At 38.5% G+C, this 137,809-nt stretch overlaps 17 protein-coding genes, 1 long non-coding RNA gene and 1 pseudogene across 21 annotated transcripts in view; 12 read left to right on the top strand and 7 right to left on the bottom strand.

The window, feature by feature from the left end:
• The window catches only part of LOC133717201 (probable methyltransferase PMT27), a 4,967-nt gene extending 1,974 nt beyond the window's left edge, over positions 1 to 2,993 (bottom strand). Inside the window, exons 1-5 of the mRNA XM_062143878.1 lie at positions 1,401 to 2,993; positions 1,152 to 1,301; positions 506 to 776; positions 300 to 410; positions 16 to 190 (exon numbers count right to left, since the gene is read on the bottom strand). Coding sequence (XP_061999862.1) covers positions 16 to 190; positions 300 to 410; positions 506 to 776; positions 1,152 to 1,301; positions 1,401 to 2,858 — 2,165 coding nt within the window. The 5' untranslated portion in view covers positions 2,859 to 2,993. The remainder of the gene's footprint in view (positions 1 to 15; positions 191 to 299; positions 411 to 505; positions 777 to 1,151; positions 1,302 to 1,400) is intronic.
• Positions 2,994 to 21,023: 18,030 nt separating this feature from the next.
• Positions 21,024 to 25,221, top strand: LOC133717187 (protein SHORT INTERNODES-like). 2 transcript variants are annotated; one of them, XM_062143858.1, is made up of 3 exons: positions 21,024 to 22,273; positions 22,858 to 23,241; positions 24,951 to 25,221. In XM_062143858.1, exons 1-3 carry the CDS (start codon positions 21,550 to 21,552, stop codon positions 25,016 to 25,018), a joined length of 1,176 nt encoding a protein of 391 aa, XP_061999842.1. In that variant the 5' UTR covers positions 21,024 to 21,549; the 3' UTR covers positions 25,019 to 25,221. The 2 variants fall into 2 exon arrangements, with proteins under 2 accessions (XP_061999842.1, XP_061999851.1); XM_062143867.1 differs by lacking the exon at positions 24,951 to 25,221 and having other exon boundaries at positions 21,025 to 22,273; positions 22,858 to 23,596.
• Positions 25,222 to 30,038: 4,817 nt separating this feature from the next.
• LOC133717166 (uncharacterized) lies at positions 30,039 to 35,882 on the bottom strand. The gene is made up of 13 exons (XM_062143829.1): positions 35,715 to 35,882; positions 35,462 to 35,620; positions 35,132 to 35,380; positions 34,922 to 35,041; positions 34,716 to 34,796; positions 34,230 to 34,325; positions 33,642 to 33,737; positions 33,270 to 33,323; positions 32,960 to 33,163; positions 32,751 to 32,876; positions 32,342 to 32,407; positions 31,454 to 31,753; positions 30,039 to 30,874 (listed from the first exon to the last, which is right to left on the bottom strand). The coding sequence occupies exons 1-13, from the start codon at positions 35,775 to 35,777 to the stop codon at positions 30,404 to 30,406; spliced, it is 2,085 nt and encodes a 694-aa protein (XP_061999813.1). The 5' UTR covers positions 35,778 to 35,882; the 3' UTR covers positions 30,039 to 30,403.
• Positions 35,883 to 37,072: 1,190 nt separating this feature from the next.
• Positions 37,073 to 43,523, bottom strand: LOC133717175 (protein MICRORCHIDIA 2-like). Of its 2 annotated transcripts, XM_062143841.1 has the most exons (17): positions 43,161 to 43,523; positions 43,017 to 43,051; positions 42,861 to 42,939; positions 42,698 to 42,787; positions 42,066 to 42,141; positions 41,687 to 41,765; positions 41,456 to 41,584; positions 40,552 to 40,650; positions 40,123 to 40,230; positions 39,889 to 40,038; positions 39,593 to 39,685; positions 39,177 to 39,228; positions 38,984 to 39,095; positions 38,296 to 38,428; positions 37,651 to 37,739; positions 37,473 to 37,515; positions 37,073 to 37,340 (listed from the first exon to the last, which is right to left on the bottom strand). In XM_062143841.1, the coding sequence occupies exons 1-17, from the start codon at positions 43,438 to 43,440 to the stop codon at positions 37,218 to 37,220; spliced, it is 1,770 nt and encodes a 589-aa protein (XP_061999825.1). In that variant the 5' UTR covers positions 43,441 to 43,523; the 3' UTR covers positions 37,073 to 37,217. The 2 variants fall into 2 exon arrangements, with proteins under 2 accessions (XP_061999825.1, XP_061999830.1); XM_062143846.1 differs by lacking the exon at positions 42,861 to 42,939 and having other exon boundaries at positions 42,698 to 42,750; positions 43,161 to 43,422.
• A 738-nt stretch (positions 43,524 to 44,261) lies between these two features.
• LOC133742179 (protein WALLS ARE THIN 1-like) lies at positions 44,262 to 45,516 on the top strand. Its single transcript, XM_062169885.1, has 4 exons — positions 44,262 to 44,545; positions 44,692 to 44,754; positions 44,860 to 45,048; positions 45,210 to 45,516. The coding sequence occupies exons 1-4, from the start codon at positions 44,304 to 44,306 to the stop codon at positions 45,514 to 45,516; spliced, it is 801 nt and encodes a 266-aa protein (XP_062025869.1). The 5' UTR covers positions 44,262 to 44,303.
• Positions 45,517 to 60,747: 15,231 nt separating this feature from the next.
• On the top strand, positions 60,748 to 61,535 carry LOC133727211 (protein WALLS ARE THIN 1-like). Its single transcript, XM_062154826.1, has 3 exons — positions 60,748 to 60,856; positions 61,043 to 61,194; positions 61,285 to 61,535. The coding sequence occupies exons 2-3, from the start codon at positions 61,061 to 61,063 to the stop codon at positions 61,445 to 61,447; spliced, it is 297 nt and encodes a 98-aa protein (XP_062010810.1). The 5' UTR covers positions 60,748 to 60,856; positions 61,043 to 61,060; the 3' UTR covers positions 61,448 to 61,535.
• An 859-nt stretch (positions 61,536 to 62,394) lies between these two features.
• LOC133742085 (protein WALLS ARE THIN 1-like) lies at positions 62,395 to 63,389 on the top strand. The gene is made up of 5 exons (XM_062169802.1): positions 62,395 to 62,492; positions 62,747 to 62,905; positions 62,988 to 63,162; positions 63,280 to 63,344; positions 63,386 to 63,389. Exons 1-5 carry the CDS (start codon positions 62,395 to 62,397, stop codon positions 63,387 to 63,389), a joined length of 501 nt encoding a protein of 166 aa, XP_062025786.1.
• Positions 63,390 to 68,721: 5,332 nt separating this feature from the next.
• On the top strand, positions 68,722 to 70,834 carry LOC133727209 (protein WALLS ARE THIN 1-like). Its single transcript, XM_062154824.1, has 6 exons — positions 68,722 to 68,939; positions 69,059 to 69,121; positions 69,208 to 69,324; positions 69,575 to 69,986; positions 70,132 to 70,283; positions 70,387 to 70,834. Exons 1-6 carry the CDS (start codon positions 68,722 to 68,724, stop codon positions 70,583 to 70,585), a joined length of 1,161 nt encoding a protein of 386 aa, XP_062010808.1. The 3' UTR covers positions 70,586 to 70,834.
• Positions 70,835 to 71,616: 782 nt separating this feature from the next.
• LOC133727210 (protein WALLS ARE THIN 1-like) lies at positions 71,617 to 72,205 on the top strand. The gene is made up of 3 exons (XM_062154825.1): positions 71,617 to 71,712; positions 71,812 to 71,874; positions 71,963 to 72,205. Exons 1-3 carry the CDS (start codon positions 71,627 to 71,629, stop codon positions 72,090 to 72,092), a joined length of 279 nt encoding a protein of 92 aa, XP_062010809.1. The 5' UTR covers positions 71,617 to 71,626; the 3' UTR covers positions 72,093 to 72,205.
• Positions 72,206 to 72,386: 181 nt separating this feature from the next.
• LOC133741993 (protein WALLS ARE THIN 1-like) lies at positions 72,387 to 73,616 on the top strand (annotated as a pseudogene).
• Positions 73,617 to 73,945: 329 nt separating this feature from the next.
• On the top strand, positions 73,946 to 76,216 carry LOC133727208 (protein RTE1-HOMOLOG). Of its 2 annotated transcripts, none has more exons than XM_062154822.1 (3): positions 73,946 to 74,090; positions 74,813 to 75,104; positions 75,494 to 76,216. In XM_062154822.1, the coding sequence occupies exons 2-3, from the start codon at positions 74,835 to 74,837 to the stop codon at positions 75,905 to 75,907; spliced, it is 684 nt and encodes a 227-aa protein (XP_062010806.1). In that variant the 5' UTR covers positions 73,946 to 74,090; positions 74,813 to 74,834; the 3' UTR covers positions 75,908 to 76,216. The 2 variants fall into 2 exon arrangements, with proteins under 2 accessions (XP_062010806.1, XP_062010807.1); XM_062154823.1 differs by having other exon boundaries at positions 73,975 to 74,090; positions 74,810 to 75,104.
• A 10,303-nt stretch (positions 76,217 to 86,519) lies between these two features.
• On the bottom strand, positions 86,520 to 87,576 carry LOC133727206 (uncharacterized). Its single transcript, XR_009855052.1, has 2 exons — positions 87,411 to 87,576; positions 86,520 to 86,693 (listed from the first exon to the last, which is right to left on the bottom strand). It is a non-coding gene; the product is annotated as an uncharacterized LOC133727206 (long non-coding RNA).
• Positions 87,577 to 91,835: 4,259 nt separating this feature from the next.
• LOC133717158 (thioredoxin H-type) lies at positions 91,836 to 93,916 on the top strand. Its single transcript, XM_062143821.1, has 3 exons — positions 91,836 to 92,009; positions 93,318 to 93,440; positions 93,547 to 93,916. Exons 1-3 carry the CDS (start codon positions 91,920 to 91,922, stop codon positions 93,688 to 93,690), a joined length of 357 nt encoding a protein of 118 aa, XP_061999805.1. The 5' UTR covers positions 91,836 to 91,919; the 3' UTR covers positions 93,691 to 93,916.
• Positions 93,917 to 94,169: 253 nt separating this feature from the next.
• Positions 94,170 to 99,852, bottom strand: LOC133717150 (beta-galactosidase 3). Its single transcript, XM_062143812.1, has 19 exons — positions 99,494 to 99,852; positions 99,239 to 99,334; positions 99,017 to 99,129; positions 98,814 to 98,880; positions 98,642 to 98,734; positions 98,297 to 98,440; positions 98,009 to 98,097; positions 97,804 to 97,909; positions 97,627 to 97,714; positions 97,184 to 97,302; positions 96,938 to 97,102; positions 96,602 to 96,780; positions 96,295 to 96,404; positions 96,099 to 96,208; positions 95,854 to 95,964; positions 95,657 to 95,770; positions 95,370 to 95,572; positions 94,930 to 95,266; positions 94,170 to 94,820 (listed from the first exon to the last, which is right to left on the bottom strand). Exons 1-19 carry the CDS (start codon positions 99,665 to 99,667, stop codon positions 94,674 to 94,676), a joined length of 2,565 nt encoding a protein of 854 aa, XP_061999796.1. The 5' UTR covers positions 99,668 to 99,852; the 3' UTR covers positions 94,170 to 94,673.
• Positions 99,853 to 109,487: 9,635 nt separating this feature from the next.
• On the top strand, positions 109,488 to 110,950 carry LOC133717140 (ribosomal RNA small subunit methyltransferase, mitochondrial). The gene is made up of 2 exons (XM_062143802.1): positions 109,488 to 110,027; positions 110,109 to 110,950. The coding sequence occupies exons 1-2, from the start codon at positions 109,635 to 109,637 to the stop codon at positions 110,844 to 110,846; spliced, it is 1,131 nt and encodes a 376-aa protein (XP_061999786.1). The 5' UTR covers positions 109,488 to 109,634; the 3' UTR covers positions 110,847 to 110,950.
• A 142-nt stretch (positions 110,951 to 111,092) lies between these two features.
• On the bottom strand, positions 111,093 to 116,305 carry LOC133717134 (3-epi-6-deoxocathasterone 23-monooxygenase CYP90C1). Its single transcript, XM_062143792.1, has 9 exons — positions 115,826 to 116,305; positions 114,412 to 114,742; positions 114,120 to 114,269; positions 113,736 to 114,005; positions 112,583 to 112,672; positions 112,412 to 112,490; positions 112,079 to 112,185; positions 111,822 to 111,952; positions 111,093 to 111,713 (listed from the first exon to the last, which is right to left on the bottom strand). Exons 1-9 carry the CDS (start codon positions 116,080 to 116,082, stop codon positions 111,575 to 111,577), a joined length of 1,554 nt encoding a protein of 517 aa, XP_061999776.1. The 5' UTR covers positions 116,083 to 116,305; the 3' UTR covers positions 111,093 to 111,574.
• An 8,448-nt stretch (positions 116,306 to 124,753) lies between these two features.
• On the bottom strand, positions 124,754 to 128,010 carry LOC133717121 (CDK5RAP1-like protein). The gene is made up of 3 exons (XM_062143777.1): positions 127,691 to 128,010; positions 126,311 to 127,356; positions 124,754 to 125,750 (listed from the first exon to the last, which is right to left on the bottom strand). The coding sequence occupies exons 1-3, from the start codon at positions 128,008 to 128,010 to the stop codon at positions 125,242 to 125,244; spliced, it is 1,875 nt and encodes a 624-aa protein (XP_061999761.1). The 3' UTR covers positions 124,754 to 125,241.
• Positions 128,011 to 128,167: 157 nt separating this feature from the next.
• On the top strand, positions 128,168 to 133,255 carry LOC133717126 (D-2-hydroxyglutarate dehydrogenase, mitochondrial). The gene is made up of 15 exons (XM_062143781.1): positions 128,168 to 128,293; positions 128,541 to 128,902; positions 129,085 to 129,186; positions 129,399 to 129,446; positions 129,568 to 129,638; positions 129,940 to 130,058; positions 130,323 to 130,418; positions 130,512 to 130,621; positions 130,805 to 130,885; positions 131,147 to 131,247; positions 131,472 to 131,580; positions 132,089 to 132,194; positions 132,386 to 132,471; positions 132,556 to 132,681; positions 132,796 to 133,255. Exons 1-15 carry the CDS (start codon positions 128,176 to 128,178, stop codon positions 132,889 to 132,891), a joined length of 1,731 nt encoding a protein of 576 aa, XP_061999765.1. The 5' UTR covers positions 128,168 to 128,175; the 3' UTR covers positions 132,892 to 133,255.
• A 1,763-nt stretch (positions 133,256 to 135,018) lies between these two features.
• LOC133717114 (probable ubiquitin-conjugating enzyme E2 18) overlaps positions 135,019 to 137,809 on the top strand; it is a 3,117-nt gene continuing 326 nt past the window's right edge. The window contains exons 1-6 of the mRNA XM_062143765.1: positions 135,019 to 135,181; positions 135,265 to 135,368; positions 135,566 to 135,668; positions 135,778 to 135,841; positions 137,389 to 137,477; positions 137,656 to 137,809. The exon at positions 137,656 to 137,809 is cut by the window's right edge and continues 326 nt beyond it. Coding sequence (XP_061999749.1) covers positions 135,152 to 135,181; positions 135,265 to 135,368; positions 135,566 to 135,668; positions 135,778 to 135,841; positions 137,389 to 137,477; positions 137,656 to 137,751 — 486 coding nt within the window. The 5' untranslated portion in view covers positions 135,019 to 135,151 and the 3' untranslated portion in view covers positions 137,752 to 137,809. The remainder of the gene's footprint in view (positions 135,182 to 135,264; positions 135,369 to 135,565; positions 135,669 to 135,777; positions 135,842 to 137,388; positions 137,478 to 137,655) is intronic.

The raw sequence follows: 137,809 nt of genomic DNA, 5'->3' as shown, positions 1-137,809 counted from the left end.
TTATTAGTTAACAACCAGGCAGCATTGGGATCATCATCGGTTTTGCACATAGGAGGTTGCTTTTGCTTTCTTTGTTCGTAGCATTGGTTCGAGGTTGGCTTGCGGTAGATGGCAGCCGCAACTAAATTTACTTTGTTGTTCTTGATCGTAACAAGGTCCCAACACATAGACTTTGTTAAGGCAGTCATTTCTACGTATAAAATCAAAACATATATAGAAGTACATTTGTCAGCATGCAGTAATGCTAGAAATATATCACCAAATTTGTTCATCGAATTTGCTTGTTATCCTATGCATACCCTTCCATATTTTTTTATCTTCGTCAAGCTTCCCATAAACAGGAGTGGCTGACCAAATGAAGTAACCCCCAGGCCTTAAAACACGATTCAACTCCAAAAGAAGCATTCCCCCTACATATTACTTGCAATTTAAGAAAGACTTTTCATGCTTAATCATAACATAATTGAAGGCAATTACTAAGCCACTTAATTATGATGGACAGAACCTTCGAGGTGCCAAGGCACTCTGCAACGTGCACAGTGGACGGCATCAAAGACCCTGCTGGGGAAGGGCAGCCTTTGAGTACCCATGACTGCTGAAATGGCTGGAATACCCCTTTCCAGGGCAAACTGAACTTGAGCTTCATGCTCATCTTTGGGTGCAAAAGACATTGTAAGAACATCTCTGTCAAAGAGATAACCCCCAAAGCTCGCAACACCACACCCAACGTCCAGTATAACTCGAGTGTGCTTTCCCCATGCTAGATTCGGTACTGCCTGCATCAATAAACAACATTAATCATCTGTTTCTTAACAATTGAACATAATTTTTATGCTCCACAAAATATAGGTTTTTCCTCAATCTATAACATTCGCCAAGTTTTTCCTTAATGTGAATACAAGATGCTCGATAATGTGTTTAAGAGTTTGAAGTATACAACTTATTTTTCAGCGGCTTGAACAAAAATCCTGAATCCAACACTAACTCTACACTTACTGTTCCACAATCCACACACTACTTAACCAGTAAAGGCTACAATTACCGTAATAATCACTCAACTCCTTGATGAATGAGATAGCTAAAACTCCAATTCCTTACGTTCAAAATACAGTAACGTTGGGGTTTCATTTTGTTAAACATGAGATACTTACGTTTTGAAGGAAATCAATGTAGAGGAGAGCGCCATGTATGAATTGGGTCCCACCACCCGGAAAAGTCAAAAACTCACCGGACACCTTAACCCAGTTCTGGTGTCCCTTCACCTCCGCCAGCAATGTGTGCGGTACATTGTGATACCATATCTGCCGGACCACAGCTAAAAAAGTTACACACTCGCACATCAAACCCTAACTTTAAAGTCAAGTTACTCAACCATCCAAATCCAACGGTTACATACGCACCTTGTCTCTGCTTTTCGGCCACTGGATCGACGTCTTGTAACCCTCCGGATGTGGAACCAGGCAAGTGGGACCCTCCTGCGGACAATGCCTCTCTCGATGCTGGAAGTGTTTGGTAGAACGCAGCTTCTTTATAGCCTTCTCATTGTCCAAACAAGGTATATAATCAGGACCTGTAGTCACATTGCAAAGCTGCCACGTGTACCCGTAGATGCTATCTTGACCCTCCTTCTCGTCCTTGCGCCTCTCCTTCTCGTTCTCCGACTGATCCGCTTGAGTCCTCCACGACTTCTTCGACTCCTTTGACTCTTTCGGAATGCCCGAGCTGTCCCCGCCGTTGAGTAGCGTTTCGCCCGAGTTGGACTCGGTGCCCTTATTGTTTTGATCAGCTGCTGCATTACCTTTCTTTCGCTGAGGGTAAGATTCTTCTTGTTGCTGTTGTTGTTGTTCTTCTTGGTTTTTCTTTTGTTGATTCTGGTCAGGTATAGTTGGTAGCGTTGTGACATGGTTTGTCTCGTCGGTGTATTGTTGCGGTTTTTGTTGGTCATGATGCTCTTGTTCCTGACTGTGCTGTTGATGCTGATTCTCCTGCTGCTGCTGCTGTTGTTGTTGTTGATTTGACGAGCCTTGAATATTGTTCTGGGACTCCTGTGAATTTTCATTTCTTTCAACACCTTGCGACTGCTCTTCTTGTTGTTGTTGTTGGTGCTGGTGCTTTTGTGGTTGTTGCTGCTGCTGCTGCTGCTGCTGTTGTTGTTGTTGCATCTGAGTTTGATCTGCATTCCCCAGTTTTTTGTCCTGAAAAGCTTGAGCATTATTATTTTGCTTGCTATTATCGGAATTTGTTTCTGCAGGTTGCTCTTGAGGTTTGCTTTCTACATCTATTTGATCATTTCCACCGCTCTGGCCGCCGTTATTGTTTTTTTGTTGGTGGTTTTTCTCGTCAGGTTGATCATCAGCAGTGATGATCTTCTCTTGTGTGGCGGTCTGTTCAGCTTGTTGGTTTTCAGGTATAGTGGTTTCCTCAGATAACTGTGCTTGGTTAAGCTCTTGCTGCTTCTGATCCTCTTTCTGTTCTTCAGCTGCAGCTTGTTCTTGTTTTTCTCTGGACGTCTTTCCCTCGTTGATAGCAGCAGCATCCGATTTGTTAGGCCCATCATCATTTTTTATGGCATCGTCCGGAAGATCACCGGGATTGTCTTCAAAGGCCTTGGGTTTCTCATTGTTATTATTGTTATTCTCAGCGGCTTGTGTATTGTTTTCATCCGAGGAGGCAGTGGAAGTGACGGTGTTGGTTCGAGCCGTGGTGGTTTGTGTTGAAACTCCAGCGCTGGAGTAATTCATCATCCACACACCAACCACACACAGTGCTATGAATCCCATTACCATCACGGTTGATGTGTAAGAGCTTGAAGACGACCGCTTGTTACTGCTACTGCGCGACCTATTCCCCAACGCCATTGTGCTCTCTCTGAAGTGTTTCTATGAAAGAGAGAGTGAAGATGAACAAACAAAGAGAGAGTAGGGTTTGATCAGTTATGTTTTTTGGGAATAATCTAATTGTTATCCAAAGAAAGAGTAGAGAAGAGAAATTTTGGCTATTTAGTTTGTGGTGGAAGATGAAAGTAGTGAAATTGGTAGAGCTTTAGAGACAAAGAGACGGATTCCAAGTTGGAATGTCTCAAGATCCAAAGGAGTAGGAAAAGGGTAGTTGTCACTGCCATGCATGTGGAGGACTTGATTGTCGAAACACAAGCATTTCCCATGCAATGCGGGTGGTGGGCTTTATTCTTATTGTCCTTACATGAGGTCAACTTTGAGTTGGGCCTTGGGTTTTAGCCCGTCTGATAAAGGTTAATGCTTGAATGGAATTTTAATGTACTTGGTAAATTGGATCTTATATATTCGTCTATTAATTGAAACTCGCTGTATAGGTACCGTAATTAGATACACACACACATATACACTGCAGTGCAGGTCAAATTGAAGATCTGAAGTATCTGGTTTTTATGTTTTAGTCACTATTTGGAGGGATGAAAGTCTCAAATAATTTAAGGTCAACATGAAATTTGAAGGCAGAAAAAGTAGCCATCATTTTAGGAGATAATTTTCTTTAAGTGCGTCGACTCACGTCGTCTAAACATGAGTTTTTATAATAATCGAAAATCCTTGTCCAAATCGATATTAGCTAGATCCCCTGGTCTATCAAAATTGCGTTTGTATTTTTCCACTTAAAACCCCTTAATGACAAACAATAGACCAATGTTATTGGAAAAGACTCCCTACAAATTAAGCTAAGATTCATCCAGAGTTAAAGTCCCCGACGTAAGTGGAGGTGTTATTAGCTCTATCACTGAAGCTATAAAGCCTCAAACAGTTGCTCAATCCTTCACATGATGTTACCCCGATTGCATGCGTCATGCGATGTTTGATTAACAGGATACTAAATACATCTTAAACAGAATACATGCATTTAACCTGAAATATAGAGAGAAAGTGATCGAATAGATTGAAGATGCCATTTAATTTGCTAGCTGAGTAGTCAGGGTACGTAGGTATGCACATCTTTCAGGTCCCATTTATAGCAGAGAAAGCTTTTTTTTTTTTTCTTAAAGACACACCATGCTTGCTTGGATGAAATCAAGTACTCCCTCCAGGCCCGTCCTTAACACACATAGGTAGCCTCGTGATCTCTCCTTAGGCTATTGCTATAGCTTAGGAAGTTAGGATAAGAGAGTTAAAGAGGCAGTGACTGGCAACGACGACCATACCCACCGGACCCCAATATTCAAAAGGCCACAAAGCTTTCTGAAACCCTAGCTAGGGCTACATGGGCGCTAAAATTCCAGTCCATGAGCAATAAGCTAGCCATAGACTTGCGTTTGCATATGATTACTTACACATGCATGCATCCCAGGTGACAGCACGTCAGCACTACCTTTAAGTTGTAAGGGGTCCTAGTTCATTTTCAGCCAGTTCTCTCTCGGCCAGTTAATCATTTAGAGCTAGCTAGCTAGTTAGTCTCGCCAGAACTCGACCACCTTCACGAGCTTCGCTGAAGTAGTACTAGCTAGCTAGTTTAGGTCCTTTTACTTTGGTTGATTGGGCGGAGAAGTTTTTGACCGACAGTAATGAAGGTTGCTTAGGGTCAGCAACATTTAGAAAGAGTCTAATCTTTTCCATTGGCTAACGCAAAAACACTGGGTTTTCCATTAGAAAGGTGACTTCTAGTTATGTTTATGAGGGGCAGGAAGTTAGTTATTTATTTATTGATCAATTTTCTTCACGTTATTGAGACTACTTCAAAGTATGTCATGTTTGTTGATAAAGAAGTAAATGTCATAACTCGATAGATTGTGTTATTATAGTAGCTTCTAAAATGAGTGTTATATATTTGGTTAGAAGAAGCTTGTGTGTTGTGCTCTTCTATTTATGTTAATAACATATGAAGACCTAGCTCCCTCTTCAAAATGTGTGTGTGTGTGTGTTGTTGTTGTTACATGAGTTTATTCAACTAGGAAAAGGAGAATCAGTTAGTTGTGCAACCATTTGACTTGAATTCAAGCATCTCGAGCAACACGTACTGTTCTGAGAGCATTTAAATTTGATCAACATTGTCGTTGCTTACGTGCTTCTCTCTTTGAAGGTCAAGCCCTAGCCTAGTAAAGATTTACAACACACATGTCCGAGGACCTGAAGAAAAATGATAAATGGTAGCACGTCTGCTGATCGAGGATTATTGAAAGAATAAAGATTTCAACGATGCTTGATTTAACTTTATACTTCTTTGAACTCAAAGACAAAAAATACGAGTGAATCAAAGGGAAAAGGGTAGCTAGCTGTAGAATTTATACCAACCATGCTTCTTTGCATAAAGAACTATGCGCAAGAAGAAAGGAGTTTGATATATGGTGGTATGATAGTGAAACCTATTATAAAATAATCTAAAGGGGGTGTTGTGCCAAAAATTTATAAAATAAAAGGATGCATGGCGAAAGTTTGATGTTGCCATATTACTATTTTGGGCGGTGCATCACTTTCACCATGCCACTGAGAAGGATATATTGGATGGTATTTATGCTCTGCTTGTCCAATCGAGGCAACTTCAAAATGATGAAAGTTTCATAGGGGCACTTGCACCATGTTACCAACATGATCATCCTTTTTTTTTTTTTTAATTCTCAAATATCAATAATAATAAAAACACTAAACAGTAAAACGTTTCTGAATTTCAATTGGAATTATATCAGCATACGAAATTTTAATCACTAAAAAATCTGGAATAACTACAAGAAGGTGTATAAAAAAGATTTGTGGTTTCAAAAATATCGATCACATTAATGAAAGTATTCTATCCTCTGGCGTCTTTGTACCACATCAAAGAAACAAGTTTGTCAACTTTTTCTTATATCACTGCATGATTAATTTTAAGCATATTATAGGGTTGAAAACTTTGTTACACATACACTCCCTTCTCATGAAGGCTTCCCTCGTTTGTTAGGTTTAGAACTTTAGATTTTCTTTCGTTATATATATATTTTTTCTAATATGAAACAATGTATGTAGATAACTATAGTACTATGAGTTCAGTTTTTTCGATGACAGAAATAAATACAAGAAACTTTAAAAACAAAACCTCTACTATATATGAGTTCAGTTGGGTTCTTAAATTAGAACAATTTTTAGTGGCTTACTTTATACAAGAATAAAAATCACAACAAAAACTTTTATGATTAGAGGTCTCAAATTGGGTTAGGCAAGCTCAAGTGGCAAATGTGGCCCTTTTGTACACAATAATTGCAGCGTCCGTACATAAAGTTTAAGATAAACCACGTTTAATTAATTAATCACGAGCAACTTTAGAACTATGTTAATCAAAAGAGATTCTCTCTTTCTGCGGGGCAAGTGTGTCTCCATATTTGCTTGCATGAGCTTAGGGTTAGAGGGAACCCTTATTCTTTACATCCTTTCAGTCTCTTCATACATATCTTTCATAGCTAAAGCCTAAAGCTTTGGGTGTCAAGCACAACCTTATAGAAAAAGCAACATATATGCTATGTTGTTCAAATCCATATTTTGGTCGGAGAGGGTAGACTTTAGTAAAAGTTCTAACCTTGGGGATTCAAGGACTAATGTAGAGGAAACCATAACTTTTCTATAAAAAGTCTTGTGTAGTTGGAAAAACAATCGCAGTTTTGTTTGGAATTAAGCTGGCACACGCTTATGAATTCAGACTTGGATGACATTTGAGTATAATGAGAAAACGAAGACCCAAGTTAAATGCTGTCATGCATGCAAGCAAAAGACTATTTATCCATAATAGGTTTTGAATGAAGAATTCTAATGGACCCCGGTTGATTTACCAATCTGACTTCTACCGATACTAATACTTCAACATCCACAACACATAAAAAGAAAAAGCACAAAAAAAAACTAAAATTATAACTTTATCTGAAGAGAAATGAAGATTGTAGGAGATTGTTCTCGATGACAATGGTTGTAGAGCATGAAACCGACCCTTATTTCCGATTTCCGAAGAATAAGGGACCTCTCTCTGGACGAACAAAACAAAATTGTCTGGAATTGTTGATCAAATCTGAGGAAATTAAAAATGTGTTAAAAGTGGATTCCCCCCCCCCCCCCAGTTTATATGAAGCCATATGTTTTATATATCAGTGCCCACCAATGGGGTTCAAATACTTCATCATTTCATGTATATATGCACAGTTGATATAAAACAATGGATGTCCAATCATGGGGCTCAGACGTAGGGCATAAGAGTACGTACCCAGGGACGTAGCTACAGAAAAGGCTGTATGGGCTACAACCCAACCTTTATTCAGTCCAAAATACCTTCAAGTAGGGATAGATATGTAATAGCCCAGCAAAAAAAATATATATATATTTGCTTGGAGTGTTGTAGACGATGTGCAGGTACTTTCCAGGTAGCTTTTTCCTTTTTTCCCTTCACTTTAGCTCTTCCCCTCTTCCTTTTTGTCTTATTGAAGTATTTTGTAGATCAATATAGCTTTCGTCAAATGGTTTAACTTCTGGGCACCATTTACCTTTCTTATTCTCTGAGATATTTTACTACTTACAAATGTCAAGTATACTCGCCAATTACAGTTCCCCAATGTACTACCATTCTTTATTTCTTTCTTAATATTTTGTCTTTTCATTTTCTAAATATCGTTTATATCAAATGGTAGTTCTTTTTAGGGAGAATTCCACAAATGGTCACTCAACTATGACTCATTCGACACTTTGGTCACTCAAGTTTCAAATATATCACTTTGGTCACTCAAGTATTACACTGTCATTCACAAAAGTCATCCAAGGGGCATTTTTTCTCACAACAAAGTAACTTTTGTGAATGACAATGTAATACTTGAGTGACCAAAGTGATTATTCTCCCTTCTTTTTATGCTTCGTAGTTTTTGGGTGTTTAGATGAATTTTTTATGGCTATGTTGTGTATATAGATTTGAGTGTTCTTATTTTGTGGCACTTATTATGCACTGATTTTGACTCCAAATTGGAGGCATTGATATTATGCAGGTTTGGCTATAGAGACATCAAAAAAAAGTTTTTGGGCTTTGCTCAAAAAAATTGCCACAATAAATTTAGCCCACCCCATTTTCGAATCCTAACTACGTCCATGTACATACCATAGCTTAACACTAAAAGTTGAGTTTGGGGTCCTTTATCTTGTGTTTTTTGGAAAATTCTTAGTTGGTAACGTATGAAAGTTGCATGTGATGATTTTGGAAGTGTTGGAGAGTGACTTTGAGATTTATTTTGACTAAGATTTAGATTGGCTACCTAATCTTAGACTTTAATTCTCTTGATCAGACTACTTGTTAAAAAGTTTTCCTCTTATCCTCGGAGATAATTAGATTTTGGTTCGTTTTGCTATTTCGCTTGTTATGTTTTCAATTTTGCAAATGTTATCCGTATGTTTATGGATGTCTTCTCTGGAAAAACTAGCTTATTGATTTTCAAGGTAAATTATGTAAGAGAGATTATTCAGAGTTTATAAGGGTTGGGTCACTTGCACCGTCGGTGCATAGAATAATTAGATTATTCGGGGGAGGATTCAGTGCACCGACGTGCACTTACACCGACATAAACGGATGGTTAGATTATATTAAATACACTCTTAGATTATTAATAAAAATATTAATTATAAATATCAAGGATTGAGATCATCTTATAAGTGTTGGGTCATTTGCACCGTCGGTGCATAAAATAACTTCCAAATCCGCTTACCTTGCCAAATGAGTTTGTGTTGGAAACTCTTTACTTGGTCTCGAAATCATAACTAGACATTATTCATCAAATTATTGTCCCAAATAACTTATATATCGTGTGTAAATGACGTGTACGACCTAACCTATTTCTCGAAATCATAACTAGACTTTATTCATCCAATTATTGTCCCAAATAACTTATATATCGTGTGTAAATTATGTATACGACCTAACTTATTTCCGATACAAAATTTATTTACACGTATGGGGAAATGTGTAACTTCTACACTTATCGTTGCCCAATTAATCTTTGGTTTGATGCTCAAGTTTTAGCTTTACATTCCTGATCTCGTATACTTAACATTATCTGTTCGGCTCGACCCTTCAAGTCGGTGATTGATCATTAAGTCTCCATAGAAATTATTATCCAAAAGAAAAGGCTTTAATTGATACCTTTAATCTCTGTAGTCTACATATAATTATTTCACATGACACTGTCAAGTGTCAACCACAATTAGTCCATTCTGATGTAAATAGTGATAGTCTAGTGCAACACATAGGTACCAAGATGGGCAAGGCAATTAATGTGCCTTAGGCCTTAGCTAGCTAAGTTAATTAGTACTTTAGGCATTAGCTAGGTTTAATTTTTATAGTGTGGGGATGAACATTGATATAACAATATAACAACCACATGTATATCTGTGACATAACCCCTTCGATCCTCCTAGCTAGTGATGGACTCACGGAGTTGTTTCATCTAAGGACGACCAAGAATTTTTGTGGGACTATGAGTTGTCACTTGTGTCTAAGATTTACTGAAGTCGCTGTTACTTAGGGCATCATGAAACTAAGCACTTTAAACTTTAGCCCTAAGGTCAGAGACGCAAAGTGAAAATGACTGATCGAAGCTTTAATTGGAGGGACATATATATAGTTATTATGAATATGAAATTGTGTTTCTGTAATGGATGATATGAACACCTAAATAATTGATAAACGGTGATGCTCGACAAACATATATATCAGCTGTATTTTTCAACAATAAATTTAGTCAAAATTTGGAATCAATATTTTAATGTCCCGTTGGCCGAAGCAAATGGAGATTCAAACACGAAATCTCATATGTAGGGTTGATGTTATTCACTACTAAATCTACTAAATATAGAACTTTGAATTTCATACTTGCTAGTGATGTCAATGATTAACTTAAAATTTTCGTCATACATTAAGTTGTTTTGGGCTTAAGATGAAGTTGCTTCGGTTTTTGACATTGATAGAGTAATTTCTTGGTGTTTGTCATACCCTCCTACATGGTATATTCCATCAAATATTAATTGTTGTGTGTTTAAATTTTAATAATCCCTAGACTTTGAGAGGGAAACCCTAAACCCAAAAAATTGATATATTGATGCACGCAGCATAAACGTACTCATAACTTGAAATGGAAAATGCAAACATGATTTAATTGAACTGATTCTGAACTGCCACGGACGTCTGATAACATAAAGCATCTATTGACTAGTATTACTGTATTAGCTTCTATAATTGATCGATGACCAAAAAAAAAAAGCTTCATGCTATAAGCAAATTAGGCAGAAGTTTAAAACCCAATTATAGTGGTCCTCTGGTACTATTGGTGTGAAAACAGTTTTAGTTAGGCAACCACGTAATTTCTGTGGGTAATTGTGTACTGATCATTAACAAACGTGAATTAGACGATACTTAACTGTTTAATGAATTTTGTCCTTTGAAATCCTAGGCCGAAGTTTTAATTAGTTAGGTACAAATCTTACCTTATGATCATAGAAAATATACGCATATAGTTAATATATGTCCATATAAAAAAATAAAATAAAAAACTTTAAAATCATGATCCTTATAATTTCTACTGGTAATTGCGTGTTGATCATTAACAGGCGTGAATTAGACGACACTTAACTATCTAAGAGCATCTTTAACAATGCTAGCCATTCTATTTTTTAGTCAAATTTTAGCTAGCCACTTTAGAATTACATCTGGATCAATGCTCTCTATTTTAGCTAGTTTTGAATTTATATTATTTTTTAAATGAAGATTAAACAGTTTAAATGTATTTATAAATTACATAAAATAACTTAAAATGAATGTTTTGAATTATAGAGAGCCTCATCTCACTCTCTATATTTAGGAGCGAGATAGCTAAAAGTTATAATAGAGAGCCACTTAGGAGTCTGGTGCAACTACTAAAATAGATAAAAAGCTAAACAGGCTCTCCAAAATAGCTAATGAGCCAAAATAGAGAGTTTACTAGAGATGCTCTAATGAAGCTTTTCCTTTAAAACCCTAGGCCTAACTTTTGACTAGGTACGTAGAAAACTAGAAACAAATGTTACCTTGTGAAAATGTACGCATTTAATATATGTCATATTCAGAAAAAAAAAAAAAAAAAAAAAAAAACACCTTTGAACTTGTGATCCTTGTAAATATCTGCTGGTAATTGCGTGTTGATCATTAACAAGCGTGAATTAGACGACATTTAACTATCTAATGAAGTTTTTCCTTTAAAACCCCTAGGCCTAACTTTTGATTAGGTAGCTACAAATCTTACCTTGTGATCATGGAAAATGTAAGCAATTAATAAATGTCATATTTAAAAAAAAAAACTTTAAAATCGCGATCCTTATAATTTCAGCTGGTAATTGTGTGTTGATCATTAACAAGCGTGAATTAGACAACACTTAACTATCTAATGGAGCTCTTCCTTTAAAACCCTAGGCCTAACTTTTGATTGGGTAGGAACAAATCTTACCTTGTGATCGTGGAAAACATACGCAATTAATATATGTCATATCGAAAACAAAAAAATTTTACAATTGCGAACCGTATAATTTATGCTGGTAATTGTGTGCTGATCATTAACAAGTGTGAATTAGAGGACACGTAACTATCTAATGAATCTTTTCCTTTAAAACCCTAGGCCTAACTTTTGAATAGGTACGTAGGAACAAATCTTACATTGTGATCGTGAAAAATGTATGCAGTTAATATATTTTAGGATTAAATACTTGTTACTCCTCAAACTTTTGCCTGAAAAACAGTTTAGTCCCTTGTCTTTCAAATTAAACTGGATAGTCCTTATTCTCTCTAATTCTCACACAACAAGTCCAAAACAGGTCTAAAATGACTATTCTACCCCCAAGATCCTTTTTTTATTTTTTTCTCTCTATTTTTTTAAATTTCTCTCTATTTTTTTTTCTCTTTTTATTTTTTCTGCTTTTTTCTGGCTGGCTCTCTCTCTCTCTCTCTCTCTCTCTCTCTCTCTCTCTCTCTCTCTTTCTCTCTCTCTCTCCAAGTTCACCTCCCGACCTCGAGTTTATCCATATCGACGACGACCCATTTTCTGGTCAGGCTAGATCGTTGATAGGATGCCCCACCTCCCTAACCCGAAAATCATGGCTGCCATGACCGGATTCCGATCAACATCATCAACCACCTAAACCTCCCACAACTCCCTGCTCCAGTTCCCCAACCCCAATTCTAGCTCTGACCAACCCAACTCCGATCCAATTTCCGACCAACCCAACTCCGATCCAATTTCCAACCAACCTGCCTCCACTGAGCTCCACTCCCAACCCGCCTACCCCAAATTCTCAGGCTCTTTGCCTTTCCCAACCCACCCTCCCAACCAGGACCCACCGGAGGAGCTTTCTTCGGACCCAACAACGCCGGGAGGCCCACCCATATCATCCACTCTGAACATCATCCCATTTCCGGTGAAAGCCCCAAATTCATCAGTAGAATTCGATTAAGTGGTTTCACTCTCGCAATCGGACTCCGAATCTCTATCGTTCTATGCACTGGAGTTGGAATAGGATTCGATATTAGAGGGATTCGATTTGGGGCGACCTGACCCGGAATCTTGATCCTCAATGATCACAGGATCCTCCTCCTATTTCTCAATTCAAATCACATAAAGATGAAGCAAGCTCAATAACACCAACACCTATGAGAATCTGCTAAGACCTTTGTGGCTATGAGTGTTCTATGCACAGCGCAAAGCTCGTTGATGGTAAGCAGTTTGCCCAAAATGGCAGCATTTACGATCTCCGATACGTCCTCGATGGAGTGGAGATCGGACAACGGAAACCCGATAGGTGCGATGGCAGAGACTACAACGGTGGTTTGATGTAGAAGCTTCTAGCTCTCGGATTTAGACTTTATGAATGGAATTTGGGCCTTTTGCGCGGTGGAGAATCCCATGGAGGTGGAGGCGAGAGTGGAGATGTGGTTGCAGATGGAGGCCCATTCGAGCCATTCGAGGATTTTGAGGGTTTCAAATTGGAGGGAATGGGCAAGGAAGAGTTAGTGACGGCGGCGGTGGCGGTGGCAGTGGGTTTGGGGAAGAGAGGGCTGCAGAGCTATACTGTTGGACAAGGATAGGAACCCAACCATTCAAAAAAAAAAAAGGATAGGAACCCAAAGGGGGAGGAATCGGAAGAAGAAGAAAAAAATAGAGAGAAATGGATGATATGAAGGTCTGGAGAGAGAGAGAGAGAGAACCAGCCAGAAAAAAGCAGAAAAAATAAAAAGAGAAAAAAAATAGAGAGAAATTTAAAAAAATAGAGAGAGAAAAATAAAAAAAGGATATTGGGGGTAGAATAGTCATTTTAGACCTGTTTTGGACCTGTTGTGTGAGAATTAGAGAGAATAAGGACTATCCAGTTTAATTTGAAAGACGAGGGACTAAACTGTTTTTCAGGCAAAAGTTTGAGGAGTAACAAGTATTTAATCCTATATTTTATATTCAAAAAAAGAAAACAAAAACTTTAAAATTGTGATCCTTATAATTTCTGCTGGTAATTACGTGTTGATTATTAACAAGCATGAATTAGACTACACTTAACTATCTAATGAAGCTTTGTCTTTAAAACCCGAGGCCTAACTTTTGATTGGCTAGGAACAAATCTTACCCTGTGATCGTGGAAAATGTACGCAATTAATATATGTTAATGTTTAAAAAAAAAAAATCTAAAATCGTGATCCTTATAAATATTTATGCTAGTAATTGTGTGTTGATTATTAACAAGTGTGTCTTCTACTATCTATTGAAGTTTTTCCAGAAACGTATGCCTAACTTTTCATTAGCTAGGTAGGAACAAATCTTAAAATAAATTGAGCACTTGAAAAAGACAAATATCAATTTGGTGTATAGACAACAATATCATCTAAAACATCTAAAACTTACTATAATGTTTTTATTATTATTATTACATTGGAAGAGAATTGAAACCTTAATCTAAATTAATTCTAAACGTATTCTCAATCATCCCTCATCACTTGGACTAATTCTAAATGCGTCTTTTCATAAAGATTTTGTTACATGATTGTTAGAGTTGCGTTAAGAGATGGTGGGTTTTGAAAATAACGACATTCGGAGCCTCTCATTTTAGCACTCGATTAACAATGTAGTATCTCATATCAAAAAAATGAAATATCTTTCCAACTTAGTCAACTTAGTTATGGGACCAAATGTCTAGTCGACTATTCCAGTCACACTTCAACAGTAGCACATCCCTCTGAACACAGAAAAGAAATGAGAGAGATATGGGGACCCAAATTGAGTTCAACATCATCCACTAGTTATGAGCTTTGGGGACAAGCAGCTCAGAGCCCCAGCTGATCTGAAAAGATCACTGAAAAGAATCGAGAAGGAATGTGTTTGGGTTGGCCAGAGCAAGAGGTTGGGACTCAGATCTCTCTGGACCTCCATATGCATATATTATCGTCAGGCGGCAACCAAATCTTTTGGGCATTTTTTTGACTTCCCCCCGGATCACATGGGATAGATTTCACATACTAATTGCTATGACACTGACTTTATCCCCCTGTCTCTTTCTATCTCAAATGGGGAAGAAGAAGAAGAAGTAATTAGCGACCAAGAAGTAATTAGGGTTTCTTCTAATCTGTGCAGTGCAGGTTAAATGAAAAAGAAAGCCAGCTTGCCCAAAAATGGAAGTTGGATAACAACTTCTGAATAAGACTAGTCTATTGTTAGTTAACTTTGGGATTTGGGGTATTGGTATTTTTCTTTCCTGGGGTTTACCTTTACATTCCCTTGCCTATCTTAGCTTAGATAGTTAGCTCCATTTAAAAAAAAAAAAAAAAACAACAACAGATCGGAATGGGAGCCCAGCCAGCGACGTTTTCATTTTCACCAATAAACTAACTGGATGAAAAATTATTAATACAAACGCGTTTTTGTAAAGAGCGACTGAAGAAGAAACAGGAACACAGAGAGCTACAGAAGAAAGAAAAAAGTTCCTCTCTCACTGTTCTGTTCGACTAGTATTATTCATATAATGGGGAGAGAGAGAGAGATCCATAAAGTTGATCCAGTTGCTAAGGTGGTAGTCAACCATGGGAACAAACGCAGGGCTCGAGAATGACAGGGAGACAGAGCAGAGAGAAAGAGAGAGAGGGAGAGAGGAGAAGGTACAACAATTATTGGGACTCGCACACTTGCTTCAATTCCCACCACACAAACCCAAAAACAAAATCCATTGGAACAAGTAACAAGAACTATATTGCCCCTTTTTTCTTAATTATATATTTTGGGTTATATACTCTGCAGACTCTTCCGTTCCGGTATGTATGCGCGTGGCACAGAAAGAGTACGCAGAGAGATCTTCAACTAGATTTATGCTAGCTAGATTTTTTTTTATTTTTTAATTTCGTTTGATTCACAGAAAAAAAATCAATTTCTCATTAAATTTTATGGGAAAGGCAAATAAATTTTCCATTTCATTTCATTTTTACTGTTTGGAAATATTAGGAAAGCAATGGAAAAAGATATGTTTCTTTCTATTTTAGTGTTTGGTTTGTGTAAGAAAATGAAACTGAATTATATTAATATTTTATTTATATCATCATATATTAAAACACAAATCATAAACTTTCTAAATAAAATTATTAATAACAATTTTTAATAAGGATATAAATGTATTTTTATCATGTAATTAATGCACATTTAATGCTGTAAAAGTGGGAGGGTAAATGAATCATTTAGAGGATGAGAGAATTAATTTCCCTCATATTTTCCCTTCTCAAATGAAAGTTGTTCATTTCCTTGTGCACACCAAACATAGGAAAAGAATTCCCAATCCCTCAATTCCGTGAACCAAATAAGACCTTAAGGTCGGTGAGCTATGACCTGTTGGTACTTAGTAAGTTATAATTTCAACATTATAAAGATCATGAGTTCGATTCTCACTGACATATATAAGGATGTGGTGGGCTAAGAGTTAAAAAAGAAAAAAAAGGCCTTAAAGAAGCAAATGAAAATCACAAAATAGAACCTTAGTTATCTTTCTTGAACATAACCAAAATCAATAGAAACATCTATCATAATTTCTCTTCAATGTGTTTGAACAATAAAATCTTAATTACCATTTATTGAGCATATTATAAATAAACAAACTTTGTTTTACATAGCAATTAACAGACGTATCTGTTTGGAACCATTCTGTGCCTCTAGTTCACGTGCGTATCTATTAGTTCGGTTACTTCTCACCCACAAAATTGTCAAAAACATGCTTGATAAACATAAAACTTTATCAAGCATGTTTTTGACAATTTTGTGGGTGAGAAGTAAAAAAAGCAAATAATTCGAAATACCACTTGGAGAGGCAAATTCGTGGCTCAACTTATTTGACTACCTACTTTTGACGAATTTGATTTAACTCATGTTTAGTTAGTCTTTGAAGTATCTTTTACTTACGAAATTCCAACTATAATAAGCAAGCGTGTATTATTTTAAGACTCTTAAAGATGCTCTAACAGAAAGAATAAGAATCAGTAAAAAGTAATTTGTAGTAGTTAAACAACTATAATAAGAAAAAGTTGACAACGACCCTTAATTAGAAAACCTTTATATTCCCCTCATTTTCACTTCTTATCTTCACTCATGAATGGCATGGCATGGCAATAGTAGTTATGCATTTTTTTAGTTTTCTTGACGTTATAATATAAGGATACATATGAGAATATTAGAGAGATGGGGCTCTTAAATGTGACAAGATTGTAACCTAGCCCGGGTGCAAGCAATAAATTAATTGGTCCAGCTCCCAGAAACTTCAGTAGGAACAATCCCACATCAGAAATTTAGTCAACACAGACCTCTTTCAATTCAAAAGCTTCAAGTAAGGCGCTATCAGACGGCTTCTAAATGAGCACCGAAATCCAATTTCTGAAGCAGCACGTACTGTTTTGGCTTTGGAGGAGGAGGAGGAGGAAGAAGAAGAAGAAGAAGAAGAAGAAGGAAGAAGAAGGAAGAAGAAGAGGAAGAGGAGGAGGAGGAGGAGGAAGGGTGGTCCAGATTTCTATCGCCAATATTCATCAGCAGCTCTTCAACCTGTGATAGAAAAAATCTAGTTAGTAGGATGGAGATGGTGAATCGACCGGTTTGTACTGAATAAGAACCATGAGAGGTCAATGTCCAATTTGACCTTATAAAAGATTATACTTGGGAGAAAATAATTCGCTATTTTCGCAAACTGACAAAGATGCCATTCACTTTCAGATGACGTGGCTTGATGTGACTGGGTGCAGTCAATCGAGTGTGTTATCTGTATGACCAAATTCGTCACGCAAATCTCCATGTTTTTGCAAATATAGAAAAATAGTTAGGCGGAATAATGTCTGTGTTTTACTCTTATATGATGTTGTTTTGTCCACGTGTAATTAAGCTTAAAACTTTAAGTGAATTTTAAGCGTAAATGATTATAGTAAATTGCTCGCGATTATTTAGTGTAGTAGTGTAATTTTCTGGTTTTTTTTTTTTTTTTTTTTTTTTTTGCATTAGGGAGGTCTTTAGTTAAATTCCAAGAGTTGAGAATAACCAATTGTTGTGTGATAGAAAATAATAGGGTTTCCGAGTAATTGGTTGATTGGGTTGGTTAGGGGTTAGGCCCGCTTGGCTCATGGATGTCATCGGTGATGACAGACCCGTAACCAAGGTTGTTAATAGGGAGGAGAGTGGGGAACTTATGTCCACCATCGGTCATTCCCGTCTTATGTGATCTTGATTTATGGAATAAAATGCTTTTTTATTCTAAAAAAAAATAATAGAGTTTCCATTTAGCCACTTACTACAATTACTGATACAAGAGTGAAGAGTCAAATGTGAATACGAAGATAAATGTTTTTTTTTTTTAAATAACAAAGATAAATGTTATTGATCAATGGAGTTGTATATTCTCAGAGCTAGTTTATATTATAATTTGTTATGATCTCAATAATCTTATATTTATTAATTTACGATCAAGTTTCTATGCATGTGACAGTGAACTTATTCATTTTTGCATTATAAAAGTAGTACAAAACATTGTTGAGTATATTTTCAAGAACTCGAACGGAAATGAAATTTTTTTTTTTTTAATATATGAAGTTCATCATCAGGAGAGAAATGAAAACATATATGTACGTATGTAAGGGCGACTGTGACATATTAGTAAGTTATAATTTCAACATTGTAAAGGTCATGAGTTCGATTTTCACTGACATATGTAAAGGTGGGGTGGGCTAAGAGTATTAAAAAAAACATATATGTACGTAGAAATTATTTTTCAAAGTAATTTGGCACTATATATTTGACAGTCATATTTTTTTAGACGCTTTTAAGTAGTTTAACTCTCAATACATGCTCTTGTTAGAAACCTCCATTTTTACCGTGAATTTATAAAGAGAGCACATCTAAAGATTAAAATTTGTAAATAGGACAGAAATTGGAAAGGAAGTGTAAAAACCACTCCTGTTTGTGTTTGCATCTCATTAACGACATTGAATTATTAGATGTATGAATTTTTTGTGCAAGAATCATTGTATCATATTTTTTACCCTTTCAATCTTTGACGTAGTGTTGATGCTGTCGGATCACATTGATATTAACATGTGGTTTTTAGCTCATTGATGGGAAGTATCGATCATGCATGCAAAAGACCGTAAAAGAGTGAGTGATGCTGCTAGCAACTTGGGGTAGTGCTACAATCTTATAAAATTACATGTCCAGGGAACTTGTACTTGGCCACTCGTGTCCCACTAAACTTGCCATATCATCATCCGGACTCGTGACTAGAGTTTTGGTTTAGTGTATCGGATATTTTTTTGTTTTCTTTGTTACTGTGCATAGAATCGAAATTTTTTTATTGTAATGAGTTCCTTATGACATGGGCTAGTCGTGCCCACGGTGGCAGAGAGCATGGATGAGAGTCTGGACTCTAGATGCGAGCATAGGCAAGGAAGTGACTGCCAGCACTCTTGAGAGTGCCTTTGAGGAGGGTATTTTGCGAGAACATGAATAGATTATGGTTAATTTTTTAGAGTTTTTCTTAATAGTGTCAGGTTACTGTTTTTTTTTAGACTTATTCTTATGGTGATGTTGCATTTCAGGTTGTTTTAGGGCTATGTAAGAATGACTCATTCTTGTCATATTCTAGGTTTTGGGTGAGCTATTTTTTTTGTAATGTTAAATACATATTATTAATAATGAATTGACACCCACTCTCAGTTACTAAACTCAATCGACAAATTGCATTACTAAACGCAACGCTCGCTATGAGATATTAATAAGATCTCCGTGTAGAATAATTCTAACAAATAATCTCCACGGTATAATACAAATTTTGTGACACTTTAAGTGAGTAAAATTCCCGATGTCTATTAACAATAGATGTCTGTCAAGTTTCGAGGAAATGGATCAAAGGCTACTTGAATTATCCAAAAGCTTTGTGAATTCCATATTTATATTTTAAACCAATTGACAAACTAACAAGATGAGCTACTCACGATCCACCATCCAAGTCAGATCTTGAAAGATTTTCTTGTTGGTTCTATATTAATTTTAGAATTTCTTGATTACCCCTAATTGTATTACAATTTAATTTTTACTTGCATTAGATATTTATTTGAATCCATTCAGTTGGCTTCATACCACTTTTCATGTGACCATCACTAAAGAGAATCAAAGGTAACAGTCAAGTTGTGCAAACAACTTTTCTACGTAATTCTCAATTGTTAAGTGTAACTAATTAACAACTATCATATCATATGTAATTCTAATAAGCTTAATTTTGTAATCAAACGTACGGCATTTATACATATAAGTGAAGTAAATATAAAAGGCAAAGAGTAAACATGAGTTGAACTTGAAAGAAAATGTTATATGTACTCTTCTAAACCCACTTGATTGAAGTTAGTCGAAAATTCTTCTATGCACCAGCGCGCAGTGCAAGTGATCAAGCATCTATTACTATTAGGTGATTTCAGTTGTTAATATTTGTAGTCAATAATTTTTCCTATAATAAAAGAGTACACTTTATGTTATCAAACCGTTTATTTATGTTAATGCAAGTGCATATTAATGTTTTGAGTCTATTATTAGAATTAACTCAAACGATAAAAGAATTGAATACAAGCCTAGTTAAAACTTAAAAGGGGTTTAAGACTTGAAGGTGAAATTGCAAAAACCCTACGGTGGGCAAGTGAGCCGAAAGACGAAACAACCTCTGATTGAAAGAGTCAAATCCACAACATGGTCCCCCAATATCTCTTAATCCTCCAATTAAAAAAGCTTTGGGTAATTAGGTTAAAAATTAAACCCCGTAATTAAAATAAAACAACAAATTCGAAAAAGAGTACGGGAAGGTGGCGCTGTGTTCCCTCCTTATTTTACCCTAAATAGATGTGTCTGCATTTTCTAGAAATAAGACAAAATACCCCCTCCATTTCACTGCCCAAATCTCTCTACGTCCATACACTAACAATTAATTTGCAGCTAAACAATAATTAAGCCTTGCTGACTTGGTTAATGCTTCACTGGATAACTATGGACAGTGCTCTTTCTTATATGATGATAAATTTTGGAGGGAAGTAACAATCCGATTTACCGAATTACCCTCGTAAAGACACACGGCCGTAGAACAGTGGTGGAGAATTTGCTTTACAGCTAAACCATGGTGTAATTTTTTTTAACCAAAGAAAAGGATAAACAATTTTTGCCTCATGTGAAGTGAAAAGGAAAGGTGGAATAAAAAGCGTGGGATGATCTTTCAAAAAAAACAAAGAAGCGTGGGAAAAAAAAAAAAGGGGGTTTTAATTTATTTACGCGTCGAGAATAAATGGGGTGAATATTAATAGAAATAGTGACATTAAAGAAAAGTGGCGGGTTTTCCGGTGCAAAAGGACGAAGGGAGGCAAAAAGCTGGCGCCATTACACGTGGCGCGGGCATTGACCGTTAGATGAGCATGCGAATTTAACAGTGATAGATGGGTCGTTTTTTTTTTTTTTTTTTTTTTTTGAGATGAGATTATGACATCCATAGCGAAAACGAAAAGAGAAAGTGAGTGAGAGAGAGAGAAGAAGAGGAAGGTGTTTTGTTATACAGTCAGAGACACAAGAAAGAAAGAAAGAAAGAAAGAAAGGCAGTGCTTCTCTGCTCTGAGAGAGCTAAAAAGCTCATCAACACCTGCAGAGAAATCAGAGAGAGAGAGACTTAAATTTTTGGTGGTGGTGCAGGAAGAGAGAGAGAGAGAGAAGGCATGGCGGCGTTGCAGAGGGAGATGTAAATTCCAAGTCTTTAATGCTCTCTACTATTATCAATCTTGGAAGAAAATAAACAAGACTTAAAAGCCGCGAGTGCGAGATTCATTAACGACGCTGTAACCAACCGAGCTACAACATCTGTCTCGCAATTACAGCACACAGACACAAACTCACATGCTGTTGTTGTAAGCTGGTTAGAAAATTGTGAAAGGGAAGATATTTGAAATCGAGGGAGAGATCAGTGAGGGCGTGGAATTGAGCAGAGAGAGGAGGGCGTCGTCTGATATGGATTTTCGGTTACAATTGGGGCCCGGGGAAGAGAAGCAATGGCTGGATTTTTCTCATTAGGCGGAGGCGGAGGAGGAGGAGGAGGAGGAGGTCGGAGCAGTCACAACCCAGAAAGCCGGAATCAGAATCAACCGGAATCAAGTGAAATTCCGCCAGAGACGTTGTTTTGGTACAAGAATGAAGAGGGCATGCCGTTCAAAGGAAGCTTCGAGCTATGGCAGCACCAGCAGCAGCAACTCCAGCATCACCAGCAGCAGCAGCAGCAGCTCCACCAGCTCCAGCTCCAGCAAGATCTGTACGCCTCCGCCGCCGCTCTAGGCGTCGGTCCCAGCAGCATCAACGTCTCCGATGAGTCGTCGTCGCGGCCCTTCATGATGATGAGACCCTCCTCGTCCGGCGGCGGAGGAGGAGGAGGTGGAGGTGGATCGACGTCCGGGAGCACGGTCAGCTGTCAAGACTGCGGCAACCAAGCCAAGAAAGATTGCGTGCACATGCGGTGCAGGACTTGCTGCAAGAGCCGAGGGTTCGACTGCTCGACCCACGTGAAGAGCACGTGGGTTCCGGCGTCGAAACGCCGGGAGAGGCAGCAGCAGCACCTCACGGCGCTGCAGCAACAGCAACACACTCAACAAGAGGTTCAAGTGATCCGCGGAGGCGGAGAGAATCCGAAGAGGCTGAGAGAGAGTAGTAACAACAATCCGAATAATCCGAGCTCCAATTCTTCTCTGGGCGCCTGCACTCGCATTATCACAAACACGTCAGGTACTACTACTGTAACCAACTGTTTGTTTTTCTTTGTTTACCTGATGAGATCGGGTGGGAGCGGAGCAAGGAATATAAGAGAGATGCATATACAGACAGAATTTTTCTGTGAAAGGGTTTTTGGAAGGTAGCGCAGTGTGACTGAGTGAGTGAGTGATCAATAAAACCACCCTCCCCAACAACAACCTACTGAGAGAGATCATATCTATTGCGTGTGAAGAGAAGAAATCGACCTCCATAATAGTAAAACACCATTCCCATCAGCTTTTCTGTCTTTCTTTCTTATCATTCCTTTACCTTTTCCAAAACACTGTTGTTCAGTCTCCCTGACGATTCGTTTCACAGTGAGCTGAGGAACAAAGAAACAATATAATTCGCATCAAAACTATATAATTTCCCTCTTGATATCTGTGTTCGTGTGTGTTTCGCGTTGCCTGCTTTTGGGTTTATTTTTTTGTGTCCTTTCTTGCAATAAACAAATATACGATTTCTCTCTTTGTTTATTTATTTCAGAAAAATAATATATATATATATGTTGTACAAATCTGACTAATGTATGGTGCTGGTAAAATACATGAATGTAGGGTTGGAAGTGGGGAATTTTCCAGCAGAAGTGACTTCTCCCGCAGTGTTTCGCTGCGTGAGAGTAAGCTCCATCGACGATGACGAAGATCAGTACGCATATCAGACGGCTGTGAACATCGCCGGCCACGTGTTCAAGGGAATTCTCTACAACCAAGGCCCCGATACTAACTATAATATGAGTACAGCTGGTGAGAGCTCGTCTGGTGGTGGAGGAGGCGGAGGCGGAGGCGGAGGTGGTGGAGGAGTCATTCAACCCCTCAATCTCATCAATGCGGCGCCCACGACAGCTGGCAGTGGCGGTGTAACAGTGGCAGCCGCTTCAGGTTCCGGGACGTTAATGGATCCTAATTCTCTATACCCGGTTAACCCATTCATGGCTTCGGGTACGCAATTCTTCCTACCACCAAGATCTTGATGGTCATTTGATTGATCAAAACAAACAACATTCTTCTTCATGGTCCTCTTCTTCTTGACTAGTAGCTACTAGTACTACGACGATCAAGTCGTCGTCTCAGATTAATATTTGATGAATGCCTTGTAGTGGGATATGATACTCACCCATTTGAACTAGAATAGGAGTAGAGAGAGAGAGAAAGGAAACTGAGGTAGAGTTTGAGAGAGGAAAATGATGCGGAACGTGTTTGTTTTGTTGACAATTTCCGATCCAAGTTAGCTGCTTAATTATTTAGTTCAAACATGATTATGATCATTATTAATTATTCTTCTTCAGTCGTGCAATTATTTTCTTGTTAGCCTAAAAGCTTTCTTTATAAGTACTTAGTTTTTGTTGAGTGTTGAATTGTGGGTGTGTTTTCCTCTCTTGGATTGAATTCCATTAGACTTTTTGGTTGGTTTTGAACTTAGGAAGCTGCTTTTTTCCTTATTACCCGTATTTATGTTTGCTGGTTTGAAAAATTGGAATCAAACTTTTGCTCAAGTATATAAAGTCTTTTGTTCACAATTTTCAAGTTCAAAAGGTGGAATCAAGTCTATCTCATAGTTCAGTATCTTTCGCCATTAATTTTTAATTGTAAATTACATAGATGTGACTCTCATGTTAAAACTGGAAATATTGGTTAGTGCTCATCTACTGCCACGGTTTAATGCATATCTGCATTCTGCAGGAAGGTATAGTTGAAGAAATGCTTCAACTTTTAGGATTTTGCACACTTTTCTAAATATATTTTCCCATAATATAAACTTTTGCTGTTGCAGCTTACTGCATGAAAACTTAGGAACCGTGAACAGACCAGAAAATTGAAGGCTTTCCTTGATTGTGTCTGCATTTTTTGTTTCAGTTCCCGATAGATTTCTTTTCTTATGAATGCATTAGTTGTTAATGTTTTCTTTTGAACATTTTACTTCAACCATGCTTATTAATGTAAATTGTAATCTCTGGTCATATATCACAGGATTTAGTACCAAAATAACATTAAGGTGGGTTGGGGTCAAATTATTGAAGTTATGATAGCCAAACAAATGCTATACCACTGTAAACATGCAAGCCTTTTATATATGTTCGAGTTTGAGTAAACTTTTCTTTATCTTAAATTTTTTGACCTGATCTATATGTTGAGATAGTGTAAATAGCTAAGTCTGTCCTATCATCATTTTTCAACTTTTCCCTAATTTCCTTAACTGACTGAATAAAATGATTGTATATTTGTATGCATGATTGAAATTGTATATGGAAACGTGAAGAGTCAAGATGCTTTTTGCAAGCCTGTGTATTTTTGCCTAACTATTCCTAATGGAGGCTAGGGGTTTCATTTGACTGATTAACTGTAATTAGGTTTGGGTCAATGCATGGCTCAATATCTGTCTACTTGTTGTATATTATAAGAGACATTTAGAAATATATACAGTTTATTACTAGAAATTAAATACCTTCTATGATGATGATTGATTATAAGGAATCTTGGTGCAATTTTGCTTTCCTACTCATTTCTGAGCATGAAATCCCAACTTACCTACCATTTGATTAGAAGAGGCAACAGTGGATATGCAACTTCTTTCTTTGAATAAATATTAGTCATCAATAAATTTTGATCTAATGGTGGTTGGCATGAATTTTCATGCACATTGGTAATAGGAGATCATAGCTGGAATTTGCGCTTGAGAGCTGCACTTCCACAAACACCAACATGTGAACAGTTTTGAGTATATGGGCAATCATACAAAACTTGTAGCATTGCTAATCCTCACAAGAAACTTGTATTCGGAAAATTTAAGTGACTCGTCGTGGTGGTAGGCTAGAACCAACATGTCTCTGTGTGCTAGGGTTTTGTAACTGGAGTGTGGTTGCTCTTTGAGATCTTAGGAAAATGTATATATACATATATGTAAGTTGTTTGTCTTCCTCATTTTTCTTTCTTTATTTGATTATAATGACTTTTATATATGAGCTCCCATATATGAGTGCTTGGCAGGATATATAAGAATTGGTTAGCGAGAATTGTAGTGGGAATATCTGCATCTAAAAACCAGGAAGAGTGTCTGAAATTATTTTTCACCTTATATGACATGTCCCTATCAGAATAATTGAATATATAATTGGTTATATGAGAAACACTCTTCCCTTGATTAGTTGGTCTTCATTTGGTTTGTTTCTTGTAAAGTCTTTTAGGTGATAAATAATGATTTCTACTCGAGTTATCTGATAATTGAAATGGTAATTGATTTCCTTTGCATTTATATGGAATTGTCTTTACGAGCAAGTAAACGAGGACCATCAAGCAGTAACTCAATTCATAGATTGCTGTTGATGTCCAGATAATATAGAAATTACTTGGGTTAACATGTTTTTCAGCCGTTGATTTGATGCATATCTCACCAGCTTGAGTGCATTTGTTTGCATGTGATTCAGAATCCATTTTGTCCGTTTAACTTTACTTCACTATGCTTTGTGTTGAAGTACAAATCTTTTGTCCGATAAATTGCGTTTTGGCTCTCCTGGATGATATCATATGTGTGTTGCTTTTTCATTTTTTGAACTTCTATGGGGAAAAATGCTAGATTTGCTATTTTGATTTCATAGATTTGTTCTTCTCAAAAAAAAAAAAAAAAAAAAAAAGATTTCATAAATTTGTTTTAACAAATAATGTGTCGGCATTTATATGCATATTTTTGTTGAAAATAGATGATGTTCAGAATAGGTCGACATTGTCACATTATAAACTTGATCAATGTTATGGTGAAATTGGGTGGAAGTTGTTTCCAGCACCTAATAACAGCTTGAATAGAAGGCAAAATGTGTTGCTACAGGGATGCCATGTGATGCAGCTGTTTCACAATGGCTTCTTTCCCTAGAAGAACCAAATTAAACATAGATTTATTGTTGAGATTCCATAGGTAAAAAAAGCTTAAATGACAACTGGTAAAGTCTAAAACCCAAAACCAAATTTATTTCTTGGCTGGTGTTGGTAAAAATATCTTATCACAATTAAGACTGATACTGGCAAAAGAAATTGAATTGAAAAGAGAAAAACAAAAAGGGTGGAAAATCATCCATTCCCAATGCAAAAAAATTATTGAGGCTACTTTACCAGAAATGATGATGATGAATATGACGCCCATATTTTTTGGCTCGAAAAACTTCCACTCAGAATCATGTTTCCTTGAGCAGCTAGCTAGCCAGCTCAAAATAATATTCCAATTCCTAGAAACGTACTTGTCGGGAATTGAATCATCCATCCATCCATCCATCAATTCATTTTCTTTTGTTACTTTGGGAATCATCATCAACTGTCTTCGAATCTCCATTGTGCTTCTGTCGGTGCCTAATTATCCTCCCATCAAAGTTTTACTGCCATTCAAGCACATCCCCCACATATTGGTTGGTTTTAGTTAGTCCAATTTTTTATCATGATTGTGTTAAAGTAATTCCTCATTGGCTAGGTATATTTGGACTATGTATATGTAGGTGTAGAAGCGCCTTATAATTTGTTTTCTAAAGCAGGTTTTGTAAGGACGAATTCAATCGTGAACTAGATATGGCGAGCACTCTTTCCTTTGAAAAACTAATCCAAGTGTCTCTAATGTACCCTAGCTCAAATTTTGACTGATTTAGAAGTTTAGACATGCATGAAATGTAACAAGAAAATGCAATTGCCATTCAGTCCACTTATATAAACGGTAGGTTATTGGCACCGCAACACGGTGGAGAGATTGCAAAAACTTGCGACGTCATCCCATAATGTCAAAAGAAACAATAAATCACTAAACAAATAGCTTCTGCATATTACCTAACTAAGGTTAATTTTTAATCATGCATCTTCTGAACCAATTTAATCCTACCAGGGGCCTATGGTATGCAGCGTTACACAACTGCATCAAAATGCATCAGACTCTCAAGTGTGCCTATAATTAGTCAGACTCTTCCAATGCTGTCATCACATCGCACGTCTGGGCTACAAGATGTAGATTATGTTCTTGACTCCCATGCAACAGTGAGCAATCCTACCTCAGCATAGTCAGAATTGTTCCTGAAACCAGCAGACCTCATCAGCTTAGCCAGTGGGCAATGTATTTTTATATAAATAGATCCATATGAATGAGCTAGGTTTCTGCAATGTCTTTTTTTGCAGAGCGGCACTGTTTGGATTTTTCTTTATTTTTCCAGAAAAAACACAGACGGGTTGCCTAGCTATTAAGCCACAGGCACCACGACCAATGAGGCATGCATTCAAAGAGAGCAAGCTAGCATAGCCCCCCTCTAGGGTTTGTTATGGTAATTACCATAACATTAGGGCAATAGGAAGCAGGCGGGTTCGGCATGATTTTCCCAGCTCTAGGGTTTTTAGGGTTGTAGAGCTTAGAGTGAGCCCAAGAGAGGCATGATGGTTTTTTTTTTTTTTTTTTTTTTTCCCCTACGCGGTGTGGGCATTATTGTAATCGTGGTCCCAAGTTACGAAGCAATCTTATTGGACAATCACCTCTGCTTTGCTGCAGAAAGTTTTGCTTTACTTGACTACACTAGCTGTTGAGCTGTTCCATTCCAAGCCCTATTTTTTTCTGGCTTCTGAGAGCGAAAGCAGTAGATGAAGCAAAATTGGGTTTATCCCTAAGTTGAAAGCAGCCTGAAAAAGAAGGTAGCTCTGCAACTGAAAAAGGAGGGGTTAGGGAGGAGCTGTGACTTTTGAGGCACATATTTATTTTCGTAGAGACGAAAGCTTTGTTTTATCATCTCATGAATCGTCTCTTCAATGGCCCAGTAAATATTCTTCTGGTTGTAACATCTCCAGACCATGAGACCAAGCCTTTACTTTTAGTTGATCCATATCCCACCAAGGAATTTCAAATAATTAGACTGTTCTCTCATCGGATATCTTACAAGAAATATATTGTATCAGGACTCAGTCACATTACTCACATATATACTCAGGGATGAATGAAAAAGAAAAAGAAAATGTTGCTCAAAATATCAGGTTAAATTGGTTCTGAATCTTCTCTCGTTCATGCAGACTATTACCGCAAAATTCAGAAATTGGAATTTTTCTGAAACTGTGTGCTACGTTTTTAGATTCACAGATCAAATGCAAAGATCATGTGAGCTTATTTTTCATTTTCACTACCGAAAAATTAAGGATTCTAAAATGCAGTTATGAAAGTGAAACTTAATTTCTTATAGAAAAATGCTGGATCCCAAAAATAATTACCAAATTTTGTATACCTAATTTATTGGCACCTGACATGTAATCACTTTTTCCTTATCGATCAATTTTCATCTTGTCATTATATTAAATTAAATAATTTACATATTCAATTAAAAAGATGTTTTTAGATAGAAAATGTTCTCTCCACCGTCGTCTCCTACTCTCCCTCCTTCTTTTTTGTGCATATGTTTGTGCCATGGCTGTATAATAACAAAGCAGCCCCATATTTTATGGGGAGTGAAATCCACATTTCTCATTTTACAATCCACAATCCACACTCCATGTTTCTTTTTTTAGTAACTTACATGTTGTGTTTACTAACTTAAATTTTGTCTTTTTATGAGAATTTAGACCAAATAATGAAATAGAGGAATGTGGATTTCACTCCCCTATTTTTTATGATCTTTATTTCAACTCAAATAATTCCAATAGAACAAGGAGAGGCAGCAAAACTTGGATTGTTAGGGCATTTGAAGATTGATCTTGGGTAGGTGAACAAGGGATCTCCCGCATCAAGATCAAATCACCAATATTCTAATTCACTAGATACTTATTTACCCCATCTGAGAGATTCTTAAGTAGGGAAAACGTACTACGTGGTTGGTAGGGCAACCAAATTAGTGAACATGCAAATGAGTGTTTTGGGTATTTTATTTTAATAAGTAAGGATAAATTCGGAACACACTTAAAATTTTCTGAGTTTTGATTGAGCTGCCCCACCGCCACGTGGTACTTTTGCCCTATGTAAAAATCTCTTCACCCAAAAACATGAGAATTTCAAAACAATAAAATTTTAATTGTTAGATCTCAGATGTGAAAATTTGATGTGGTCATCTAAAATCAAATTCCAATCAAATTGATTGAATTCAAAAGACAGATATAATATTGATATGTTGTAGAAAAAGATTCTATTTTTCTTTGAGTTTTGGGGTCTTTATTAATTAAATATATTTCTGAAAACAAAAATTTAATATGTAAAAAATATAAAGTGTGTCAAGCTAATGATGTAGAATGTGCGGCATCATTTGGTATTCAAATTTGATAGAGATTTTTGAGATCTCTAGCATCACTGGTTCAGCCGGCAAAATGCTCCACCCAAAAAAAAAAAAGGAAAAAAAAAAAATATATAAAGGACACATTTTGCTAACGAAACCATTCAGCGGCAAAATCCTCCTCTATAAAATTTTGGGACACCCTTTTTGGACGAATGAATTCTCGGAAAAGCCTCTTAAGAAAAAATTAAAAGCGGACACCATTCTCGAATAGTCAATAAGAGTCTGTCCTAGGGACAAAATAGCCAGACCCGAAGAACAAAAACATATTCTGACAACGTGAAGAACAAAACCGGTAAATAGTACAAATACATATTCTGCAAAAGGAAAAAACAAGGGCCATCCTAAGCGAATGCTATCAAAGTGCATTGTATGCACTTTCATAAACCCAAACTAAGATGATCAATTCCAGAGTAAGGAATCAAGCATTTCAACTATAAGCAGCACACTTACGATAAAGGTGGCATAGTCGAATTGAACACAGAATACTGTAATTATATACCAAAATTTTCTATAAAATAAGTGTGAAGGCTTCCCGTATGTCTAAATATGCTGTTACATGAAAAATCTGACGAGTAAATGAACGGTACAGTTCTCTATCACAGTGAACATAGGGAAGCAACTAAAGCTAGTGTACGGCAGCTTGTAATATCCTTCATACCCAGAAGATGGGAAATCCTTGATGAGATGCTGTTCCCATGTTTAAACGATATACCCCTCCACCAGCTTATGCCCATTCTGATTTTGTTTATCGAAAGAAGAAACAATGAACTCTTCTAGCTTTCATCAGGGCTGTGGCAGTCTTCAGATGAATTACTAGTATGAAAGCACAACTACTTTCACCGACCAGATGGACGAGGTTTGCCCTTTATGGAGTTCAGGTGTTGGGTGACAAATATGACTCCCATCACAAGTATGAGGACACCAACTAGTATGCTGAAGAAGAGGGCCCCTGGTTGCCTGGTCTGAACAAAACCATACACCCCAGTTGAGGTCACGAGAATAAGGTCAGTGAGCCCGTCGTTTGAGAAGTCCTCAGCAATCAGGGCATGGGTAGGTGTTGCTGGAAGCTCAAGGGAGGTTAAAATACTTCCTCCAGGTGATATCAAGATAGCCTCTTGCTCTCCAGCTGCAAGGATCACTTCCTGATTGTCATGGACACGCAAGGAGAATGCCTTCAGTGTAGGGACCACCACAGCAGCTTCCATCATCCCCGCTGGGGATGGAAGATTTGACCATGTAGCACCCGTTAACAGATGCCAATTCCAAACAGCACCGTGCCCGTGCAAGCCAGGTGTGTAGGATGTTACCTGAGAGAAACAGAACTTTTAGGATGCCAATTCCGCATGAGAAAACATTATTCTGTACCTTGCAGGCTAACAAATGAATTTTTCAAGTGATCCCTGTGGAGGCCATTTGATTTATTGAGATTTATAATCATCCGAATCCATCTTAAAAGAAATTCATAATAGGCATAATAAATGGTGACACATTGGAGATCAATGAAAATTTAGAATACAACCCAAATTTTTCCCACCATTATGAAGAGTCTAGCTACTGTTGGAACAATATGACTATCATAATGGTCAAACAAGTATTTGCTCAGATGAACGAAAATTTAGAATACACCCGACTTTTGTCCCTCCATTGAAGATTCTAGCTAGTTTTGGAGCAATATGACTATCATAATGGTGAAACAAATATTTACTCAGAACAACAGAAATTTAGAATACACCCCCACTTTTGTCCCAATTTGGTCAAACAAGTATTTGCTCAGAATGTGTCTTCAAATGAGAACTGAAGTGACCTTGATTAGGTAATCCAAACAAAGATCCATTTCAAGATAACCACAGCAAGAATACAAAAAGAACCTAGAGTAGCATGCATACCTCACCACGATTTGTCAAAAAGACAACATCACCATGGCTTCCCTTGCGGTGCCTATGGCCATCATTTCTTGGGATGAGAATAGGTGTTGCTACTTCCAATGAAGCCAAATCAGGAGCTCGACCATAGCTTCTAGAATAATCTCCATGTTGGAATAAGTTAAAAACTGAATGATGACATATAGAAGCATTAAATAGTTGCTCTCGCACAGGTACACCAGAGGTTGCAACAGCCCAACAAGGACGTAGCACTTCCATGGATCCACTAACAACAGTCTGCTCAGCGCCATTTCCACCAACAGCCTGGAGAAGAAACATATTATCTCACACTTATCACAGAGATTTCAGCCATAAGAAAATATACTTCAAATATGTAGTCACCATATAATTTTGCTTTTCATATGCAACACAATTTATTCCTGTGTATGCTTTATGGTGCTCCACATCCACTTAAAAACATAAAAAGCTCAGATATGGACTCTGAAATTTATAAATGCGGGGGCAATTGACTCTGTAAACTAGCATTTTTCTTGGTTGTTGCAATCACTTATCGTAGAATGTCTACAATTATGCTTTAGATTCAATATTATCCATATAATTGCAGGACATAATTAAATAGAGTAATATGAAATATTACTTGGCATGCTCTATGTACATCAAAGAACCTCAGAAGAAAGACACCATTCAATATTATCCATATAATTGCAGGGCATAATTAAATAGAGTAATATGAAATATTACTTGGCATGCTCTATGTACATCAAAGAACCTCAGAAGAAAGACACCAAATCCTAACATCCAGTGAGCAATTCACATTCATTTTTTTGGCTGTTCAAAACAAATTAGAGTAATTGACAAGAGACCAACAATGGAAAGAAAAGAAATGTGCACCTGGACATGATCTAGGACTCCATCACCATTTACATCTGCATGAAGACCAGCTTCTTGAAGATTAAGCTGCAGAGATCAATAAATATTTTGCATTACACCCTGAGCTAGTTGATGCCGATATTACATAAACTTTCTACAACCCAAGCATAGTTTAACCAAAGAAGTAATATCCAATTGTCAGATATAAGCAGGAAAGGTGTACCTAAAATCAACAAAGGATATCCAATTAAATAAAAAAAAAAAAAACAGAAAATCAATAAAATAACAACTGAAGGACTGAGCACATTAAGGGTATTATAGGTACAATAAATCAAAGAAAGTTGTGTTTATGGGTATTAGACCATACTATTGAAGTATTAAACGTTGATGGTGGCACTACAAATGAAACTTGTGTGGGGTTTTGGTTTACCTTGCAAAGAGTGCGACCAGATGCTAAGTGAACAGCTTCTATTCCTTCTTTTTGATGAGCCACAACCACATTAGGGACCCACCAAAGTTGAGTGTGATTTGTGATGGTAGGGATGTATGGATGTGGCTGCATCGCAAAATAAACAGTTTAAAAAGGAAGTTCATATATACAAGCAACCCATTCCGCACAAGAGGGTTCACAAATCTCACCTTCTTGGATTTTGCTGAACCAGCGTACTGGGCAGCTTTTCCAATTATGTTTGAAATCTTTTTTGTCAAGTCCTTTCCAGGAGGATGATTTTCTTCAGGCTTATGGAAAGGGTAGTTGATACTCTTTCCAGCTGTTTTCTTCAATGTTTTCCTTTTGTGCCTCCGGAAGTGTGCAAGTTTCAACAAAGTATCTTCTCTTCTATCCTGATAATGACATGTAAATTCACAAACCAGTCACGCCATCAGCAAAAATACAATAAGCTGAACAAGGGTGAAATCAATAGGATAAAAGGCAGCGTTGTTAAAATACCCAATGATGTGGCATAACTCCGAGGATTGATTCTCTGAATTCCCTACATGCAAACTACAATTTAGCATGTATCAGGATGCTTATCTCACAGAAATATAACACCAATTCTATATGAAATGCATTCAGTCCAAACAAGAAAGAACCCAAAAAATTTATAGACCAAGATGAATAATCATCCTGAAATAAGATGTGTTGTGGGTGTTCATGCTCGAGATCCAACTCTGTGTGTGTGTGGAGAGAAGGGAAGAGAGAGAGAGGGGGGGGGGGGGGGGTTGGAAGTATATTCAGATCTGTCACAAATTAGAATTCAAACGAATAATGAAATTTTATGCTTCACAATACTCAGAAGGCATGAAGAGATTCACAACATACTTCTCCTGGATGACGACTGTTCAAAGCCTGAACATCAAGTTTGTAGTTGTGCTGCGGAATCAACTGTGATGCATCTGAAGAATGTGCTTCAATATTCTAAACAACCAAATAACAGGATCAGATACTTGGCAAAATGATGCTTAAAGAGCTCAAATAATCATAAGGTGAAATATATTCCACAAATTTTGTAAAGGCACTTTATCCTTTGGAGTTTTCCTATATTTAAGATATATAATTTCCCATTAGAGGGATAAAATTCTGAGAAGGAGCTGAAGGATCTACACGTTGAAGCTTAAATTATAACGGTTGCTTAGTTACTACTTAAAATCAAACACATACTAAACATAGTTCCAACTTTTTTACATTCAATAATTTTCCATGAGACTATGACGTACTCATATCCAAGTTGTAGAGATAATAATTGAAGAAAGAAAGGAGGTAGAAAGACCTATCCTCACAAGACATAAATAGTACTAGAACTCTAGAAGGAGCAGAGACTCCCTAGTTCAACATTCCTTTAGCTATAACATTACGAAGGAAAATGCCAAAACAAAAAGTATATAAACACAAAGTAATAAGATAACTGACCTCATTCTTTCTAGTCCATCTAATTTTGCCAGAACCACCGGCAAAAGCATATAGTGCAAAATGGCGTAAATCCACAGTTCCTGAATTTTCAGATGCCTAAGAATGATAGAGAGAAAAATGAAATCAACAAAATATTCTACAACTAATAAAAAGCACCCAGCTCATATTACTGGTACATGTATAGCTCAATCCATTTTAGGGGACTAAAGAGCTTGAGCCCCAAAAAATGAAAAATAGGCACATGCCACTTAAAGTGAGGAGCAGACAGTAAGCAAATTACTGAACTACAAAAAGCACAGCTCATGTATTTAGAAGCCAATAAGGGAAAGGAACATATAAATTGATATTCCTTACATCAAGAAGAAAATGCTCAAGTAAATGGAAAAGTACCAAAATCACATTATCTACACTAATCACAACATCAATACTGAAAAAAAAAAAAAATTAATAAACACTTCCATGCAAAATCAAAAAAAAAAATTTTACCTCCTTTTCAGTGAGATTTCTCCTATGCTGGTCAGCACTTTTCTCTGCCATCCCAATTTCTTCAAAAGGATCTAAGGAAATCTGGAAAAGGCAAAGTAAATTATTTCTACGAGAATCAAGAACTGATCAATTTTGACAATTCATCATAGTCATCTTGATGAACAACTACAAAGAAGAGTATGATGAAAACAAAGTCGGCAACATACATGAGGCTGCATTTCCATCCTTCCGCCAACAATCACCAATCCAGAATCCCCATGCTTCAGAGTGTAGTTGGTTATCGAAATGGCAATCTCCCTATGGTGAGCATTATGCGGAAAATCCTCCTACAAAATGCCAATAAGAGCACACATGTAAATAAACAACATCATCATATACCAGATAGTCAAGGTATGAACAAAGCTGCAGCTACAAACCTGCAAATTAACATCCCACAGCCTTTTGAGATTAGAATCGAAGCACATTACAGACCAGCCCGACGTAACAACCACCAAAACCTGCCTGGCTCTCTGCCCTGGCCTCACTTTTTCTATAACTCCGGTGGCCATCGCCACCGCACGCCTGCCGGAGGAAATTCGGATTTTATCCGGCAAAAGGCTGACCTCAGCAAGAACACGAGCACTACTGAATCCCTCATCCACACGCCTACTATGAGGCTCCAGAATCTAACAGTGAATAAAGCTTATCAGTGACAGTGAAGCCTCGTAGTTGTTATGAAATTAGGTTAAAGAGTGAGAGAGTGAGACCTGGATTTTGGCGTCGTGAGTGGCGACGAGGACTTCTTTCTTGCCGTCGCCGTTGAGATCGGCGACGATCGGCGGGGGGAGGCGGTCGGCTTCGTACTTGATGGGGTAGTCATCGGTGAGGTGCATCCATGCCTCTCTGAAGGAGAAGTCGCCCTCGTGCTGAGAAATTTTACAGAGGCAAAAGTCAAATCGGAGAGAATTGAAGAAGATAGAAATGAAAAAGTCGGTGAGGGAGTTAGGGTTTTGGTCGGACCTGAAGAGAGAAGAAGATAGCGAAAGCGGAGAGCATGAGAATGGCCAAATCTCGCTTCCTCATCTTGAACGCTCCGGTGACAACTCGCAGAGCCAAAGCTGCTGTCTTGAGAGTTGAGACTATAGACCTTGACCGTCGTTACAGATTTGAGTCAGTTCCAGTCCTCAAACGACAACGTTTTGACTTCTGACACCTTCTAGCTGCCACGTTGATTGATTAATGCCAACGGCAAGACACGTCATTACAGATTGAGGATGAATATTTTTTTTTTTTTTTTTTTTCTTGGAATCGGGTGGAGTTGGAAGTCACTTCAATTACATTAGCAAATTAAATTCAAAAGCTACTCAAACCTGTTGGCTACAAACTGATAAGAGTTAAGACTCAAACCTGTTGGGATGACAGATCACTGATGGCTGTTTGGCGAAGGCGGCGGGGCGGCCCTCTGCAGGGTCCGGCGGCGGTGGCTGTAGGGGATTTGGGCCTGGCCCAAGCCGACAGTTTGTGGGGTTCTCCTTTCTTGGATTGTTGCTAGGGCTTGGGCCCTCTTTTTGGGCCTGGGCTTAGCTAGTTATTTTATTTCTGTTTTATTTTATTGCTGTTATGTTTCTAAGTCGCGTCTTTGGCGTGAAATAAGAGTCTACACTTGTTGTGTAGAACTAGTAGGGCCTTGTGCCAGTGTATGCACTCAATGTGCCTTATCTGCTCTAGGTTGGCAGCGAGTTTTTGGCCTCGTCAAATGGTCGTTACCGCCTAGTGGTAGAATGAAGCTAAGTGTCGTCAGATTTATCATCTGGCGGCAATATAGTAGGGAAGCAGTGCTAAATCAGGTATTTATGCTAGGTTGTACGCGGGGTACATATAGTGTTCTCTTTCTGCTATGTCACTGCTATGTCTAAGCAAATGGAGTAGCTATTGCACTCTTTGCTAATTGGTGCTTGTTAGAATACAAATCTCCGGTAGAGATTTCTGAAATTATTTCGGAAAATTTTCTAGATGCTTATGGTAATCAGGGGTTTAGGCTCAATGTCCCTCCCTTATATTCGACAATTTCATTAATCAAGACTTGAGGGCAGCTCCACCAGCCCTTCATTCAAAAAGACTCAAAAGCTATACATAAGAATTCCATGCTAGACCGCTCTACCAACTTTACCACACCTGGTGGTTATTTTTTATGTGAACTTAAAAAACAGTTATTTTTTATTTTTCCACATCAACTATAGATATAACGGTGATTGACCAAAATTTTCTTCGTCAATTACTGCCTAAGTAAACATCACTTTTTTTTTTTTTTGGGCAATAAAGTAAACATCACTTATGAGCATCATTTTTTGCAGTTCTGTAGTTAAGCAAGCAGGGGAGGATGGAAGACGAGGCATGGAATCGCATTATACTAATAGCGACTGTCTGGTCTATATACACGCTAGGATGAGAACTGTTAGATGAGGTTCACTCTCTGTTACGGTTACAAAAAGTTACAGTTAACAATTTTCGGATCATGATCGGTTAGGCATTGGTCTGGGCACTACCAGGCTGCGTTGCCTTTTGCTTCCTCTTGATCTCTAGATATGCAGCAAGTTGATCCTTCTTCCTTTTGGCAAACTCTAGCTCCTTCTTTAGGTTGTTAACCTGTTTTATTCCCGAAACAAAAAGCAAAACCAAGTATCGCATTAGACAATTGACTCGAAGAATATGCTGTTCATATTACCAACTGGAAACCATGAAACAAAAAGATGTGATTCGGCTGCAAGTTATACATACCGTCTGCTTCAACTCATCCTCCTTCTTCACATGTTCCTCATACCTGTAGCAAAGGGATTTTCTTGGGTTCAATGCAACAACAACAAAAGCAAAGGTCCTAAACTTCCATCTAAACCTGCCTGGTGAAGCTAGAGGTGTTCGTAATAAGGATCTGTTCAGAATAAAATTAACTGCATACCTCATGAAGAGTTGTATATTTTCCTCACATATCTCCTCAACTGACATGCCCTCTGTATTGCCATCAGACATCACTACTTCTTGTGGACTCTGCAACGGTATTCAACAATGCTAAGCATTCTGAACTTGAGAAAATTAAAAACAAGAACAATAATTCTGAAAATCAGAGTGCTTAAAAGGGCAAGATCTGTTGTTGGTCCATTGCCGATTTTACATGGCATTATTAATTAAAAAATATAAAAAGTGCTCATTTGAACATGAATGTGGTAAGACCTGCTGCCATGCTAAACCTTCAAGTGGCTATGCCCATGTACTCATTTTTAAGGATATCGAGTGATAATTGGTTGCCAACACTGGATAAATATTCTTGTTTTCATTACTTAAAAAGTAAAGTTGTTTCAACTAAAACTTGTTTCAGCACATTGAAAAACCTGACAATTAGTCATAGACAAAATGAACACCCAGCGACTCATCAACAAAATTGTCTCAACCATTTGAACATCCATGGCAAGAACCATGAATGTCTCTGACCTGAGTTGATTGTATAGATTCAGATAACCAGGGGTAAAACGCTATCAGGAATGAAATCTTTGTATTGTTTACATGCTGGCAAATAATTTTGAAAACCAGTTCAGTGTCCACTTACATGCTGCCCATCATCACTCGTATCGACATCAATAGGTGTTGGTCCCCCAGAAGATTTAACAGCACGTTCCCTGTGCAGCTTAAGCTCACTAGGAATAAGAGGTTGATAGCCCACAAAGTGACAATGGCATTTCCTGTCTTGTCCAGAAAATTCCAGTAGTCAACGAAGTGTAAAGATGCATCATAAAATTATGTCAGGAAATCACATCACAGTAAGGAAGGAATAGCACTAAACGCGCGCGTGTGTGTGTGTGTGTAAAGATGCATCATAAGATTGTACACATGTTTCTGATGCATGACCTACTTCATTCATACATCTGATGCTTGAATCGAAAAGGGATACCACATTTTGCTTCCACAAGCCAGTCGTTTCATGTATGTATAGACCTTAGTGGCATCAAGCTCCAACTCTTGGAATTCAAGTTTCTTTCCTTGGATCACTTTAAAATGGATGAAGGCTCCAGTAACCTTTTTTTTTCTTTTTTCTTTTTTCTTTTCTGTTTAACTCAACACTCACAGCTTCTTTTTAGAGGATAATTTATTGACCAGTGTCTTACTCATTTATTTATTTATTTTATTTAAGTTGGGATCCTCAACAATGAGAAGACGAGAGTGGATGCCACATTCAGAAGGCTATCACAAGCTTTTCCAGAAATAGTAAAATCCAAAATTTTGAAGTTTTAACTCACCAATAATCCATTACCATTTGTTTCAGCCTAGTTTCGAGACGGATAAACAATGACGATCTCTCAAAGTCCTGCTTATCATGTGCTGGCTCTATAAAGTTTGCTTCAAGAATTCCTGTGATATGTACATTTACACAATAAGGAACTGAATGCTCAGGAGCATCTACAGTGTGAACGCAGAGTAAAAGAATCATACCAATAACACCATTCCCCTTCGATGAACCATCAGCGGTGACCTTCCAGAAGGGCTGCAAAATGGTGAACAAATTCACTGCATTAGCAAACTAAACGGAAATTCACTGGTCTGCAGTTACAAAATCCGGAGCATTATTATCATGTTTCCATCTTGGCACTTTAATAAACAGATTCAGTCTTTGTAGTAAATATGTTTATTGAAGTCCCAAGATGGAAACATGATAAATTCTGGGCAACTGATATTTAAATTCTGGATATTGATTTTCATGAAGCAGAATGGCATTCACTACTAATCACATAGTACCAGCCTAAACCTTCAAAACCTCGCATACATACATGATTCAAGAAATATTAATTTCCAGTGTAAACAACAACAGACAAATAAAGAGAAAGCTTACTTCAGCACTATCAACATACCCTGATGAGGCGATTTTTATGGTACACATTGAATCCACTAACTGCAAGATCAGGTGCCTCTTTTGTGAATCCAATGGCTGTTTCCACTGAAACCTTTAACCAGAAAATCAAATCTTTAAAATTCCTTATTTGTTTATCTTTTCAAAATAATAAAATTTGCAATGTCTTCTATTCCGACACTTAAGAGTACAGGCTTTATAACCTCAAGTACACACACGCACACACATTTATATATTGCATGGAAGAAGAAACAAACTAGCAAGGATTGATGCATCTCTCTGAACTATGAACCTTACCTCTTTTGACATGGTAGCTAGCTGAGGCCTATATGTTATCACTTTTACATGTATCAAGTCATCTTGAATATCATATTGCTGTACAGATTTCCCCCTTATAATGACTTGGAAGTTTGTGAATTTTCTGAGGTACAGAATGGAAGCATATGCCTGAGCAAAAGAATAACTATTAGAATCATCTTAACCAACAAATGATGCTGAACAAAGAATAAGAACTTATTGTGATAAATTTACCCTCAATGAATAGCGGAGACGATATGACACATGGTTTTGTAGGTCAACTGTTTTTTTGTTTAACTTGGTCAAATTCCCATGGTTAGCTTCATCTCTCAACCGTATATCCTATGTCAAAGATCAACAAAGAGCCACAAATACTATCAGAGAGTCAACAAAAAGATAAAATGCTTTCAATCTAAGTCATAGTCATAGACTATCTGTGATTTCACGATAGGTTTACTCCCTCCAACCTTTGAAATTGAAAGTATCATATCCATTGTTAACATTAATCTGCTAATTTTGCAACCCAAGATCTAGCTAATATAGTATACCACTATACTCCCTCCAACCTTTTTCAATTTAGATAACATACCTCATCATCATCATCAAAGCTAATATAGTATACCACTATACTCCCTCCAACCTTTTTCAATTTAGATAACATACCTCATCATCATCATCAAAACTCAATTCATATACGCCTTCATCATTTAGCCACAAGTTGTATACGATTATTTTTGTTCCATGAGCTCCAATGTCCTCAAACTGGCAAAATACATATAAGAAAAAAAGAAAACATAAATCAAAATAAACTGTCTAGAGAGATTTTGAAAGTGACCCAAAAAAAGAAAGCAGTGTCATATGAAAGGCTATTGAATTATTTTGGTTAAGCAGATTGCACTGTATGAATGCTATTGTGGGTGAAGAACTCAGCTGATGGTATCATGGCCTGTTGGAGAAGTTAGTATAGGCACTAATAGGATGGCCTTAGAAAGGTTAGATATTAACAACTATCTCTCAAATAAGAGGAAAATGAGCATATGTTTCTCCTGCAATAACACAATGGGACTGTTCATTTAATGTATCAACTACTATTGTGGTTGAAGAACTACAGGAGCTGATGGCATCATGACACATTGGACAAGTTAAAGGCACTAATTGGATGGCCTTAGAAATGTTAGATATTTACAACTATTCCCTCAAAGGATATCAGAGTAACAGGAAGATGAGCGTAGGTTCTCCCTGCAATACCACAATGGGATTGTTCCTATCCGTTCTAATCTCTTAAGGAAACATGAGCCTGCAGTGAATGGGCAACTAATTATGCATGAAACAACACGATAAATCTACAACATATGTAAATGACCCCTTCTAATTACTATCTAAGAGTAGACGCTCCACATTTTTCAACTGGAGTTGGTTTGAGTCATCAACCTTATCTCGGTGATGAATACAAAATATTAGCAGGATTTTAGAAGAAAAAAGATGAGGGAAAAAAAAAAATCTCTCACTATAATTTCCAATGAAAACAACTGTATAATATCTATGAAAAGCATAAAATTTAACATACCTGTTGCAAGAGATCTTCCTTTGATCCAAAGGGCGACCATTCAAGGATTGTTTTCAAATTAGAAGACCAGTCATCCTGTGAGCTATAAATTATTGGTTGAACCCAATTTCCAGAGATGTCAAAATCAATCTGCAATTGAAACCAAACTGAAGTGTGAATTGCGGATACAGATTTATATTCAAGGTTTAAGAAGGGAAAAAGAAGCTTAATTTTAATAAGCAAAAAAAATACCATTGGAACAATAACATCATCCTGCCCAGTTCTCCGTAGGAACGTATAAGATAAAAGTCCAATACTCTGGGTAGCTTTGCTAAAAGACAGATGTAAGAGCAAAAGAAGTCATAAAACACACAAATTATTCATAAAAGAAGTCTATTACTATGAAATAATGATATGTTTATGCATTATTCTACGTAAAAACTTTTAGCAAATGTAAATATGCATGAGGGGGGCCTATTACCAATTGTCCTCAAGTTAAATTAAAGCTTTCGAACCTTCAGTGATAGAAGGCTCGATGTGTGGATGTAGCAGAAAGAAATATAGTAAAGGTTGGGGGATTGATTGCCTCAGGTACACTTCAGATTTAGAAGAAAACAGAAACTTAAAATACCTTCCACGAGTTGCACGACTGAAAACGATGGCATCAGCACCTAGTCTCATAGTACTTGTCTTGAATCCATTACCATCTGAAAACAAATATACTTGTCACATTTCAAGGCGAACACAAACATACAAATGATCAGGACTTGAATGACCCACAAATAGAAAAGTTTATAATCATGAACTAAACCACCTAGAATGCATTAAGCATGTTTTACCAATAAGATAATCACAAGGACCTCTACAGCATTGTAAAACAAAATTATTTGTAGGTTACACAATTGGGGTTAACACTTGTGCTTCCAAACCCTCTGACACTAGAAACCTCATTCTATTAAAGCTGAAATGTTTTCAATGTTACACTTGTACCCAACATCTCATTATATAGTCAAAAAGTGCAGTTGGATGAAATTCTACTCAGTCTAGACTCTAGAGAGCAAGGGTACTGTTTTAGATTTGGCACCATCTCTCCAGCAGAAACAAAAGAAGTGCAAAAACGTAGCTTGATATGAGGTTGCTTGAACATAAGTCCAACAACAAGAAATCACCTTGTTGAAAATAAACACACACATCACATAATGCAGACGACACTCTATCAAACTAAGCTCACAGCTAATAAAACAAGAAGTTTGTTGTGATTACATTGCCCGATAGTTGTGTTTGACTTCTTTGTAGAATAACCCAAGCTCATGCATTTGCGGAGACCTTCCGGATTCATCCCACCCCCATCATCTGCACAAAAACCATTCCATTTTCAAATCTCCCCACACTTCTAAACAAGCCGCATCTGGCAACGAAACCATACCTCGGAAAAGTAATGCCGGAGAGTTGTCTTTCTTGAGATCAATCTTATCCACACTGACAAAAGTTGCCCCATTTTGTATCTAAATTAAAGTTTAAAGATTAGTTTCTTATCTTCATTCATATTCAGAAGCATGCAATGCAATGCATAAAAGCCTACCTCATCAACACCATTGTCCAACAGCTCAGCAATGGCTGCAAATAACAACTTCATAAATAAATAAATAAAAATTGAAAATTGAAAATTGGGCAAGTTTCCTAAAACCAATTTCCCTAATAAACCAAAAAAACCTTTAGGCTTTACCTCCAAAAGCCCACTTATGCGAAGTAGCATTGGAATGAAGAAACTTGGGATGGACTCGCGCGTGTTCCAATTGCCCTTTCGCCAGAGACGGCCGCTTGGAGGGGCCCACAACATAGTCGCCGGCTTTCCAGAAGCTACGGGAGGTTAGGGTTTGCTGCCCGACGGCCGCCGCCGGCGGGATTTTCTTCGTGATGTTCGGCGTCGCGGCGGCGTTCTCGTCGTCGCTGCTGTCGAGCTCTACCGGAGCGGCCGGAGCTCCCTTCGATTTCTGGGTCGACATTTCAAAAAGGGTCTTAAACTTCTAATCACAGTAACGCCAGCACACTTGACCTCAGGTTCGGGGTTTCTGAATTTGGAGTAAAACGCTGCGTTTTGGGATGAAAGAGTGTGTTCATCACTTGGGCTTGGGCCGCTTGCTTGGTGCTTTCTAGCTATTTTCTTCTCCTTTCTGTTTTTTTTTTTTTTTTTTGACTGAAATTCTCCTTTCTGTTTTCCAATGTCCCAAATTTGATTAATTTCTTTTCTCGATTATGCTTTGTCATCCTTCGAGGCATGCTAAATAATTTTCTTCGGTATTATTCTAACTTTATTAGATGTTCAGAGGGAACAAACTTGTTAATTTAATTGCAATGCACACATCCAAATTTTCCAATAATCATCCATTCTAGCATCATCCAACGATTCATATTTGAATGTTTGTATTTTGTAAACTTCTTGTAAAAGCAGATGTTACCCTTTTTTTTTTTTTTTTTTTTTTTTGTCTGCATCAATATTTAATATCATTAATATGCTAAGGAACATATCTTGAGAATCAATCCACCGAAACTTGAAGGACAAGTAATTGTAAGATGCTTGTTGTCATATAGGACAGCAACTGAAACTCTAGTCATAGTCATTGCTGACTCTCATAGTTTTGTATTTTCATACATCTGATGTCCGAAACAGATTTAGTCAATAGGATAGTCAAATATGGCATGTGCAAATGGAATAGTCTGAATAGTGTTTCGTCAAATACTCTGACATGTTATATTGTTAGACACTATGGTGTTGAACTCTTGATTATCCATTATGCCTCTGAAGTCTCAAACATTTGCCAAATACTCCTCGATACTCAATCCTGTGTAATTTGGAGTATCAGCTACAATGGCTGATGAGGCTGGTTCATCATCAAGTACTAGTAGAGCTCATGGCAAGAGACTATGGTGTATGATGCCTGAACGTGCCCGGATTCACATGGCATTGACTGCCTTGCAGTTCAGTTATGCAGGGCAACATGTCATCCTCAGAACTGTGCTTAACATGGGTGTAAGCAAGCTTGTGTTCCCAGTTTACAGGAACATCATCGCGCTGCTTCTGCTCGGTCCCTTTGCATACTTTCTAGAGAAGTATGACGTAGTTAAAGCCAAATTACAAGAAAATTCATCTTAGTATTTGTTTTTTTTTTTTTTTTTTTTTCAGTCTGACATTATATATTTTTGAGCTCCTTTATCTTTGCAATACTGGCTAACATGCATCTATGTTGTCCGTGCAGGAAAGATAGACCACCACTAAATTTTGGCCTTGTCATGCAGTTTTTCCTCATGGGACTTCTTGGGTATGTTCTTATATATTATCGAGATGCACCAAAAATAGATATTTTTAGTAATTAGTAGTTGAGACTGCTAGCTGCTAATTGATTCATTTTTTGGTTTGTTGTCAGGATCACATGCAATCAAGGATTGTACCTCTTGGGTTTGGAAAACACTTCGCCAACATTTTCTTCTGCAATAGAGAATGCAGTCCCTGCAATTACATTTTTCATGGCTGCACTATTCAGGCAAATATTGTTCATCGGACTAGTAGCAATTCGTGCTAGCTCATTTGTATATGCTTCTGTAGGAAGCGTTTTGTTTTCTAGTAGTTAAACGCTTTTGTTAGGAAAACATAGAACTCATAAACACTTCTCAACTAAATCTTCCAAACAGTATCAGACTTAAATGCATTTCAGACTTAAATCTTCAAAACTACTGCCAGACAGAACTCTTTATCATTATCACATTTGTCTTGCAGAATTGAACAAGTTCACTTGAATAGAAAAGATGGCAAAGCCAAGGTGCTTGGAACTCTGGCTTCTGTTGCTGGAGCCTCAGTCATAACCATTTACAAAGGGCCAACAATTTATGGACCCCCAAGTGATTCACAATATTTAAACCAATCTCATTCTCTGTTCTCATCATTTGGAGATGCCAAGGAGAAGAATTGGACCTTGGGATGCATATGTCTAATTGGTCATTGCCTGTGTTGGTCTAGCTGGATTGTGCTACAAGCACCGGTTTTGAAGAAATACCCAGCTCGCCTTTCAGTCACCTCATTGTAAACACGAAAATCTGAAAGCAAACAAGATACAGACACGTGTACAAAAATAATAATTTTATTAATTTAAGTGCGGGTTACAATCTCTGTAGATGCTCTGATTCAATCTCCGACGATGAATTTCGCTCAAGGGCTTGACGCTTGATCTTGAGTGGTATGATGATCACGAGAGTTGACACGTGACGAACGCTTTGACTTGAGGTTAGTGAGGAACCGGCTATTTGGCAGCTTGAGGGTTCTTCACACGTGCTTGGGAGGCTTCAGAGATTCTGAGAGTATTTTCTTCTCTATTTTGGTTGAAGTCCTTCTCTTGATTTGAGAGGGGGTATTTATAGTGTCGGCGTCTCCCTCAATTTGGAATGCCTTGATGACACGTAATTAATTGTATTTTCCTTAATTACGTAATCAAATCAATCAGTCTTAATTAACTGATTTAATCACGACTATTAAGGAATTAACCAATTAATTTGATGGCTGATTTTAATTGTATTTCGTTAATATCACAATTAAATCAATCAGTTTTAATTAACCGATTTAATTATGACTATTAAGAAATTTAGCCAATTAATTGGATGACTGATTGTCGTCTTGATTATCAATTTAAATAAATTGATATCTAATCAGCAGACGAGATTTAATACTTGATTTGACTTGGAATCAATTGATTTAATTTGATTGATCCGCTTTAATATCAATTGATTTAGCCGGAACAAATTCATTTATTGCCGTCGGGCCTTTCAAGTGTCGCCAAGTGTCATTCTCTGAATTTGTGAGATTTTGCTGACTCACAAGCCACGTGGACATTTTGTGGGACCCACATGCCGACTAAATTTGTTCGGTCATAATTTTGAGTGTTGACTGAATTATTTAATGAATTTATTTTCATTAAAATTTTAGTGTCTACAAATGCCCCCACTTCAAGGTGCGCTGTAAATATGTTGTCACGTGTTGGAGGTGTGACTTGAAGTTTTGATTTTGACTCTTTTTTTTTTTTTTTTTTTTTTTTTTCATATTTTGATGCAGCACTTTGCTAGCAGCCAACTTCTAGAACTTCGAAGTTGTAGAGATTCCTTTGGAATCTTGATTTAATTTTGTAGAGATTCTCCCAAAATCTTGATTTAATTTAATAGAGATTCTCTTACAATCACAATTTTATTCCACAAATATGTCAATGACTTCAAATCAGCAGATAAATTTATGGAATGGATCTTTTTTTTTTTTTTTTTTTTTTTTTTTTTCATATATTGGCGCAAATTAATATAATATACCCTGATTTCAGCAATTAATCTAACTTGACGCCATATATAGCAGAAAATTCAGGATTTCTGCCATATTTTCCTAGTCCCAACTAGGAAATTTACTCTAGCTTTTCAATATAAATAAGGCCTCCTCAGACTTGATTGTCAAACCTGTCATCTTCAATACTCTAGACTCGGCTGCCAACTCTCAACTTCCTTGCCTCTTGTCTTTGGTGTGGCAGAAGACCATCAAACAATTAAGGTTATTTGTCTTTACGCGTTTTTTCATTAATAATTGAGACAACCATTGGCTTGTATTGACTTTGTCTTTCTATATTTCTGACAGGAGCTGCTGTTGCTACTGCAGTAAAGAACCAAAAGACAACCTTGATCTGACGCGAGCAACCTTGATCTGACGCCAGCTGTTGGTAGAGGTTGGTAGGCCTGCTGATCTTCCTTTATTAATTAGTCTTTTTTATTAGTTCTTTTATATGTGTCATGCCTTTCTGCTATTGAATTATCCATGATTCCATGTTCCACTTCTGACATGATATCCACCATGATTCATCCTTTATATATGCATGCTCCTTCCGACATAATTCCATGAATTGTCCTTTCCCTCTATTCATTTTCTTTAATATAGCCATATTCATACATATATGCACGTGCAGCCAAGCATGATATTTTTTTCACATGAAACTTTGACTGTTTGACAGTAGCAAAGGAAAAGAAAATAACTTTTGGGATAGGAAGACTATTTGTTAGCCAAACCGTAGACTAGGAAATCAAGGATAATCAGACAGAGAAATAATAGCGACCCAATCAGACAGATGATCAACCAAACCGTATTCAATATATTTCCAATTTCCTTCCTTCTTTCGACCCAAACAGAGAAATAATAGTGAACATCCTCCACACCTAGTCTGTCGTTTACGCTAATTTTTTTTTTTTTTTTTTTTTTTTCGATAACATCCAGAAGCATGATTCTTTTTTTTTTTTTTTTGGTCTGAGTTCAAGGGAAAGCATGATTCCCGAGTTCAAAGCATCAGTCAAAGCATGATTTCTTTTTTTTTTTTTTTTTTTTAAATCCAGCTCTGTCATGTGCCATGATCTCATTGCCCCCTTCTTTTTTTTAGATACCTTGATCTTCATCAATCCTTGTTCAAATGTGGAGTTCTGACAATATATATACATAAATGCCCCCATGTGCTTTTTGTCTTGCTGACGTTAGCGCCCCTTGTTTTTTTCTTCGGACGTGCATTCTAAAAACAAAGTTTAAATATATATTTTTTCCTTCTCAGGGCTTTAGTGATAATTGAAAGACCCTCACTCCTGCTTTGCTGCTTCTGGTGTGTTTGCTTCTCCTGGGGCCTTGATTGGACGCGAGCTTTTTGGTAGCTGCAAGGTAGGCTGCTTATTAACCTTTATTTATTATTTCTTTCACACATCTTGTGCACCTTCTGACATAGTACATATAGAATTATAATTATATGCATGTGCAACACTACAGCCCATAGCATGATTTTTTTTTATTACAACAAAAGCATGAGTTATCCATATGTTCTTCTAATTGTTCTCTTCACATGCCATGGCATCGTTACTTCTTCTTCTTTTTTTTTTTTTTTGAACATATATATATTTTTTCTCTTTCTTTTCATACCCCACTTTTTTTATGTCACACAATTTTGTATGTATATTGCTTGTTTTTTTTCAGGGTTTTGGCGACAATTGAAGAACGCAGACGACCTAAGTGCTTGGACTCCTCCATTTTTGTGCGTGGCAGGGTCCGCCAAAAGCAGTTAGGCTTTGCGTGTTTATCGACGTCAAAGAGAAGAACGCGGACGTCCTAAACGCTTGGATTCCTCCACATTTGTGCGTGGTAGGGTCCACCAAAAGCGGTTAGGCTTCGCGTATTTGGCGGCTCACGGAGAGAAGAACGCGGACGTCCTAAACGCTTGGATTCCTCCACATTTGTGCGTGGTAGGGTCCACCAAAAGCGATTAGGCTTCGCGTACATCGTCAGGCACTCGCGATCGCGCTTCCCGTCTTTTTGTGGCCATGACTTTCTTCAAGTGCTTCAAGAAAGGGACATTCACCATCCTCGAAGATCCGGAGGATACTCAAAGTGACGGCACTACTCTGCAAGTGCACCCATCGTTGACTGGGCCTCAAGCAATCGATGTCCCTCCTTATGACCCTTCAGCACACATCCTCCAGTGGACTCATGTGGTACCTCGCCAGCTGGCTATGTTTCGACAACCGAGATCTGGAAGAGACCAACAAAACTCGCATGTACTGTTGCTGAAGTCCTCGCATCATGATCAGAACACTCCTCAGACCCCATTCACACTTCTCAACGATCGCATATGCAATAGTTCAGTGCAGTGGAGCAATGCATTTCGAGCAAATGGCGGGTTTTCTTACACAGAGTTCTACTGGGAATGGGTAGAAGATATTTTAAGCAGGAATGGCAAGCTTATCCGGGAGACTGGCCTCTATCGAGCTATATTCGCCTCACTGTTCAGCTATGACCGTGTTGCACCTGTCATACGGGCCTTCTGCGCATACTGGTGCCCTGCGACGAATACCCTCCACACATCTAGAGGAGAAATGTCCATCTCCCTTTGGGATTTGGACCAACTCGGAGGTTTGCCCATTGTTGGACGGTTTTATGATGAGGTGGTTCCAACTGCTGAAGAGCTTTCTGCAACGAGCAAAGGGAGTCAACAAAGCTGCCGCTATTTGTTTCTCGCCTACCATAAGCTTTGCAAGGAAGGTCAAGGGCAGAAAGTGAAGATAACCTCATGGATACGATATTGGTATAGAGGAGCTTTGCGCTATAAGAGGCCTCCGAACAAAAGCCAAAGGAACAAAAGAGATCCGCCCCAAGATGCGTTTAATCCATCTGGCAAGATCCCCGAGATCCGACAACGAACTTCTGCAGACCGCGCAACATTTGATGACTTAGGCATGGAGGGTGAAGACATAGAGCCCACCTATTTGGCTGCCTTTCTTGCTTGTTGGTTGTGCCTGTTTGTTTTACCTAGAGACGACACTGGTTTGATTCGTCCGGGAGTTTTCAAAGTTGCAAGCAAAATGTCACAGGGTGTACAATTTTGCCTAGCGGTACCAGTACTGGCCAGCATCTATCAAGGTTTGAACGAGATTTCTGTTTCCAGCGATCCAGGTAATTGCTCGGCTGCTCTTCCTTTTCATTATATTTATGCATGGATAGCAGAGTACTTCGGCACCCACTTTCAATCTCCACTTCCCAACGACCTAAGGCCCCGTATGGTCCGCTTCTCCGGTTCCTTTTCAGCTAAGAATTTTGGAGACTCACAAGCTCTTTCTTTGTTCAACTCATGTGACAATGTGAGGATGGGTGCATTTGCCAGGGTATTTTCGGAGAGTAGGGTGATTATCAACCGCGATAGCATCTCCCATTTAGACCTCATATATCTCATCAGCCTTCGTTCCGGGTATCTTTCTCTCAGACAGGATAACCGACGGGTTATTCAGCCATACAGTCCACATCGATTCAGTCGACAGTTTGGTTATGTCCAAGATATTCCTGGCAGCCTTAAGAATGACATTCGCACCAGCGTATTGGCTTTGATTTATAAGCATTGGGATTCTTGCACCAGAAGGAACACCAAGTGCGTGGTAACATTGCCTACCCAAAGTGCCGTCACAGAGTATATGGTTACCCGAGACTACGTTGATTGGTGGTCTAAAGTGTACCGTTCTACACCAGTGAAGACAACGAAAGTAGCGCCTACTAGTAGACCACCGCACAGGACTTTGAAAGCCAAAGAAGACAAGAATGTCTCCCGTGCAACACCGCCTCATCACAAAAATGTGAGTCCTTGTGAAGTTGAATGTAGCACCAACGTCCCTGTGCCTCCTAATAAGGCTTTGCCCCCGGATAGCGACCGTCAGGCTCACCCGGTCGACTTTCTAGAAGATGATGTAGACTCTTTAGATTCTCACGTCTCTTTGGTCCGTCAACTTAAACTGAAAAGACCAGCAATCCAAGAAAGAAGGCGTAGTAGGAGCAGTAGTAGCAATAATAGTGAGGTGCACTTTAAGCGTCGGAAAACTGACACCAGTCTTGGCCCTACCTATTGCGATCCCAATGCTGAGTTTACACTGAATTCTGACTTTCTTGGTGACGTTCCAATTTCTTCACAACCGATGTTGCCATATAATGAGGTAACCCCTTTTTTTGGACTTGGGTCGGATTTTTTTTTTTGTATGGTCTTTTTTGGAACTTGAATTGTTCTTTTCCCATCTTTTCAGGGTGCAGAGATTGATGGTCATTCACTTTGGGGGAACGATGACGCCTCTTCAGACCCTATACGTGTTCCTTCTGCAGCGGAACTTGAGGCTTACACTTTACCCACGAAAGGAAAATCCAATGCAAAGAATGACTCACAGCAAATTGACCCTACAGGTACAATTCTTAACTCTTGTGTATTTTCGTTGCACTTTAAGCCCCTTCTTTTTAACTAATGATATATGTACAGGTCCACTTACCATGGTGCATCCTCCTAAGCCTCTGAACACCATAGCCTTTTCTGAGGCCTCTCTTGGTGGAGCTGCTATTATAGATGCCAGCCAAAGACTTCGTGATATTCGTCAACAAGCTGCTACTGTAGTTTGTGAACAAATTGAAGATATGATAATGAAGCACTCCTCCAAGACCATTCTTTCCAGCAAGGGGGAACTTGACAAGTTGATAGCTGAGCTTAGCCATTATGGGATTGATCCTTCATCCGTAAGGGGAAAAGTTGAAGGATTGTTGAATAGTGCTGACCAATACAACCTGGCACGACTTTCTTGTTCACGCAAGGCTACTCCAGGCACACGTATTCAACGTCTGGCTGACACAGAGTCAGAAATTACGAAGGTCACTTCAATTCGTCAAGCTGACTCTGATCATCGTCAATCTGCACTCAAATCTTTGGAGAAATTAAAGGAGGAGCAACAAAAATTGGAGCAAACAGTGACTTTACTAGACGAGAGACTTCTACTACAGGAGAAGAAACTTGTCGACCTAGAGAAAGAAAAGACTCAAATCCAAGAGACCCCCGAGGTGACCACTGCAGAGCTTGAGACGACAAAATCATTGCGAGATACTTTTGAGAACCACCGCAATAGCTTCAAGGGTTTGACTTGGGTGTGAAGAGCTGTTCTCCACTTTGTAGTCTATGATGATTTGTTTTCACTTTCCTTTATTACTTGTAATAAGTCAAACTTTGACAGTCATAACTTATTATGAAAATAAAGTACTTTTCAATTTATTACTTTATGAATGGTAAACAAACCCTTTATTTTTATTTTATGTGACTGAACTTGAGATTGTTATTCCCAAGCTGCCTACGTATCCTCCAAATGAAGGAATCAAGTCATCACGTAGTTCAAGGGTTTATGGATGAAATGAATTTTTTTTTTTGTTGGTCCTTTTTTTGCTTGAGCCGCCCTTTCGGGTTTTCAACTCAACGGACTCTTTTTTTTTTTTTTTTTTTTTTTTTTTTTTGTTGTGCCATGTGCAGTTTAGGCTCGTGCTAGCTAGGAGCGTCTTCTTACTTTCTTCAAGCATAGTACCTCTTCAGGAACTTTCCATTTATGGGGCCAATTCTCAGGCCATCTTCAGCCACAATTTTGTAGGCTCCATTGGTGTAGACTTCGCGGACTACATAAGGTCCATCCCACTTTGACTGAAACTTTGGACCAGTCTTGTGTGTCATGATGATAGGTCTGCGCACGGCAAGCACTAGGTCACCAACTTGAAAGGATCGAGGTCGAACTCCTTTGTTGAAAGCTAGTGACATTCGAGCTTGATAGCATTCCAAGTGTTGTTGCGCGTCAAGTCTCTTTTCATCTAAGGCTTCCAACTCTTGAAGGCGCAACTTGGCATTCTCTTCATCAGTCAGTCCGTCTTGCAAAGCAATCCTCAGAGATGGAATTTGTTTCTCCAAGGGTAAGACCGCTTCAACACCATATACAAGGGAGTAAGGTGTAGCTTTTGTGGGAGTTCTATATGTCGTTCTATAGGCCCAGAGCGCTTCGCCCATTCTTTCATGCCAATCCCTTTTTGTTTTGCTGACAACCTTCTTCAAAATATTACACAATGTCTTGTTGAATGCCTCAGCCAATCCGTTAGCGGGGGCATTGTACATAGAAGAAAAGTGCAGCTTGAAGTGATATTTCTCACAGAGTTTCTCCATGGCACTATTGGAAAAGTACTTGGCATTGTCTGTGATGATGCAGCGCGGAACACCATATCGTTGAATGATATTCCCTTTGATAAAGTCTACAACATTTTCTTTCTTTATTTCCCTAAGCGGCACCGCCTCTGCCCACTTTGAAAAGGAATCTGTAGCTGCTAGAATGTATGAGTGACCAGCGGAGGATTTTGGAGTTATTGGCCCAACAGCATCAAGTCCCCACACATCGAAGGGGTAGGAAGCAATTGTTGGATGCAACGGCTCTGGTGGTTGATGGATGAAGTTTGCATGAAACTGGCAAGCTTGACACCTTTGTGCATACTCCATGCAATCTTTAACCATGGTGGGCCAATAGTAACCCATCCTTTTTACTTGAAAATGGAGCTTAGGACCTGACTGGTGAGCTCCGCATACTCCTGAATGAGCTTCCTCCATAGCCTTAGCAGCTTCCTCTTTCCCCAGACATCTAAGGAGCAATCCATCGAATGATCGTCGATAAAGAGTCTCCTTGTAGTAGAAGAAGCGTGGTACTCTTCGTCTTATGTCCGAGCGTTGCTTTGGGTCATCAGAAAGCTTATTTCGCTTGAGGTAATCAATCAACGGGTATCTCCAGTCATCAACATCGATCAAGTAAACAGAGACAACATTGGAGTCTTCATGCCAAAGCTCAGAGATTGTCGGTACGACCCACCATTGGCAGACTGGAAGGTGTATGACTTCATCTTCTGACAATGCCAAAGCCGCTGCTAAGTTGGCCAAAGCGTCTGCCACTTGATTTTCTTTTCTTGGCACATGCATTAGTGTGACAGCATCAAAACCCTTTAAGAGTTGCGTGGCAAGCTGAAAATAAGGAACTAAATCCTCTTTCTTCACTTCATAGATAGTTAGTAATTGATCAACTACTAACTTCGAATCTCCATACACCTCTAGATTTGAGATTTTCATTTCAGCTGCGGTTTGTAGTCCCATAATTAGCGCTTGGTACTCAGCAACATTATTGGAACATAGTTTACTAAGAGTAAAGGCATAAGGCAATATTTGCTTTTGCGGAGAAATGAAGACCACACCAGCTCCTGCCCCATCTGCCCTAGAAGACCCATCAAAGAACATTTGCCAAGCAGGGAAAACCTCTGTGTTAAAGACCTCTTCATCTGGCAAGTCATCTGAAATCTCCCAATCCGCGGGGATAGGATGGTCTGCTAGGAAATCAGCTAATGCTTGTCCTTTAACCGCTTTGGCCGGTATGTAGATGATCTCATACTGATTGAGGAGTAGCGCCCATTTTGCCATTCTCCCTGTCAAGACTGGTTGCGACATAACAAACTTGACTGGGTCAGCTCGTGCCACTAGATGCACTGTGTACGCTTGCATGTAATGTCTTAACTTTTGGATGGCGAAGACGAGAGCGAGACAGATTTTCTCTATCGGTGGATAGTTCAATTCTGGCCCTGTGAGAGTTCGACTCAAGTAATACAACGCTTTCTCCTTCCTTTCTTCATTTTCTTGGGCTAGGAGTGCTCCGAGTGATCGCTCTTGAGCAGCAATGTAGAGGATAAGCGGCTTCCCAAGGATGGGTGCACCTAACACTGGAGGGCTTGCCAAGTACTTCTTTATGCTTTCAAAGGCGTTATGGCAAGCTTCATCCCATACGAAAGGCACATCCTTCTTCAGCAGTCGACTAAAAGGCTGACAACGGCCTGCGAGGTTCGATATGAATCGTCTAATAAAGGCGAGTTGTCCTTGGAGACTTTTTAACTCGCGTAGATTTCTTGGCTCAGGCATGTCCTGAATGGCCTTAATCTTTGACTGGTCCACTTCAATGCCACGATGTTTCACAATGAATCCAAGAAACTTGCCTGAACTGACGCCAAAAGCACATTTGAGAGGATTCATCTTGAGTTGGTACTTGCGGAGTCTATCGAACACCCTTCTTAGGTCTTGTAAGTGATCTGTCCTCCTTTTTGACTTGACCACTAAATCGTCGACATAACATTCCACGTATCTGTGAAGCATGTCTCCGAAGATTTTCTGCATGGCACGTTGATATGTTGCACCAGCATTTTTCAACCCGAATGGCATAACTTTGTAGCAATAAATGCCTTTGGGAGTGCGGAATGCAGTAAGCTCTTCATCTTCTAAGGCCATCCTTATTTGATTGTATCCTGACGACCCATCCATGAATGATAAAGCTTCATGCCCTGTTGTTGCATCCACCATGAGTTCAATGATGGGCAAAGGGAAGTCGTCTTTTGGACACGCGTCATTTAAGTCGCGAAAGTCCACACATACACGGAGTTGTCCGTTCTTCTTCTTGACAGGAACAATGTTTGCAATCCACTTAGGATATTGAACCTCTCTGATGAAACCGGCAGCAATCAACTTATCAACTTCAGCTTCAATTTGAGGAAGAAGTTCTGTCCGAAAGCGTCGTTGGGTTTGCTTGATCGGTCGAGCCTCAGGTTTAACTGCGAGACGATGAACCGCTACCTTTGGGTCAAGGCCAGGCATTTCTTTGTACGTCCATGCAAAGACGTCTTTATATTCAAGCAGCAGATCATGGTATTCCTTTTCTTCTTCAGGACTCAAGGAAGCGCTCACGAAGACAGGTCTTGGATCCTCCTCAGTTCCTAAATTGAGCTCTTTAAGCTCATCGACAGTAGCTTGCCCCCCGTTTTCAAGTTCTGGAGGAGCTTCATCTACTTCATCCTCGGAATGATCATGGTCATCTTCTTCAAAAGCCTCTGCTTCTGCTATTGTGATATGATAGGCAAACTGAACAATCTCATCCTCGCCATTGCCATCAACATTACTCGTTCCAACTTGACCAGTGAGTACGATGGTGTGCTCCTTCACTTTGAGTTGTTCACTTGAGCTCACCTCTAACACAGAGCGTCGCTTCATGCGTGATGGGATGAGACTTCGGATCTCTTTGTCGTTTCCTTGGTCGTCGATCATCTTTCTCTTTTGCTTTTGTTGCTCTTTGGGTGCTTGTATCCTCTCAAGTGCCGACTTTCGAGGGACTGACTCAGATTTCTTATTTCCTTCATCGGAAGATGACAACCTATTGAACACGGAAGCTCGAGTGGTCGTTTGGGTGATACGGTTGAAAACTGAGACTCGGCTTGTTGACGTATCAACACGATCAAATACAGAAACTCGGGGCGCCAACTCATCAACTTGTTCAGGCACCGCAGCTTGAGAATTAGGACGAATACGATCAAGTGCAGAAACGCGAGAGGTAGATTTAGATTCCTGAGTCTCTTCTTCTATTACTTCGACACTAATGTGTTGAGTGCTTGCCTTTGCAACTTTTCTTCTTCCCGATATCTTGACTGGTTTGCCTGGTACAAAACCAAGACCTGCTTTAGTAGGGTCAGCTGCACATCCTTGCTCTCTCAACCTCCTTTGAGATTCATTAAGCTCATGCACCTTCTTACCAGGGATGACTTGATCACCTTCTTTGCTTGACGATCCGAAGTCATATCCAGCCTTTGCCAGCAACTTGTAAGCGTTAGGGTCAAATCCTTCCTTTGTCCTTTTGTCAGGAAGGGTACCATGTTCTGTCTTGCCTTGAATCGGTTTGACAAATCCCTTTAGCGACTGCTTGGTAGGTGTTGCGTTGCTCAACTTTGTCAACGGTATGGTTGATGTTTCTTTTAGCAACTCTACGTCCTTCTCATCTAGTTTTCGCGGACGTTCTTGCTCATTTGCCTCCACAAAAGGAGATTCCCCTTCTTTTCGCCTAGACCTTGGCACGTAACGAAGGACTGGAGCAGAGGAATTGACTTTGTTCTTTGCAGCTGTCACTTTAGTTTCTAACGAAACTTTATGTGGTTCCTCGTTGCAATTTCTTGCCATGCTGGGTTCCACTTCTTTATTACGCACTTCTATAGTCTTCCCTGTAGAGGGTACCCCAATTGGGAGAACTTCCCTTACTGTTTCATCATCCATGTAAAACTTGGAATCCGCAAAGTAAGATTCAGCTTCCGTGAATGGTTTAGTATCACCTGCTACTGTTTTTACTCCGCCATCGTAGAACTTGAAGCATTGATGAAGAGTGGAGGGGACGACACCATTTTCATGAACCCACGGTCGTCCTAACAATAAATTGTAGGAGGTCTTCGCATCGATCACGTGGAACAAAGTGTTCGACTTCAATTCTCCAATTGTCATGTCTACTCTGATCATGCCTATGGCTCTTTGCCCCCCTTGGTTGAAGCCTTGAATCATGAGACGGCTTCGAGACAACTCTTCCACATTAATGCCCAGCTGCTTCATAGTCGACCTAGGCATGATGTTTACAGCGGACCCTCCGTCTACAAGCATGCGGTTTAGCTTTTGATCTCGCATGTACCCCGTCACAAAGAGAGGTCTATTGTGCGGCTTAGAGCCTAACTGAAGGTCTTCATCCGTAAAGTGGATGGCGTCACAATCTGCAATACACGTGACGCATTCCTTCTGTTTCACCTTGTTAATCTCTACGGAGTTCTTGCCTATGTCGATCAACAACTGTACCAAAGCACATCTTGTCGATTTTGGCAATTGTAGTAGATCAGAGATGCTAAAGTGCAAGGGTAGGTCTTCTAGCTGCTTCAACACCTCGTTCTCTTCTGACTTTTGGCTCGCATTGACCGTGCTTGACTCAGCCTTGGCAGAATCCTTCGAAGTAATTTCATAGCTTGTTGTCATGTGGGCAGCTCTCACCTTTTCTTGTTCGTCGCCTCTTTTGGGAAAGACTCTTGTTGGTGAAACCACACCATGGGGTTTTTGAAAGGAAGGACTGCCCTTTCCTTTGACAAATCTCGTCCCACCTTTCTCGAGATGCTGACGACTTTCTTGTGATTGCTTGCATTTTGCTTGCGTGATAGGTAAATTTGGTGATGGGCTCTTGCGTGCCTTCCTTCGAGTGACAAGTATCCATCCCTCGTCATCGACAACTGAATCAACTTTAGGAGTAACAACAGGTGCGAGACTTGCTTTCTGGATTGGCTTCACTTTCTCTAACTTTGAACTCATGCATGGCTTCCTCGAGAGCTGATATGGTGCTTTCATTGGAAGAGAAGGCAACGGGGCAGGCTCGAATGAACCAAACACGATGGTAGTGCAGTTTACCTCAGCAACATCGTCGACATCTAGCTCAATCCTTCCTTGCTTGGCAAGATTCATTATTAAATCTTTCAGAACAAAGCATTTCTCCACTGGGTGACTAACGAGCCGATGGTACCTGCAGTATTTCGGATCCTTAACACGATGCATTTCCTCGGGTCGCTTACATTCTGGGAGCTCTATCACCTTCTTCTCAAGTAGATCTTCCAACATGCCTGCCACGTCAGAATCTGGGAAAGGATATGTCTTTTGTTGCCATTCCTTCAACGAACGCTTTGTTCTGTCGTAGGTGCGAGTTGGCTCTACTTTCATAACCTCCTTATCTCGTGTAGAGATTTTGACTGGGGCAATGTTAACGGCCATCGATTCTTTTGTAGGCTTCTTCGGTGTCTTATCAAACTTGCTTCCGAAGACCTTGTCTTTTCTTTGGTCAACAATTGACTCCTTCTTCCCTTTATGGCTAGCTATACTCAACTCCATGTCGTGTGCTCGCGTAGCCAGCTCTTCAAACGTACGGGGCTTGATTCCCTGTAAAATATATAGCAAATCAAAGTGCATACCTTGGATGCACATTTCCACCGCAGATACTTCTGAGAGTCGATCTTTGCAATCGAGACTCAACGAACGCCATCTGTTGATGTAATCAATTGCACGTTCATCCTTCCATTGCTTGGCGCTAGTAAGTTCCATCATGCTCACTGTACGTCTCGTGCTATAGAAACGATTCAGGAACTCACGCTCCATCTGATCCCAACTGTCGATTGACTCAGGCTCCAGATCAGTGTACCATTCGAAGGCGTTACCTTTTAATGAACGTACAAACTGCTTAACAAGATGATCTCCCTCCGTTCCTGCATTGTTGCAAGTCTCGACAAAGTGGGCAATGTGTTGTTTTGGATTACCCTTCCCCTCGAATTGCTGAAACTTGGGCGGTTGGTACCCATATGGCATCCTCAAGCTATCCACTCTTTTTGTGTATGGCTTGGAGTATGTGAGAGAATCACGAGAGGTACCTCCATATTGGGCTCTAATGGAGTTGTTGATCATGTCCTGCAGCTGCTGGACGGACAAAGAACCAAGTGGACTTTCACTGTCTTTGTCATTTGTCTTTGAAGTTTCTTCCTGTTTGTCTTTGTCATTCTTGAACGGAATCCTAGCAGAATCCTCTTCATTTTGCTTCTCGAGCCTGCTCCAAAGTTGAGCAATCTGCATATCTTTTTCTTCGACGGTATTGGTGAGCTTTTGAACCGCCTCCATCAGATTAGCTACCTGCTCTTCAAGCGTAGTTGCCCCAGTCATCATGACTTGCATTGCTGAGAGGTGAGACGCACTGTCTGACGGCATCCCAGAAGTGTCATTTTCTTCAGCATTAGGACTTCCATGGTATGATCCGGTGCTTGAGTGATCATCTGAGGCAGGAGAGAACGACCGTTCCCTTGGTTTTATGTTTGGAGCTTGTCTCTCTTCACTTCGAGGGACATGCTTCCCCGCCCCTAGACTTTCTAGGGTGATGATTGGTTGGCGAGGCTTAGATGGCAAAGCCACAAATGTTGTAGGCTGAATCTTTGCCATGCTTCGAGTGACGTGACCAGATGAGCTGCTACTCGATTTCGAGGTCGTTGTCTTGGATTTGTTCTTCGAGATGACTTGAGTGTTCTTGGAAGCCATTGCTCGAACGGATTTGTTTGGAATCGTCTTACGGAGAAGGAGATGAGAGGCAAAGACGTCCCACTGGGCGTGCCAATTTGTAAACACGAAAATCTGAAAGCAAACAAGATACAGACACGTGTACAAAAATAATAATTTTATTAATTTAAGTGCGGGTTACAATCTCTGTAGATGCTCTGATTCAATCTCCGACGATGAATTTCGCTCAAGGGCTTGACGCTTGATCTTGAGTGGTATGATGATCACGAGAGTTGACACGTGACGAACGCTTTGACTTGAGGTTAGTGATGAACCGGCTATTTGGCAGCTTGAGGGTTCTTCACACGTGCTTGGGAGGCTTCAGAGATTCTGAGAGTATTTTCTTCTCTATTTTGGCTGAAGTCCTTCTCTTGATTTGAGAGGGGGTATTTATAGTGTCGGCGTCTCCCTCAATTTGGAATGCCTTGATGACACGTAATTAATTGTATTTTCCTTAATTACGTAATCAAATCAATCAGTCTTAATTAACTGATTTAATCACGACTATTAAGGAATTAACCAATTAATTTGATGGCTGATTTTAATTGTATTTCGTTAATATCACAATTAAATCAATCAGTTTTAATTAACCGATTTAATTATGACTATTAAGAAATTTAGCCAATTAATTGGATGACTGATTGTCGTCTTGATTATCAATTTAAATAAATTGATATCTAATCAGCAGACGAGATTTAATACTTGATTTGACTTGGAATCAATTGATTTAATTTGATTGATCCGCTTTAATATCAATTGATTTAGCCGGAACAAATTCATTTATTGCCGTCGGGCCTTTCAAGTGTCGCCAAGTGTCATTCTCTGAATTTGTGAGATTTTGCTGACTCACAAGCCACATGGACATTTTGTGGGACCCACATGCCGACTAAATTTGTTCGGTCATAATTTTGAGTGTTGACTGAATTATTTAATGAATTTATTTTCATTAAAATTTTAGTGTCTACACTCATTTACTTGCTTCTTTGGCATTCTGCAATGTTCTGCAATCGCGGGGATTGTAGAGAGAGATTCCCAAGCCTGGCAGGTCCATTCTGGTGGTGAAGTTGTTGCTATTCTCTACGCGGTTAGTGTGCAAACTAATAATAGCTAGATGAACCATATTTTTAGACCACATTATAATGCGACAATTGCCTAATGTAGTTGGCTCAAATCAACTGTCACGACCTTAATGATGTGATCTGAAATTTTTATAGCAATTCATAGCATGTAACAGAAGAATGTGAGGAAGTATTTATGTTTGTGGTTGCAGGGAGTGGTGGCTTCAGCAATGGCATTTGCATTACAGATATGGGTGATTGAACGAGGAGGCCCAGTGTTCGTTTCAGTGTACCTGCCTCTACAGACATTACTGGTAGCTCTAATGGCCTCAGTCATTTTAGGTGAACAATTCTACTTGGGAGGGTAGGTTTCATTCTGCTAATTAACCTAATATATTCTTGACTAATCTCTTAATTTGCAACTGATTGGTTTTTGTTTGTTAATGTACTTCAGCATTATTGGAGCAGTATTGATCGTAGCCGGACTCTACCTGGTGGTCTGGGGGAAAAATGAAGAGAGCAAGTTTGGCAATGAAAATGGTGAATTTCCTCGATCAATGCCTGCAGATGAACAATTCTCTCTCTTTCAGTCATTACTCAGTTCCTCTTCGAAGTAGTTCAAGCTCATGTATTGGTCCTATTGGCTCATTGCTTTGTCTTTTTTTTTTTTTTTTTTCTTTCCTTCTTCATTCTGTAACTTCTAAATTTCCCTCTCTGTAACCTTTCATTTTGAATATGTGAAATTATGGTATAATTGTTGTGTTTACTCTTCTCCGGCCAAACTGAAGGATATATACATGTGTAAGTACAAACTACCTACAACTAGGTATATATGAAAGGTAAATACAATAGTATAGCTATGAATGAAAAGTAAATATAATAGGCCATACAATACGGCTGTACGATACACAAGAGATTATGTCACTTCGTTGTTGAAATAGTTGTCAAGATTTGCTGCTACTCCTTACTGTATGTATCTCATGCTAACAGAATAAAACCACTGATGATCCCAGATGCATGTAAAATCTTCTTTTGTCTGGATACATGTTAATATCATTTATTAACACGTTTTAAGCTACAAATATCTTGTGATGTCAATAATTCACTATGAATAAGCTACAGCACAATTAGCTGTATAAACGTACAAATCTTGCGGTCCAAGTAATTGAAAGATGCCTTTTAGTTTATTTGTCAACTAATTTCATAATATAGGACAGCAAATGAATTGAAACTCTTTAGTTACAGTCATTGCTGCCAGAAAATATAGGACCACATGCATGCAAAAAAAATACTCTTGATATTTTCTAGTAAAAAAACTCAATCATATGGAATCACATGTGAATGCTATACGTACTCCGTGCATTTTACAGTTGGATTAGGCAGAAAAGTAGATCTAACGATTGAAAATTTAGGAGTATGGTAGACGCGTTATATATAGCATTATGGTTCCTCACAAACAAGAATGTGACAATACATATAGTTCAAGTTTTATGTATTTTAATTTTAACCAAAAGGGGTTTCAGTAAAAGTGCTATGATGATCTGTTTGCCTGAATAATGCAGCCATGAGAAATGTTACTGCAGGGACTGCATTCTCTACTGCAGAAACAAATGTGGGTGATGTGTTACTCCAAGCCCAAGAGGTAGAATTCAAGCCCAAGAGGTAGAATTCTTGATTGCAAGTGACCCTGCCAAACAAATTAAAAATGAGTTAATTAACTAGCTAGATTACTGTGACCTGCTAATTACTATTATCAAGTTTTTTTTTGAAAGGAGCTTAATTAGCAAATACTGCCAAAGAAGCTATATATAGCTCCTAGCCTCCTAACATGAGTAGCTAGTTTTGGTACTACTAGTGTTGTTTTCTATTTCTGAATTACTGTCATTAATTATTATACTTGCACGTATTAATTGCAGAATTGAACAAGTTCACTTGAATAGAAAAGATGGCAAAGCCAAAATGCTTGGAATTCTGGCTTCTGTTGCAGGAGCCTCAATCATAACCCTTTACAAGGGACCAACTATTTATGGACCTCCAATTCCTTCACCTTTAGGCCAATCCCATATGCTCCTCTCGTTATTCGGAGATGCCAAGGAGAGAAATTGGACCTTGGGTTGCATGCATTTGTGTTATAGGTCATTGTCTATGTTGGTCTAGCTGGATTGTCCTACAAGGACCTGTTTTGAAGAAGTATCCAGCTCGCCTCTCGGTCACCTCATTTACTCTCTTCTTCGGAATTCTGCAATTTTTAGCCATTGTGGCATATGTAGAGAGAGACTCTCATGACTGGCAGATCCATTCCGGCAGTGAAGTCTTGGCCATCCTCTATGCGGTTAGTTTCCTAGCTAGCTCAAATGAACACATACCAGTTATGCTAGAGGGACCATATTTTAAAACAATGTACATTAATCATTAAATATCTTAATTTTGGTGCGGTTCAAAAATGCAGGGAGTGGTGGCTTCAGCAATGTCTTATGCAATACAGCTATGGGCGATTGACAAGGGAGGACCCATGTTTGTTTCAGTGTATACGCCCTTTGTATTTCACTTGACAGGTGACGCTAATGCTACAATCCTTTCAGTAGCGATCCGAGCTAGGATCAGCGTGATTACACGCATTTCGATGCATATAATTATATCTAAAACACTAGAAATAAGTTAATCCTCAAGTTAATTATTATGTAATTAATACATTTTTATTTATTGTGTATGAAATAAGCGGAATTGCGGAAACGAGAGAAAATTGTGCAAAACTGAAGTTTCCGACAAAATGACGAAATAGTCAATGCGGTCAACCGTAGTTAAAGCTAAGGAAGAATCAGAATGCAATTCATAGTTGTGTGCGCAGGTCCTTGAAATTATAAGGAGCAGAAAGAAAAAAAAATGAATGAAAGAAAAAAAAGAAAAAAAAAAAAGAAGGAATCATCGAGAGTTTAATTAACCAATTAAACATTGGTTAATTGGCAGCCATCACGTGACCATGCATATAGACCTGTAAATGGACCGGATTTTGATCCGGATCCGCTCCAAATCCGTGACTATTGGACGGGTTTGGATCGAAAGTTTTGATCCGTTGATCCGTTAATGATCCGAATCCGTTAATCCGTTTATTTAACGGATCAAATACGGATCTAGGTCGATCCGATCCGTTAATGATCCGGCCCGTTTTTGTAATAATAAAATATTATTTTTTATTAATATATTATTATTTTTTAAAAATATAAAATATGAAGAATTTCTAATACAAATTTTTTGCAGAAATCTAAGGGACAGTCTATCACCCAAGATTCCAAGAAGCATTAAGAATTTTGATGATATAATTCTACTTTTGGTGATATTTTTCATGTTGTTTTAATATTTTATTAATATCTTATGAGGTATCATGATATAAATTTAATATTACTATTTAAAATTTTAAAACTATTTGAAATTATAACGGGTCGGATTAGCGGATCGGGTATCCGTTAACCCGGCAGATACGGATTTGGATCGAGCTATCAACGATCCGCCGGGTTAACGGAGCGGGTTTGGATCAAATTTTTTTTAAGTAAACGAATTTGGATTTAGGTCGATCCGATCCAAATCCGGTCCATTTACAGGTCTACATGCATACCCATTGTCCTTTCTTTTTTTTTAGTTTTTATTTTCTTTTGTTCCATGTGCAGCATCAGCCCATTAATTAGAACATGATCATCAACTCTTCTCTTCTCTTCTCTTCTCTTCTCTCTCACGCGCGCAGCACACCAGATCATTTTCTTTTGGCCACCAATCAGACGCTGACACGCAGCCCTTATTCACTCCTCAAAAGCCTATTCATACCTATATATTCCTTTCTCTTCTACCCTAGAGCGACAGCGCCGCACCAAGAAACAGGGCAGCCCTTTAGGCTGCTCTCATTCTCTTCTCCTCCATTTTCCATATTTTCTTTAGTTTTATTTTAGGGATTTGAAGGAATTACTCACCCAAAGCTTCAAAGATTCATCAAAGACTTCTCATCTACAAGATTCAAGACTTGTTTAATTGTGGGAGTTGTAAATCAAGACTAGTCATGCTAGCTTTTTAGCTATCTGTGACTATTCTTGTTTTCTCCTACACTTCTCTTCTCTTTTGTATTTGAATTTTGTAATTTTGATGTCTATGATTATGGGTTGTGAGTAATTTCCTTGTTGGGGGTTTAGGGTTGTGTCCCTAACCCAAATTTTGTGTAAAAGATGTTTAATTTAATGTAATGATGCAATTTTCATATGATGGATGCTTATATATATTTTTGTTGGGTTAAAATGCATGTCTGGGAGCCTAGTCACCTCTAGGGTGTGTATTTTGAGCATGTCTAGGATGGAGTTAGAGGCTTGACCCCCTCTAATTCCTAAGCTAGAAACCTTAAATTTCGTATTCGAGGGGTTATAAGCATGGTGATTTACACCCGTTGCGTGATTGAACGGGCGGGTCGCTTAGTAGTCTAATTCCTCAATCTCTACGCATCTTGATGTGAATTAGTGACCCTTGAACCGGCTCTAATTCATGCCAAGTGAGTTCCTACGGCCCTTGAACCGGAGTAGGAATACCATGAAATGGAATTTCGATCCTTGAGCCTTGAACCGCCTTGGATACGACTACCGCCAAAGTATGAAATTTGCATCTATATTAGATTAGCTTCCGACACATGAAATTGGGTGAAGGAACCTCCCTAACACCCGACATTCCCATTTATTTGGTTACACTTTTATTAATTTCTTTGCTTTACATTTCATTACATTTTGTTAATCTAAAATCAACTCTCAAAATATTGAACTCCAACTCATTGTAAATATTCATCACTAGGCTCTTAGTTTTGATTAGGCTTTGGTGAAAATCAAAGCCGAGCATTGCTAAGGCTTGGTGCCTTAGATTAACATTTTTATTTATTTTCTTTTTCTTTTCTTTGTTTGCTAAGTGTCTTTATTTCTGATTACCCAAGGATTGTGGGTTAGCCACTAATCCCCGTGGTACGATAAACTTTGGGCATAATACTTCCCTATCTTGACAATGATACGTACGCTTGCGTAAATGTGTATCAAGTCACAGCGTTATCGGGATTTGGCTACCGTCAGATCACCAGCATTAACAATAGTCAGCCACTTTATTGATAATAATTAATAATAAGAAATAATACAACTTATAGATGTAGAAACTACATCAAAATATAAAATAACAAGAACAATATTGGATGCAACTAGGCATTGGAAATAAAACCTAACAAGGAGATTAAGGGATGCAATTAAGCATTTGATGAAGTACCAAACATAATCCGGGCTATGTAAAATGGTACCAATAGTTAGGTTAACCATATTTCCACCCAAAGATAGATGTAGAATAGAGGGTAACCTTCTATCAAGGTAACCGGCGGTAGTGTGACCGATCTTGCCTATTCCACGCAGAATAATATGTCGAATAGAAAGCAATCTTGTACCTAAGTAGCCAAAAAACTCATTCCAAAATGCCAAGAAATTTTGGGCCCATAAAAAATCTCCTGGATCCCAGATATGAACCCTAACAGCATTGGGCTCATACACTAATTGCAAAGCCCCAAGAAGGAAGGCTCAACCAAAAAAGCCCACAAAATTCTCTAGGCACCCAGACCATTCCTAACTTTAAGCCTGACCGCTTCTCCGGCCACCGCCCTTGGCTGGAGAAAGAACATCCCTGCCCCACCAACACGACGCCCCCGCCGCTACCATTGTCACCGGCCGGAACGCATAGCTCGCCTAGACCCCAGGCACTGATTCGCTCATCGTCTGCTGCCGGATCACCCCCTCGATCTGAGACGCAACGAAAGATTCCGGACAACCGCCACTCCAGCGTACCGGGAAACGAGGCCGAGCATCAGCCTCTCTCGAGCCCCTCACTCAGCCACACCACCACCAAACCAAAGCCGCACACCGGCGACTTGAGTCGTGCCCAACTTGGCCGAAGACGCTCAACTAGAGGTGGCAAACGGGCTGCTAAGCACTAGCACGGCATGGGCCCGGCACGATTAAAAGCGGCCCGGCACGGCCCAAACCTGTTAGTGGCCCGGCACGACCCGAGCACGTTAGAATAACGAGTCAGGTTGGGCCTAGGAATATTGGCCCTTTGGCCCGGCCCGAGCACGACATATTGTGGGCTGGCCCGTTACAAACACAAAATTTCATTTTGTTTTTAAAAATATTAAAAAACCACAATGATGAGATTTGAATATTAGACCTCTTTATTTAAAATCTCATAACAATTCCACCAATGCTATTTCTTTTATGTTGTCAAAATAGTGAAATAAAACATTATATCCATGTTTTGACATAAAATATTTTTTCTAAATATTAAATATATGTTTATTAATAAAGACTAATCTCATAACAACTATAGAATGAAGGAAAGAATAATATGATACTAAATCTTCATTATATTAATAAAGATTAATCTCACAATAATATACTAAAAGCAATATATTTTGAGTTATTTTTTTCTTTCTTTCTTTCTTGTAGTGGAATATAAAAAATTATTAGAAAACTAATCTTAAAAAGCTAAGATTAAGAAAAATATTGTAGAACTTAATTTATTTTAATTTTCTAAATAGTTAAATAAAATTAATTTTTATTTATTCAAATTAAGATTTTAAAATCGTGCTTTATAGTGGGTAAGCACGAGCACGGCCCGTTTATGACCAGACACGAGCACGACCCGGCACGATATGGACTCGGGCCATGGGCCGGACCGAGCTTAATGTTTAAGTAAATGGGCCGGCACGATAATAAATGGTCCGGGCCAAGCACGACTAGGCCCGCTTAAAATGGGCCGGGTTGGGCCGGCCCGGCCCGTTTGCCACCTCTACGCCCAACTCTCGGTGCAGACCCGATCTGGGAAGGCATCGCAGCCATGGCTTCTTCCCATTGAACAGAGATACGGTCAGAATGGATCTGAAAATGAGAGATTGCCACAGGCTGAGATGTGAACCACCACGTACCCGATACAGGGCACGATAGGAGTCGTGCGTGAAAGAACCGACACCGAGGGTAGTTCCGAAACAGTACTCTATCGATGATGGAGGAAACTACAGAGAGGCCAGAGGCGGCGCTCTCCCAACCCTAGCAGAGCAAGCCCGCTAGGTATTTTCAAGTCAATTTATATTTACTTATTTAGATTGTACATGATAATTAACGGTTGCTACTAACATGTATTATAATTAATGGCTGCCTTGTCTAGCCTAGCGAGGCAGTGATCCATTGTTAAATGGTCGCATCGTTCTAGTGGCAGGATGAAACTGAGTGTCGTTGGATTTCTTTTCAGGCGGAAACATAGTAGGAAAGCTGTACTTTTGGTAATTATGTTTTGTTGTAATTAAGTTATATTTCCGATATGTCACCGCTATGTCAAAGCAAATGGAGTAGCTAGTAGAGCACTCTTTGCTAATTTGTGCTTGTTTGAATACATGTACTCTGTAGAAACTCCTGATATCCCAAAATGATGTACTCTTGATGCGTATTGTAATAAGGGGTTTAGGCTCAATATCATTTTAGATATTTCCCCATTTTAAAAGGAAATATAAAACGAATTAATGACACAAGCTTTACCCTTTTATATTTCATTTTAGATATTTTTTTTGTTACCTAATTAAATTCATTAATGTCATTAATTCACCCCCTAATATCTAGAAGGAATAAGTTGGTGTTGCAAGAGTATGATGTGGCAAGATATATTATGTAAAAATTGAAAATAAAATTTGTATTTACTTAGATGGCATGACATCTAGAATTTCTGGCCACAAATCTTAGCCCCTTATGACATTGCCCTATATAGAATTATTGTTCCTCTCAAACAAAACTGTGCCCATACATATACAGTATACTTCCAAATCCTGTTTTGAGTATCTGATACAATGGCTGATGAGGCCGGTTCACATGGCAAGAGAGTGTGTATGGTGCCTGAACGTGCGAGGATTCACATGGCTTTAACTTTCCTGCAGTCGAGCAATGCAGTGCAACATATCGTCATCAGGAGTGTGCTTAACATGGGTGTAAACCAGCTTATTTTCCCAGTTTACAGGAGCATCACCGCGCTGCTTCTGCTTTTTCCGTTTGCATACTTTTTGGAGAGGTATATATGCGCTTAGTTACATCACGTTCATGAAACTACTACATTCGTATTAAGCGTTATTAATTCATCTGAATCTGCCTTGAAAATGAATACTTACTGACATATCTCTGTCTATTCAGAAAAGATAGACCACCACTGAATATATCCCTTGTTATGCAGTTTTTTCTCCTGGGACTTATTGGGTATGTCCCTATGTCCTAAGTTTATAATAGTAATTAGCAGATCATTGTCTAGCTAGGTAATTAACTATTTTTACTTTGTTTGGCAGGGTCACCTGCAATCAAGGATTCTACCTCTTGGGTTTGGAGAACACATCAGCCACATTTGTTTCTGCAGTAGAGAATGCAGTCCCTGCAGGAACATTTCTCATGGCTGCCGTATTAAGGCAAACAAATCATCGTAGCACTTTTTCTGAAAACCCTTTTTGTTAAAATTACATAAAAACTTGAACTATTAATTTCTTGCAACGCTGCCAAGATTAAGCACTAATTAAGTTTCTTTGGCGCTTTTAGATGTACTGCCAAAGAGGCCATAGCCCCTAATTAACATGAGTAGCTAGTTTTGGTACTAGCTACAACTGTTGTTTTCTATTCATGGATTATTGTCATTAATTATTATACTTGGATATATTGCAGAATTGAACAAGTTCACTTGAATAGAAAAGATGGCAAAGCCAAAGTGCTTGGAGTTCTGGCTTCTGTTGCAGGAGCCTCAGTCATAACCTTTTACAAGGGGCCAACTATATATGTTCCTCCAAGGACTTCACCTTCAGGCCAATCCCATATGCTCCTCTCGTTATTTGGAGATGCCAGGGAGAAGAACTGGACCTTTGGTTGCATTTGTGCTATAGGTCATTGCGTATGTTGGTTTAGCTGGATTGTCCTACAAGGACCTGTTTTGAAGAAGTACCCAGCTCGCCTCTCAGTCACCTCATTTACTCTCTTCTTTGGCATTCTGCAACTTTCAGCAATTGCAGCGTATGTAGAGAGAGACTCCCAAGAGTGGCAGATCCATTCCGGCAGTGCAATCTTGGGCATTCTCTACGTGGTTAGTTTCCTAGCTCAAATGCACACATACCAGTAATGCTAGAGAGACCAATTTTGAAACGACTCCATGATCCCAAAATGTGATCCCTTTAGCACTTTGTAGTAGATGTTAAATATCTTAATTTTGGTGTGGTTGAAAAATGCAGGGAGTGGTGGCTTCAGCAATGTCTTATGCAATACAGCTATGGGCGATTGACAAGGGAGGACCGGTGTTTGTTTCAGTGTATATGCCTCTACAGACGTTACTCGTAGATATAATGGACTCGGTCATTATGGGTGCACAATTCTACTTGGGAGGGTAAGTTTTTCAGTTTCATCTGCCTTAGTAACCACTAATTTTTAACTATATTCTTAACTGCTACATTTTTTAGCTGATTAGTTTTTGTTTGATAAATGGCCAGCATTGTTGGAGCAGTGCTGATCGTAGCAGGACTATACCTTGTAGTGTGGGGAAAAAGCAAAGAGAGCAAATTTGGCAAAGAAATGAAGTTGAAAACTTCACCAGTGCCATTGAACATTGATAATCAGATTAAATATTATTCTGAAGAAGAAAAAGAATCTTCTCTCGTCCAACCATTGCTCCCTACCTCTTCAAAGTAGTTCAGCAAATGTATTGTCTTCTCTATTGTTCAAATAACATAAACAAGATGCATTTTTGCAAATGTTCAGTTTGTTGACATTAACCTGATCCAGATGTAAAGCTTTGGTATCCAAAGTTAATGGATCAAGTATTTGCAGCATATATGCATCACAATTTGGCATACTAATAGACCTTACCGGTAATTTGCTATTTTTTTTTTTTCACTCATGTAGGACAGCAAATCAAACTTTGAAGTGAAACATCGTTGCTGACACACTCGAATTGGCAATATTTCATATCAGGCAAAATATTGGCACATGGAAAGAACAAGTACTCTCGAACAATCCTATTATAAGCTATGTTGTCAAGAGCTCAATCCCATGGAATGAGGTGTGAATATTAATTTGGTCCCATGGAATTGGAATTATGCATAACGAGTGCCTATATTGTATAAATCACAAGAACTCTAAAAATGTCTGCTGTATGCCATCCGGTTGGATTCGGTGAAAAATGAGGTCTAATAGTGTAATTTTCAGAACATGGTAGAAGCTTTAACTATAAATACCTTTATATGGCTCCTCCCAAATAGTAATTTATCATAGTTTTGGATATCTGCTGCAATGGCTGATTTATCATCAAGTGTAGCTGATAAGAGAAGATTGTGTGTGGTGCCTGAAAATGCAAGGATTCATATGGCTTCAACTGTCCTGCAGTTCATCTATGCACAATGTTGAAATATCTGGGAAAAGTTTCAGAACAATGAATGAATAATATGACTGAAACTTCTTCTATTCATTGAATATCTTCCAGTTACATATATAGTAGTCCACACGAACCACTTTGACTCAAACTAAGGAGATAAAACAGCAACAAACTTATCCACTACAACTGAACAATTTAAACTTCTAGGACTCCTAAAGACTTGGTCAGTAGCAGGAAATCCCAAATGAATAGGACTTGCAACCACGACTTATTCAAACCAGAAAAACAACTTATTCAAAACAGAAAATAACAACCAAGTTCCAACAGGGGTACATATCATTTGCAGAACTAAGCTTAATATGAGTGTAAGCATGCTTGTTTTCTCAGTTTACAGGAATGTCACCGCGCTGCTTCTGCTGATTCCATTTGCATACTTTTTGGAGAAGTATGCACATAATTACAAAAAACTACTACATTTCTTAGTTATCATTATCCATCTGATCTATGCCTCGAAAAGACTTACTAATATATCTTTTCTGTGCAGGAAAGATAGACCACCACTGAATATTTCCCTTGTCATGAAGTTTTTTCTCCTAGGACTTCTTGGGTATGCACTTGATTAATCCTCAGATTAATAGTAATTACTAACTTATTATTGACCAGATCACAGTGTAGCTAACTCATTTGTTTTGCAGGGTGACATGCAATCAAGGCTTGTATCTCTTTGGTTTAAAGAACACCTCCCCCACATTTGTTTCGACAATAGAGAATGCAGTCCCTGCAATAACATTTCTCATGGCTGCCTTATTCAGGCAAACAAATTAGTCATCTCTGTATAATGTAATTAATGTCTAATGCCCTTTTGGCACTGCTTTCGTAGAACTATTATTTGCTGAAAACTCTTTTTGTTAATTAGATACAAAATTCAGAAACTACTTTCAACTATTTCTTCCAGTTCTGCTAAACTCAAGTGCTAATAAGCTTCTTCGGCTGGATTCTGAAAGTACAGCCAAAGAAGCTTGCTCCTAACTTGAGTGGCTAGTTTTAGTAGTATTATCTGCTACTTACTAATTAAGTGACTAATGTACTGTCATGGCCATGGTTGTATTTAGGGAATTGAACAAATGCACTTGAATAGAAAATATCGTAAAGCCAAACTGCTTGGAACTCTTGCTTCTGTTGCTGGAGCCTCAGTCATAACCTTTTACAAGGGGCCAACTATTTATGTTCCTCCAAGTACTTCACCTTTAAGCCAATCCCATATGCTCTACTCATTATTTGGAGATGTCATTATGTCAAGGAGGAGAATTGGACCTTTGGTTACATCTGTGTAATAAGTCATTGCCTATGTTGGTCTACCTGGATTGTGCTACAAGCACCTGTTCTGAAGAAGTACCCAGCTCGCCTCTCAGTCACCTCATTTACTCTCTTCTTTGGCATTTTGCAACTTTTAGCAATCGCGGTGTGTGTAGAGAGAGATTCTCAAGCCTGGCAGTTCCATTACTGCAGTGAAGTCTTTGCCATTCTCTACATGGTCAGTTTCCTAGCTCAAACTAGCTAATAACATAGAACAAATAATGCTAGAGATAACCACAATGGTGATCACAGAACGCGCGCAGTTGGTACACATAATCTGAAAATGTGATCCCTTGCAGCATTTTATATATAGTGATATATGTAACATAAGAATGTGACTTATCTCTCTGTTGTTGAAAATGCAGGGAGTGAGGGCTTCAGCAATGGCGAATGTAATACAGATATGGGTGATTGACAAGGGAGGACCAGTGTATGTTTCACTGTATCTGCCTTTACAGACGGCAGTTGTCGCTGCATGTAATGGACTCGCTCGTTTTTGGTGAAGAATTCTACTTGGGAAGGTGAGTTTATCAACTTCATCTTCCTAATTAAGCCAATATTAGCTGCTCTCTGCAGCTGAGCTGATTGTAATATCTGTTTGGTTAATTGATATATACCAGCATTATTGGAGCAATGTTGACCATAGCAGGGCTGTACCTGGTGGTCTGGGGAAAAAGGCAGGAGAGCAAAATCAAGGTGGAAACTTCCTCAATGCCAGGGAACATTTATATTCTGGGGGAGAAGAACGTACCTACCCTCTCTTGTTCAAGCATTGCTCCCTACCTCTGCTTACTAGTTCATGTCATGCTCCCTAAACTATTGTTCTTTGGGAATTCTCTTTCAAAGCCCATGGATCAAGTATCTGTAGCATATATGCATCATCTAACTTGGCATACTACTACGATTCTAATCAACATCTTCGATAAACCCGATTTCATTACATTACTATGGATGATAAATATCAATAAACTAATAACCGACTTAATAATTTGAGTTCATGATACTAAATGCATACCAATTTCTCATGAGTCATGCCCACATCAAAAGAAGCGCAAGCAGCTTGCCACAAATGTAATTTCTTACCTTTCTTATTAGTAAACAAGGAGAAGACGCTTCTCCTTCCCAAGTCTCACCCTCCTCTTTTCGAGAAATTTACTCTTCTACTACATGAGGCCCATTCCTAATATCCATTAGATGAACCACAAAAATTACACTCCCACAAAAAAACACATCACGAAACAATAAATATTCATTAAGAAATAATAATTTCTTATTGTATAATTCTGAAAAAAAATATATATATAAAAAATAAAAGAGAAAATAAGTGGCTTTTTAAACCCAAAAAAAACAAAACCAGGAAGAGGATATCTAGTACCCGGTTCCAGAAACACAAAAGATCCCAACTTGTGTTGACCCAAGTTACCCGGCTTCATTTCCCCATCAATAACTCCATTGCGCATCTAAAAGGTTCCACTTTTCTCTTCATTTCCTCTGTCTCCATGATTTGTGTTGTAATTTCCTCTTTCTGATTTAGCTTGGTTCTTCGTGCGCTACAATTTCAAGCCAAGCATTCTAGGTTGTAGGAGGATGAAGCTTCATAAATAGTTTCATTTAGGATTGGAAAATGATGATCTTTAGCATAGTAAAGATGAACCCTTTAAGCCTATTATTTAGCTTTTGACTTCCAAATTCCAAATTTATGCTTTGCTTCCCAAATGCCGAGATTATTATTATTTTCAGTTTCTTGTGTTTTGATATGTTGAAGAAGTTTATTTGATAGTTCAGTAATCCTAGCAGGTGATTTTTGTCTTCCAAATTTGTTTCCTGATCCCGTTGGGCAATTTTGATTGATTATCTGCTGAAATATGCTGCTTGTTCCTATTTGGGGATAGATATGATTCACTATTTCATTTCGGAAGGTCATGGAGTAAGAACCAGAATGGTCTTTTTTGATGAGACAAGTGTTCTGGTTGTCTGATTTAGAGACTTTATGTAATTTTATTTGGTATGTATGGCTTGTTCAATGCTTAATCATAGCACGGTCAGGAAGCATTTCTTTTTATCTTTTGGAGAATGCAATTTTTACGTTCTGTGTGATCAAACTTGATGCCTTTTATTTCGGAAGTACCAAGATTTATATAAAGTAGTTTGTGTATCACGAGTATCTAATGTTTTCGAGGCATCAGCAGTTTCCAAATTCCAACTCTGGCAATGGAATCAAATGGAGACTCTGAGCACCACATGATGATTGATGGAAGTGCTTTACCGACTTTGCAAATTGACCCTAAAAGAGCCCGGTTTCCATGCTGCATTGTGTGGACACCGCTTCCTGTTATTTCATGGTTGATTCCTTTTGTTGGCCACATTGGCATCTGCAGAGAAGATGGTGTGATTTTGGACTTTGCAGGACCCAATTTTGTGTCCGTGGATGACTTTGCTTTTGGAGCACCAACTCGCTACATCCAAATAAGCAAAGAAAAGGTATAGATATCCTGCTTTTCATATCTGAACCATGGTTTTGGGTCATCTGTAAAAACTGTCATAAAACTCTTTCTGTTACTGGCCTTCCACCAGCTACCAACATTGCATGTTTCTTAGTTGGGTGAGCACTGATCAATGGGTACTGTTCTCATTGCATCAAATAGAAGAAGCATAAAGTTACTTAAAGCCTGCTTCTTGAGCAGGAAATCCGTTTGGATAACTTGATTTGGTGCAAAAAGTGTGACTCATATGAGCTCGGATCATTTGTTCATTGTTGCAACTATTATGTGTATGAGAGCTGCTTTCTAAGTCCAATATTATTATTTTTATTCTATTTTTCACCTGCTCATTGCTCTCTTCATTTTGCTCATTAAAACTTTGACAAGCAGTGTTGTGCTATACCCTGTCCATCTGAGCATGAAGCAGTGTTGCATGATGATCCTGGAAGAGACATTTTGACATGGGATGATGCACTTCAGAAGGGCACACAGGAATTCCAACACCGGTCTTATAACCTTTTTACCTGCAATTGCCACTCTTTTGTAGCCAACAGCCTTAACAGGTTAAGCTTTCGTTCTGGTGGGTGGAATGTGGTGAACCTCGCAGCTCTCATCTTCCTTAAGGGTGAATGGGTAAGCGTAGGATCCATGGTGCGATCATTTTTGCCATTTTTAATAACATTCAGTGTTGGACTTGCAATAGGAGGTGCAGCCTTCCTAACTTACTTAGGATTCTTCATCGCCTTCCTTGTTGGTTGGTTCCTTCTTGGTACTTACTGTTTCAAGAACTTGATCCAATTGTAGATAACATTATGTGGTATCGTCAGACAAAATCTTCGGTTTGAGAAACCCTGTGATTTAGATATAGTATTGGCTATTACCAGCCAGTTCTGGATATTTGTAAAAGCCAAGTACTGAACTTCCGAGTTGTGTTTCCTCTAAAGAAGGTATTTGATCTTAGAGCTGAAGGTTCTCCCATTTTGTAGTTTATAGTTCTGTATTCACATATCTGACAGATGTAGGTTTGCTATGTGTACCTTTAATGGTGAATATTATTTCTTAGAGTAATTGTTTTCTTCTTCTTTATGATTATACTAATGACATTTTTGTTCACATTGAAAGAAGAAAAATAATGCCTACTCAATAGTGAAATCTCACTATATGATTTGTCCCCTCTCCTTCAGATTTATCTCTGAAGCAAGTAAACATGCAATATGATGGCACTGATCGATAAATCGTTACTATTATACGATTCAGTATTCCATTAGCTACTAGCAAGTCTCCAAAAGGCTTGAATTCTGGGATAGCACATTCATCAGTTTATCGGTCCTTACCAAACATTATAGGCAATATAGTTGATGTATCAACGATGAAGAAGTCAAATTTTATACAACTAAATTTACACAATAATCACTTTAACTTTTACAAATGAAAAACTTATATTACTAAACAATGATCATGGGGCCCCTTATCTTGGGGTAAAGTAATATGGTCGAAGCATGTTCTACCTCGTATGTCACTTTTGGCTTGGAAAATTTTGCGTGGTAGAATTCTTTCGGAGGATTATCTTCAAAAGCGCAGAATTTCATTGGCATCCTATTGTGTTCTTTGTGAGCTAATGGTGAATCTATTGAGCATATTTTTCTTCGCTGCCCCTTTTCTGCATATCGTTCTATTTCATCTAGTATTTTGTAGGAAAAACAATATACAGATAAAGTAGAGAATCTTTTTCGTTTCCGCTTTTAAAACTAATAAAAAACCTTCAAATAACTAAATATAAATACTGAGATGTCTCTTAGTTTAGTAATTACTTCTCGCCAAATTTTGAATAGAGTGGGAATTTATGTGTGACATGTTTGATATTTCTTTAATTCCTAGCTCTATTATGGACTTGATAAATTTGGGCATTGTGGCTGGGCAAGTCAACAGTTGCGGGAGTTATGGATTGCAGGGTTTTGTTCCAATCTTTGGTTTATCCGGCAATCTAGAAACAAGGCCAAGTATGATGGTTATCTTTCTGCAGCTCCTCAAGTTTGCTGCTTAATTAGTGGTAGTATTAATGCTTCAGGTCAATTGGCAACGGGTACTATGTTTAATACATGCCAAGAGCTTTGTATTATCAAGATATTTGGGGTCTCATGCCGTGCTCCGCATATAAGTGAGGTTAATTGGCATACTCCTCTATATGGTTGGATAAAAATAAATATTGATGGTGCTTGGAAGAGTGCCTCTAATCTTGCTAGCTATGGTGGTGTTTAATTATAAAGGCACTGTTATAGGTGCCTTTTGTTCTAAGCTTGATATTCCAAGTTCAGTGGTTGCAGAGGTTATCGCAGTCATCAAAGCAATTGAATTGGCTTGGTTAAGAGATTGGAAGCATATTTGGTTGGAGGTCGACTCAACTTTTGTTCTTAATTTTCTTCATTCCCCATATTTGGTACCTTGGCAACTAAAGGTGGAGTGGGAAAACTACCTGCATCGAATCTCTCAAATGCAATTTCGGTCGTCTCATATAATTCGGGAAGGAAATCATGTAGCAAATACACTTGCTAATTATGGCTCATCTTCTACTAAGTTTATCTGGTGGGACTCAACTTCTCCATTCGCCTCATCTTTTTGTAATAGGGATACATTTATTTTCGTTTTCACTGATGTCTTCTCATTGTGATTCTTATATGCAGTCAGTTTTAGTGCTTACTGCAAACTTGTAATCTTTTTTCTTTCCTTTCAATAAATTTTCCTAGTTAAAAAAAAAAAAAAAAAACAATGATCATGGGCATCAAAACGAATAAGGCCCCGTTTGGGATTGCTTCGCTTTTAAAAAAATCAGCTTTTGTTCAAAATTTTAGATTTTATTGTGTTTGGTAAATAAATAAAAAGCAGCTTTAATTGAAAGTTATAGGTCACTGGCAGCAGATTTTAGAAGCAGCCTAGAGGTTGCTTTTAGGCCCCGTTTGGGATTGCTTCGCTTTTAAAAAAATCAGCTTTTGTTCAAAATTTTAGATTTTATTATGTTTGGTAAATAAATAAAAAGCAGCTTTAATTAAAAGTTATAGGTCACTGGCAGCAGATTTTAGAAGCAGCCTAGAGGTTGCTTTTAGAAGCTGCTGTGGATTAAAACACACTCTGCAGTTGTTTTATGTACTGACAGCACTTTTAAAAATATTATTTACCAAACACGAAACTGTTTTAATTCACAGCTGATTATTCTCACAACACAGCAGCATCAATTTTTTAAAAAAGTCGCAGCAATCCCAAACTAGCCCTTAGAAGCTGCTGTGGATCAAAACACACTCTGCAGTTATTTTATGTACTGACAGCACTTTTAAAAATATTATTTACCAAACACGAAACTATTTTAATTCACAGCTAATTATTCTCACAACACAGCAGCAGCAGTTTTTTTTAAAAGTCACAGCAATCCCAAACTAGCCCTAAGAGTATATTAAAATTTCAAAGTGGGATGTAGCACAATTGGTAGAGCAATTATGTGATCTTTGGTTCAAATCCTTAAGTCTCCATTATGTTTACTTACCAAAATCATGATGATGATGATAATAATAATAATATTTTAATACATATGAGATCGAGCGTATTAAAATGCCAAATTGGGGATGTAGCTCAATTGGTAGAGCAATTACAATGCATGTGAAAGATCTTGGTTCAACTCCTTGTGTCTCCATTATTTTATTTTTTTTAATTTACTGGAATTTTCACTCCGTTAATAAAAATAATAATTAAATAAAAATAAGATCGAGTATGTCAAAATTTCAAATTGGGGATGTAGTTCAATTGATAGAGTATTTACAATGCATGTATTAACTTTTTGCGTTTGGGTTGGATTTAGCTCAATTGGTGGAGCCATCTTAGGCCTCATTTGATTCGCGGAAAGGAAATCAATTCCTTAGAAAATCCTATGGGAAAGGAAAACAAACTTTCTACTAACTTTCTTTTCCCTTTTTTGAGAAATTTTATTAACACATCCCTAAATACTTAATACACATTGAAATTTTTCTACATTTAAAATCAGATTATATGGGTATATGAAATGACTAAAAAGACATTCATATTAGAAAAGGAACTATAGTTGGAATATGTTTAATAGCTTTTAATATTGTTATAAATTATGCATTACAAAATTCTTATGATTGTTTCATGGTAATTAATAGATAGAAAGAAAATAAAAACTAGTATGATATATATAAACCCTAATTGGAATCTTCTTCTACAAGCTTGACCGCTAGCAATTTTGCATTACAAAATCCTTATGATTGTATATGTTGTTTCATGATAACTAATGGAGAGAAAATAACAACAATGTAGTTATAAACCTAGTTGGGATCCTCATCATGTGTTCTTGATTATTTTCAATAATCTTGACTACTAGCAATTTTTGAATAACAAAATTGTTAAGATTGTACAGGTGTCATGATAATAATTGAAAGAAAATTAAAATTATTATGATGATTTGGATAATTAAACGCATTTAAATTCATTATGATATATATAGAATGTTGTGATTATGATAAAGATTGGCATATTTATATATAGTGATTTCATATAGAATTTTGAGATTTGAGGGATAATTCAGGTAGTTTGAGTGGTGTATTTAATAAAATGATAGAATAAGAAATCAAAATTGTGGTGTATTAAGTAAGAGGTGTGTATTAAGTATTTATGGACCGAATAAAATTTCCCGTTTGGAAATGTTGGGAAAACAAGGAGAAAATATATGTTTGTTTCCATTCTAGTGTCTGGTTTGTGTAAGGAAAGGAAACAAAATATTACTAATATTTCATTTATATCCTCATATATTAAAATATATATCTACACAAATCTCATAAATTTTTAAAATAAAATTGTCAATAATAATTTTCAATAAGGAAATAAATGTACTTATACAGTTATACTATGTAATTATTGCACAATTAATACAGGGAAAGTGGAAGGGAAAATGAATCCTTTAGAGAATAAGAGGGGAGAAATCATATTTTCCATTCTTAAAGAAAAGTTGTTCCTTTCCCAAGCCTTAATTTCGCGAACCAAACAAGGCCTTAATTCAAATCTTTGCTACTCTATTGATTTGATTTATGGGTCCTTGACCCAAAGCACCAAAATTGGACAAATTTATCCCACTTACCCCAGCAACAGATTTTTATTCCCTGTTACCCAATTTAACAAGAAAAGACAATTTTACCCTCAGTCAAATTAATAACTACACATATGCCTACGATCTCTCTCTCTCCCCCCTCTCTCCTCCGATCTGAAACTCTCTCTCTCTCTCTCTCCACCTCCGGCAGGCATCGATCCACTCTCCACCTCCGGCTGGCGTCGATTCTCTCTCTCTCTATCTCTCTCTCTCTCTACCTCCGGCCGGCGTCAATTCACTCCCCGATCTCCAACTCCGGCGTTGTTCAACCTCTTGCCCAGATTCCGCAGCAACTCACCAGTGAGCTCGACAGCATCCAACCGCTGTCGAGCTGACAACAACGACCAGACGACTTCGTCGATGGTCTCCTGGACACCTCGCTAGCGCGGGTCGGCTCTTGCCCAAATTTTGCTACAGCTCGCCCAAGCTCGGCCCCGTCCAACTGCCGTCCCGCTGACAACGACGACCATACGACGTCTTTGATGGCTTCCTGGACACCTCGCCGTCTCTTTGGCGTCGCCGATGACCTCCTGGACGCCGCTGGTGCTCGACCTAGGCTGTGGCAGAGGAGATTGGTGATTAGGTGCCCAAAGCTTTTCTCTGGGTGCCCAAATCAATTTCTAGCTTTTTTTTTCTTTTCTTTTTTTGGTAAAATGGGGGCAGAAGGCCCAGAATGGAAGAAAAAATAGGGGGGGAAAAAAAGAGGTTCTATTGGGCCAATAGAAGTGTGTTAAAGGTTTATTGGGGGGCAATAGACGTTTTGAATTGATGTACGGGGGGTGTATTCAATTCAGATTTTGTTTGAGTTTTTATAAGGGAGAATTTTTCAAACAGTACCTGAACTAAAGGTCACTGTGAATTAAGGTGCCTAACTTTACACTAACTACACTTTGGTACCTGAATTAATAAAACCAGACACACTTTTGGTACACGCCGTCAATAACTCCGTTAGTTGGCATGCCACCTGGCATATTTTCAAGGGTAAAGTTGTCTCTTCAGATTTTTACTCAAGACACCCATCTCTCTCTTTCTCTCCTACTCTGGGCACGCAGCTCTCTCTCTCTCAGACTGTTTGCTGTCTTCTTCATCTATTCTTTTTTTTTTTTCAGCTCTCTCTCTCCCCGACTGTTCTCTGTCTCTTCAGATTTTCAAGGGTGAGATTCAACATACAACATCCACTAGATAAAACACAGATAGTAATCACTAACCCACATCGAAAATCGCAAAATGGCAAATTCGCAATCCCCAAATTGAAACAATCTGCAGCTCGATCTAGTTTCTTCCCAAGTCAAGGCTCGAATTTGCCTGAACAACAGCGATCAAGTAGTCACTGGACGCGTGAGGCTTCAAGTCGGTATGCCAAAGCAACCCATCACCGCCGCTGGACCCAATGCTCACCCCAAAACACTGCTCTAACAGCCTCAAAATCGTGCGCAACATCATGTATCAAACTGGGTTTCTTTGTCTGAATCGAAAGGTTTGTTCTGGGTTTGATGTAGTCGTCGTCGTTGGTTGGAATTTTTGGGTTTGGGAGAAATTTAAAGAACAGAAATAACAGCGCAAAGTCGTAGAAGAAGAATGGGTGAAGAAGAAAGGGGTTTAGGGGCGTCGATCTTCACCTTCATGGTTCTTAAACGACATCGTCGTCTCGGTTTGGATGGACGGCGACCGTCACGAGACCCGGCCGGAGTGTTCTTCGTCGTCTTGTTGCGAGTCGCGAGTACGACTCGCTCAAGCGCCGATTCTGTTGCAGGTTTGCTTCCACAAGGCCATTCGAGCCGAGCTCGCCGATCTCTGCTACGTCACTGCTGCCGCCTTGGAAGGTGGATTCAGAGGACGCAGCTTTGTTCTCGAGGTCTTGCGACAGTTTGAGTTTGGAGCCAGGCTTGGCGTGATGGTGATGGCGACTGAGGAGGGAGGTGCAGACCGAATATATGCTGGGAAATTTTGTTAGAAGAGGACTGAGTCGAATCGGCTGCAGCAGGTTTGGCCTCGGCTTTTCCCATCTTGGATGTGGAGATGGAGTTGAGGGAGAGAGAGTAAAAATACCATACTACCCTTTAAAAAATGAATAATAACATAAGGTTAACGGTGTTATTGACGGCGTGTACCAAAAGTGTGTCGGGTTTTATTAATTCAGGTACCAAAGTGTAGTTAGTGTAAAGTTAGGCACCTTAATTCACAGTGACCTTTAGTTCAGGTACTGTTTGAAAAATTCTCTCTTTTTATAATCCATAGATTTACTTAATCCACATATTGTTTAAATTCTAGGGAAAATGTCACAAACAGTACCCCAACTTAAAGTTATTCTACACTTTGGTACCTCATCTTCTAAATATATCACTTTGATACCTCAACTTATTATTTATGCATAAGATTCATACACGCCGTTAATAACACCGTTAACTCAAGTGTTATGTAGCTTTTTGCTATGAGTATTTTCGTCAATTTATGTTTTCCCACCAAAAATTACATGGGAGATGATCTAAAATTCCTTTCTTTTTGCTGAAAATAAATATGTCATCAAGGAAAATATTATATTTGGGTTTATGGAAGATCAATTTAAGTTATTGTACTGGAAATTTTGACTTATTGTTATGATCCTAGGAAACATAATAATTAAAATGAGAAGAGGTGAGAGATTTATCGTTTTCAGCCTGCTAATTCACAAATAGAGAGTGATTTGGATAAGATCAGATTGTTTGCTAGCTTTATTAATTGTTGATTCTATATCATCTTATTTTAGCTCTTCAAATGTAATTTGTTGGGTAGATACTAGTTTTCTTTCAAGTTTAGGGTTTGAGTCTTTCCCCTTTTAATTGAAGAACTCTTCAGACAAAGAAGGAAAAATGCTTGTTCAATTCATTATGCATAATCAATTTCAATACCAATCATAGTAGATTGTCTCTAGTAGAGTTGTAGAAATTGCTTGAAACTTTTAGTATTTATGGTTGCTGTAGTTATTTGCTTACTCTTTAAATATAGATCCATGGTTATTTGGTTTCATCGGCAATGAAGAAAGATGTAGCAAGTGTTTTTGTTTTTTAATAAAAATAAATATGAATTAAAGGAGTGAGTTTTTATTAAATGGAAAATAACATGAGATTTTTGGTGAGAAAATATAAATTAACGAAAATACTCATGACAGAAAGCTACATGACACTTGAGTTAACGGTGTTATTAACGGCGTGTATGAATCTTATGCATAAATAATAAGTTGAGGTATCAAAGTGATATATTTAGAAGATGAGGTACCAAAGTGTAGAATAACTTTAAGTTGGGGTACTGTTTGTGACATTTTCCCTAAATTCTATATGGACTCTGATTGATTCTAATTGATTGATTTACTAGTATTTGTTTAGATTTTACAATTCCTTATGATGTTTTTGGTAGGTTAATTTTTTTTTCTTCTTTAATATTTAAGCAATGGATGTATGGATCCAACTATAATATTATATCAATGACAAAAAAGTATGGTAATCTACCATTCTTTACGTTGTGTATAATGATATCTGAACAGTAAGAGAAAACTAACCAGCCAAAATGTTAGACAAAAAATAAAGTAGTAAACTAATGACATAATTTATTTCATATCTAATTTACAAAAGAAACATGTGTATATGTATCATCTTAACAATACCATTAGAATTGAGCTTCATTAGCTAGAATGATTAAGGCTTCTAGAGCTATAGTGAGTAAAAAAAAATTATTAGATGAGAGCAGAGGCAAAGGATGATAGTGAGAAAATAAGTCTAAGGCAAAATGGATGAGTGTCACGGTGTCACCTATTGAGGGCTGCTTCTTCAATTTTTTTTTTTTTTTGGGTGAAGAGCTTCTTCATTTTTTGAGTGAGATAGAATCCATCAAAATCTCTTGGGAAGTGGTTGGATTGTCAATATGTATAAGAAGCACTCTAAAATCCTCTAAAATCCAACATTTAATGAAATCCTTAAAAATCCTTATAATTTTGAATATCGACAGATTTGAGTGGATAATTTTAAATCTTTATTGAATACATCAAGATTTTAAAGAACTGTGGTGTATTGTATATGAAATTAGTGGAACTTTTAAAGAAATCTATGGAATTTAAAAGTCTGGGTGTATTCAATATAGACTTTTAACAGTCCATGAAAGTCTTGAGGTATTCAATTAGGATTTTTAAAGACTTCATGAATTCCACCAAAATCTAGGGGTATTCAATTAGGACTTTTAAAAATGAATAAAAGTACAGAGGTATTCAAAATATCATTCATACTTATGGAATTAGAAAATCATGGATAATCATGGACTTTGTAGTGTTAACTATACATACCAAACTCCAATAATTTTCCAGCCTCCAGACCAAATATTTCAAAAAGTCTATCAAAGTTTCATCTTCAAAAAAAAAAAAAAAAGGTCTATCAAAGTTCTTCTCTCTACTCACGAATAAGTTTGTCCTTCATCATCTCTCTTTCTTTAATTTTTTGTCTTTTCTCTAATCTTTTATGATATCAACCTTTTTTGATACCCAACATGTTCATTGTAGTTGTTGAATGTGATTTTTGTTTTTGTTTTTTTTTTTTCAATTGTGATACTTCGAACCTCTAATAGCAATAAAAATGATTTATGAAACCCTAAAACTCAAATATTGTGGTCTAACCCTAAGACCTTGAACCATATTAAATTTTATCTTATTAATTAATTATTCTCATTAATTTGAATTTATATTATGGTTCAAAAAAAGGTTGAACAATTGAATTTCAATTGATTGATTATAGATCAAGACATTGACCAATATTGCTACAATATATGTTAATCGGCGAAAACAAAATTGATGAGAATAATTAAGCATAAACATCAAGTGATCTATATTGTATATTTATGTTGTTGGGAGATTAGGAATGAGAACAAACTCGCTAGACAGACTAACAATCATTTATTTGAGTCAATTTCTATTAGAAGATACTGGAGCATTGAAGAGACAACAAATTATTATTTTGTTTTGTGTTTGGGCTACATTTGTTTTATTTATTTTTGTTTTTTGTTTTTATTTTGTTTTTATTTTTTTTATTTTGTATATCCTAGCTAGGAAATCTGTAGAAGTCATTCATAATAAAGTATATAGATTTTCATGAATCAATAAAAGTCTGTTGCTAAAATCAATGGTTTTAAGAAATCCATAACAGTCTATCAACTTTTTAAAGAGTCTGTGGACTTTTCAAAAAGTCTGTCATTTAAAAAAAGTCTGCACAAATCCAAATACAATACACCCCCCTTAAAATCTAAATTGAATACCCATAGACTTTTAAAATACAAAAAAATCTTGTAGACTCTTAAATGAATACACCCCCCGTAATCTTCTCATTTTTTTTCTTTAATTAAAGTTTTATTTGTCTAAATCTAGGAAGATTAGTTTCCATTTCGGCGATTGAAAGTTCTATTGGGAGGTAATAGACCTTTATTGCCCCTCTATTGGAAGCAATAGACGTCTATTAAGGGGAAGTAGACTATTGGGGGGCAATAGACCTCTATTGTCCCTCTATATCTCCACTATTATGGAGGATTTGCTATGTCACCAAGCATGTGTAACACTCTCTTTGGGAGGTCCACAAGCCATGGTGGGACCCAACCGCGACATGCATCCCGTAGCCCGATGTCCAAGCTACGCCACGGTAGTCGGAAGCGACCAATACCTCACCGGGAAGTCACATTCCCGGCCTTGCCAACATGCTTTCTACACTAGCATAAGGACTCTTAGTCCCACATAGAAGAAAATGTAAGGGAGAGGGGTTCCCTTACCTATAAAAGGGACCCCTCCTCCCACTTAAACATCTATCCCATTACAACATCTCTTGTAATCATGTTGGGCCGCAAGTAGGCCTGGCAACGGGCAGGTATAGTGAGGGTACCGTGCGGGTTCTAAACGGGCCGGGTTCTTAAAGGGCCAACCCGGTAAGAACCCGTGTTAGCTTAACGGGTTTCACAGGCTAAACCCGACTAAACCCGGCTAAACCCGGCGGGTTTGCGGGTTACCCGTTGGAACCGGTTAAGACCCGTTAATGACATTTCTTGTGTTTTTTTAATCATTCTTGATCTGGGTGTTATATTTTTGCTGACAAAGTTCATCGGTTAAAGTTTGTAAATTTATATGTGAATGATGAACACACATCTAGAACATTGAGAATTGGCTTCCACTTATTCTCTTGATTTACATTCATGTTGAGTTTTGTTGACCCTCTCATGGATTTGATGATACTGAATATATTTCCTCTAGTTTTAAATCAAGGATGAAGACGTACATGAATTTATTTGATACTGAAACAATATTTGAACAAAATTCTGAACATTTTATCAGGATAAAATTGCTGCTTTACAAAGGAGATGAGCTCTTTCTTGCCTAGAAACTTGTCAGAGTAGCTGTGTAAGCCCCTATGTGCTGCCACCCACACCCTCTAGCAATACCTGATTTAACAGTTTATAAGAAACACATAACGCTAGATTGAAACATGAAAGAACTTATTTCTCAGCAACTATCACACATTCCAAACAAAACTGAAGAAACTTCATAGGCAACATGATTTCACAGTGCAGTAATCCGATACAAACAAAGCCATGGACTAAGCCAATAATCTGGCTCAAAGCAACTATCACACAATTCAATTAACTAAGCCAAACACTAGCACTACCTAAAACCCACAAACTTTACAGTAACTCATCCACGTCCTCACATTTTTCACCTAACCAAGCATAAATGTAAAAACACCGCCAGTAAAAGACAAATCTTTCACAGCTCAATTTACTAATCCAGACACATTCCAAAACCCAGAAACTCAACATTTCCAAAAACGAATCTGACCAAATAGAAAACGAATTTTAACCCAAAACATTGAACAATGCGAATTCAAAACAAACCAAAGCAAACTCTTATTGGAATCAAAGCCCAAGAGTAAGGAGAATTCCGAAGCAGTAGAAATCAAACCCAAAGATCATTTAAGAAATCAAACGCAGACCCCAAAAACAAAATGCATACCAATACAGAACACAATCACACAGATCAACAAAAGCAAAAATGCGACTCCATCATTCAAACCCAGAACCAATAACACATGTAGATCCAATACCAGATACAAAAACTACACGGAATCGAAGAAAACCCAAAGCAAAAGACAGATCCAATACCTTGAGAAATTGGGCGCGCAGAGAGAGATGAGAGAGAGAGAGAGAGTTAGGTTTTGGGTGACGGAAAAGAAAAGGGTGCACGAAAAGGGAGGCTGCTGTGCTCGGCTGCTCGCGTTTTTTGTGGTTGCCGAATGACGGAAAGGGTCGAACTGGGTTTTTTTTTTGAAGTAAATGGGTTCCAACGGGTTCTAGTGGGTTTAGCACGCAAGGCCCGTTAATTTGTGGGCTTTTTGTGTGCGAACTTTCTTAGTACGAATTTAATAAATGGGCGGGTTCGTGCGGGCTTTTACCGTGCGGGTTACGGGTTTAAATGCCAGGCCTAGCCGCAAGGCCCAAACACATATAGTGCAATATTGAAGTGGACGTAGTTTTCCGCTAAGGCGGGAGACTAACCACTATACATCGCGTGTCCCTATTTCTCTCTCTTTCTTTAACGTTAATTAGACCCCTCGGTCACTTACATTAACAAACGTCTATTGGGGGGCAATAGAGGTTTTTAGAAAAATTCGATGGGCGGCGGCTAGTGACCAGAATCCGACGAAAGCTGGCCGGAATCCGGCGACTGGTTACCGGTGACGGGCCTGCTCCGGCGAAGTCTCCTATGGTTTCTTTCTCTTCCATCTCTCTCTCTCTCTCTCTCTCTCTCTCTCTCTCTCTCTCTCTCTCTCTCTCTCTCTCTCTCTCTCTCTCTCTCTCTCTCTCTCTCTCTCTCTCTCTCTCTCTCTCTCTCTCTCTCTCTCTCTCTCTCTCTCTCTCTCTCTCTCTAAGTAACAAAGGGGTGAGGATAAAATGGTATTTAAAAAAAGGGTCCTTGACCAAAAGCCCCAAAATGAGCCAAAGTTATCCCACTTACCCCATCAACATATTTTTGTTCCCACTAACCCAATTTAAAATCAAATGACCATTTTGCCCTTAATCTAATTAACAAACTACCATCATGCCACTCAAACATCGATCTCTCTCATCCCTCTCTCTCTCTCTCTCTCTTCAATGGCGTCCTCCATCCCCGATAACCTAACCAGAGACCAGCACGTCTACTTGGCCAAGCTCACCGAGCAGGCGGAGCGCTACTAGGAGATGGGTCCACCACGGCGTCGGAGCTCACCGTCGAGGAGCGCATCGAGCAGAAGGAGGACGTGGCGCTCGTCAAGGAGTACAGATCCAAGGTCGAGGCCGAGCTCTCTGAGGTCTGCGCGTCGGAGCTCATCGTCGAGGAGCGCATCGAGCAGAAGGAGGAGGGCCGCAAGAACGAGGAGGATGTGGCGCTCGTCAAGGAGTACAGATCCAAGGTCGAGGCCGAGCTCTCTGAGGTCTGCGCTAACATCCTGAGGATTCGTCTGATTTTCGTCCATATTTTTTCCGATTGGGATCGCCGACGACGGCGATCGTTGTTTTGGAGTTTGCTTATGGTTGACTCAGCTTCGGAGGAGTACGGCTTCACAACTTCACATCCTGAGGCGGTTTTCCGGTGAGATCAAGTACGGCTTCACAACTTCACAGCTTCACAGAAGGCAGAAGGGTGCCCAAATCAATTTTGTCACCTGCCCCGGCGACTAGTACCTCTAAACAGCTCAGCCGGTCCTTCTTTTTTTTCTTTTCTTTTTTCTTCTCTTTTTTCTCTTTTCTTCTTTTTGGCCTTTTAATGAGAAAGTTTGGTAATATAAAATGTAAATTATTGGAGTAACAAGATACAAAATGTGTTATGTCAAGGGCAATACAGGTCTATTGGGGGGCAATAGACGTTTTGAATTAATGTAATCTCCCCTTTTTTTCTTTAATCAAAGTTATATTTGTGTAATTTTAGAAAAATTAGTTCTCATTTCGGTAATCGAAACGTCTATTGGGGGGCAATAGACGTCTATTGGGAGGCAATAGACGTTTTAAAATTGATATAATTTCTTCGTTTTTTTCTTTAATCAAAGTTTTATCTGTCTAATTTTAGGAAGATTAGTTCTTATTCCGGCTACCGAAAGTTCTATTGGGGGGGCAATACATGGCTGATAGTCGTCTATTGGGGGGCAATAGACGTCTATTAGGGGGCAATAGACTATCGGGGCAATAGACGTCTATTGGGGGGCAATAGATGTCTATTGGGGGCAAAAAAACCTTTCCGGTGAGATTTTCAACAAATTCCGGTGACCAGATTTCGGCGGCCGGTGACCGGAATCCGGCGAAAGTTGGCCGGAATCCGGCGGCCGGTGACCGAATTCCGGCGACAGTTGGCCGGAATCCGGCGACCGGTGACCGGATTCCGGCGGCCGGTGACGGGCTCCGGCGAAGTCTCCTATGGTTTCTCTCTCATCCATTTTCTCTCTCTCTCTCTCTAAGTAACAAAGGGGTGAGGGGTAAAATGGTATTAAAAAAAATTAAAAACAAAAAAAAAATCTTAATGGGGTATTGGGGAAGACTCCCTTAGAGTGTATTGGGTAAGAGAGAATTAAAAAAACTTAATGGGGTACGTGGGAAAAAAATCCCTAGAAATGGGGTAAATGGACAAAAACCCTTAAAACAAAAACATTAATGGGATATTAGGGAAGACTTCCTTAAAGTGTTTTGGGTAAGAGAGAATTAAAAAAATTTAATGGGGTAAGTGGGAAAAAAAAAATCTCTACAAATGAGGTAAATGGACAAAAACCCTTGATTTATTTTATTTTATATACAAAATAATACTAAGATACAAATGAGATTTGAGTACAGATGTCATGGATTTACCGATTTACTAATAATTAGGCTACGATCCAATTTACATGAACAATAAAAATTACATGATATTAGGACTTCTAAGTCACCTGTCTTCTCTACAAATCTAACGGTTAAAAACTTAAAACACTAAGACCCATAAATCTTACCGTGGACTTAACCGCACCAAGTCCACAGCAACAAAGCACCAATTAACAGCTGCAACCTGTATAGCTTCTAGGGATGGCAAAAATCCCCAACGGAGCGGAGCTCCATTGGATACCCACCCCTAATGGGAGGAGAATTCAAGGACAAATAGGGAATGGGGATGGGGATCCTAAATCCCCAATCCCCGCTATCTAAGATTGGGGATGGGGCGGGGATGGTATTGTGATCCCCATCCCCAAACCCGCCCTAATAATATATACATATATTTAATTTATTATATATATATATATATATATTTATTTATTTTATAATATAAATCACAAATATATACATTTACTACTTTATTTTAATAGTGTTTTTTTTTTTTTTTTTTTGGTCGAAAGGTAGCATCAAATAACAAGGCTCAAAGCCAAACAACAGTACAAGGGACACAGCCCAATACAGACAAGTCTGTAAAGCATGATTCACATAGTCAACTGCCAGAACAAGCAAGACTAGAGAAATCCAAATACAAAAAAGAAACAGCCGAAAACAAAAAGGCCTAAGCAGTCCAAAAAAACCCAAATCGTATTCAAAGCTTCTTCTTCATCTCCACCTTGTAGCCGCCATAGCAGATTCGACACCGGAGCTCTGACTGAAATCATGAGCGACGGTTGGTAACCAGGGGTGGTCGGCAGAGGTGCAATGCATTCTCCAATTGACCGATTACGAGAAGATCTCGCATAAAAGGATAACAACAACCAAACCAAAATAGATCTTAGCAAACAAACCTGAGATCTAAAGAGGTGGTTGAAGAGGAGTGCGAACTCTTCCATGGCAGGGCAAGGTAGACAAGAAGAAAGAGATTTGTTCACGGTTTGGACATCTTGAGGAGCAAAGGCAGAACAAAAACTGAAAATGACCATGAGAACAAATCTGAGACTAGATCTTAGAGATTCAGATCTAAGATCTAAAAACCGATTTGAACATTGAGGACAATAATCAGAGGCAAAAGAAGAGAAAAACAAGGAAAACAAAACACCACTTGGGTGAGGAATCATCACAGAGGGTGAGGCATCACCACATGGGTGAGGAAAAACAAAGAAGAAAAAAGCTGCAGAGAAGAAGAGAGCCTGAGTAGAGAGAAGATGAACAGTAGACGACTTAATGGTGTTTTGACTTTTACATTCACTGAATTATGATTTATGAATTTAATCATGTTTTAATTTTATTTGTTGTAGATTTTGATATTAAAAAAGGCAATATAAGAAAAAAAATTATTTTATTTATTAAATTTTTATTGGAGATTTGGGGCGGATTTGGAGGCTAAGTCCTCAGTGGGGATGGGGACGAGGAATTCCCAACATATTTTTATTGGAGATTGGAGCGGGGATGGGGATGGGGATGGAGAATGACTCTGGGGATATGGAGATGGTATTCCCATTGCCATCCCTATTAGCTTCTCGTACGTTGCATGGGAATCTCCTCTTTCGTGCATAGTCCTTATCGCCCCTGGCAAATTTGTAATTAACGAGAATTTCAAGGGCATTCTCACAGCGACAAAGAACTGCGGCTCTCTTATAATAAAGAGTGAAACAGAGTCTTCTGGAAACCCATAGAAAAGGCTCTGCGGTTTTGTGTCGCTTGGAATTTTGTTTTTGTTTCTGCAACAAAAAGCGAGATATGGCAGCAGAGGAGGGACAAGTCGTCAGTGTCCACACTGTGGATGCATGGAACGAGCAGCTTCAGAAGGGAAACGACACCAAGAAACTGGTATAATTCTAGGTTTTTTTATCACTCTGTATTCAAAAGTTGGTACCTTTTGTTTTGATCTCCATGTCGGATTGATCTGGTTGCTGTTTTTTATGGTTTTGGGTAATTGGGTTCTGAGATGTGATGAATCTGGGTAATGGGTTCCGTTTGGTTTCTGATTGTTTGATCCGATTTGCGTGCTTGTGTCTAGATTTATGATTCAATATTCTTGATGCTATGTATATATAATATATGTATTGTTAGGCTGATTATTTAAGCTGTGATTGACATTATAACATAAAAAAATTAAAACGATTGGAATTTTACTATAGGCAAAGGGGGTGTCTCTGTTAGATGTGGGATTCTGGTTTGCATTCTGATCATGACCCGTTACTGTTAGAGAGCGATTGCTTTCCTTGTTAATTAGATCGAGGAAAATGGACCTGTTGACCAGAGTATATTTAGAATTTATCTGCAGCAACATGTCTTTCTTTACTGTCGTTTTATGGCCAAAAGTAGAGGTGAATGAATAGATTAACAATGCAAGGCAGACCTTTTACTGTACAAGTTTTGTTATTTGGAGCAGACAAACGGTCAAACGACATATCTGTGCAATTTTTCTTGTTAAAGGAATATCCCAGCATTAGGATGATAGTTGTAAATAACTATATTTCAGAAGCTTTGTTGTACCTCTATGTCTTCTAGTTTAAAATGGATTTACTTATGCTCACAGATGACAAAGGTTTTGACTCTGGCTTACGAGTTGTTATATGGTTTATTCTACAAACGGCATGGGGATTTTTAGGGCTGTTTACTCTTGTTAGTGTCGCTACAAGCCCTCTTTTTTGTTTCATCCTACCACGTCAACTGTCCCTTTCATGAATATTTATAGTCATGGTACTTCAATGATCTGTAAATACGAAACTTGTATTAAAATGTCATATGAAAGTCCTTGGGTGGGTTAAAAAGATGATGATTCTATGATAACAAGTACATTTTAATTTGTTCAGGTTAAGCATTTGAAATATTACAATTTTGGTAGTCTTCTCATGTATTCACGTGTGTTTGTTTGCAAATAGCCAAATATTGTAGTCTTATAGATCAAACTCTAATTCTCATAATGAAAGTAAGCAGAGATGCAATAGGCCGTGGTGTGTTTTGAGATAAAATTAGTCAGAGTGATAGTGGGATAAGTTATTGTATGTTTTATGCAAACAGGAATCGATGAGAGGGACAAGATTTGACCATGCTTATTTTCACGTGGTGAATTTCTGTTATTTTCTTCCACTTCTTGCTTTGCTCATGTACTGAGCTCTACCATTGATGCAGATGGTTGTTGATTTCACTGCTTCATGGTGTGGACCATGCCGCTTCATTGCGCCATTCTTGTCAGAGCTGGCCAAGAAGCTTCCAAATGTCATCTTCGTAAAGATTGATGTGGATGAGTTGAAGGTAATCGAACAACAAAGATTGGCTCTTTCTAAGATTAAATATGTTTTAGAGTCAGTAATCACACACTAAGAAAATAAAGCTCACTTTCAGTTGAACTTTTTTGTAGTCGGTTGCTCAAGATTGGGCTGTAGAGGCAATGCCGACCTTCATGTTTCTGAAAGAAGGGAAGATTGTGGACAAAGTGGTGGGAGCAAAGAAAGAGGAACTGCAGCAGACTGTAGCAAAGCACGTAGCTACTGCTTCTGCCTGATTATCAAGATCTGCGTTATATTATGCCTGTAGGAGGCACAAAGCTTATGATCATCGCTATATAAATCTAGACTTTTATATTTAACCTTTTGACTTGTACAAGTCTGGTGTGGTACTTGTGTTCTTTTCATCTGATTTCTGCATAAATACATCTCTATCGTAGCTCTTTTCACGGTCTGAAAGAATTCTACTTGGTGAATGTTATAGTATAAACTTTTTTACTTGTCTGTGGAGGTTCTCTTTGAAGTGACCGTTTAGATCAAACTCATCCAAGGGAGTTTGAAATAAAAATGAAAGCAGCAATTTTTAAAGTTTTCACTGGGATTGCTAGCCTTTGGCTCAAAGTACTAAACAGGTCAGTGATTAACTCCAACATTCAGTTTTTCAGTTTCAAGGATTGTAAAATATGCCATCAGAAGGGAAGCTCTGTATTTTGCCAACAAAAAAAAAAAAAAAGACGAAGAAGAAGAAGGGAAGCACTGTAAATGAACACCTTCAATTTTTTTTCAGAGACTGCACAGTAAACAAATTGTCATACTAGGATCCGCTCCTAACATGAACCTGAGTACCTAATTGGGGTTATACTTGTTCCCCAACAGTACATGAACAATACAATCAATCAACAGAAACACAGTTTTTGCACTGCCCGTATCCCCGGTTAAAAGGCCGAGGACCAGAGCGCCGGAGCCCTAGGGCACCTAAATTGTAGGACCCCAGGAAACTACAGCTCACCTACTCGACAATTACTATTTTGCACAGGTCCATTAAGCTCACTTAAATTACAAACTACTTGCCTTTTGCTCCAAACACCCTTAACCAGAGCTACTACTCTTCATCAGAAGAAAAAACTATGACACTCAACCTAACTAAAACACTATCTCCGTGTACTTTACCTCTTATTCTTCTTCTCTGCTTGGTTCACTTGCTTGCTGTGGTATATAATTAACTCATTAGGTGCAACAGTTATCATAGGATCTTTAACTACTAACCCCTCCAATTGGGTTGTGCAGTTGTTGAAGTTGTAGGAGCACAAACTGCTTCAACTGAGAGACGCTTCAATACCTTCGGACATGGATCTCCAAAGTTACTGTTGGATATGGTGACTGCACATCTTTGCTTCCCTATGCACTTCTGTGAGAACGGAAGAGATGAAAAGGAAAAAAAGAAAAAAAAAAACACAGTCAGGAAATAGTGTAAGAATTCTAGTAGATTGTGAAAACCAGATAGCAATATTAAGTACCTTCTCTAGTACAGAATATGATGTCGAAGCATGGCAACTTCCTTGCTGGTAAGTTCCACAGGTCCCGAAAGGTGTGCCAAAACTAGCGAATTTAATGGAAGAGATGGACTGGCCTGGGTTACACTTCAAGTGAACCTTGGGGCTGTGAAAGTCTTCTACCTTTCCATAGCTTTCAATGTGCCAGTTCTTTATTGTTGGATGGAACTCAGCGACGTCAGCGCAGACGGTACTCACAGATCTCTTTACAATAGAAATTCTTGAAGGATTGCCTCCAAGTTCCTCAAAAATTACCAACAGATTTTGCATTGGCTTTAACCAAGACCGAGGCACATGATAGCTGAAAAAGAAATTTACATGGAAGTTAGGGGAAGCCACTAGATGTGTATGCCCTACTTGTATACTACAATCCTTGTAATAAATCTTCATCAATGGATACTTACTATCTTTGTGTGGGTTGACCACAACCTGTTTGACACTTTGTAGGTCTGAAACCTCCAGCATAACCGCACCCATTGCAATCACCATTAGCAAATGCAGTCCAGTATCTTCCAATACTCTGCCCGTTAATCCATATCTGGCCTTTTCCCATTCCCTCCATATCCAAAGCCAACGGCTCATCTCCGTCAGGTGCATTGAAAAAGCTCTGCAAAAGTGATTTAGAGTTTTAATATTCCCATTCACCTGTTGTCCATTACAACATTGAGTTTCATATTCCTTTGTCACATACCTTATGCCAAGTCAATGGCTGCTGTTTTTGAGCAGCTAATGATGCTTGCAGCCATTCAACAGAGGAAATACTATTAGGAGATACAAGGCTCATGGCTTCTCCTTTCAATCCAACCTGTAAAAGTAGCAGGGATAAGCGAAAAAATGGTTCTTTGAATCGGCACAAATATATTTGATTACCCAAGTAAGATCACCTACCTGGTAGGTCCATTTCTGCCAAGACAAGTCCCATTTTCCCTGGTCAAGTCCATGAAGTGCAACTGGGCCAAGGATTCCTGTATTCCATGCTTCGTAGTGCCCGCCCACATTCTTCAATAAACAAAAATAACTTTACGTCACACATTTAAGAAGAAGAAGGTAGCCCGAGTACAAAATGTCAGGTTTGTGTAACGAGGTTATCACATCTACGTCAAGAATTAGTAAAGGTGGGATAAGGTACTAACTGGCAATCCAACAGCAACACTGAGCAGCGCAACTTTGTTGGTTCCTGCACGTAGATTGACTTTGCCGGTATATGTGAATTTCCTATTCTCCCTTGTTCCAAAGGCAGAACCTGTTATTGTATATTTAAATGTTAAAGTTTTCACTACTAAATCAACTAGAATGATAATAAGTGCAAAAAGCATATCAAAACTGTACCTGAAAGCTGTCCATTAATGAAGATGTGCACAGCATGACCTGTTGACTGAACAATAAGAGTTGGGAGTTCCCCTCCACGCAGGAAGGATTCAGATGAACCAATGTCAACGCTGCAAGCACATTGGAAAAAGAATATTAGTCCCACATATTAGGTACTTGGCATAGGCCAACTAGAGCAAACTGCAACTTATAGTCACTGCCAAGCCTATTTTCTGTAATCTAGAAAAACTTTCAAGAAAAAGGATAGACAGATTGACTCTAGGAAACTGTGGAGATAATATAATAGTTAGCCTGAAGAAATTCTCACCTAGTTATGTACCACAGGTAATCAGTAGTATCCCTTGTAACATTTATCTGTTCCAACAGACCTGGAGCAGTGAACGTTGAGCTGTCATCTAGAGATGTAAGATCTTCATCATACGTTTCCCATGATAGCGTCTCAACATTTGTTGGCAACATTTGCATTTGTGATGTTTGAACTCCAACCTAAGTGGCAGGAACAAAAAATGTCAATTTCATCTCAGAGATTTTGAACCTTTCAATGCTACAAGAAAATGAAGTGAAGGAAACAAAAGCTCATTTTGATAAGTATGGTCTGTGATTTCTACAAAGTAGCTCATGTTCAGAGAATCGAAATTAATACCTTTGCAGTGTTAAAGACTACATTTCTGCAATCAGGAAGGATACTGATTGACCATGGAGGCAGGTTATAGTGCATGTTATTAAACATCACCCTTGCAGCTGACTTGGAATTGTGGTTCGAAAGAAATGCTGCACAATCTCCTGATTCTGAAGTATACACATGAGCCTGGAAAAAAAAAATACCTAGAGTTAAACGAGAATTACTGGTGGAACCACCTAAAAGCTAGTTTAGGAATAGAAGCAAGACCTGTTGAAAGTCCCCGAGTGAAGTGATGATTGGATCAGCTGAAACTAAAGCCCGTTCACACATCTTAATAGCCTTATGAAGCTCCTTCAAATGACCATACTTTGGCTGCCTGATTAAACCTGTCAAGTTTTAGAGCGGAGCAGTTAGCTAGATTCTCCAAACCTATATTGTGATTACACACAGACATTAGTTTGCTTAGGGAAAATACTGGTAAACTCATCATTTTTGCAATTTTAGTCATTGTCATATTGAGATTGACTGATCAGGTACTGAAAATCTGTACATGTGCAGATCATCAGATGCCTAAAAGAGTGCAACCAGTCACCAATACAACAAGGACAAAACCACACTAAACCACTAGGGGTTGGTGTTTGGCACGATGTTTCAAGTTGTAACTTTTTGATCAACTCCTTGGACAATAGCACATAATTGTTGGTTCTCACCATATTCATCTAATGGAGCATCATAGTCGTAGCTGGTAGTGACGAAAGGTCCCCCTGCTGTGCGTCCAAAGTTGGTTCCTCCATGGTACTGTTTCAGTTGGGAACACAGGAATTCAGTTTCAATATTAACATTGCACACTTTCAGCAGCCTCAGAAAATCAGTTAGAGAACACTGACCATGTAATAATTAACAAATGATCCTCCGTTCTGTATGAATCTGGCCACTGCATATGCTAAATCTTGAACTGGTCGTTGGTGAATTGGACCTCCAAACTCCGTAAACCTTCATATTTATATTGACAGAAAGAGTTAAATAGTTGTACTTTCAATTGCAATAAATTAACAAACATGAGGTCCCAAGCAAACAAGCAGAACAAATTACCAGCCACTCCAGGCCTCTGTCCAAATCGTAGGCTTGTATGGTTTGTTGGGAGAGAAAGAATCACAGTAGAAACCGTTACATGTGTTTATCTGTCACCATCATTCACAAAACATTAATAAAACCTCTTCCCATAAGTAAAATTAAACTTATAAGAGACCTCCTTTAACAAGGACCCCAGTTACACAACTCTTTAAAACTTTAGGTCCATTGCATGAGAGTTGACTAATAAGGAAAATGTATAACCAATCAAGCCTAGATCGGCAGGCACAAAGAGTGTTAAATGCTCACCACTGGATCTGGAGCATCTTCTTCCTTGCACATCACCCATGGGACCCCAGTTCCCAACCCAACAGCCATCTCTGCTGCCCAGGTCATGTAATTATGTCCAGCAGCTCCAAATAACTTGCTCTGTACTCCGTACTCATTCTCAATCTGAACCCCGAAACACAAAAAGAAATAGAACAAACAGATCCTCATTATCACCTGACTCAAAATAGTTTAATTCACAACAGTAGATATGAACTAATTAGTTCTTCTACATATTTCTTGATACAGTAAAAATCAAGAACATAAACTCACATATAACAACAAATTATCTACATATCCCAATAATAACCCAAAATGCTCATGTACCTGTGATAGAATAATTGGGCCTCCCTGGGACTCGAACAATTTTTCACTCTTCATCAGTCCCACAATCTTCTCAGTAAACCCTTGCATTGCCCTCTGCAACACCACAAATGAAGAAGCTCCGTGAATTCTCCATAAACAGGTCATGCAACATAATCAAGTAAATATAATTAACCTTGAAAGGCTCATTGTCTGTTCTGAAACTGATGCCTGGAACATATTTCAGCCAAACAGGAAAACCCCTACAAATCACACAATGAAAAAAAAAATCAGATAACTTTACTCAAAAGAATAAAGAACTGGAAGTGGAAAATCCTCAAATCCTCAACATGAAAAACAAGAAGCGAAGATAGTTAGATCCAGAGAGAAGGGAAGTACCCAAAATTCCACTCAGCACAAACATAAGGCCCAATGCGAAGATGAGCATAGAGCCCTGCTTTCTGTATGGTCTTCAGGAATCTCACCAGATCATACCTCCCTTCAAAATTGAACTGAAACCCAACAAAACATAGCAAACATGCATGGTCAGAAAGATAAATGACTAACAAAAAGAGTAAGACAAAGTAGCAATTGCTGAGAGAAAATGAATAGTAGTAGTACATTGCCAGGGGTAGGTTCATGGCCATTCCAGAACACATAGGTTTCAACCACATCGAGACCTCCATCTTTTGCCTTCTGTATCAGATCCTCCCACATCTAAAACCAAAGCCCATTATTTCTCCATTAAATCAGAAAAATCCCAGAAAAAAAAAAAAAAAAAAAAACAATAATAATAAGGGGAAAGAAGACATTTTTGGAAAGAATTGCTAAAATCAAAGAAGAATGAAATGTCAAAATGGGGAAAGATATGGGTACCTCAGGAGTGCTTCTGGGGTAGTGTATTGAACCAGACATGAGGATTCTCCTCTGCCCATTAATCACAATGGCCTTCCTGTCATAGGTCACAGTACACTGAACCAGCTGATGAAACCCCAAGAACCAAACCAAGCCCAAGAACAAGCACAACTTGTAAACAGAGTTGGTTTCCATTTTCAGCCTCTTCTTCCCACTCTCCCTTCTCTATTAACCAAAACAGAACTCAAGCAGAGAATCAATAGTGAAATGTGTAAAGAGAGAATGGGCAGCAGCTAGTTCAGGATTGTGGAGCAGGAGCAACAAAGTCCATTACTTGTGTTTGGACTGTGAGTTTTCTGGGTCTCTATAATGTACACTTATATATAAAATAATGATAGCTTTTTGGAAAGGAAGAAGCAGAGTTGTATTTTCCTTTTATTTTTTGGATACGCTTTTTTGGTTGGGAGTGGAGGTGTATTTATTACTTGGTTGCAAAAATAGTAATATACAGACAGCTTACAGCTTAGTTAGCTTAGACTCCATCACCACCACAATTCATAATTCATGTGCCGACGGTTGTCACTGCGTGGCTGAAAGCTACGCAATGAGTGAGCTCTAACCTGTCCAACAATCGGACAAGGTAAAAAGACCAAGGTCAAAATGTGACGACAGTTCCTCGAGTAAAATTAATGGGGGAGGGTTTTGACTGTTTAGTATTTTACAGCATGCGGAACCCGGTTTTGTATAGTCACTAAAGTATGCTTTTTGAGCTTATTTCAGTACTACACTTTATCTTTTGGTCAGATTTAGTTAGTAACTAAAATCTTAGGGTTTCAACACTTTATATAGATGGGGACATTAGGGTTTCCACCCAACTAAAATCTCACAAACTCATATACTGCTTGTTAAGAACATCTATATACACTAGTAACTAACTAACTATGACCCCAAGGGCCTAACGGTGATGCAAGAGTGAGAAAAGGGTAGCTGAGCAAGGTCTCAGTTTGCTGCTCTTGTCCTGGGGGCTGAGGAAGACATGTCGACCCATGCACCACCGTGGCATCTGCTGATCTGCATGTGAATACTCTCCTCCTCCAACCCTTTTGGTTCTTTCTTTTGGGCCGTCGTCATGTGAACCCGAAGCTTCATCTCTCGCTCTCTCTCTCCCTCCCTCGATCGCTCACATGTGACATACATTTGCTCGTGTCAATTTCTTGCTTCACATCGACACCAATCTCCACCACCTTTTTTGTCCCAGTCTCTCCCCCGTATTTATTCAGTATGAACTTCACCCAGTAGATCTGATATTCCTGTCGATCACAGAGACTAGCTGTCATTCAAGCTCCATGCAAGAAGCAATATGTATCTTATATGTATTCTGTATTTGTATTATATATGTATATCCATTTTATGCTGAGCTAGCTGGCTGGGATATGGTTCCAATTTGTTAAAGTATATGTGATGCCTAATTCTGACCCAGGTTTCCATGTACTTATAATGTAAACAATTTATCAGCTCTTCTTCTTCCGAGGAATGTGCCGAATTGTACTACTTAATTGCGTCTGGGAACTGAAATACTACACTGAGCTCATGGTCAAAGACTCGAAGCTAATGAACCCTTCTGGCCAAATTTACTAGCCTATACTCCAACATTCATCTTGCAATCTCACCATATGTATCGGTATGAGAAAAAAATTTCATTCTTTTTGTAAAATGAAGAAGTCCACATATTAACTTGCATTTCTTACTAAATCTATTTTTCTTTCAATGCAATTCATTAAATGTACGTCTTATTTTTCTTACTCAATCTATTTCTCTTTTAAGGTAACAAGCTTCACGCACCTTGCAATGTATCATTTAAGCTTACGACTATCACAATTAGCCAAAAACATAGCTATTCCTACGATATTATTTGTATTTATGCGAAAGTCTATGGAAGTGGAAAAGAAATTACACAAAAAATGATTTATTCTCCCTACTTTTAGCAAAAAGTGAAGGATAGTTCACTAGTTTTATTATCCTTACTTTTAACTACTATACATGAATCCACTAGTTTGTTACCAGCCATTACCTTTAGGGTTTCAGCAGCAGCTAAGAAGGTTCAAAACCCTAGCTAGTTTTTGACTCCTAGTTCGTGTATCTAGCAAAGCACGATTTTGCCAACTAGATTGGACAGATAGTTTGGCGCGCAGATATGGCGCTTCTTTCTTGATTGACGGAGAAAAGGTAGCTTACCAGAATATCATATATATCCTCCAATAATCTAATAGCCGTTACAGCCTTCCTTTCTTTTTTGGTACGTAGTACTGTAGTAGAACAATATGGTCCATGGAGCTACCTTTAACCCTCACTTATATATAAAACCTAAAAAACTAATTAACAATCAAATGTGGCCTGCTAAATTTGTTTCCATCATGAAAAAGATCATGATTATAATAATCTCATCCTCATGTGCTCGTTAATTATAGTAGTCCGTTATAGCTTGGCTAGTAAACATAGTCAACACTCAACAGGGTTTTAGTGAAAGGGTTTAGTCATAAGCTAATAAAGCTATTGAGCATGTGTCTCCATGTGGGTCATGTTTAGTAAGGTAATCCTCCAATTAGCTACCAAGAAGCTTCTCTATCCATCTCTTTCCGTTGCCTTTGGTTTTCGTCTCCGGTTCTCTGTGATCTAACTCAGCCATATTCACAGGCGTGAACGACGGAAAAGGTGGAATTGAGTATTCGTTGGAACCCTAAGACCATGGGGCCCTCGTCGCACTGACCACTTGAATCTTATTAGGTCAACCAACCTTGCTCACTTGTTCACTTAGTGTTGTTCTCATGCAAATGAATTAACCAACTAGCTAGCTAGTTGGCCTTGGAGTTAGTAGATAACGGTGTGGATCGAAGATGGCGCAAGATCCTATGTGTTAATGAGTTAGCAGCCTCCCCAACTCTTCTAGCTAAGCACAAATCAATTGCATCGGACCCTGTTCAAGTGATTAAGTGAGCCGGTGCAAGATCCCAAGTTGATTTTTCTACCCATAAATTAAAACAATTTTAACTGGACTTTTAAACCACAACTGACTCTTCTACACATAGCTTTAAAGCTGTGAAAATGTACTTAGAAAAGAAATTTAGGAAAATGTAGAAGTGTGATAACTTTATATATATATCCAATAATTCTTAAAATGTCACATTCCCGAAATTCATAATGAGATTTTGAAATTCATAATATAGAAATTTCTCTCCAACAAAATTTAAGCTGAAATTTGGCACACATTTCTAATCTGATTCATCCGAAATACATCATTAAACGATTGTCATTATAAAATTAGAGTTACTAATCGATCAACTTCTTTCTCAATCACCTAACTGCAATAATTATAAAGTGAAAAATAATATTCTCCAACCATTAAAGCTACAACACACGCATTTATAACAATTTAGTTTCTCACAATCGACATCGAATGCGCCTCTTTATGAACATTTCAAGCTTCATTTCGTGGGCAATGTTTTTATGTAATAATATAAACAGTAGGGGTTAATTAGTTGTTAATAATATAAACAGTAGGGGTTAATTAGTACGTACGTACCCTATGAACAAATCAATAAATTTCCAACAAATCCACCCAATAAAAATACATTAACAAAGTAGCTAGTGCATATATATCAATTGTTTAGGACGCAAATTAGGGTCATTTTCACATTATAACTAATCTAGCCTAAGCAGCTTTTCGACTGCATTAATCTTTGGTTACATTAAGTAATAAGCACAAACGTACTATAAAGATTAAGATCCCCACTACTAGTATATATATTAGCTCGAGGTAGCTAGGTTAGCTAAAAAAGCAGTCAGAGCCCAATATTCCCTTATCACTGTCTTCATTATTATTGAAGCACAACTTTGCAGAGAAGAAGACTACTGAAAGATTTTAGCTTTCATGTTTTGGGTATATATGATATGGGAGACAACTACTTTAGGGTTCTGTAATATAATCTTGCACCATATGCACGTCCTTGTCTGAGCATTACCATTACGTACCCACCACCGTGAACCACCACCATCTACTTCAATTTATATATGGCCGGATCACCGGTACCGCTACGTACCGCCAACCTTTTCCATTCCTCTCGATCTGGATCTCATATCTATATCTTTCTGTGGCACTCCCTTTAATGATTGAACAGACTACCATAGATCGAGTGGTGCTATAAGTTTAAAACGTGATGCTCGATGTTAATTAGGGTTCATGTGGATGCATGTGTGAGTAGTGTACGTGTTCTTTGTTTCTAGTACTTTTGGCATTTGACGGTGGCCATGTATACTAGAATGAAGCTAAATTTGTGTTACATGTGTAACAAGTACATACTTACTTTGAGTTTGTCCTTCTTTATTTGGTTTACATATGTAGATCTAAAATCATTTCAAGGAGAAGGATTCAAATTTAGGGTTTTGGCGTAAGGGTGAATGTTCATCTCTTTAGTATGTATTTTCGTTTGTGAAAGGTAATGTCGACCATGTATGTCTCTAGTTCTTTATTTTTTTTGAATGGTACGGTGGGATAGTTAAAGAAATAAATAAAATAAGATACATACGAAAAATTTTATCTACAAGAAGAATACTTTGTTTAATTTTAGTTTAATAGCCGTTGTATTTTTTTTTTTAATAAAGGACTGGTGCGGCTGCCTTCAAGTCTTAATTAATGAAACTGTCGAATACAAAGGGGGGATATTGAGCCTAAACCCCTAATTACAATAAGCATCTAGAGAACGTCCTGAAATATTATCACGAGTCTCTACCAAATAATTGTATTCAACTAGACACTAACTAGCAAAGAGCGCTCTATTTGCTTTGACATAACGGTAACATAACGGAAATATAACTGGATATGTAACCCGATTACAACGTAACATAATTACAATACGCACAGCTTTCCTACTATATTACCGCCGGAGAATAAATCCGACGACACTTAGCTTCACCCTACCAATAGGTGGTAGCGACAATTTGATGAAGTAAGGAACTTGCTGCCTACCTAGAGCAGACAAGGCACTTTGAGTACACACACAAGCACATAGCTCTACTAGCCATAAAATATACGTGCATGGACTTACTACTCGCCAAAGACGAGACAATACTAACCAATTAAAATAACTAAAACCAGAAATTAAACAACCAGCCCAGACTCGGGCCTAAAAAAGGACCCAAACCCAATGCCTAATCCAGGAAGCATATACACTAGCCGCCAGCCAAGCCTGATAACCTTTGCATTTTTGTATTGTAGAATTGTTATGTTTGTAATAAGTGTAACAAAAGATTACAGATAAATTAATGATAATCGTAAAATTGTTATATTTGTACTGAATTGTGACTTGTGACTGTATTAGAAATTTATATTTATAATTTTATTATTTCAAAAACAAAAATGGATGATCCTTACTATTATTGACTATCACATCCATCAGATCGACGTTCTTAATTCTAAGAAGTCACTTCAAGATGCAAATAATTGAGGAGATTATGCGTGTACGTATATTTAATGCTTTCTGAAATTATTAAGGACAGAAGGAAGGGTATAGGACAGCTTAGCTTATGCTACGGAAGGAAAAGACCGTACACTAACAGCCGATCGTGTTTACCCTTTACGTGGCACAAAGTGCGGTAAGGTGGTGGGTCCCACCTAAGAATCCGTCGGTGCACGTGGCCGTACCCGATTATTGCACAGAGGTTCTAGATTGCGCGCCGTTTGGGCACCGTTTTCGCGCCATCATGAGCTGTCGTTGTCCGATTGGTTAAGGGCTCTCGTGATCCTTCTTCTGTTAAAGTCGGTGGGAAACGACTCCGTTCATTCTCGTGTGGGAATCTGCTCTCTATGCCACGCGCCGTCGGTGGAATTGTTAGTGTGTGGAAAGTGGAAACTATGTGTAGGAACTTGATTGGTTGTTTAAGGAAGGTGCATGTCACGCGAATTGTGGTTGCGTCTTGTGCGGATGTCCATCACTAACGGTAAAAGATGGACAAATCAGAAAGAGGATCTTTGTTGGATGCTCTGCTTCAATGTAGCCACGTTAGCTTTCGAAGTTCTAATCGTCTAAAGTTTCATTAGGTTGTAGAGCACTTCTGCCCAAGAGAATTTGACGTTCCTGAAATTTTTTGTTGATAATGTTATGATCACTTGCTTCAAATATAGTAGAATTTTGAAGTCATGAAGAGGTGCAGATTTAAGTATAATCGTTTTCGACATATCTAAGCTGTCATTGATGTTTATCAATTCGTTTTTGTCACTCTTTGTAACAAAATAAATCTCATAATGAAAAAATGTACGTCGAGGACAATTATAAGTTTACAATTAAATATTTGTGGTAAAAATATTTACTTATATATGTTTTATCTTACGTTTCTAATCTGATATGAAAATGACCACAATCTCTTTCATGTATTGTGTATCTATATCAAAAATCTCAAAAAATTTGAAATGCTTGATTGTCTAATAACTATTAAGTAACCTGAAGAGTACATTGTCATGATAATCTAACATTTACCTAAATCATATAACTCAAACCAACCTAAAACCAAACCCAAGAGCCAATATGCGAAGTCAAACCCCGTCCAACCTTCGAGCCATAATCATAAAAAACCTAAATCTTAACCTTGAAGCTCTTATTTCCACTAAACCCTGTAGAATCTAGCTTCCATAATCTCATTATGCGTATAACAATCTTTACGAATCCTAACGACTCTTAAATCCTATCACTCATGAATAACTAACAGTATATTCATGCTTAAGCAGTTAATCACTTTTCACTCCACCCATCAAGGCCAAAAAGGAAAAGGCAACTAAAAGGTGTAACTAGGAAACTCACTCACTACATCCAAGCAAGCAAACAAAAGAACGGTAATTTGATTAAGTCGTTAAAACAATGATTAACAATCACATGAACTCCAATCACGATAAAAGTGAACTAAGAATGTGGCTACGAAACACAATTTCTCAGGGAATTTGATTCATTAGGATTTGGCACTCGCTTTCTGCAAAGACATTCCTTCATCTTCAAGATTTACTTGGATAGTGTTCTTTTTGAATCCATCATTATCTCGAAGACAAATCTCCTTCTTCATATGGGACCAAGGTGTTGGCCTCCATTATAATTCTCACGGTTCCATCATCCTTGGCATATTGCCATTATAACACCAACCCCCTCTAGAAACCAATCAATTTGTGCAAGCTCCCCAAAGAACACAACATCCGTTATAAAGTAGATTGGATACCTCACTTTAATTTCTTTATTTTTCCTCTTTGGAGGGCCATAAACGAAAAAGATTAGGGCAAATGTACGGTTCGTTGAATTTGCACTTTGGCCTCGATATTTCCCTATATATCAACAATGATATAATTGTGCAAACTCATTATATATTTGTAGAAATTGCGTCGCTCAATATAAGCTAATTAATGAAGTTGAAAAGAGTAAATCCTAAATCTTATAAGGAAGTTATAAACAACAATCTACCTTATATAAATAATTAAGTGATCGCTCTTCGCATGAATATTAGTCGGTTCATGTTGGTCTTTTAGACAATAGTGCTAGTTGGTGCATTTTTTTGTTCATAGTATGTGGAGAAATAAAAAGATAAAAGAGCATATATAATAATCTCTCTCACAAAAGCTATTTTAAGCGCATATTTTGATCGGAAGCAACATAAACCCAGTGTCATCATCAATCCGAACGTTCATCATCTATTAATTAAGCTAGGGTTCCACTTAATTAACGGATCAGCACCTGCTAACTGCCATAATGTGGTTGTTTGCAAGGCACAAAAAACCATTCTTGTTGACTAGAAATTAATTTTTGAAACCCAATACCTTGTGCTTGATTTTTATTCATTGGATAAAAGATTTATGTTGTTTGATTAAGGAAATAAACATGTAATTAAGATTTAAAAAATAATTAGGGGAAATGATCATTTATCCAATTTTAGCTTAAAAATTGCCTACTTACCCAAACACTCTAAGAGATTGCCCACTTACCCAAACACTCTAAAAGATTATTTCTCTAATACCCAATTAAGTATTTTTTAATTCTTTTTTATTTATTTTTGGGACAATTTTGCCCTCTCCTTCTTTGTCACTTAGTGAGAGAAGTCATCGGAGACCTTGCCAGACTCCGGTGACCAATGGCCGGCTACGGACTCCGGTGACCGGTGATCGGAATCCGTCAACCGGTCATCGGAATCCGGAATCCGGCTACCGGACTGGTGATCGGATTTCGGCGTCTGATTTTATTGCCCCCTAATAATACTCCTTAATCATATTATTGCCCCTCAATAATCAATTAATTGCCCCCAATAATCATTATTGCCCCCAGTAAACATATTTTTGCCCCCAATAATCATATTACTGTTCCCCAATAATAATATTACTGCACCCCAATAAACATATTATTGAGGCAATAAACATGCACCCATTCTTCCGGCGACTCGACTCCAAGCCCAGTCACGACTTTCCATTTTTTTTCTTTGCTTCTTCTGCCCACAGTTTACCCAAAAAAAAAAAAAAAACCCTGGGCACCGGTCGGAGAAGATCCATCTCCTCCTTCAAACCTTCTGTCAACATTGGTTCGTTGAAAGAGATCAGATCGCCGGTGCTTCGGAGCTCCGCCTCGCTCAGCCCATACGTACGAGGACCTGCAACGCCGTTGCGAGCTCACCGGAACCTCCATCATGGAGTGAGCCGGGGTCGGAGACGTCGGGTTCGAACGTTGGTTCGTCTTCCGAGATCAGATCGCCGGTGCTTCGGAGCTCCGCCCCGCTCAGCCCAGACGAACGACGACCTGCAGCGCCGTCGCGAGCTCACCGGAGCCTCCGTCGTGGAGTGGGCTGGGGTCGGAGAAGTCGGGTTCTAAATCCTTCTCGGGGGTGGGGGGAGAGAGAGAGCGAGAGAGGTGTGCATTCGATCTAGAAGTCCAGATCCGTAGACATGGAGAGAGAGAGAGAGAGAGAGAGAGAGAGAGAGAGAGAGAGAGAGAGAGAGAGAGAGAGAGAGAGAGAGAGAGAGAGTGAGAGAGAGAGTCTGAGACGAGTTGAGAGAGAGAGAGAGAGAAATCGGTGAGGAGGAGGAGAGAGAAAATAGATCGAAGAGAGTATGAGAAGAGATGTAATTTATTAATTAAAATAGGGGCAAAACTGTCAATGGATGTTAGATTGGGTAAATGGGGTTAAAAAACTCTTAGTGGAGTAAGTGGACAATTTTTAAGCTGAAAATGGGTAAGTGGTCACGGCCCCAAATAATTAAATCATTGTAATGGCTAAAGTTTTTTATTTTAAAGATAATAGTTTGTTTGCAAATTATATGAGTAAGGTTATTTGAGGAACTTGAGTGAGGTTTAGTGAGTAAATTTAGTATTTGAAAATTTAATAGAAGGTATAAAAAATATAGGAGGTCAAGTGAGTAAATTTAGAGGTGTCAATAGAAAATTAATCTCTCTCACAAAACTATTTTAAGCGCATATTTTGATCGGAAGCAACATAAACCCAGTGTCATCATCAATCCGAACGTTCATCATCTATTAATTAAACTAGAGTTCCACTTAATTAACGGATCAGCACCTGCTAACTGCCATAATGTGGTTGTTTGCTTGTCATTCAAAGGGTTAACAAGGAACAAGAAGAACACCATAATCAGTTCCCTCCCAAAACATAGCAAGAACCAATCACTTTTTACAAATAAGGACAGACAAGTAATCAAAAAAAAAAAACCCATAAAAAGAAACCGTAACCTAAGCTTGAAGCAATTATTATGAGTATTCCATGCTTTCATTATGTTCCTCTTTTATCAAAACTTTGGGTCGATAAACGTTACTATCAAGCATCGTTTCTTTCCTATAAACATGACAAGCCTTCACCGTAGCAATAATAGTCCAGTCCTTTCTGTCGGTGCCTAACCAGCTTGAATACTTAAAAAAACTAAATAATTAAAATATAAAAAAAAAAATTCCCAGGAGACTTCGGGCCTAATACGAATTGGGCCTCTATTGGGTAGCCCAGGACCACAATCTTCCCCGCCTTTTCTATACTCTTGGGAACGAAACTCCCACCACCCAGTAACTGAAATTTAAAATCTCAACGGTCAATTGCTTCCCTGAGAAACCAAATTAAACCCTAAACGTGAAACCCACACATGCTTCGATTCTCAAGCTCAGTTTCTAGACTCATCCTAAAGCAATATCCAGTTCGTTTGATTCACGCTAGGTCCAGAAATCGATGCTATCCCGATGAGGAAGACGATGGCGATAAGGCTCGGAAAAGAGAGGTGAACAAAGATGGGTATTTTCAATTGTACAAGAGCAAAGGCCAGCACCTCTTGACTAATCAACGCATTCTCGACAGCATTGTTCGGAAATCGGATATTAAACCCACTGATACTGTCCTAGAGATCGGACCCGGCACCGGGAATCTCACCCTGAAGCTTCTGGAAGCTGCAAACAGCGTTGTGGCTTTTGAGATTGACAAGCGGATGGTGGAGGTTCTTCACAAACGCGTTGCGGAGCGCGGCGTTGATGATCGGCTGACGGTAAGTTGAGTGCAGATAACATGTTCGATGAAATGCCTGAATGAAATGCGGGACTGAGATTTTTGGTGATTGGTGTTGCAGGTTGTGTGTGAAGATGCGTTGAAGGCGGAGTTTCCGGAATTTGATCTTGTTGTGGCGAACATTCCGTACGGGATATCTTCGCCTCTTGTGGCGAAATTGGTGTATGGGGAAAGGCGGTTTCGGAGTGCCACGCTGCTATTGCAGAAAGAGTTTGCGAGGAGATTGTTGGCTAAGCCTGGCGACTCGGAGTTCAACCGCTTGGCTGTGAATGTGAGCCTGGTGGCGGATGTGGAGTTTGTCATGGATGTGAGCAAGAGGGAGTTTGTTCCTTGTCCCAAAGTGGATTCGTCCGTGGTTATTATTCGTCCGAAAGCTGAAGTTCCAGATGTTAATCTGGACGAATGGTGTGCTTTTACGAAAGCTTGTTTTGGCAAGAAGAATAAGACACTTGGAGCGACGTTCAAGCAAAAGAAGAAGGTGGTGGAGCTATTAGCGTTGTCCAAATTGACAGAATTAAATGCCGAAACTGAATACTATATTGGTAGCAACCACGTAGACGATGAAGAAAAAAGTGATGAAGAGGAGGAGTGTTCATCTGCTTGCTCGGAAATGGGAGGAGCTAGTTCTTTCAAGGAGAAGTTGATGGGGGTTCTAAAATCAGCTGATTTCGAAAACAAGAGGCCTTCAAAGCTGTCGAATGACGAGTTACTTCATCTACTTGCACTATTGAATCAAGCGGGAATATATTTTCGTGATCGGTCCAAGAATACAAGTGTGGTGATTGAATCATTTGAGTGATCCTTCTAACAGGTTATAGCTACTAGTTTTGCTATATGCATTGTCTTCTAGCAGTTTCATTCATTAGTAAAGGAAATGTTTCTTCTAGTTTCTAGTTTCCTAAACTATAAGGATGTCACTTGAGGCTCTCATCTCCCCTCAAACAGTAACACCAACACATGCCAAAGCCAAATCATGACCAAACTCTCATGAATAAAATGTCCAGGATTTTCTTATGGCTTTCAAAATTAAAACCCCTAACAGCTTATTACAATCTTACATATAATATTTGGAGTTGGGGGTATAAAGTAGTTAGCATGCTATTTTAAACATAATTCCCGTAACAAAAAGTCCACATTAAAAGCATTTTCAAGATAACATGGCAGATTTCCGGCAAGAGAAATTTCCTTTCGTTATGAAATTATGGTACCATAGTTTGGCTCCACCAGCTCAATATTATTGAGGGGTGGCACTGGAGCCCCTATGCAGAATAGGGCCAAATTTCGGAGTACAGTAGTTATCAGATCAAACACCAAAATTAATGGATTGGGGACTTAGAGTTGGATTCATTCATCACCCACTTGCATCCAATTTTTTGAGAACCAAGGGCCCAAAAGCACCTGCAATTGACAAAGATGGTGACACCAGAGCTAACACTAATAATAGAATAGAGCCCATCCCTGATCCACCTCTATTACTATTAGGCTGTCCAGGGCTAGTTGGCTTCAATGATATCCCCATGATTGGTCTTAGCTTGAGATATACTGTACTGAATTTCCTTGATGAGCTAGAGCAGATAATGAGATCGTGGATGTGATTGAAATAGGGAGCTTCCTCTTCATCTTGACAGTCGGAAAGTGGATAATCTCATCTTTCTCAGCTACCCATCTGCAAGAAAAAGGTACCCAATCAGCTAACTCTTACAACCTTCATTGGGTTTTCAATTAGTAACATTAGGTTAAGTTCGAGAGCCATGTTTGTTTGAGCAAATCTTACTTATAACTGGTGACAAGATGATGAAGGAAGATTGATAATTCGAGACGAGATAGTTCCAAACCAGGGCACAGTCTCTGTCCTCCACCAAATGGTGTAAAACTAGTACTATAGTTTAAGGCAGCTTCTCCCTTCTGCAATGTCAAAGAAATTAATATGTATTATATGCATGATTAGCACACATGCACAGACACAAAATTAGGGTATAGCATCAAATCCAGAAAGTGAAGTATAAAACTCAAAAATGAACCTATATTTACCTCCCATCTCCATGGATTAAACTGATATGGGTGTTCGTAGTTCTCTTCATCCATGTGGACAGAACTAAAAGACGCCAAAACACACCATCCTTTTGGAATCAAATACCCTGTAAGATTCAATATAAAAATCGTAAGCAAACTCAAACTGCTTGCCCTCATGTACATGTAGATATACATTACTACATAAAAACTATGAAAAATACTACTATACTCCGGTATATGTTCATACTCTCGGTTTTCCACTGTTTGGTCAAGTCAAAAATCATATCTAACAGTTGGAAAAAAAGGTTACATTAAGTATTGATGTTCTAAGAGTGTAAAGAACATGCTGACCTTTAATTTCAACATCTCCGGGAGCTTTTCTCCAAATAGCATTGATAATATTTGCCATTCTAAGAGTCTCACTTATCACCTTCAGATCCAAAATGGGCACCCTTTAGCAAAAATAAAAGCAAGGAATGCAATATTATGAACACTCTACAAATAATACATTATGGGACTCACATTTTGAGTAAATGGCAAGGACATGTAATCGGTCCACAAATAATTTTCCGAGGAATCAACCTTCTGCTTCTTCAATTCCATGTTCTCCTCCTGCACATACATACAGTAACATGAAAACGACTCTCACTTCAAAATTAAAGCCAGAACTGGACAGATTGATTCTCAGTTTCCTTTCACTAAAATGAGCTATCATCACTTCAATTCTTACGCATACACGGAAAGGTACTTCTTGTAGAAAAACAGTAATACTACTAAAAATAAAGGAGCAGCTTAGCTCTACAGCTATGAGTTTTCACCCACTTTCTCAGCAATTCTTAATGTCAGAAGGAAACAAATGGTTTCTTATCACTAGTACTTTGATGAGTTTCTCATCACTGTTAGGTTCATCTTCCACTATGACGTTCCTTCAATAGATTCCATTTATATTTGCCGACATTCGGTCTAGAATTTGCGATATATTTTTTACCACTCTTTCTGACCTAAAGTGAGACTCAAACTTAAGACGGTAAGACCCATATATTTAAACACTCCTCCCAATATTACTCGAATCAAAGCTCTTGTAGAAGAAACTCACTTAGCTATGTCATGATTCGGGGCAAAAATTTGTACAAAACCTTCATATTATGTCACCATGATACAAAGTGACGAACAATATCTGTCCCAAACCATAAACCCTAACATTTCATATCATTATTATTGTTTTGTGAGTATGGCTTATTTTTTCACATGTTATTTAATAAAAAAAATAAAAATAAAAAAAACACACTGATATTAGGTCCATTAGAAATATATAAATTTTTTCTTTGGGTAGGAAAAGGACTTAGTGGTTGAAGTCTCACAGGAACCAAGTTAATAATAGTGGTCCTCGGCCTGTCAGCCGTACGATCCAAAATCGTACGGCTACGAAGCCTCCACGCACTCTACTTCGAGTGGAAAGTGGGGCCCCATTCCCACCGCCCTGCGTGTCCAACTCGTACGGTGCCATTCGAGTGTCTAATGAAAAACCGAAAACGACTTTTCAGAAACAAAGGAAGTCAAACACTTCAGAAAGGGCAAAGTCAGGGGCCCACCCATGCCCCGTCCGAAACTAAATTCCGGCCGTCGGATACTAAATAATGCGCATTTAGAAGCAAGTAGTAGATCGATCACGTACCCTTAACTTGTCTAGAGCGACGGGGCTGTCACTGAGGTACTTGACGGCGAGGGTCATGGCCATCGGCACCGTCTCCTCTCCCGGAATCATCATCTCTATGATGTTCCCGGCGACGTAATCCAACGGCAGGCGTTGCGCGTCGTTCGAGTCGCAGCTGTCCCTTAACAGCGCGTCCATTGCGTCACAGACTGGTCCTCCTCTCTCTTGGGTTTTGGCCTTTCTCTTCTCCTCTACTATTTTCCCTACCATCTTCAACAGTCGCTCCCTAGCCTGCACAAAAATGTTTATATATATATATATATTTATATGTATATATATGTGTTGAGAATTGAAACTAAACCCTAAAACCCTAAATTGTAAACCATGTTGTTGTAGTTGTTGTACCTTGAGAGATTTGTAGAGCCTGGTTCCAGGGAGCTTGATAGGTAAGCAGATCAAGCCTTTGATGAACTCTTCAAATTCTCTCTTGAGAAAGTTCAAATCTTCACCAGGACCAATGCTCATTAATACTCTAACCAGAACTTCAAAGGTGATCTAGAAAACCCAAAAGCTAGTTATTGTTAATTGTTCTTCTTGCTGTCGTATTAAATGTAATAGCGGTTTATTTCTTGTTATGATCATGCTTTTCAACAATCTCATAACCATAACATGTTTTTATAGTGGATGAGATATGGACCTTTTGGGTTTCGTCTTGGATGTAAATGGGGTGATGCATGTGATCTGTCCAGCCAGCCAAGTTGAGCTTGACAGAGTTTTCAATGTCTCTGGTGATTCTTGCTTTGAATTGTGGGGACTTAAGGAAGCCGCCAATGAGTCCATGAACTCGTTTGTGGAGGCTTCCGTTGATTTGGAGAATAGAGTTTTTTCCCAGAAGTTCTTTGATTGATTTTGGATAAGCAGGAACGAAGGTGTTGCCATGGTTTTGCAATACCACCTTGTTCACTTCAGCATCTGTGGACACTATGATAGGGGTTCCCAGAATGTGTGTCTTGAAAACCTTCCCATACCTGTATAAAGAGAAATTTGTTTAACAATTTCATTAGCTTTCTACACACTGTTCATTGAATAGACTAGGGTACGTGAATGAGCGGTACTAGTACTACTCCCTGCAGGAGCAATAAGAAGCAATAATATTTGAGGTGGAGTCTAGGAGGCCTATATAGTTAGTGTAGAGCAGGCTTTTTTTTCCTTTCATTTACTTCTTTGGGGCAGTTCCTTTTTCACTCTTGGTTTTCTCCTCTCTTTCTATTGTCACCATCCGTCATGAATGAACAAATTCCATTCTTCTATATAATTCTTCTTTTACTATGTCTTGGTAACTCTCAAGGACCATAGTAATTTGTTTTTGCTCATCCATTACCATAGTAATCCAAGCTAAACTACTGTTAGTACAGTTAGTTGTTTCTTTAATTCTAGCTTTGCTTCATCTCTCCTTTTCTCGTACATGTTAGATGATTCCCATTAAAAGCTCCCTTTAACCACGGAGAATCTCTATACCACATGAACCCATCAAGACTACCAAAAAAGTATCCATTTGGATGTTTGGTTTAGTCAAGTAGCTTGATAGCTTTGAGGAAGAACACCAATATATCCTTACAAAGTGGATTAGATACTCAATATTCCTGCTACTTGCTTATTCGCTACACACACACACACATCATATATACACACGTATCCATCTTCATCACTGACAGCATAAGCAACAAGATCGAGATCGAACATATATATCTTTAATTTGACCCATATGGTTCTAAGGAAAAGATGCTATTGATGTGATTAAAATATTTGAACACTTTTACATAGTATAACATTAAGACCATAATCACATGATTAACATGATAATGAAAATAATGGGATATGGAATATATTACAGCATTTCTATGATTCGATCTATACGGAACATCAAGGGTGAAATTAACTAATCAATTAGTTTTGGAAGAAATATCGGAAATTTCATGTTTTGGGAAAGAAGGTATAATTAAAGGGCAGGGAGATTGATTCAAAAGAGGGAAACGACAAATGGAACTGAAGAAGGTATGAGAATTAAGCAGATCGAAAATGATGAGACTGAGAGAAGGAGAGAAGCTTACTGAGATGTGCGATTTTCCATGAAGCTGACAGGTCGAGAGGTGTAGCCACAAGCAATGAAGTCGAGGGTTTCTCCTATCAAAGGCCAACCTAACCTCCCTTTCGGAACTTGAGGACGACCTTTAACATATTGATCTTGGTTCTCCTTCTCCTCCTCCTCCTCCTCCTTCTCCTTACTCTTATTAGAACTACTAACAAACCAGTAATAACATATTGATCCCACAACAATTCCCACCAAAACCCAACACCCCGTAACCATTTCTATCCTCACCTAAAACAACCCGGTTTCTCTTTTCAATTCTATGTAACCCTAGCTAGCTTGCTGTCAGCTTCTCCCTCCATGCAGCTGGTTTACTGTGTATTGCAGTGTTTGTTCTTCTGCTATATGCGAGAGAGAGAGAGAGAGAGAGAGAGAGAGAGAGAGAGAGAGAGGGGCTTGGTTATTGACAAGTCAATGGAGAAAGAAACTAGCTAGATTAGCTAAGCTTGTTGGGGTTGTATATATTTGTGGGAGTGAAATAAATGAGAAGGGGGATAGGTATCTAGAGTGACAGATTCGGAAGATCTAGGGCTTTCAAACAATCATTAATGAAAAGGCAATATTGGGTGCACCAAACGTGACACGCCTTCTTCACTTTCTATTCACACAAATTAGATAAAATCGGCCAAATGAAAAGAAAAGAAAAGAAAAGAAAAACAATTAAATTATGGATATCCAATCGGACAAACACAACTCACCAACCCCACAAAAATGAAAATAAATCACCCTCTATCAAATTTTTAAACAAAAAACATTCATATTTTACTATTGTTCCAGAAACAGTCAATGCATTAGTTTTTCATCCTAATTTGTTTTAATCAAAATCAAAATGATTTATCATTAATCTCATTAATACTGAAGTTAAAGTAGTACATTACATACATTTTTACTGTCTTAAAAATAGAGGACAAATAAGAAAAGTGGTATATAGAATAATATCACTCATTAAAAGACATTCAATGCTCACTTATTAAAAGCGAGCCTATGTTTCGTTAAAAAAAAAAAAAAGTCTATGAACTATGAAACATACATAGTAAATAGACACATAAAAATACAAAAAGTGCATAGTTCCCTACAAAAAATAGGAAATAGGGAAGCACCTAAGCTAATACTAATAGGCCTAGGCAATACCCGGGCCCAATGCACCGAGTCCGTGTGTGAAAAGCAAGGAAGCCCAGCCTCTTTCCTCTCGCCAGAAAAACCAGTGTCGTCGTCACACCGCCTGCCAACGACACCCACCGACCCACCCGCCATCGTTAACAACTGGACAAACACCGCAAAGACGAAGTAGCATCCGAGCCGTGACGACCTGCCATCTCCAGCAGAAGAATCCGCACCAGCATCGATCGGGTTTCTCTACAACGTGCCGCACACCAATCATCAACGAGAAGGAGATCTGACTGGTTTCCTTCACCTCCATCACACAGACTCGACTAGGCACCTGTTTGGCGACACCTGCATCACGTCGACAAAGCACAAAATCCCCATCTTCCCAACGAGGCTCAATGTCCTCATCTCATCGATGAGACTTGAGGTCCACGTCGGGTCGACGAGGCTCAAGGCTCGCGCCGGTAAGGAGGGCTGCCTAAATTAGTTCGATCTTTTAACCAAAAAATATATATATATTTTTTTATGATTGTTTCCAGGCCGGTCAATGCATTGATTTTCATCCCAAATCAAGTTGATCTCAACAAGGAGTATTTCTCTTTTACAGTTGTTTCTAAACTTGTTAATGCATTGATTTTTAGCCAAATCAGTTGTATGAAATGGCACGTACGTGTTCTTCCAATACAGGAAATGAAAGGATTTGTTTTTTTTTTTTTTTTTTCTCCCTAAAGTGATCCATGTTCTTCCAATATAGCTCGACTTTCCACTTTAGGGTAACTAACACATTTACTGTGGATTTCACCATATTTTTGTCTATTGTACTTTTGGCATATATAAGTACAAATTAAGATGGGATGATCATTCAGTATTTAACTATTTATTGAAAAAGATGTTTGTAATTTCACTCATTTGTATTTGATGGAGGAACTTAAATACGTAGTCTGGTCTTGGTCTTGGGAGATGTTCATAACTTCATATTGCGCCGTGCAAGATAAGATGAAGGAACCAATAGTGGGGAAGCAACATAATATCAAAATAGCTAGTGCATGGCTGCTAAATCAATTAACATCGATTGAAAGGGTTTAAGTTTGTAATTTTTTAATGCGTGATGCCATAATGACTACTAGCAATAATCGAGTTGTATTAACGCTGATCTCTCTAATCTTTGAAGCAGATAAGGACACGTGTCTTTGTCAAATCTATTCCTTGTCACGTGTTCATCTCTCTCTCTCACGCGCGCTCATCCAATTTTTTCTTCTTACAATTATTCCCCAATTGCAGCGATTATGTGCCGATCGTAATTTTTTCTCTTCTCTCTTGTTTTTGTTTTTGTTTTCTTCTCTGATTTTGTTTTATTTCTTCCTTGTGGTCTTTCTTTCCTTCATACAGCCTTATGCATGGGATGTACCAATTATGCCATATATAGTTTATTTACCAGTCATCAACACCATTACATACAACAATCAATTAAATCAAGTGGGATTTGCTGAAATTTAGTATGGAAGAAGTTTGATTTTCTGAAATTAAAACAAAAGATCCAGATTTAATAGGTGTTTAATTTAGTTTGATCACTAAAATTAATTTCTCACTAAAGAATTGTTTTTGCAGCAGTACAATTAATCTCTATTTGGAAGAATCAAAATGGTTGATGGGGATGCGGAAGGGAAGGGAAGATGGGGCCTTTTTTGCTGACAAGCATTTTTTATTGAATTTTTCCTCAGAAATTTCTATGGATCATGTTTGAATTGGTTTTCTAAGTTCAATGTAGAAATATTTCTCTTATTCTATAGCTTTGTGAAGAGAGAAAGAGATATAGCATAACACGGTCTAATCTAATGGAGAAGGGAGAGTGGCACACTAATGAGGCATAGAGAACACAGAACTGCAGAAGAAGAGTAAAGAAAACTTGGGAATGCGAGTTCAAGTAACATGAGCCATTAGATGTAGATGTGTATATGTGGTGTTTTGTCATTAAAAGCTTAGGAAGCTCCGCGAGTTAAAGAGGTTAGGAGAGGATCTGCGTCCTTACGAAAATTTTGATTTAATAATTTTTTTGTTTTAAATTACGTTTGAGAGTGTTGTATGCCTTTTACTAGACCACCTGTCACAAACTAAATAAAAAGCTCTTAAGTGATAAATGAATAAATTTCGAGCACATATTGTGAATATAATTAGATTTTGAAACATCATTAAAAAAAAAAAGTTGAAAATGAATTATTTTGGTTTGGAATTTTCTATACAATTTATTATGCTTTCCATCACAATGTAGGACAAGCCTCCATCTCTAAGAGCAAGTGCACCCGTAGTCAAGAAAAGGCAAAGTCAAGAAGTCAAAAATTCGACCAGTCAAGTTACTATTCACTGCCACTGGACATAGGTTTGCACCCGTTTTTTTCTTGCCCGGGCAACACTGTTCACTTTCTGTTTTTTCTGTTCAATTTTCTGCTTTTTTTATTGTTTACTTTTCTGCTATTTAACTGTTTACTTTGCTCGTCTGACCCGACCCGCCTGTTTCTCCCTCCTCCGGCGTCCTCCGTCCACGGACCCGGCTCCCCCGAGGTCGCCTCATCTAGTCCGGCCACTCCGTGGCGTCAGCCGGCCCGGACGCTGCCCCCAGGCCGAGATCGAAGCAACCCGAGGTCGCCTCACCTCATCCGGCCACTCCGTGGCGTTAGCCGGCCCAGACGCTGCCCCCAGGCCGAGATCGAAGCAATTCTGTGGCGTCTGTTTCTCTTCTCTCTCCGCAGCCCCTGTGAGGTCAGCCACGTTCTGTGGTTGGCCGAGCTGGCAGCCGGATGACTTCGGGCAAGAGTTTAGTCATGGGCTTGCCCCTTTTTTTGACCTCAGTCATGCAAAGCCAAAGTTTGGCTGGTCAAGAGTTTGCCAGTGGAAGGTTGTTTCTCTCCATGCCCGGTCACCACATCATCATTCTCTCACTTTGCCCGGGCAAAGTCATACCGGTGGACTTGCTCTAAGAGCAAGTTCACCCGTAGTCAAGAAATGTCAAGAATTCGACAAGTCAAGTTACTGTTTACTGCCACTGGACATAGGTTTGCACCCGTTTTTTTATTGACCGGTCAATATTGTTCATTTACTTTTACTGTTCATTTCACTGTTTACTTTTACTTCACTATTTACTTTTACTGTTCAAGCACTGTGGATGTCTTCTTCTTCCTCTCTCTCATTTCGTTACTATGACCTTTAATCCATGAAGAAGACCCAGACGATGAAGAACCTCACTCTTCTCCTTCTCCTCCTCCTCATCTGTCACATCTCCTTAGTTCTCTCATGGAAAAAAGATGAGTTCCGAAGCTGTAACCAAACCCCTCTATGCAAACGCGGCCCAGCCCGCAACCCCGGCTCGTCCTCCCTTACAGCCCAAGACCCCGCCATCTCCGACGGCGAGCTCACCGCCAAGCTCTTCCCCAAGAGAATCGAACAACAAGAAACAAGCCCCGATCAAATCAAGCCCTTGCTTCTCACTCTCTGCTTACCAAGATGGGATCTTGCGCCTCAGGATCGACGAGCTCGATCCGCCCCGGAAGAGCTTCGAGGTCCCCGACGTCGTTTTGCCGGAGTTCGAGAGCAAGAAGCTCTGGCTGCAGAGGCTTTCGACCGAGACGATCGACGGCGACGCTGCTGACTTCAGCTTCTTCACTTTTGCGGCGCCACACATCGATGATTGGTCCTCCACTTCCCTCCCTCGGCGCGTCGTGCTTTGCTGAGATAGTGCTCACGTCAGCCACGATCAAGCCTGGGCCTAGCTTGTAATAACCCGAAACTTAGTATCACTGTAGAGCACTCTAAGATACCTTAAACTTAGAAGTAATCCAAGTATCTTCTAAGCACTTTTTTTTGAAACCGATGATACCACATGCTATACTTACAAGTTATATAGGTAAATTTTTAGAGTTCTAGTAAACTTTCTAAAATACGTTAGTTCGTATTACTTGTGTACACTCGATATTTGTTTTCAAACTCAAGACTATTATCTATGTTATTTTTGTGATGCATGTTATTTTAGTACAAATTATTGCTATTTTTACCTTAAGAAAGCACTAAAGTTCTTTACTTATTATTTGGGTAAATGTGCATATGGATATGTGTGTATAAATATATATATTTAGCAAGTGGATTTATGTTTTATGATATGATTTATGCTTTCTTTCTTTTATTACTTTTTTTAATTTTATCTTATCCTTTTAATCATTTAACTTAAATAGTGATTAGTCACTCACCTTATAATAATTAGTCACTTACTTATTTTATGCTTAATTCTAGCCTAGTTAAGCATATGATCTGATCATACTTCCTACAAGCTTGAAGATTAAATGCAAAATTGATCAAAAACTCCCTTAGTTGAAGAGAAAACCCAACTAGAAGTTCCTCACACAAATCCTTCACCCTTTTTCTCTTAAGAAGTTCCCTTTTTGTGAATGAAGTCCAAAGTTTGATCACAAGACCTTCTGAGTTCCTTAAGTAAGTACATGATTACATTCCTATATTCTTTTGTCTTTAAGATTTATCAAATTGCATAATCAATGATAAAATGGAAAAGGATCTGCTTTGCTGCAAACCCGTATTTTCGTATATAACAAATTATGTTTTGTCAAAAATAATTACATTATTAAATTCCTCATCAAAAGTTCTTCAATTTAGGCTTTTGAATCACTCAAAAAGGTTAAGAAATGAAGAAGTTATGGCTAATCAAAGTTTTCAACTTTTAAACTCGCTGGAAATCTCATACAGCCATCACAACTTCAAAAATTCATATCTCCCTCATTTCTTATTCGTTTTCTACAAACTTTATATCAATTTGAAGCTTAGAACCTCTACTTGTGATCTGGAAAGTTTGAGAATTAATGGTAAAATACACCGTACGTAAAGACTTAAACATCAAAGGGCAGTATCAAAAATATTGGTTTCTGTACTGTTATGGTTCTTCACCATTTCTGGACTATGTGACTAAGAACAGGATTACATGACTTATTCCATTAGATTCCTTGTGAAAAACCCTTTGAATTGGTGTACTCATTTGACTAATTCGGACTTGTGATGGACAACATAACACATCTTGAAGTTTGATGACTCTAATTGGAGAAACATGAACATGGTCAATGAACTTCAATGGATTTGGACATAAGAACTGAAATATTAACTATAATTTAATTTTGTATTGTTACTCATTTAATGTTTGTGCTTTATTATTTCATATTTTACTTGATTTCAATTATGTATAAGCTTATTTATTTTATTATGTTTGCAAGTGAATTTACTTATTTTATGTTATACAATTATGTTACATATGAGATTATTCCTAAGTATATGTCTCTATATGTGTGTGTACATATACATATATTACGATCTATAATTTATAAAGATTGTATTTTGTGGATTTGATTATGTCTGAGAAGTACAATTGTGAAGCCGGGTGTTATCTACTACCCCGTGCTTAAGTGAATTACTGGTAAATGTGTTTTGGTGTTATGTGGAAGTTAGCCTTGGGCCCTAGTCCCTACAGATAGTGCACTATTATACTCATAGGAAAGAGGTGTCTACCTTGGGTATACATACTTTGGAGGTGTCCTCAGTATGCTGCGGCTTACCCGTGCTTTGGTATTATGGACCCTAGCACGTGGATTTATGAATTATTACCAGTCAACCTGGCTTACTTGTGCTTTGGGTATAGTACGTTGGACCCTAGCACTTGTATTTATGATTTGTTACCAGTTAATCCGAAAATTCACTAAGAAGAGAAGTGTACTTATATTATTTTGATCAAATATCTGTCTGCGATATATATTATCAATATGTTATGATGCTAAGTGAAAAGAGAATCAAGCATGTATTGCTTAAAGTTTATTTCACATATTAATGCTGCAATATTTGTTGGTTCAATAAGGAGATGTGATTAAGTGATTTATTACCAGTCTCATAAACCATTCACACGAATGAATATATTTGTATATATGTGTGTGTGTATTGTGTGTATACATATACATATTTAAGAATTCGTATGAACTTATAAATGGTTCTTGGTACATTTTAACTTGGTTGTCCAAGTTTGATTTCTTATAAGACACATTAATATAAGAATGTAAGTTGTGTACTTACTGGGCTTGTGTTGCTCATGATGCTACACCTTCTTGTTTTCAGGTAACGAGTAGATGCTTGGGGAAAGTGGGGTGATTCTCTAAATAAATGAATGTTTTATTTTCTACTACTATTTCAAGAGAAATAATGTAATATATTTTTGTTCAACTTCAGTATTGTAAAAATAATAATTTCAATTCCTAATAAAAGTACTATTCAGACTTATTTACAAATTCTCTTACTTTAATTTATTCTTTGAGGAAGTCTTGTTTGAAACAACCCACATCACGAATTCGGGTACCATATTTCAATATAATATTGGTCTCGGGTTTGGGGTGTGACATAGCTTGCATGTGGGCTTGGTCGGTCATGGAAATAGTCATGGACTTGACTATTTTCTTGGCTGTAGTCAAGAAGGGGTGGGTTTTGCCCGGTCAAGGCACCACCGGTGGAAGATGGATTTTGCCACCAACGGTCACCACATCAGCTTTTTCTTGATTATGACCAGTCAAGAGCAAACCAGTGCACTTGCTCTAAGAGCAAGTTCACCCGTTGAACTTGACCGGTCAAGACTATTCACTGCTTTTTTGCCTTGTATTTCCACTATTAAGGTTGGCTGGTCAGATACTGTTCACAAAATGTCAAGAATTCACAAACGTGTGGATTGTTTTCAAGTGTTTCACGGTACTTTTCCTAGAGGAAAATTATGATCTTCATGGCTTCACTCACCCTCTTTCCTTCTGCAAAAATTACTATTCATCTCCCTTTCTCCCTCTCACTTGCTTTGCAATCAAATCATGTGAATAGTTATATATGCAATAAATCAGGTGAGAGAAAAACAAAGAAGCACGAGGACAAGGAGAAAAGGGTGGTGTGACTACTGATCAGTGAGTGGTGACAGGGGTCTAGTCGATCATCTATTCCAGTCTTCCTCATTGAGCAACAATGGTCAATGGAGGTGACTGGTGAGTGGGTGGCCGGCATGCTATTCCTCACCAGATGTGGACTGCTGATGAAGGGTCCAATTCAAAAACTCATTGGGCTGATTCAACGTGCAGCCGAAATCCATTAATTAGCTTCTTCTTTCCTTTATCACCACCACCACCACCACCACCACCTAGTATGTAACCCAACGATGGAGTTGGAAGTGTGTTCTTCCTTTCTATGGATGGCTGCTATTAGCTGCATGTGGAAAGGTCAGTGCTGGTGGTGATGCTCATAATGATCGACCACTTTCCGTTTGCTGTTTGGGTTATGATTACAATTGAGAGGAACACGTAGTGCAAGGCAATCAGTGGACGAATTCTCTGATGCAGACCCGATTTGCATTATTTCTGACCGCTTTCATCATTGTCAATCCTGTTGGGATCGTTCGGGTCAAAAGGACAACCTTTTTTAAGGAAGTCCGATTCCCCACCAGCACGGCCTTCCAGTTGGGTTGCATACAATTATGTGTTTTTATCTCTTCTAAATAGTAGTCACTCGTCATGCACAATAAGAGAGATTTACACATGATTGACTATATCAACGGTGATGGACAGAAGTTGATGATTTTGGACGTGTAAGAGACCAAGGCACTCCCGGTATAGATTCGAAGAGAAAATGAAACATTTCAACTGGCTGGGGAAGAAAATTGAGGAACTAGAAATAGAATGAAGAAATTTAACCATTTTCTTTTTTCAGTCAATGGTATTTGAAATTTGAACCTGACAATCAATTATGATGCAAATAATTTACACCAAGAATAGAATCGATCATCTTGATCATTTTCTATAATTCAGATACACTAAGCAAACTTCATGCCCTATGCAACAATCTTTGAAGAGGTATTTATCTCTGAATTCACATTCATCAAACCAAATCAAAGATGATTTGGGAAATAAAAATGCATAAACTATTATATCACATCAAAACGCTGCAGTAGCACTCTACAGTCTAAACCATTTTGAAGCTGGAGATTGTCACTTGTTAGTCAGGATGCCAAAGATATACCCCGATAGAGTCTCGCCATGGGAAAAGGATGACAAAAAGCATAATTTTGAACCAATCATCGTTTTACCAGCAGCCTCAAATTCTCAACCCTCCAGCAAGAAGCTGATCCACGCCTCAACCATTGATAAACATAAATGAAGTAATTCTGCAGAGATATATAAAGTAAAATTATGCCAGCACAACAGCTCAACTACTTGCACAAGCAAGAGCTTCTTCATTCACGATGTTATAAAAAGAGCTCAATTTGCTTATAGCAATTGCCTCTCCATAGAGTGACGCTCTTGTAGACTTCTGAATACGAACCTCAACATAATCACCCACTTTGGGATTCCGTTCCTCATTTGAATCAGCATCTCGATTTGGTAATGGCACATTGACAAAAGAAACTCTATGACCTCTGTCACTCTTGCCAATGAGTTCTGTATCTGGAGCTCTCTTATTGGGTCCTTCTACTAATACAAGTTGGGTAGTTCCCACCTGTGAGTCATAACACTGGCCTGTGCTCTCACGGAAAGCTTCAATAAGTTCAGTCAGCCTCCTCTGCTTCACTTTCTCCGGAACATCATCATCATAGTTTCTATTTGCATGGGTTTTATCTCTCATACTATATGCAAACATGTAAGCCATATCATAACCCACAGCCTTTACAAGGCTTATTGTCTCTCCATGGTCCTCCTCAGTCTCCCCACAAAATCCTGAAAAAGATCAAACTAGTTAAGAGGGAAAGCACTACATACGCTAAAACAAAAGGAAAAAAGTTTAAGTAACAGTTTAGGCATGCAAACATGTATTAAAATCTTCTAGTGCAAAAAAGGGTGGAAAATTGTCAAGAAACAACATTTCAGCTTCTCATCTCAGATTCATAAAAGCCAGATCAAACACTGAAATTAGGCAATAGAAAAATGAAATGGCCTTGCAAGCAAGTAACAATGCAGTTGAATTAGAAAATGATCCATAAAATAAATATTAAAAAAAAAGAAGAAGAAAAAGAAAAAGAAGAAGCAAAAAGCATAAACTAGAGAAGAGTGGACAAACAGTATACACCAAAGTATGACTGAACGACTGTTCCAATTCTTTAGACAAAGGTAAGAAAGAACAAAATCTATCTCTAATGTGACAGGTTGATGCTAAGAATCAGTCAGTTTAGGGCAAAAATGCGTATTTGAGAATGAAATTCAGTCCAACAAGCAAGCATTGTCCAAGTTCCATAAGCAAGTTTATAGAAATTGTACACAACTGTTTTAAGACCTCTTACCACATATGAAATCACTACTGATGCCGACATCTGGAATAATCCTCCTTATCTTTTGCACGAGATCTAAGTATGCCTCACGGGTATAGCCCCGACGCATTCTTTCTATAACTCTGCTACTACCACTTTGAGCAGGCAAATGGATAGAGTTGCAAATATTATGTCTGTCTCGCATTATATAGAGTAACTCATCAGGGAAGTCTTTAGGGTGGGGGGACGTGTATCTGAATCTCATCTCTGGAAATTCTGTGGAAAGTCGATCCAAGAGATCAGCAAAACGTGAACCTACTTTTTTCACCTTACACAAGCTGGAAAATCCTTCACTGTAGTTCCAATTAGTTCCTGCTTCAGCTTCCTTTTCATACTCAGAGGCATCATTATAGCTATTTACATTCTGGCCTAGCAGTGTCACCTCTTTCACACCTTCTTGCCAAAGCTCTCCCACCTCCCTGACAATTGATTCCACAGGACGTGACCGCTCTCTGCCTCTTGTGAAAGGAACAATGCAAAAAGAGCACATATTGTTGCAACCCCTCATAACAGAAACGAAAGCACTGATTGAATTTTTGGAGATTCGAACTGGACTAATATCAGCGTAAGTCTCTTCCAGTGAAAGAAGAGTATTGATCCCTTTCTGACCATAGTCCACATCTTGTAGTAACCGTGGCAAGTCCCTGTACGCATCAGGCCCACAGACCACATCGACCATTTTGTCTGCATCTAGTATCTTGTCCTTTAACCTCTCGGCCATACATCCCAAAACCACAACTTTCGGAGGGCGTGTGGATTGTGACCTCCCTATCTTAACATTGCTCTTCCAGTGCCTCTTAAGAAACCAGAAGTAATTAAGGCGTTGCCACACCTTCTGTTCTGCATTGTCCCTGATAGCACAGGTATTAATGAAAATAACCTCTGCATTCTCAGGAACATCCACAACTTCACTATATCCAGCCTCCTTCATAATAGACAGAACAATCTCCATGTCATTAATATTCATCTGACACCCGTAAGTCTCATGATAGATACGGCCTATCGGAGCTACCACATTCCTAGACACAAGAATATAAACAAATTAAAATTCAAGTATCCGATAGCAAAATTTCGGCACAAGCATTGAAAGACGTTGTTCAGGATACAATTCGAGATATCGAATTCCAAATTCTCGTATCAGAAGAACACATCACAATAACATTTCAAAGCATAAACGCAACATTTACTTGAAAATTCATTCATTCCAACTTATTTCCTAGCAAATGTTGTGTGCTTATAAGAACTTGCAATGACTATTGCTTCAACATTTGTAGACACAACACAATCACAGTAATTTCATAAAGCCCCTAAATTTCATAATCTAAAACCAGAAACTGAGGAGTGTGAACTCACTGGGCCTGGGCCTGGGCCTCAGCGGCGGCCTGGGCGACGAAGTGGCGGAGGCTGGGGCCGTCGGAGTGGTTCGGAAGAGAAGAGCTCGACTGAGAGAAGCTTCTGGAGCCAAGACTCCTCCTTTGCAGCCGAGTAGTGGTCCGCTGCCGATGGTAGTAGCATCGGATTCCGGAAGCTTCTTCCGGTTTCCAATTCAGAAACCTGAGAGCAAAACGACATGGCTTCTGGAGCTTCAGGCGGAGAGCGCAGTGAGGTTGGTTCAAAATCGAGGACAGAGACGAGAGCGAGGTCGCCATTACTGTGAGGCCAGAGACTAGCATCCTGCTTCCGTGTTCTCATAGATAGGGATTTACTAGGACCATATTACGACGTGTCGTTTCGTTGGCCAGGGCTAACGGGTCGGGTCGTCGATGACCACCCTCCCTACAATTCAGTTGCGTATAAATACGGTACACACCAAGTAAGTTTGTTGGGAAGCTGAAAAAATGAGAATGGAGAAGCTGAGAGCCACCGGTCGTTTTCTCAGAAACTCACCCAAAGTTTCAGTCTTTGATCGGCGATTGAGCTCTAATTCCGGCAAGTCAATCCACAGCTCCGCTTCAGGTACTTTACTGTGATCATAATTTTTTGGTCAAACTTTTGCTCAGTTGTGGGAAAAGAGAGCTGGGTTTGATCTGCTAGCTACATGTCGTATGAGATGAAGGAATGTGGTTAGAAGAATGCAAAAAAGAAGACTTCTTTATGGTTGTTGGAGCTCAATAATGCTATTTTTTTTTTTTTTTGTTGTGCTATCAATATGTGGATTTTGGTTTTTTGTTGAATTAACAAGGAAATGAATCCCCACATATAGGTTATGGGAATGGCTTTGGCAAGAAATGCAGAGATGATGTTACGCGCAAGTGGAATGTTAGGACATGTTTTGGCTTGTATGGATATCAGGGGAAAAATTTCAGGGATTGTATGGAAAGGGGTGTTCTTGAGGATACAAGGAGAAGAATCCAGCATCGAGGTTTTGGTTCGCTGCCCGAGAAGGTGCAGAGGAATGCTTCTTTTTCGACGTTGAATTCTGATGATATTAGCTATTTCAAGGGGATATTAGGTGAGAAGAATGTAGTTGAGGATGAAGAGAGGCTGGCTATTGCTAATACAGATTGGATGCACAAGTACAGAGGCTCTAGTAAGCTTCTGCTGCAACCCCGGTCCACTGAGGAGGTAGAATTCTTCCTCATCCCGGAATTGTATTATTACTATGCAAGTTTTTCAGGGTTTCTATAGCTTTCTAGGTCTCAAAAGCACTAATTTTCATGTGTAGATGTCTCTGATTTGATATTCTTTTACGTTGTAAAATGACGTACCAAGTTAAGGGATTCTCTGTATTTACTTTTTCCTTGCAGGTCTCACAGATTCTTAAATACTGTAATTCCAGAAACTTGGCTGTTGTTCCTCAAGGTGGAAATACTGGTCTTGTGGGCGGAAGTGTTCCTGTTTTTGATGAAGTATGTGGTTTGCTCTGCTTATGTGATGATCATGGACACGAGTGCTTACTGATGGCATTTTCTATCTACCTATAGTTCAGATATGAGAGCTTTATTTGTGTGATGTATCGTTATTTTAGTACAAAATATTGATAAGCTGTGTGGTTTTGTTAAAGATCTTACATACTTCTTACTAATTCACCTCAAAAGCTTTCTGTGGTGTCCATTTTCAGGTGGTTGTCAATATGAGTTTGATGAATAACGTAATATCTTTTGACAAGGTAGACATGCAGCGACACTTATTTATTTCTGGTGCTCCAACAATTCCTGAAGTCAATTTTAGCAATGGTTCCACACCAAAACTGCATGCTTATGAAGTGATTCCCTAATGCCTGCTTTCAGGTGAGTGGTATACTCGTATGCGAGGCAGGATGCATATTGGAAAATCTGATTACTTTCTTGGATAACCAAGGGTAATTTTCTGTAAATTATCACGTTGTTTGCTTACAGGCCGAATTTTTTCAAATGCCTAAAATTAGAGCTACAGCTTTGGTACTTATATCTCCTCCCGACCTGCTCACATGCTCTTTTCATCATTAGTAATTACATCCATCTTTTAACAATTCTTATCTCTGGCTATGCAACGTGCCTGCTTCCAAGTTTGCTGTATACTCTTCTAGAGTGTTCTTAGACATCCCCTTTTGTATTACATCTCATGGAAATCTAGCATATCTTCATTATTGTCATATTTAAGCACTTTATGCTTGCATTCAGATTTATTATGCCACTGGACTTAGGTGCGAAAGGAAGCTGCCAGATTGGTGGAAACGTTTCAACCAATGCGGGTGGTTTGCGCCTTGTGCGCTATGGATCACTTCATGGAACCGTACTTGGTGAGAAATTTTGCTCTTTTTGATTTGATGTTGAACAGTTATTTGCTTCAAACATCATCAGTTATCTGAGTTTAGGATGCATTCAACTTTTACACTTTTTTTTTTCCTGACTTCGGCTGAAAGGAATAAGTTTTTACTTCTAAGTTCTAACATATTCAAGACTTGCTATAAACTTAATATTTCTGCAGCTTTAATGTCCATGGTTCTTAGTGAATCGTTCCTAATATTTGTTCTGTACTGACGTATATTTTATGGATCTTACAGGTCTGGAAGTTGTTTTGGCTAATGGTGATGTTCTTGACATGCTTGGGACTTTACGGAAAGATAATACTGGATATGACCTAAAGCATTTGTTCATAGGTGTGTACCGAACACTTCATTCTTATTTGTGTGGAAGACGATGATTTCCAATTGAGAATGTGATCACAAAATTCTTGTTTACCACTGATGCAGGAAGTGAAGGATCTTTGGGAATTGTGACCAAGGTTTCCATACTTACCCCTCCAAAGTTATTTTCAGTGAATGTAGCTTTCCTCGCATGCCAAGACTACTTTAGCTGCCAGGTAATTAGTTTCTTGGAAATTCTTGTGCTTCTTCAGAATCTTAGCAGAACAAGCCCTATAGTATGTGGATGTTGATATCCAGTTTTCGTAGTTGTTTCAATTTTATCACTTTGTTTAGCCAATTTCCCCCTTCCAAAGGGAAGAAAAATTGTGGCTCTCACCTTACTCTCTCATGTTTATCAGAAACTTCTAGTGGAAGCAAAGAGAAAACTTGGGGAGATTCTATCTGCTTTTGAATTCTTGGATAGCCATGCTCTGGATTTGGTCAGCTTTCTTTGGCCGATTTTATTTTTTCCTAATTGATGCATATCAGGCTTTCCATCTTTTTTTTGTTCTGGATTTTTTGAAATTCTGAGGAATTTAATGTGTGGTTAACATCCTTACTTACAACTAGAAAACTACATTAACTCTTTCAAATGCGATGCTAATATAATCCTGTTCAGATATCAAATTTGTAGCACTTGTAAAATTGCATGTTCTGTGCAAACTCAATAATTTTGAACACTTCTTGTTTTGACCAAGCAGGTTCTGAATCATTTGGATGGCGTTCGCAATCCATTACCTCCCACAATTCACAACTTTTATGTTTTGATTGAGACAACGGGCAGTGATGAAACTTATGATAGGTAACCTCTTTTCCATTTGTAAATTTTCACCTGCTTGAATGAGAGCGCTTCTGCCCTAGCTTATATTAATTTTCTTTCGGGTTCTGTTATATTTCTGAAGTGGCTGAACCAAAGTTTTCCGATTGTTGTTTATATTATTTTAAATATCTAATCTTGAAACAATTAATGGTAAAAAAAACTGACACCTCATTATTTACACAATCATGTGACATATTCGGAGACAGAGAGAAGCTTGAAGCCTTCCTAGTTTATGCCATGGAAGGTGGTTTGATTTCTGATGGAGCTATAGCACAAGACATAAACCAAGCATCAGCATTCTGGTATATACGCGAGGTAGGCTTTGTTTATGGAACAGAGAATTGTGAATTTACAGTTATTCATGGGGTGCTTTTCGTTCATGAGTGAAGCATTGATACTTAATCTTCATATAGACAACCCTGATGAGTTTGCTTTTTACTGCCTTTGGTCCTAGATATTGTTGTTAATGATGCTAAAAGTTTATTTCCCTTATATTAAGAATGCTCTCCATGGCCTGCTTGGCTGCATTAATCCTCTCATTAGCAATTTAGTTAAGAAAAATTCAGCATATCAAATTAACAGCCAGTGCTTCCTTGAGAGTTTCATGAGTACTTTTCCTTTATGTTTCTATTGTTTCTTATCCTTGCTATTCATCAACAAATTGGGGGCAGGAAAAGTTGTTGTAGGAGTATTACTATATTCCTTTTTATCATTTTCTTTATATTGGTCATTTAGCCAGAGAAAGAAAGGTGTGTGGCCATCGAATTTTTTCCTTAAACATCCTATTAATATATCCTTCAATTGTCTCTGTATATGGTGACAGGGAGTCCCAGAAGCATTGATGAAAGCTGGTGCTGTTTACAAATATGATTTATCATTACCTGTTGAAAAGATGTACGATCTTGTAGATGAAATGAGAACACGACTTGGTAAGTGACCGTTTCTTGTTGCTTACAGTTTTTGAAATATTATTTTTCTTGTTGTTTCAGTGGCACTAGGCATCCTCTTTAGTGGTAGGGTGTGATCACTTGATATCTAGGCTTTGGTTTCTTTGGGTTTCAGAAGTTTATTGTTTCTATTAGTTTGAGAATACTCTTTTGTTGTATTTGTAAATCTGTAGGTGATTCAGCTAATGTAGTTGGATATGGCCATCTTGGAGATGGCAATCTGCATCTTAATGTTTCAACTCCACAGTATGATGATAAGGTGGAATCCTATCTCAGCTATAAAGCAATTTGTGTTTTATTTCTTTTTTTCCAGCTTAATTAATGATCTTCAATGAACTTGCAGACTTTGGCACAAATTGAACCCTTTGTTTACGAGTGGACATCTGCGCATCGTGGAAGCATTAGTGCAGAGCATGGCCTTGGACTGATGAAAGCTAATAAGATTTTCTACAGCAAGCCAACTGCTACTGTGAGTCAGAGTTTTATGTGATTTACAAGATGGAGATCTACTTGGTCCCTCTACCTCCATAAGATTGTACATTTGATTTGTAGAAATGCTAAAACACCAAATCTGCTTGAACAGGTGAACCTGATGGCTTCCATCAAGAAGATGCTGGACCCAAAAGGAATACTCAACCCCTATAAAGTTCTTCCGCACTCAATTGATTCTCACAGCTGAAGTAAGAAACATCACTTGGGATTTGTGAATACTCTTTTTGATCCTTAATGTTCACATAGAGGACTAATTATCATGGGATACATTTTCTGAAGATTAGGTTTTGATAGTCATGAGATCTCATGTAAACAAAAGTGGGAAATAAACTATCCCGAGTTGTAACTACCAGCTATGTAGTTCAAGCATAGTATCTTGATCAGTCTGGCCTCCATAACCATAATGCTCGCCTCCAGTTGTAATGGTTTTTCCTTGTTCCTATCTTTAATCGTGTCATATACGAACAATTCGACTAAGATAAACATGTGTAAATAGCTATTAAAATTTGAAATGACATGATTCTGTAGGCGAAGCTTGTTATTCCTAGACATGATTTAGGGTATGGTCGAGGAGTGGAAACAAAGTCAGATTATTACTTCTAATGAATTTTAAGCATCTCTCCTTTCCAATCCAATCATCAACATTGGAAAACTGAGCCTGAGAGGTTTCCAATGGATAAACTGTCCTGGAAAATTTCCATTAATCAAGTTTAGAATATGTTATTCCTACTTCCTAGTTTGCATTAGCCAGAGAATTTCATATTGAAAACTTAAGAGAAAAGTCAACTTGGGAGAATTTCATCATAACTGAACTTTCTTTTTACTGTTTAGTGTGGAAAATGGTTATACTGATAGACAGCTAAAAAAAAAAAAGAAACCACTTTCAAAGGAATATATATGCATAGTTCTGGCATTCATAAGGATATACATGAATTTGGGTGTAAGTACTGATGTGTTCAAGCGAAAGTGATCATTTCAAGTGGCCAAGGCATATACTGAACTAGGAAAGTCGGCCAACTTATATTCCAAGATATATAGGAATCAATACAAAGTAGTTACAATATATAGGATCCAATTCCCAAATCTTTCGAACAATGGAAAGATCTTTGAGCAAGTGTTTCAAAATCTAATTGGGAAAATTCATCAAAGCTATCCGGCGGAATTTCTATCAATATATAGTTTAAGCAAAGGCTTTGTGGAAGCATAACGAGCAAGAGCATATGCAATACGATTATGTGTTGATGTATACATTTTTGTAGTGAAGTATGTGTTAAATCATTCAAAATGTCAAGGAATGTATTATTAGAGCAAGTCCACCGGTCTTGCTTTGCTCGGGCAAAAGGGGAGGGAAAATTCTACAATATGTTAACGTATGACATGCATACAATTGCCTTAAAAGTTGTAAAATGAGTCCTCAAAATAGTAATATTAGTCCTCAAAGTGGTAACATGAGTCCTTAGTGGTAAATTTTCTTAGTTACTACATGAGTCCTCAAAATAGTAATATTAGTCCTCAAAGTGGTAACATGAGTCCTTAAAGTGGTAAATTTTCTTAGTTTACCATATGAGTCCTCAAAATAGTCATATTAGTCCTCAAAGTGGTAACATGAGTCTTTAAAGTGGTAAAAATAGTTGATGTATGAGAAATGTTAACATACCATAGCTTTACCCAAAGGGGAGAATGATGATGTGGTGACCGGGCAAGTCAAACTTTGCAACTCCACCGGGCCAATATTGTCCAGCCATGTTTTGCCTTTCCCTGCCCCAAGTCAAAAAAATGGGCAAGCCCATGACATTTTTCTTGCCCAAGCAAGGTTGACTGCCAACTCGGCCCGCCCTTGAACGTGACTGACGTCATATGGTGACGGGCAAAGAGAGACGCGGAAGAGGCACAACGTGAAGAGCACGGACGAATGGGGGAGCGCCAGCTGGCCGACGCGTCTGCTTCCGTTTTTTGTCGCGTAGCGACAATGAATCCTCCATTGTGGGCGCACGTGGCTCACACCCGTTGGCTGCTTTGGGAATTTGAACCTAACGGTCAACACATCTGGTCCGTGGATTGAACAGTAAAAGCAGATCTGACGGCTGCCAAATTAATATGAATGTAATATAGCCAACGGTAAGAAACGGGCAGAGAAAATTTTGTAAAAAATTCTAAAAAACATACAAAGAATGAAACGACGTCGGTATTTAAAGAGAGCGAAACGACGTCGTTTGAACAAGGTGCTTGGCTTGTCAGCATGAAAGGCCCACTTTGTCAAGATAAAGATGTGAATAATAATTCAATAATGGAGAGCAAAGAATAATAATATATAAATAAGAACAAATTGGATATGGTGGGGAGCACAGAGGCGTTGTGAAACCGTGGCCGCCCGGACCCTCCCTTCCTTTTTGTCAACACCACCCACCATCTTCACATTCTCTCTCTCTCTCTCCGCTCTTTCAAGCATGACCAGCTCCTCCGCCTCCTCCCGCAAGGTTAGGTCACTCTGTCATGGTTTTGATTTTTTTTTTTTTGGTCTCTGGATTTTGATTTCTGATCGTTTTGATTGATTGTGTAGATTTTGAGTAAGATTGCTTGCAATCGGCTCCAGAAGGAGCTCCTGGAGTGGCAGGTCAATCCTCCGGCGGGCTTTAAACACAAAGTCACTGACAATCTCCAAAGGTCCTTTTCTTTTCGCTTTTCTTCACTCTTTTATTATCAAATTGCCGAAATTGAATAGAACAATCCACACCTTTATGAATCTCCCTTTGTTTTTGCTAGGTTGAGATATTCGACTGTTCGAGTTTTGTGTTTTTTCTTGGTTGAGTTAGTTTGATTTTGTTCAATTCAATTACTGTTGTTGTTGTTGTGATCTGAAGGTGGGTGATTGAAGTGAATGGAGCGCCTGGGACTCTGTATTCGAATGAGACCTATCAGCTTCAGGTTGATTTCCCTGAGCATTACCCGATGGAAGCACCACAGGTCTCTGCAAATTCATCCATGTGTATTGTATTTTTGTTTGTTTGTTTGATTATGATTTGCATAAAGTTGGTCATGGTAACTGATTGACAATCTGCAATCTTCTGAACAGGTTATCTTTGTGCCTCCGGCTCCAATGCATCCTCATATTTATAGCAACGGTCATATATGTTTAGGTAAGTGTTTAACGGTTCCATTTAAGCTGTTGCTGGAGTTTTATCTCTTGTGTGATATCTAGTATCTGATTCTTATGTAATTAGCCAGTTACACCATTGATACTTTTTTTCTCTCCCTATTTTCCTAGACCAGGATTTTCTTTATATACCCAATCTTTGAAAGCGATAGTCCTGTCCTCGTAATGAGATTAACCCTTCGTTTTATTGCTTTATTTTACACATTTTTATTTCCACTAAATATGTGGCCAATCTTGGCTGTTAGCAGAAGTGAATTTTGTTTGGATGATAAATCTTTCTTCTGTAAAGTTGTTTTGATTACTTGTGAAGCCAAGATTGTTAAAAGGGGAGGCAGAGGGAGAGACAGATGGACAAGTAATCGCAAATTGCTTGGTTGTGTGATACTTTGTTTTGGTCATGAATATTGCCTAGTCCTAAGGAATCCTAACGAGAGTTGATTTTCACTTTTTGTTAAATTGGTCACCGCCTACTTAAATGTCCTGTCAAAGCCAAGGAAGTTACTTCAAAAAGTCCTAACAAATGATGGTTGAGACAAGATTCAGCATTGAATATTTTGAAATTAATAGTGATTTTAATGGTATAATGAACATCAGGTTTAGGTCTCACTCACATGAATATCGGCCACGTTTGGCATCCAGGATAGGAATGGATTAGGATAACAATTGGATTGGATTAGGATAAGATTAGATTTGTTTTAATGTTTTCATGTGTGTTTGGTATCAGAGGATTAGAGCTGGAAGGGATAAGTACAAGAACCAAATCCGTTGTCAACTCCTCTTCTCTAACACCTCCAATACTCGGACGCAAACTCACCTCCTCTTCACTAACCCAACCTGACCCTAACCCATACCCGAGTCCATGGCCTCCACAGCCAACCCCTTCTCTATCTCACTCTCCTCCAAACCACCACCAAAGCTTCACTCTTCAAGCCCAACAACCCGGCGGAGCTTTCTCTTCGAGGTCAGAGCCACGACGTCACGGCTCTCCGGTCTTCGTTCGTTTTGGATAGCTCCGTTGAGTGTAGGGAAATCGAAGTCGAATTCGGCGCAGCTGGTGGGCCGGCGTAGTGGAAGAGAAAGACTGAGGAGGGATGTCCAGCTCGCGCCGCCGCCGCCGGAGACGGAGAGATTGAGCGGAGGGATGTTTGGGTTCGATCAGATCACACTGAGGAGGATACAAGGTTGGTGTTCGTATTTTGATTGAAGAAGGATGGTGGTAATTTGGTCAAGATCCAAGGATGGTCATCGTTATAATCTTGTACGATTGTGCATATCCCACCTCTCCAACAGGAGTTGATATCCTACCTTGACAAGATTTAAATTTCCAATCCTAGAGTAATCTGAACCACCAAACACTATCTTGGATTTTTTTTAGTCCTATCCGATTATTAATCCAGGCAAACAAATGCGGCCATCGTGTCCATTATTGGATCCAATTATTCTGTTTAAGTTGCAATATTTTTTAACAGATATAATTTTAGTTCACTTTACCTCAGCTATATGATTCACTTTTGGATTTGCTGTTTGTAGATATTTTGTATGATTCTTGGTCGCCAGCCATGACTGTTAGTTCCATCTGTATTAGCATTCTCTCCATGCTATCAAGCTCCACTGTGAAGGTTTGTATTCCACCATCTTTGTGTCTTTGGTCCGTTCAGTTCTTTTTAGATATAAGTTTTAACTAGCAAGTTTAAATCATGGGTGTTACTCTTCTTTTGTTTTCGTTTTGTAAATATAACGGGGGGTTATTATTGGGGATATGTATCTGAAGGCATCTTGTTTTATCTATACCTGCAGCAACGCCCTGAAGATAATGACCGGTATGTAAAGAACTGTAGAAATGGAAGATCTCCCAAGGAGACGAGATGGTGGTTCCATGATGATAAAGTGTAAGATAAACATGCACTCTGTTCCATCATTAGTGGTTCAAGAAATTAGAGTAGTTGGGTTT

The sequence above is a fragment of the Rosa rugosa genome, chromosome 1 (assembly GCF_958449725.1).
Source record: "Rosa rugosa chromosome 1, drRosRugo1.1, whole genome shotgun sequence".
NCBI lineage: Eukaryota > Viridiplantae > Streptophyta > Magnoliopsida > Rosales > Rosaceae > Rosa > Rosa rugosa.
Note: the sequence above shows the minus strand (reverse complement) of the source record. Positions and strands in the feature narration are given on the sequence as shown.

Excerpts from the sequence above, each read along its gene's own strand:
- LOC133717175 (XM_062143841.1), bottom strand. The coding sequence starts at position 43,440 with ATGTCGACCCAGAAATCGAAGGGAGCTCCGGCCGCTCCGGTAGAGCTC. Across the intron at positions 43,052-43,160 it reads GCATAAGTGGGCTTTTGGAG|CCATTGCTGAGCTGTTGGAC; the intron begins GTAAAGCCTAAA and ends TGTTATTTGCAG. Across the intron at positions 40,651-41,455 it reads AGGAAGATCTCTTGCAACAG|TTTGAGGACATTGGAGCTCA; the intron begins GTATGTTAAATT and ends GTATTTTGCCAG.
- LOC133717126 (XM_062143781.1), top strand. The coding sequence starts at position 128,176 with ATGAGAATGGAGAAGCTGAGAGCCACCGGTCGTTTTCTCAGAAACTCA. Across the intron at positions 129,187-129,398 it reads GTGTTCCTGTTTTTGATGAA|GTGGTTGTCAATATGAGTTT; the intron begins GTATGTGGTTTG and ends GTCCATTTTCAG. Across the intron at positions 130,622-130,804 it reads AAGACTACTTTAGCTGCCAG|AAACTTCTAGTGGAAGCAAA; the intron begins GTAATTAGTTTC and ends CATGTTTATCAG.
- LOC133717166 (XM_062143829.1), bottom strand. The coding sequence starts at position 35,777 with ATGAGGAAGCGAGATTTGGCCATTCTCATGCTCTCCGCTTTCGCTATC. Across the intron at positions 35,381-35,461 it reads CTCACGACGCCAAAATCCAG|ATTCTGGAGCCTCATAGTAG; the intron begins GTCTCACTCTCT and ends ATTCACTGTTAG. Across the intron at positions 35,042-35,131 it reads TGTGGGATGTTAATTTGCAG|GAGGATTTTCCGCATAATGC; the intron begins GTTTGTAGCTGC and ends GGCATTTTGTAG.
- LOC133727209 (XM_062154824.1), top strand. The coding sequence starts at position 68,722 with ATGGCTGATGAGGCCGGTTCACATGGCAAGAGAGTGTGTATGGTGCCT. Across the intron at positions 68,940-69,058 it reads TTTGCATACTTTTTGGAGAG|AAAAGATAGACCACCACTGA; the intron begins GTATATATGCGC and ends CTGTCTATTCAG. Across the intron at positions 70,284-70,386 it reads GCACAATTCTACTTGGGAGG|CATTGTTGGAGCAGTGCTGA; the intron begins GTAAGTTTTTCA and ends ATAAATGGCCAG.
- LOC133717121 (XM_062143777.1), bottom strand. The coding sequence starts at position 128,010 with ATGCTAGTCTCTGGCCTCACAGTAATGGCGACCTCGCTCTCGTCTCTG. Across the intron at positions 127,357-127,690 it reads GAGGCCCAGGCCCAGGCCCA|GAATGTGGTAGCTCCGATAG; the intron begins GTGAGTTCACAC and ends TCTTGTGTCTAG. Across the intron at positions 125,751-126,310 it reads CAGTAGTGATTTCATATGTG|GATTTTGTGGGGAGACTGAG; the intron begins GTAAGAGGTCTT and ends GATCTTTTTCAG.
- LOC133717187 (XM_062143858.1), top strand. The coding sequence starts at position 21,550 with ATGGCTGGATTTTTCTCATTAGGCGGAGGCGGAGGAGGAGGAGGAGGA. Across the intron at positions 22,274-22,857 it reads CATTATCACAAACACGTCAG|GGTTGGAAGTGGGGAATTTT; the intron begins GTACTACTACTG and ends ACATGAATGTAG. Across the intron at positions 23,242-24,950 it reads TAACCCATTCATGGCTTCGG|GAGATCATAGCTGGAATTTG; the intron begins GTACGCAATTCT and ends CATTGGTAATAG.
- LOC133742179 (XM_062169885.1), top strand. The coding sequence starts at position 44,304 with ATGGCTGATGAGGCTGGTTCATCATCAAGTACTAGTAGAGCTCATGGC. Across the intron at positions 44,755-44,859 it reads TTCCTCATGGGACTTCTTGG|GATCACATGCAATCAAGGAT; the intron begins GTATGTTCTTAT and ends GTTTGTTGTCAG. Across the intron at positions 45,049-45,209 it reads GCTTCTGTAGGAAGCGTTTT|AATTGAACAAGTTCACTTGA; the intron begins GTTTTCTAGTAG and ends TTTGTCTTGCAG.
- LOC133717150 (XM_062143812.1), bottom strand. The coding sequence starts at position 99,667 with ATGGAAACCAACTCTGTTTACAAGTTGTGCTTGTTCTTGGGCTTGGTT. Across the intron at positions 98,735-98,813 it reads CAGACAATGAGCCTTTCAAG|AGGGCAATGCAAGGGTTTAC; the intron begins GTTAATTATATT and ends GTGGTGTTGCAG. Across the intron at positions 98,098-98,296 it reads AAGATGCTCCAGATCCAGTG|ATAAACACATGTAACGGTTT; the intron begins GTGAGCATTTAA and ends TGATGGTGACAG.
- LOC133727208 (XM_062154822.1), top strand. The coding sequence starts at position 74,835 with ATGGAATCAAATGGAGACTCTGAGCACCACATGATGATTGATGGAAGT. Across the intron at positions 75,105-75,493 it reads TCCAAATAAGCAAAGAAAAG|TGTTGTGCTATACCCTGTCC; the intron begins GTATAGATATCC and ends TTTGACAAGCAG.
- LOC133717134 (XM_062143792.1), bottom strand. The coding sequence starts at position 116,082 with ATGGTTACGGGGTGTTGGGTTTTGGTGGGAATTGTTGTGGGATCAATA. Across the intron at positions 114,006-114,119 it reads GGCTCTACAAATCTCTCAAG|GCTAGGGAGCGACTGTTGAA; the intron begins GTACAACAACTA and ends ATTTTTGTGCAG. Across the intron at positions 112,186-112,411 it reads CGGAGATGTTGAAATTAAAG|GGTATTTGATTCCAAAAGGA; the intron begins GTCAGCATGTTC and ends TGAATCTTACAG.
- LOC133727211 (XM_062154826.1), top strand. The coding sequence starts at position 61,061 with ATGGCATTTGCATTACAGATATGGGTGATTGAACGAGGAGGCCCAGTG. Across the intron at positions 61,195-61,284 it reads GAACAATTCTACTTGGGAGG|CATTATTGGAGCAGTATTGA; the intron begins GTAGGTTTCATT and ends AATGTACTTCAG.
- LOC133717140 (XM_062143802.1), top strand. The coding sequence starts at position 109,635 with ATGCTTCGATTCTCAAGCTCAGTTTCTAGACTCATCCTAAAGCAATAT. Across the intron at positions 110,028-110,108 it reads GCGTTGATGATCGGCTGACG|GTTGTGTGTGAAGATGCGTT; the intron begins GTAAGTTGAGTG and ends TTGGTGTTGCAG.
- LOC133717158 (XM_062143821.1), top strand. The coding sequence starts at position 91,920 with ATGGCAGCAGAGGAGGGACAAGTCGTCAGTGTCCACACTGTGGATGCA. Across the intron at positions 92,010-93,317 it reads GAAACGACACCAAGAAACTG|ATGGTTGTTGATTTCACTGC; the intron begins GTATAATTCTAG and ends CCATTGATGCAG. Across the intron at positions 93,441-93,546 it reads TTGATGTGGATGAGTTGAAG|TCGGTTGCTCAAGATTGGGC; the intron begins GTAATCGAACAA and ends ACTTTTTTGTAG.
- LOC133727210 (XM_062154825.1), top strand. The coding sequence starts at position 71,627 with ATGAGTGTAAGCATGCTTGTTTTCTCAGTTTACAGGAATGTCACCGCG. Across the intron at positions 71,713-71,811 it reads TTTGCATACTTTTTGGAGAA|GAAAGATAGACCACCACTGA; the intron begins GTATGCACATAA and ends TTTTCTGTGCAG. Across the intron at positions 71,875-71,962 it reads TTTCTCCTAGGACTTCTTGG|GGTGACATGCAATCAAGGCT; the intron begins GTATGCACTTGA and ends TTTGTTTTGCAG.
- LOC133742085 (XM_062169802.1), top strand. The coding sequence starts at position 62,395 with ATGAGAAATGTTACTGCAGGGACTGCATTCTCTACTGCAGAAACAAAT. Across the intron at positions 62,493-62,746 it reads GTAGAATTCAAGCCCAAGAG|AATTGAACAAGTTCACTTGA; the intron begins GTAGAATTCTTG and ends TATTAATTGCAG. Across the intron at positions 63,163-63,279 it reads TCTTGGCCATCCTCTATGCG|GGAGTGGTGGCTTCAGCAAT; the intron begins GTTAGTTTCCTA and ends TCAAAAATGCAG.